The following is a 144,179-nucleotide window of genomic DNA, read 5'->3' as shown; positions in this document are numbered from 1 at the left end:
AGCTGGATACCTTGCCTGAACCTACCGGTGATCCACATGTACCTGGTGCCAATGAAAGCTCATCTTTGTTGTGCACTGACCAAGTAGAGGCTGATGAGTCAGTTTGTGAGGCTTTGAAGTCAGATTTGATTGGATGTAGCGTAAAATTGAGTCGGATACATAATTCTCCTGAAAATACACGTTAAAACATTTTCTAATGTGTTTGAAGTGCAATTTTCACCAAATATAATCCATGCTTCATTGTTCTTTTTGCCCCTCATCTGCTGCTCCAGCCCTTTGATATCTCCTTGAGGCAGCACACCATGTTCCTTTCAGTTATCAAGGCTATCGTTGTATTGACAGCTAAGATTGTTATGGATACTCATGAGCGGCTTTCAGATAATTTCTTTCCAGGAATTTGTGCGCTGATGGTGGGAAATTTGCCTTCAGGTGGCGTTATTGGTTAGTTCTTTCTACTTGTACTTGTTTTCCTTTGCTTTATATACATCTCTCTATCCAAGTTTTGGAGAATACGAGAGTCCGTACGTGTTCTCGTGTATTTTTCATTTCTTGGATCCTTGCGTCTGAGAAGATATCTGCTCCAATTTGGGTTTTGAGATGAAATGCTTGGCAGGGAAAACTGGTTTCTTTCTATCTCCGAGCTTGGGGAGTATAAGAGGTCGGACATGTTTCCTTATTTACTTTCTTTGCCTTGTTTACTTTCTGTTCCCTTGTGCTTTCGTCCAATTTTTTCTCTGCATCAATTTCGGTTTTGAGGAAATGCTTGGCCAGGAAGTCACTCTCTATTCTTAACCCAAGGAGTTGGCGAAACTCTGGAGTGTCTACAGGGCTATTAAACTGCTGGTTACGAGTTCAAAGCCTCATTGTAACGAGTGTAGTTTACTTGTCTTTGGGCAGGTTCCTAAGGCTTACAAGGTCTCGAAGTTTTATATGGGGCAGTGGGTGTATTTATCAGTCTTTTACACGGAGACTAGTTCTCCTTTGAAGAGTTTGGTGTTCTTTTTGAGTGAGCGGTTGGTTCATCCCTACTGTCCAGAAAGAAGCCTGAAGACAACCTTTCCATCCCCCTTGCTTCCGGGGGTCTTGGACTCCATCAGCGTTAGCAATGGCAATGGTGCACCTGTCCCACACCCTACCAACCTTTAAGGCATAGGAGCATAGCGCCTACGTGACTTGAGTTAGAGACCTGCTTTTAACAGGCCCATAGTTTGACCAGCTACGCTATGTCCAGACTCCGATCAGCTATACTAAGCAAGGCAAAAAACATTTGGCGTTCTTTAAGAAGGATGGTTTTGTTGACCACCTTTCTTAGTCTTTTCATCTTGCACTGACTTCTTCATTTTTCATCTTATTTGGGGAATTTTAGTAGTTTTTTATCATATTGTTATTATTATTTCACTTGGGGAGAAGCACCCCAGGCTGAGACTTCGTGGCTTGCATTAGGGCCTGAGATGGTGCATGGTGTCTTCTCACCCTTTATGACCCAGGAGCACACAGCCATGAGAATCAAAACGAAGGCCCAGGCATTCACCGTGCCAACATAGAAAACACTTGGTCTTAATTTATCAACCCATTTGTCTTGGCGTCCATGGGCTCTGTCCATTTGACTTGGTGTCTTTTTGATATCATCAACTGTAGGGAGCATCCTTTGGGACAATCGTGTAGCTTTAGTTTAGAATTTCTGGAATGGTGTTTGTTGATTTTTGGGCTTGATAAAATTTCTGTTTATTGGGTCTTCCTTTTCTTCTTCTTCCTTATGCCGATCTCCTATCCTTGAAAAAGAACATCACTCTTATCTTATATGCGTGCCCGGCACCTGGTATAGTTTAAATGTTTAATGTGTCGATCTACTGTAACTCCAGATCCCAAAGAATGTAATTATTAGAATTATTTGACCTGTCAAAACTCGCAAGTCATGTTCCGCACCACGTATTTTTACTGCATCAAGCGTTCTTTTCTTTTGAAAAATGAGATCCATACTGTCGGGTTTCGACTTCGTCAGCTTTGATTAGCGTTTTGTTAGTCACATAATTCTAGATACGTAGTTGTTTCATATATGCATATTTTCTTGCATCATCTCACAGTGTAGTAGTAGGGTCAGGTCCTCCGGTGACCTGCATCATCTTTATTATTGGTGTAGCCAGTGACCTGATGGTGCTGCCTTGGGGTTTCAACTTTCTAGGTTTAGTGATCGTCTCTGTATTTTCTCCCTTTATGTCTGTGCGCGTCTATGTGCTTGTCTGTGCGTGCACGAGTCTCTGCATGTTCACTCGTATTAGTTTCCAAAAAGGAAAAATGATGAAGAGCAGAGAGCATAGGGGTTATGGATGAGGTGAGCTTGGGACAATTTGTTCTCCTTATCAGCATCTGCTGCACTGCATTGCAAGGATCCGTTATAAGTTTCATGTCGGGCCAAATACTTTGTCGACTTGCAAAATGGGCCCAGTTTAATAGAATTTTCTGTTCTGCTATCACTCTTACAATTCGGAACGGCCATCTACACGGCTTTAGACCAGTTCTTCTTTCTCTGTGCTGCTTCTAAAGGCAGCACAGAGAACTAGAAGCACATGGGCAGGTCTAGTAGAAAACCATGTGAAAGAAATGGGGAGGATTGTATTTTGAACGAAGCAATGTCATGACTCCTGGAATCTTTTCTGGCATGTCTATTGGACATGACAACAGGTCTGAGTAACCAATAATCTACTGAGAAAAACATTAATACTTGCAGTGAGAAGCCGTCATTGTGATATTTAATATTTTTCACTTGAATGGTGTCAAGGATGTTCGGAGTCTTTTTCTCTGGCGAGATCTTTTTGAGATAGGGATATTAGTGGCTGTTATTTCCCAACAATCTCTCATTTAAGATTTGAGAGGCTGATTGTTTTGAGTGAACCACACAGCTTAGTCTTGGTTATATCAATTTAATAGCAGGTCTTTCCCTTAGCGTGTAGAACACTTGCCTGGGCTCTCTTAATTTCCTATCTTGGATAACTACGCTTTTCCTCTGACGCAGATCTCATGTTAAATAACCATATCTTGACGAAGACTTGTGTGGACGTTCTTGAACAATGTCCAAGTTCCTTGTTGATAAAAAGCTTAGGATATGCTTGTCCTAATAAAAGAGGTTTTTCTTTTTCTTTTGCAAATTTATCTTTCATATCTTTCGAATTTTGGATCCAAGTCATTTTTTTCTCGAGACTTTTAAATTGAGCCATGCAAAAGGACATGGATCGACACTTCTCGAGAGGTCTGCGGCCCATACCAAAGCATTAAAAAGATCATGCTTTTATCTTCCTGATTCTCAGTGGAGGTAGAATTGGAAGGAAAATTTTCTTTGCAAAAAAGTCAGTTTGGGAAAATAATTTTCTCTTCCTCTTCTCCCATTTTCTTTAACAACTAAGAATTTTTTAAGGCCTTGAGTCTATGTTGATTCCTTTTTCTTTGCATTTCTATCGTTTTTTACTTATATTCTGTGAGCTGATCTTTGCCCTTGGTCTTCTGCTGGACAATACTCCTAACAGCCAGATTTTCAACCATAAGTTACCTACTCTTTTGCTTCGTCAGGAACCAAACCATGAAACCAAAGATGATCATGGAAATATCTATACTAAGCTGAGAAATTTTCTGCCCGTCGACTCCTTGATTTTACGAATCAGATAGACTAGAAGCTTCTCCACAGTGTGCCACACCACCCCTGTCCAATGGGCACTTTATAGCTGAAAAAAGCCCTCCCATGTTGACCTCACTCACTGTGATCGGAGGACTTCTGCCACCATCTACAGCTTCCAACCTCTTCCATCTTCAACATTACAAGTCTCTAAGTGGATAGAAACCTTGCAACTTTTCCAAAGGCTCCAAGGGGTGTTGCCTAGCTAGTTGAATTGACGAGCTAGTTGAATTGATGAGCTGATAAATGTCTAGTTATCAGTTCAATTTTTATAAATGCTACTCATTTATATTATAAATAGTGGATGCATGACATTTTAGTTTAGGGTCCGAGCTGAAAAAATAGGAGGTATCTTCCTTTTGGGTTTCTCACTGAAATATCCTTTGAGTCTTGCTGTGCTAATTAAATTCGAATCCATGGACACGTTTCCTTGGCAAGTGGGTAGACTGGATGAGGAAGCTCTCAGAAAGTAATAAAATCCCCAAGCTAAAGTTATGAAGCTTCTCGCGCGCAGTTCCAAGTTTCTCAAGAATTTTCGTCGTAATTCGTCCCACGAACCTTCTCACTTTTCTGTCTCTTTCATTGATTCCGTCAATATACGACCCATCGGAGGGACATTTGAAACGTCGAAGCCATCAACATGCTCCAAGAGTCTTTCCTACTTTTCAATATAATACCCGGATATGATGCATGCACTACTGGGCACGCGTTATGACCTTGACTGGTCTCTCTCTCTCTCTCTCTCTCTCTCTCTCTCTCTCTCTCTCTCTCTCTATATATATATATATATATATATATATATATATATATATATATATATATATATATATATATATATATATATATATATAAATTAAATATGATACGATAGACGATTAAGAGAAATAAAGAATAAAAAGATGACAAACATTTTTGTTATATAATATGTTTTCACATTTTTTTTATATTTTTTTCTCAACCATCCATCATGCATCAAATGGATAAGTAGTCAAACAGGCAAAAAGGGATAGAGAGGCACAACCCAAACCTTGTATTTAATCCACACGACATTACCTCCAGTTGCAGTCTCTTTACTTCAGCGCCAAGCAACATATGACTCCATAGTAATCAAACCTGAGACACGTTGTGTATGCGCCATAGCTCCGATCAGCTACCTTACCTTCTGCCTTTGAAAGAAAAAGAAAGAAGAAAGGTGTCGATAAAAAATATGCCCACCCAAATGCATCACTCGTCACTTAAATTGAGTTGTTTTATTGAATCAAATATTCCTAAAGCTAAAAAGAATTCCATCTGATCATACCTTATGAGGACGTCAAACTTAAAGATTGTTGAATAAGCTCATTAACAATTTGATCTAAGCATTAGACTTTAACAGTTTTCGGCTTTAGAAAGTCTAACTAGAATATTTTGAGCACATTAATGGTTCGACATGTACGTATGAAACCCGTGGAGTTACCTTGCGTTTTGATAGGTTGGTTTCAGAATTACGGAAGATGCGTATACTTGAACACAGTTCGGGGCGGACGATTGAGAGCTTCATGCGGTTGTATTTTACATAATATTTGGGTGGTACGCTTCCTTTGATGATGTAAAACTAATTCTTTAATTGCTTAACTCGCACAAATTAGGCTGATTATTGATGAAGATAATCTGGCTATTCTTATCTGCCAAGTGAATTAAAAGCAATCATCTAGCTAACACAGGTGTACAAGTGCATTGAGATTGAGATCTACATGGATTTTATATGTATATATATAACACTCTAACCTCATATCTAAAATTATAAAAAAAAATTGGGAGCTTAGATTCGTCACAATCATTAATATGTTGAAAGTGAGACGTTTCAATTCACCCCTTTCATAAGACACACGTTTAGGTGTATGGGATCCTAAGTCCAAATGTTGAACCAATTTTGATACCACTGAAACAATTAAGCCAGCGAAACCCAGCCCATCTCCAAATGTTGCCTATGACAAAGCATGTATTAATGTAAAAGGATATACGATCGGACGGGAAGGATACGTTTGTATAGAATGAAGTCTTCACTGTTGAGAACTTCGGAGTGTAGTTCCCTGCAAGTAGTCATTGGACGTACCTCCTAGCAGGTGTGAAAGAAATCAAAATCTTTGACTTCGTTTTTCCTTTTCAATTTTGAACGCTTTCCTAATATTTGACCATATACCAAAGAATGCGACACACATGCGCCTAACTTTTGTACTAACTAATAATATTAATATGTTCCTGAGCAGACAAAATCTATGATCTATGGCTTTTTGCTGAATCCATATATATATATATATACACACACTGTAGGATCCATGCCTGGACAAAATTAAGAAGAATATAACATTTTCCGCGCCCTATGAATACGGCAGGAAGGACCATGCCTGTTTCTCTATTGGCTGCTTCCAGTGGATACGGCAAGCGAAAGAGAGAGAGAGAGAGAGATGGATTTTCCATGCCAAGGACAAGATGACGTTTGTCCTTTATAATGAGTTGGTTGCTCTTCTTCTGCGCACAAGAATTCTTTTCTGAATAAGAGAACAACCTGCTTTGTCTCTACTGTCAAATGGGTAGCTGATTGATGGCTCACACCGACTGTTTTTCCACGACTCCTTTTCAGGTAAGCTAAGTTTCCAAGAGCTGCCATTGCCGTCTACTACACAGACGAATATGGCACCTCTCACCAGACTCAGACACCAAGACCTGCCGATGCAAACACGAAATCAACGTAGCCTGGTCCATTCACTTGATTGAGACACGCTAGCTAGTGTCAAAGTTCAACAAGGAACCATAGTTTTTTTTTACTATGTATAGATGAAATGAGATTTTGTTTCGATAATGCGGTGCAAATTTAGTTTGATGGGAACGTAAAGGAGATTGATCTTGATTTGGATCTCAGTTATTGCAGTTGCGGACTTGTTCCCGGAGGTCTTCCCTTTCTGCCTGCATGTTGAAAGCTACTGATTCCATTTGCTTTGAGGATCAGCTTGAACGGCGTCTGGGAGGGCCTTTTAATGGCTACTGTTGAAAATTCTGATGGAAGAAAAAGCAACTGTTGAAAACCATTAATGTTCCAAAACAGAGGTCTTTGAATGGTCCTACCGTTGCATGGCAAAGTAAAGGTTTTTCTACATGCTACTGCTCTCCGAAGACATGCACGTGGAGAGAGAGAGAGAGAGAGCTGTTAACATCAGCACATCATATTTTTAATCTTTTGTTTGAAACATTTTAAATAAAAAGCAAGGACCAGTATGGTCCAGAATAGTACCAGCAAGTGTCTGATACGATTTATACCTACCGATATTGACTGATAATCCCTGATTTGAGTTATATAAGTATATATAGGGAGAGAGAGAAAGTCCATATCTTTTTTCATCTCTCATTTACTTGTAACTTTTCTCATCAATTTTTATTTCTTTTTTTCTTTTTCTGTAACTGCATATTATTTCCAACTTAAGTTAGTGAATATTAAGAAAAAATTGTCAAGGTGTTTGGGTGACACTTTAAAACCAAGTTTTGGAGGTAAAACTTGGTGCTGCCTTCACAACCAGATTTTTGGTGCGTTTGGATGCCATTAAAACTGGGTTTGAGGAAAACCTAGCTATACAAAAGGGAGTGAAAAACTTTTGTTTCCCTTAAGTTATTCATAGAAAACCAGGTTTTGAGTTTGTTGCCCAAGCAAACAAACCAAATTTTTATAACATTAAGAAACTTGGTTTTCCTATCACAAAACCAACGGTAAGATGAGTGAGACTTGGATACCAACATGTACACAGTCACACACACACACACACACACATACACACACACACACACACACATATATATATATATATATATATATATATATATATATATATATATATATATATATATATATATATATATATGTTAAACTGGCGTATTCTAGCCCACTTGGGTCATAAACCAAAACAGAACAGTCCTTAAAATTGAGGGTTAAAGTATTAATTTTTTTCACAACATAATCTTATAAATGTGATCTGTAGGAGTGATACGACATAAGTTAATCATTTTTTAGTCTAAATATATTCTTTTTAGCTCTAAAAAATTACTTGCTCTTATTAATTTTGATAAGAAATCAACATTTTCACAAAAACAACTTGATTTAGAACATGCTTTATATTAAATTAACGTTGCTTGTATTTTCTTTTAACATATTTTCAACAACAATCTAAGAAGTCTAAAAAACTGGCGTACGTGGTCTGGGATACAGGAGCTCTCTCTCTCTCTCTCTCTCTCTCTCATGGAGAGTTGAATAAAATGGATGGTTAATACGTCAGCGCATGGACTGTGTGGAAGGGAAGCTTGAGACTCGCACTCCACCTTGGAAAGTCTCTCTCTCAGCCTCCCTCTTTGGAAGCTTAATTTGTCTTCTTCCGGCGTACGCCAAAATTTATTTCTTCCACGCCCCCACAATTTCTTGTAATTACTAAAATTAACATATAACATGCAGACATGGATTAACCGACTTATATGATCTTCAAGTATTATTCTTGCCGCCTTTCTTTTAACTCAGAGTCTTATTTAAACATGATTAAATACTTGATGCCAGTATCAGCCTCTTATTTCCGGTTGATTGGGTGGCTAACACAGGAACCTGTATAATACTCGCGGAGCCATAAAACTTAGCTGGAGGGGCACCTATTTAGAAACATTTATATTTAGAGAGGCAATTATGTATGTATAAAAGTAAATATTAAATTTGCCAACATAAAAATAAAATAAAAGAATTTTAAAGAGCAGTCTGCATGAAGCTACAGTTACACCACTGCTGCCTAAGGAGAGAGATATTTTTCCTGGAAAAAAAAACATTTTTTTTTTCAGTTGTCAGTGATTTATGTCCCTGTGGAGGGAAGTCCTCCTTTTACCATTAAAGGTAATATGCCATTTCTATTCACTAACACATACTTTCATGTAGATATACTAATAGGCATGTTTAGCAAATAGAACGTTTTTCTATGAATATGATGCAAAGATTAAAATAGATGAATGGAATATCTTAAAAATTGTTTCATGAATCTTACTCAAATTTTAGGACAGATTCATGGGACAATTATGAATTGTTTTATTTGCCAGATGGGTCTAATTAATACATAACATGTTCTAGTTGTTGAATCGAAAAATTCTGCTTCTTAATTAACTTTACTGACTCTTATTCAAATTTGCTTTCTGATACATTTTATAGATCCAAGTTCTCTCCATTTGCCACCCGAATTGGTTTGGGGTGGATATGTCTCTTCCCCCCATTTTCTATCTCCCCATTGATTCTTGAAACTCTCCACAAACATATTAGTTGATTTAGTCTTAGAAATGCATTTACCCGAAATCTAATAATGTTAAAGAAAGATTTCAAAGGAGTTGTTTGCCAACAATAACAATTTGTTAGTCTCCCAAAATCCTGGAGTTGGTGAAACATGGTAACAAAATATATTTTCATGAACATATACCCCGATCCTTAAAGGAGATTTATGTAACAGTAACAAGTTGTTTCGATCACCAAAAGGCCCCAAAAGGTAGGCAGGCCGCCCATTTGCAACTGTGCTGTATGGGGATGCTCTTAGTTACCTTCTTATCTCCTCGAGGCTTGATCAGAGCTATTTATTGCGCTTCAATAAAAGACTTTGATTCTGCAACTAAAATCACAGATGCCTCTTTATGAATGTAACAAAACCTTAACATGTTGCTTCAGAATTTCCAAAGATCAAATTGCTCAGATCATACGTGAAGGGGGCCCCAGAGTCCATTCAACGGTCAATGCTTTGACTGACATTCCACGGCGACAAAACTCCGATCTTCCTCTCCATCTTTGCTTCCTGCACCTTCTCGTCTCTCCGCCCGCCATATAAAATTACCATTATAATTTTTTTTTTCTCTTAAACAATCACTCACCAACCTCTCTAACACAATGTAACCTAGCTTCTCATATAAATATATACATATCTCCTTCTCCATTAGCGCCCGCTCAAGCTCCTCTCCCTCTCCCTCTCTCTCTCTCTCTCTCTCTCCAGCCATGGGCAATTGCATGGCATCCACCAATCTTGGTGGTATCGTGGAGGAAGCCGTGGTTGATGTCCTAAGAGAGGAGGACTATGAGTTCTTGGAATACAAGCCCCCAGTCAGGGTGCATGATGTCTTGATCGACAACCCCGGCTGTTACGTAGCCATAGAATCAGAAGGGCGAGAGCCCCTGCCTGCAGATCGTGAGATGAGGCCCGGCGTCCCTTACATTTTGATCAAGAAGAAGAGAGGAGAAGGGAATCTTGCCAAGAAGGATGTGTTGGGTGGGCTGGAACCGGCAGGGGAGAAGGGAGGCCTGAGAGTGAGGGTGACGTTGACGAAGGAGGAGCTCGCCCTCCTGCTGTCCAAGTGTGGTGGGGATTTGGGTTCCCTGCAGCTGATCAAGGGTTCATCGGCTATCCTCTTAGAAGAGGAGAGCTCCTGTTTGTCCAGTGACAGATGGAAACCCATGTTGGACACCATTCACGAGGACCTGTAAGAATTAATCTTGCATATTCTTGCTGTACATCAGCGCCTGTCAAGATGCCGAATGATGATTTCGGCCGCCATGCATGCGAGATATTGTAATTGGAAGCAATCTTTCACTCCATAGCCCTCCATCTTTGTCTCTCTATCTGTAATTTGGTTCCAAGAAGCTAATACTAGACCAAAATGACACAGATATGACTACATCTCCTAGACTGACATGAAAAGCTGCTCGGCTCTTGTGGGGGTATGAAGTGGCTGTAGTACTCTTGTGATTTAGGGATTGTCATCCCTGGATTGGTTTTCTATGTGGAATATTCTTATTCTGTACAAGCCTTTTAACTCTTTACTGTATAGGAAAGCCAGAAGGGATCTGTAGAACTTTGTAACGAGTGAAATCATGAAAATAACTGGTTTTCCTGGGCTCCTCCTCTTTTCTGAGGATTTTGAAATGGATTTTTCGACCCAAGAATACATGGGTCCTTGCAGATGAATAAGTTGCTTCAGTTAGTAGAGGACTCGCCCGGATCTGGGCAGAGGCTTATGCATGAGTTGTGTAGCTTTTCCATGTTCAGATCTTACTAAGTCAACAGACAGTATGTATGTTGCCCTTTGTGGCTACAAACACCCTGGATGAGTCATGCTTGGTTGTGTTGTAAAGGATAAAACAAGAACTTGAAAATTTTTGGTTTTCCAACTTGGTGTATGTCTGATTCAACTGAATTCAATTTCTATTATATTTAATAAGCCATTTGAATTCAAACCACCTGAACATGGAGGTACTTGCAGAATAAGCTTGATTTGTTGATCTGTGGGGTGGGATAAAATAACTTGTGGAATTCTAGCATTGCTCTTTGCCTTTGGGTTAGGCATCTTGTTCCACCCACTATTGGAACCCCGATAACACGATGATCAAACACACATAGGGTTCTATGTTGATGAACAACTCGAAGAAAACAGGCGAAGTCTGCACCTCCGAGGTTTAAGCAATTTTCCTCATCATCCAAAGAATGTGTTCCTGAAAGGAGAATAAAAGAAAATTCAATAGTTAAGCAGTAGAATGTTCGATGTTCTTATCCAATATGTCTAGATAGAATTCTCTGTTAACTAGATTGGTTATGCTTTTTCCCTTTTGCTATTTTAATTTCAAAGTCAGGTAAATTATTTAGATCCCAATGTTTCGGTTGAATTTTATTTGAGTTGAATTAAAACCCATGGGATTACAGAGCCCAATGAGCAAGAGGATTACAACTCATCTCCCAAAAAAAGCTCAAAGGCTACTTCATTTCCCGTACCTCCAGTGATAACTTGATGTTTGGTGTGAACCCAATGTATATCAACTATACATAAGGTTTCTATCTCATTTAGCATAAAAAATACGTCATAATGCACATGAAAATCTAACTGGGGACATGTCACTTAAGGCCCTCCAAACCTGACCAGCATGCGTATCAGTTTAATCTTCTTCTCCATTGAACGAGTTGCACCACATATTTGGGCTATATATGAAATAGTTTCTTCAATGATAAACCAGTCGCATGTAATGGTTTTTCCCATCAAACATGACATGATCCATGTGCGAAAAAATATGCACAATACGTCAGAAAAAGGATTTACAGGATGCACAGCATCAACACGTTAGAAAAAGAAAAACCGGAGAAGATTTTGATCATAAAGCCCATTACAGAAGAGAGTTCAAAAGAAAGAAAACTACAGAAACCGCAGTTCTCAAAAACCTGAACATCTACTTCACTTGTAAGATTATGTTATTATGTTCTTGATGCATTCAAACGACTGATAACAAAGAGAGATAGAGAGAGGATAGAAAATTGTGGTTAGGTTGTTTCTGGATGACATCTAAAGGGAAAACCAAAGTATTCGATGCAAAACCCAATTTTGATACCAATACTGGTGGCGTATTTGTTTTTGTCACAAAGTCCAACTTTAAGTTGTTTCGAGAACTTTTTTTTTTTTTTTGTGTGTGAAAAATTTACAAAGAGACGTCCAACCTTTGGCCCAATTATAAATGTGGGCTATCAATATCATCCTTTCAATAACAATGAAGGCACAATAGAGAAGCCCTCAAGTTTTCCACCAAACTCTCAAACAGCCCCTCTATTAAGAAGTATATTAAAATATATTATCAATTGACGTTTTAATATTTTTTAAAATTAAAATTAATTTTTTACAAAATAAAAAGAAAAACCACCATCACCCCATGTCCATTGGCGAGGGGAGACAGTGCCGGCACAGATGCGGAGTTACAATTGCTCATGCCAGCACCACAAAATTTATTTTAATTTTATGTTAATATTTTAAATTATTAGATTATATATATATATATATATATATATATATATATATATATATATATATATATATATGCCCCTAAAAGCATTGAAAAATTTGAATTAATGCAACCCTTCAACCAAACTTTTTAACTCTGCTAGTGCCTGCAACCTAAGGGAAAATGGGTCCCTCTCTTCAAAATTTTCAGGTGAAGGTTGATCGGTTGCTACGGTGAGCGCTGCCGTTGCAGGCAATAAGAGGAGACAATGTTTTTCTTTTAAAAAAATAATTTTAATTAGACAGGTTAAAAATGTCAATTGTAAATATATATATATATATATATATATATATATATATATATTTATTTATTTATTTATTTATAAAGGGACCAGTTTTAGAGTTTGGTGCAAAAGTTGACTGCTTTTCAGTACCAGTTGAGTTGAGAGCTTGTTTTGTTTCTGTAATTTTTTTTTCTTATTTTTCTGCCGATCTCGTGAATATTGTTATGAGTGGAGAACTTTCTGTTTTGTCCGGCCATTTCCATTAGAACGGTGGGCGAAAAATATAATCGGAAAAGTTTTTGGTTGAAACGTCTTTTCTCGTTTTGTCATTTTCTCAGCCATATATCGGTGACCAATTTGGTTGCCAGACTTGTTTTGTTTATCTTCCTTTAGAACAAAAGGGTGAGGCGGAGACGGAGACCGATCGCGCACCATATTTGTATCGGAATTAGGCTGCCGGACACCGGCGACTTCTGCATCGGCGGCTAAGAATTTTAATGGTTGCTACTTTTTCCAATTTTCTTATTTTTCAAAAAATTGTATGCAGAATAATGTTCCCATCAGAACAAAAGCCAGAACGCTGTCTGCAAAATATTTGTCTCGTACTTTACCTTGGTAGCAATTAGTTTATTGATTAAATGGTCCATTCATTCCTTGAGAATTACCTTTCATTGAAAAACAAAACAAACTTACCGTAATTAGCGTGAATTGGTTAGGTGACTACCAGAGTTCTTATATGCAGCACTTTGATCATTAGAACCTGTCTCTTCACACGCAATTGAAGAAAGTATTTTGTGGTTAACAAGAAAATTGTACATTCAAGAACATTGGAATATGATTCCATTATTGTGCATGCATGACACGCTACAAGCCAAAATTATTGGTTGGATGTGCTAATTAATGGCTTTATAAGCCTTTATATATATATATATATATTAAGCGTTATCTGTCAAAATCTAATGAGCGGAAATTAAATTGGTGAAAAACATGGGGAGCATTATTGCCCATAGAGTAGGGAACAGCCGCAAGAAAACGCGGAATGAAGGTGAAAAACTACTCCATCTCCTGTAATTATGTGACAAAGGCAGTGCTGCCGATCAACTTAACTAGAAGAAAAATATTAAAACAGATCTTTTGTTCAGGGGTCCAGCTTTTTCCCCTTTTGAGACAACATTTTCCCGTGTTTTCCTCTTTCCAAATGTTTTGATCAATTGCTTTCTGTCTTTTCATAGATGGACTACATATATGGACCTATTGATGGTACCTTCCACCCATTAATGTTTTCATTTCAAATTAAATTAATCGTCATATATGATATATAATCTACGTGGTAAATTGAAGGATGATTCTGCTGCTTATCTAGAGTCATCCAAACAAAAAAGAAAAAAGTGTGACCTAATACTAGCTGATGAAAATACATCACATCAAGAAGAAAAATGTGTAACATAATACTAGATAACAAAAATACCCATCATTTTTTTTTCCTTGTTTTTCTCTTATCTATTTATTATGTTGAATCAGGTTGTCATGGCTGGGTGACTCTTCAAAAATTAGAGTCACCATTCAACTTTCTTCTATATCTATATATATATATAAAAGAAAACTGGTAACTACTAAGAGATGGGATGGTAGATATTAAATTAAGGAAAAAAGAAACTAAGTTAAATTTCTAAGAGATAAAAATAACCCTCATAAAAGGAAACAAATCATTTTCCTTAATCCAGATTTCTTGCCTTTTTAAACATATTTTACAAATTTAGCAAGTTTCATTGACAGTTTAGAGGATACATGGCACAGTCAGCATCTATTTCATCTCTCTCTCTCTCTCTCTCTCTCTCTATATATATATATATATATATATATATATATATATATATATATATATATATGTATGTATGTATGTATGTATGTATGCATGTATATTGTGCGTTAATTTTGAAGTTTCACTTTAAAATGATGCATGGTGTTACATATTTTTATTAGGTCAAGTAAAAAATTAACCCTTACCTGAGTCAGAAGTCTCTGGATTGGCTCATCTCAGTCGGTGGAGTAGACTGTTGGGATGCATGCCGACGATAGTAGGTTTCCTCAATAATTAAAGCCCCTAGATGAGGGATCTTGGTGTGTTCACACCTGCTCTGCGTGTGTGTGTGTGTGTGTGTGTGTGGGAGAGGGAGAGAGAGAGAGAGTGTGTGTGTGTATGTGTCTTCTTGCACATATATAATGCACCACAATGGAGGAATCTGTGGCGCGTTCACACCTGCTTTCTTCTTTCTTTCTTCTTTCTTGCTTAAGCAGTCATTGAATATTAGCGTAAAATTCTTTGGGGAAAATGTCACCAATCATACAATATTGTCCGGCAAAACTTGGCTTTTTTATTTAAAATTCATTCTCCCCACATGTTGGTCTGTTAAAGTTAGGCACAGAAGCGTCTCATCAGTTCTACTAGATCCTACCTTCTCATGCAACTTATCTAATCTGGATCTGAATCCATTTGCATCCGGAGTTCAAATAGCCCGGGATTCGGATCCGAGATCTATTAAAACCCCAATTATTTCCCCACTCAGATCACAAAAGCTACTTACTTTTCCCACTACAATCACACAAATGTGGACAATTTTTCAGCCCCCATGTTCACATAGCTCTAGGTACCATGTTGGCCACTCACGAAAGGTTCAAATTACGCCATCATGCATCACATATCGACCTATTAACCGACTTTAACTAAGCTTGAAATTCGTTTTGAACTTCAATAAATGGCCATGGGAGGGTAGAATTCCTACCAATTTATGTTTGCATGTTCTAAGAGAGACAATTCTCGGCTGTACCAACTATAAATCTTTATATGATAATGTCGATTTAATTAGCCATATTGCCCAGTGATCATGATCGAATGAAAAGTCCCATATATCGGTATCTGAAAATTTAATTTCTTATAATAGAGACAGTGAGCCATCCTCCTGACTATATATACATTGTCTACACTTGGTAGGCTGTCACACCATTGCATGGATGGACACACACAAAGACACACCTCTGCCCAATCTCAATGCTACAAAGAAGAGTAGCACCTACCAAATAGAATAGCAGACAGCCTCATCAAATGGGAGGGCCTACATCAGTTTCTTAAAAAAAAATTATTTTTAAACGAAAATCTTTAAATATTTACCATTATATATATATATATATATATATATATGAGTATTTTTAGACGAGTGCCCCTCCAAGCAATTTTTTGACTCCGCCACTCGCCTCATCTTGTACCTCCGGTCAGATCAATTATATTAGTCTTTATGGTTTTTATAAGGCCTAATGTTTTGGAAATAGTTATGTAATGGATTTATGGTTTTTATAAGGCCTAATGTTTTGGAAATAGTTATGTAATGGAAGAATACAGGAATGCAGCCAACCGCACTGAAAGGATTAACTTTCCAAAGAGGAGAGGCCAAAATGTGTATTTTTTCTTTTTTTCCCTTGCAGCCGGCCATCGCTTGGACCCAGCTGCCCTTTATATTAATGCATTTCTGATCACTTCTCAGTCTTCCCACTGACCAACATGGCAGCAGCCACGCTTTTCACCGTTCATTGCGTCTCTGTGCTTGTCAAAAAGGCAGCTTACTGTAAGGTTTTCCGGCTGCTGTTAGTGGTTCTCCAACCATCATCATATGGAAAAAAAGAGAAAAAGTAGTTTCTTTTTCCTTCTTTCTTTTGAAGCTTTCCCGTAGGTCGTTGCTTTGAGAGGCCTTCTTTGTCGTCTTTGTGTTTGTCTTGACGACAAGAATTGCTTTAAAAGCGTCCTAAAACTCACCCGTCTCGCTTTTGGAACTCTTTTCGACGGGTTCCGGCTTTTCAAATAAGCAGTTTGAATTTTAAAGAACTTTTTGATTTTTACAAAAGCAGAACCATACACAAAGGTCTGGTTGGCTCAATGCCATTTTGTGGGGGCTGGTAGGTGCCGGATTTCGAGTGTTAGGAGTGCCAACTTCCTGTGCTTCAAATGAGAAAGTCACCGACAGGCAAACTTGAACTTGAATCGTAGTGGGTGACCTTGAGACACCGAAAGCAGACTTTGTACTCTGCAGATGACACGAAGAGTTTTGTTTGGCAATGGGACCATAACTAAGTGTTGTTTAGTGTATCTGTTTCAATTTTACAGTAGATACATGGAATCATGTATTACGGCCGTTTATGAATCTACCTCAAGCTTTGGAGCAGTTTGTTATTGTTCATTTGTTCTCATTGCCAAACAGCGCTTAATTGACGTGTCAAGGGAAAACGAAAATATTCTACATAATGGTCATAGATGATTTAACTAAAAACTTCTACATCTTAATTTTCATTTATATCATGTGTTTCGATTAATTTCAACATCAGGTAGGTTGATAATGTATAATTGCAAGATTGCAGATCAATGAGTGGATCTGATTAAGTAGTTTCAAGCGTGTTCTTGCTTGGAGAGCTTAATCCCATGCTTCATGAAATGCTAATGCATGGTCTTCCTAAATATCATTGTGGATATAAATTGGCATGATCATCGGTATGGATTCAAAAACCAAGTTTTGATTCATTTTGCTGACAGATGTGAAAACACATGGGAACTGTGTGACAAACAAAGATATATATTTAGTGCTACCAAAATGTTCATTATAATCTAATTAAGCTTTCATTTAATTTATACCTGTCATGATATTCAAAACGTATATAATATTTTTTTTGTTATTTTTTAAAAGTTAAACATGCATGTTTTTGTGAATATTCTGACGCAATTTCAAAAAATGTAGTAATAGTTTATTAAACCAAACCATAATAACCCAAACGTTAAAAAAAAAAAGTTTTCACTAATTACTAGAGTTCTAAAAAAAATTCCCTTTCTTGCAAAAATTTGCAAGGTGCTTCCACGCGCTTCCTCAACTAAAATTTTACACATATGTGCTTTTCCTTACCTAATTATTGGTTCCACTAAGTTTAAGGGCCATTGCACCATAATTAATTCTTCCATAACTTCATATGGTCCCTCCACGTGCTCATCATGTACTAGAAAACGTTTCTTTAATTTTCTTCACTTTTTCATTTTTAAGGATGTCAATGGATAGATTCAAATCAGATGTACTTTAATTGTATCGATTTTTTTTATATTTACATATCCAGACTAGAATTTGGATTCAAATTTGAACCAAAAAAAGTCAAATCTAAATCTGAATCTAAAATCCGATCTCACAATCTGAATTTGATTTTACCTCATATGTGAATTCGAATTTTGAACATAATCTGGCAGTTTCCAAAGTACAAGAGCATTGGATATAGGATATTTATCTACAACTAAATCTAAAATGATTCTGAATCTGATCAGATATTTGTGCGTATCCGAATTTGAATATGAATGTGATGGGATGTCATTGATTTTTTAATTGGATATTTTTTGCCATATCGGATTTTTTTAGGATGGTTTAGTCAGATATCTAATCCAAATCTGATATATTGACATCTCTACTTGCTCAATGCAATATCACCAAAATCTAACATTAGAAGTTGTAAACACATCGCAATTTGTAGTTAAGAAAGCAGTGGAAATGCCATTCATCAGAATTGAAGTATCATGAGTTTTCTTTGCAAACATAAACTAACATATTTGTAATTCTAGTGAAGTAATACAAATCAGAAGTTTCAGAGGATTTCTTTTTCTCGAGATCCATGTTTCCTTTTATCCTACCCTTACTAATGAGCAATCATATCAGGATTGGACCCTTGAATAACAAACAAAGCAAAATAAAAGGTCAAGGTTGTGACCTTTTTCCATTGAAGAAATCCAAAACAGCCCCCCCATGTTACATATCAAATGTTCCAACCTAACTAAGATATAGAAATAAATAGACATGAAGCACCTGTATAACTTCTGAGAATCATATTATTAATATGAATGCTTGTTAGATCAAATATTGCAAATTTATGTGCTTTATATTTACCAGAATTATGCAAACTTGGGTCATGGTTTCATCTTTTCGTTCTCTTCGAGAAAAGGAACCCAAAAGTCCACCCTCACTTCCATTTGATGCCACAATATGTGGTGAAGCATTGTTGACTAGAAAGCATTGGAGGTCAAAGATGATCTTGAAAGCAGTAGCGTACCACTTCAGAATTCTACGATTTTCAAACTATAGCACATGCTCTCCAGCTTTTTTTTCCCTGTACAAGCAGGCAGGATTAGGCAGATCTCTACCAGATTATGCCATTGCCAGGGAGATATAAATGAGGACATTCATATACATATATATATAATGTTAAATACCATCCTGTTCAACATTTTGGCTGTAAATAATAGGGTTCAATGAGGCATTAAGTGAATAGTTCGAACAGGTACATGTCAAAATCAAGTCCGTGGTACATGAGAGATGGTAGTAGTATATATAATATAATTTGCGCAGTTTTTATGCAATTAAATTCTACAAAATAATCTAATTTTTTTCCAAATTGTAACTGTATGAATGTGATCTTTGCCTTATGCAAGATCCATACATTCACATTTCACATCTTATTTATGTATAGATATAGAGTTAGTAATTTTATATATATAAAAAAACCAAAAACTTATTTTAAACCTAAACGAATGCTATTTACGCATAAAATATTGTAGTTCAATACCTATCAACCTAAAATTGAACACGAAAGGAACAAGAAGCTTCAAAAGGTTAACATCACAGAGTTAATTGTAGTAAATATACGTCTCTCTTACAAAACCATGTCAAGATGTCCACTCGAAAAATTAGAGAAGGTGGGGGCGGCGCCGTTTCTTAAGATCCAGCAGTAATGGCTGTCACCTCCAACACAGTGATGGTAAATTTGTACATTCATCCGCCAAAGCAGCAAAATTCTAAGAGCTCCCATGGTTACAGTAGATGTCGCACCTGCGACACCAAAACCAGAGGGAGAAGGAGAAGGAGAAGGGAAACAGAGATCAGATGGAGGAGTTAAATAAGAGGTAACTCCATGTCATGATTCCACAGTCTGTAGCTCAGGGATCTCCATGATACTGGCCAGTGCCGGTTTCCATCCCCGGTCATGGTGATTCTGGTATTGGTCATGCCCTTTCCTCGAATTGTGGATTCCCATGAGCAGCTCCTCCAGGGCCTTCCCCCCATCCTCTCTGCAATGCATCAGCAGCCACTCCAGCTCCTGCTTCCTCAGCACCACCTTCACCCTAACTCTGCCTTCCTTCTTATCACTACATGATCCTCCGCCCACGTCTCCTTCGTCTGCTTCTTCACATCCACCAACAAAATCCAGCCCTTGTTTTGGCTCTGCTTTTTCTGGCTTTCCTGCTGCCTCTGCTTTTGCTTCTTCTTTTCTCTGAATGCATGCCTCCATTATGTTGCCCATGATTGGAAGATCACCGCTCTTGTATTTCTGGCTCTGCACAGAGGGAGAGGGAGAGAGACAGAGAGGCTGGGTGGGAATTGAGGGAAGGTGGATGAGGAAGATGAACTGGTATTTGAAGATCTCCGGATTCCCAACTTTTCTTGTGTTCTCTAAAGATGATAATTTACATATATATGCTCTGTATGGCTCCCATTTTACAAGTGTACCCATTGCCTATAACACTGTATTATGCAAATTAATCGGATTTGGATTGGTTAATCAAATAGAAGAGTAGAGTCGGATCATTTAAATATACAAAAAGTTGGATGCAGGTGGGATTTGGATTGGCTATATATATATATATATATATATATATATATGAAAAACAAAACTCAGATCCACTAAATATGCATAAAGATAGCTTCAAAGGGTGTATCATAGTTGATCCGATTGGCAGGTTGCTAACAACCCAGTCATCAATTCAATTCTCGTGAGCACCACTTTTTTGGACCGTAAATGGTGGATGTGCTACACTTCAGTTTATAGGTCTTGAAACAGCCCTGAACCTGAAGTCAAGAAAAAAGGGAACTGTTTCGATCTCTCATCAAATCACATGCATAAAGATGGGATTCATTTCTTGTGAAACTCATAAGGCAAAAAAAAAATTTGCAAACACCAACTTAGAGTTGGATCCAATCCATTTGCACTCATATAGTGCACATTGTTTTCACTAGCCAGATGAATCTAGCCAAGGCCACACAAAGTGGCCCAATGACTTAAAAAAGAGGATAACATATATATTCCATTTTGATCCCCATGCAAATGGCCACAATGATACTTTCTAAAGCTTATATCTGTATTTATATTACTATAACATGACAAATCAAGAATAAGATGTAAATAACAAAAAATGTTTCAAAAATTCAAGAAATTGCAAAAAAAATGAGATGTCTCAACTTGGGATTGCAATTGTGATGGGGTTGTTTAAATGTTTAGCCTGCTGGGGGCTGAACTTACAGATCAGTAACATTTAGACCTCAACTAGTTTGCCTTCCAATGCCATTAATTAAACTGCCATGTTGCTAGAATGTTAACATCATGTAAAGTTCACGCTATGTCTGCACATTTTTCTATCCATAATTAATAACAATGTTATGTGTCGAAGGAAGCGAGCATAGTAGTTAATAGACTTGAAGGAAGATGCCAAGAGAAAAACCAAACAAAAATAAAGAAAGAAAGCAATTTTTTCGATGAAAATGGATGCGCCTACCATATTCATCTTTCCCAACTCAGCCTAAGTTTAAAACTGGAAAAAAAAAAAAAAAAAAAGATCAATAGCAGAGAGAGACCAGAGAGGTGTTGATTAAGATATAAATGATTGTATGGATTAAAAAATTGGCGTATACGTCACCTGTGAATGTGGAGCCTACCATATTGTTCTATGTTTTCTTCTGTGACAGCACTTAATATAAAGCAACTAGCTCCCCCCTTATTAACTATTATGTTGCATGCCTATAGGGTGTCTCTGCTTGGATGATATGCCATGAAAAATCCCTGGTCAAGACAATGAGCTTGGTTTGGACTCAGCCGGGACCGACTAGGGCTCATACCCAAGTTGTACTTTGCCTTGAATTGATCCACCTGGCTCGCACCCAACCAGACCAAGGCTCGGTTCATGCGGTCAGTCGACAAGCTGCGCCCAGCACCCCGGCACACCTATCCATTAGTAAGTCCGCTTAGGGCCGGTCACTAGACTCACTACTAGCATGCGAACAGACCAACAATATGATCTTCATGCACCAAGTTAAATTTTCAATTTAAAAGGAGGTCAAAGGTTCGATACCCATGATGAAGTGCTCGGAATTGATTTTCACAGTTAGTCATGAAAATTTTGAAATCCTCAAAGGGTTAGCTTAAGTAGGTGGATAAGATGTCCCAAAACGTTTCCAGCCTCCGGAAAGGATGTCTCAAGTATATTTTCGAGCATTGCAGCTCAAAAGCAGTACTCCCATACCAAGCACGAGACCGACTGTCCTGAGACACACAGTCTCTTTTGTCCTAGAATTACAAAAAAAAAAAAAAAAAGTCGCACCCGTGGGGTATTTGAGTGGAGAGGGAATGTCTAGGACAGCTCCTTCCGTGACCGCATGTCTGGGATGGACTGTTTCATGACATGTTATAGTAGACACAAACACGCCCCAAATAGACGTGTATGTAAATGCATTGCTTGAGAAAGATCCGGGTTCAGACCCGAGATTCAGAAGTTCGTCTTAGGACATGAAACCATGAGGACGAGCCCAGGCATTTGATTGAATGGTTCACTTCCGAGTCATCCAAACCCAATCAACCGGATCGGGACATTAGTTGAACGGGCCTGGATCAAACACCTAGGCCAAATCGGATGCCAAACCGGTTCTGATACCGAAACCCGATCCGATTGGACTACCAGGTGACGGTTGCTGATGCAATATTGGAAAATAAAATCTTGAAAAAATAAATTTACAGCACAGAATACAAGCAGCAGTGGGGCCAAAAATGATTCTATTCTCCTTTATTTCTGGTCCATATTTTTTTTTTCTAATATTTTTCCCATCAACTTGACAACTGGTGGATATTATTCTTCTTTTAAAATCTTGTGATTGTTTACAACAGACAAGAATCTCTCTCACGTTTCTCCCCATTCCACGGGTAACTCAATCCCAAGCCCCAGGCAAATTTCCAAGGGTTTAAAAAAAAAACTGAAAGAAAAAGAAATGAAATGCAAAAGCCCAGGGTTCATGTTCTTGCTTCTATGATCTCAACATTCTTTTGCTTGTCTTTTCATTATTATTAGAAAACAAGAACATATATATATATATAAAAAGTTTGATTCTCAGTCACATCATTTAGCTGGCAAATGACAAACTTTTTTCTGCATCACATGGTTCATGGAGATATAAACAGGATCTTTCCTACCTGCCACAACAATATAATAAAATAAGATTGATAAAGAATAATAATAACAACAAATATTCGGCAACCATATGCCCCACTAGTTGAGGAAAAGGTGAAATATAGATCCAATAATGGGCAGACGGGTGGTTAGGCTCTCTCTCTCTCTCTCTCTCTAGCCTCGGCGTCATACTTACGTAGAGATGAGCTAACAAAGAAGTTGGGGTTCTAGTGAAACTGAGACTGGGTCCTGAAAGGTGAGTGGAAGTCCTTCTTTCCACTGAGTTCTAACCAGAGACTGGGTCAGAGAAGTCTCTCTTAAAGCTCTTCAGCAAACGTCTAATCACGAGTCCGGGTTTTCTTCTCACAACTTTTCGCCTTACTAGACTTTTTCTTGCTGAGCTTCGTTTGAGTGTGATTTTACATTGTATACAGTGCTTTGAGGAATCTTTTCAGCAGTTTAGGGTTCAGATTTCAGAAGCTTCATCCATAATTATTAGATGGGTATCTTATTTCTTCCCTTCGTGTTTGAAAAGCTGTGAAGTGAAGTCGCCTAATGAACCACTACCAATTAACACTTTGTCCACTTAAGATTGGCCCAAGAAAACAAAGCTGAGTTCCAACTTCTCAGGTCCCTGCAAAATATTTAGCTGCTCTCTAGCTTAGGAAAATCGACCTAAATAGTCGGCAGATTCGATTTTGAAGCGGTGGCAAGTCGTTTTGGTTTTAGAGTCTTCGGTCGATAGTAGGGTCTCAGGTGTCATACATCAGGGGGCGGAGCCAGAAATTTTTCATGAGGGAGATCAAATTAAAGTTCTTAAATTTTGACATGGGTCGAAATATCATTTTTTTCCAAAATTTTTTATGTAGGACACCTAAATTTTACATATTAATTTAAAAGAAAATTCTGACGTGGGGCCAATGCCCATGCGGGGCCCCCCTTGCCTCTGCCCCCAACATACACCATTCATGCTTACATTATATTTTATTTTTAGGTTGCTTAAAACAAGCAATTATGTTTCTTTGTAAGGGGGCATTTGATAGTCTCGGATCTCTCAAGGTGATTTGAGGTCGTTGGGCATCACAAAAGCTTAGGTTTTCCTTCCATCCGACTTCAAATATGAGATTTTGATCATAAACCAAGGGTTTAAAATAATCTTTTTCACATAATGGTAAATTCTGATGTTTGTTTGCACATAAAAGAGATCTTAAATCTTCGAATCTGAGATGTGAAGCTATCAAATACTCCTTTGAATTAGTCTCAAAGAAATTGGTTTGGTAGGACAATGACTAAGTTGTGAACATCATCCGTTTCTCTCTCTCTCTCTCTCTTTTGTACTCTTTCATCTTTGTATATTATATTTTGTTTTTGAATAAAAGGTAGGGACCCAACTCTCCCAGCAGTTTGCAGCGAAGAACCAAAAAAGACATTTGACAATGAGAACGTTGTGTTCTTGGAACAGATGTTGCTAGAATGCAAGTTCCAAGAATACCTTGTTATTTGTGATTATGTGTAGCTCTTAACTGTTAATATTAAAAACTAACATCCATGATCACTTCGTGTTTTGAAATAAGAACATCATGATCGTAGAAAATTTCTTTTAGAAAATTGTGTTCCAGGAACACAATGTTCTTATTGTCAAAGATCTTAATAGGGTTAGCGACTGCTAGATAGGCAGTCGGCATTTCGAGTCCCATAGGATCACTTGTGCAAACCAATCGGGCCAGGAAATTACATCTTGAGAGTTCTACTGCTACTCCTGGAAAGATTGGGGACAGTTTTCCTGAATTCTGTCTAAGAAAATGAGAGATTCGGATAATTTGTCCTTTGCCTAAGTTGGATTAAAAATTTGTTAACTATATATTTAGTTTTTTTATACAAAAATAATTTCCGACTTGGGTCCTGCTCAGGGGTAGAGGGAGGGGGGGCCGCATAGGCCATGGCCCCACCCCGACCAATGAAAAAAAAAAATACATTGAAGAAAATAAATTTTTTTAATTACTCAATATATTTTTTGGATTTGAATTCAGTTAGTTCTATCCGGATTCAAAAGTTGGACTGTTGGCCCACCCCTAAAGAAAATCCTGACAGATTTTGGAAATAAGTGGATGAAGTTTAGACTAGACGTTTTTGTTCAACATCCTACCTGATCACGTAGCTCATCCCAAGTACTTTCTTCATCCGTTCCCAACTGCCCTTTAGATTAAGTATGTCGAATCCTGACTGTACTTTTTCCATCATAATTGCTTACACAAGCACCGAAAGCCCTTGACTTCAGCCTTTTTAGTCTCTCTTGTCTTCTTGATAGAGAGTCAGCTTGAACTCGACTTGGTTCAAAAAAAAATTGAGCTCAATCTCGAGTCGAGCTCCCTATGGTAAGCTTGAGCTCTATTCTACTATGCAAAATTGAGCTCAAACTCGACTCGTTTAATCCATTTAACTCATTTAGGCAGTAACTCATCTAGCGTTAATTCGTGTAAGCATTAATTTGTTTAACTCGTATAAACGTTAACTCTTGTAACTCATGTAACTTATGAAAAATTGTTTTTACACTAAAAATTAAACCGGTGATTTGGTGAACCGGTTTTGACAATATTATATATAGTATCAGTTTGCGAGTCGAGTCAAGTGTAAACAAATCGAGTTCTTGACGAGCTGATTTTTTCAAGCGAGTTCGAGTCGAGTCTGAATTGGCTCGACTCGTTGTGCAGCCCTACATGTGGTCGTCAGTATTAATTGTATATGGGAAAATTGAAACCAACCTACCAATGTCCATGATTAGATGGACTTTTTTTACATTTTGACACAAAAAATCATCGCAAATGATGTAATATGTGGCTAAAACTGTAACCAATCGACTGTGGAATGCACCACTTGAGACCATTTTTAACATTGCCAAATGTAAAAAAACTCACTCGATAATGAACATTAGCCGGCTGATTTCAATTCCTCCTTCCTTATGAAGATTATTTTAGTTCAAGAGCCCCTAAACTAAAACTCTAACTGCAAGTGCGGACTGAAACTCCCATTCCGGAAAATATAGACTGAACATCTGTATCTTTCTGCAAAAATGATTCACATCCAATGCAGATAGTAACAAAATAAGCCTAATCAACAGGTGCCAAGGCTTTCAGGCCAGAGATTAAGCAAATGATTTAAAGATGGTCATGAAGATGGTGTCGGTGGTGGGCGGCAAGATGCTGAGACAGAAAGACTATTCGAAGTGCCAAGGGCGTCAGTTACAGGTCGTCAGCATGCGGTGATGGCTCACGGTTGATGGTGGTTTCACCGTTCCCACCAGTCAGCAATTCTCCGCACATATATATATATATAAGTACGAATGGTGATTCAACCAAGGGAGAAAACTCCACGTCACGTATCTTGTTGATGCCAGTTTTATATATATATATATATATATAAATGGTGATTCAGCCAAGGGAGAGAAAACTCTACGTCACGTATCTTGTTCATGCCAGTCTTCGTCTTTTGATTGTTTGCAGATAGGTCTCTCTCCCTCTCTCCCCTTGACTGAGAGAGCGCAAACCTGCTGAGAGAAAACTCCCCCTAAAAAGATTCATGAACACCGGAGAAGACAGAAGCAGCTTTGTAGAGAAGGACAGATGAAGTCCTTTCAGGCACAAGGACGTCAGAATCATCCCTGGACCTCATAATTCAGTTGTATCAACCCAAAAACTTCGATCATTCTCCAGGAAGGACGTCTGCAAGCAAATTTCATATAACAGATCGTTGTCTTTAGCAGTTTATTCCTTTCATTCTAGTCGCTCTCTCTCCCTCCCTCTATCGTTTTTACCTTTCTTCTTCCTTGGCAGTTTTTTATTGATCCAATTCTACAAATAATACATACAGGTTTGGTCCAATGGAGATTACCTTTTTAAAATGCTGCATTTTAACCTGTGATGAGTTTCATTGAATGATCTAAAGATTTAATTGCTGAAAGTCAATCAAAATTGTTAGGTTGAAAGTTTACCAAACTTGCATCTTAGGTTAAAAAACACAAAGAAAGAATGGACTTGTAGAGTTTTCCTATCAAGCTGAATGTACATGCCTGCGTCTTCAAGTCAAGTTCAAGAAGTCACCGTTGTACAACTAGACAGTAATATACAAATGGTTTGTAGGCGCGTGTATCAATGCTCATAGCCATTTCATCGATATACGCAAAAACACCTAGACAACAAAACCTGTTAAACAAAACCTGTTATCTCATATGACTAACAGAACATATCATTAAATAGTATGTGTGTCTGTGCGTAAGAGAAAGAGCCGATAAAATAAGAATATATAACAAAATTTGGGGACAAGAGGTCTCCTAGGTACAAAAAAAAACAATTCGCAAAAAACAAACCACAAAAACAGAAACAGGAAGAAGAAATATACAATACAATGCACAGAAAAATAAAAGAGTCAGGGTGAGAGAGGAAAAACGGAGCAGCACAATCACCCAACCACAGACGGGCAGCGGTGCTTCAACCGAATAGCAAACTGGACATCCCCTTGACGAGCCACAAAATCTGGCGAAGACAAGGTGCCCCTAAAAACCCTGTTGTTACGCTCCTCCCAAATGCACCACCAAACTGAAATGAACCACAACCTCCAAACATGACCCCAAGAAGCAAAAAAAGCGAGAGAGAAGATTGATCAATTAACCTCATACGACTTCCTAAAACTTTTCAATAGTTGGAGATTTTCTGCAGTTAAACCCAGAGAAACTAAAGTTGTGAGGCACCATCTTGGTTTTATTTATAATTTTTGTTGTCCAACTCTTACTGCTCTGGGTTGATTATTGGAACGTGCGATGTTTCTGTTGTTGCAGTACTCGGAAGGATTCTTATTTGTCACCGAAAAAATTCTAATGCTTTTAGGCTTTATAAGAAGCCTTTTCCAGATCTATCTAAGAAATTATCTAGATTCATCTAAACAAAAGAAAAACAAAAATCGAACTTTGTTTTCCAGAGTTTCAAATATCTGATCTGGAAAATGAGAGACGCCAAGGACAGCCATTATTTCGAATATCCTGGAAAGCGGGCTTCCCTTTATGCCCTTCATTGATGAAAAGCTACATGTGTTGAACTAATTATTCAACTCTCACACATCAGATAAAACAGAACCCGTCAACTGTCGTCTGAAAAGAATTACAAAATCTTAGAAGGAAAATTTCGTTCAAGTTGTGACAATGCCCTAAAATAATGCAAAATCCCATCCGTCCAAATAACTAAACCACTTTGCTTATATCCAGCTAAAGGTATCACCCTGCAAAATGAGATCATAATCATTTCTGTGAGAACTTCAACACTGCACATATTCACAGTTGTCTTATACAAGCAGGTTTCTCCCTCCTGGCAAAATAATGATGCCGCACGGTTCTTTTGGCAGAGCAACCCCTTCAGATCAGTGGGAACTTGACAAGCTGAGTTTTGGGGATCGGGGATCAACCAACGGGTCCAAGGTACCTAGAGAACCATTGCAGATAGAAAAAATGTTCAAGGAATAAAAATGTGAACACAGAGATTTCATGTGACACCAAAGGCACAAATAAAGAGAAAAGGAAGCTTACAGTTTACGAGGCCTTTCCCTTTTGGAGGAGAAGCTTCCCAGTACCCATCTGAATTACCTAAAAGAAAATATATAGTAAGAAGTCCATGCAGAACCCCTAGGAGAGAGGCGGTGGGGGCATCTAAGGAAGAGAGATCTTACACAGTTGGAGTGTGGTAATAAGCAGATCAAGAGAACATTCTGAGGAAATTATTCGCATAGGCCATTGGCTTGACATCAGGGTGAGGCTATTCCACAGTTCAACCAAATAGCAAAGTCAATTCAGAAAATTGAAAAGTGATTAGGCTACCACAGAATGAAGTACAGCTAGCAGAAGGCTTCATCAAAATGAATATGACTTAAACTAGACTTGGAACGGATTTCGAGCAACTACTTTAGATGCCATCAGAAGACAAAAAAAAAAGGACCTTGATCGCCATAAACAAGATGTTTTTAGAGAAGAGTGTATTATTGTATTATAACCCCTGCAATTTTGTCAGATAATCCCAAAATGAAGCTACCAATTGCTGTAAAAAGGCTAAAAGAAAGTACAACATAGCCCCCAGAAGAAATTCACTGGAACATACTCATCAGAAATCAAAAAGTGATTGCTGAAGGAAATGCAGACTCATGAAGATTGCAATGATAAGTAGGAGAGACGGTGATATTTCTCCTTCAGCCAACAAATGATGATTTTCCTTGCCTTCTTACATTCAAGATGTCCCACACAAAGTCAGAAACAAAAAAAATCCAAGTTCCAAACAGAAATGTTCTCTAAAACTAATAAAGGACAGGATTCTAACAGGCTTTAGGTAGTGTTTTGTTTCCTATTCAGCTATACTAGTAAACAAGAGATCCAGAAGATGCAGGTCCTTGCAACTATAAACACTCCCTGATGTTCATTGTTCTTAAACTGAAGAAGTCAAAGGGTCGCTCATTTGCAGAGGACAAGAGCTAGCACATCTTGTAGCAAAACTCAGGTAAACCTTTTCAGCCACATAACGTTATGCATGCATAGAATATTTATGCACTTAAAAAGTGATTTACAACTAAACAATCAGGTTCTAGTTGCCATTCAAGAATCTTAAAGATAAGTAGTTAATTTCTGTTAAACCTAGGCAGAGCAGTCAACACATAAACTTCAGGATGTAAAAAATAAGGGGCAAAAAGAAAGATCAATTAGCAATCCTCACCACTGCTGAGAATGAAATGGCCTCAGGCTTCATTTCTGGAGCTTTGAACTTTAAGAACGCTCCCTTGTTACCCATCTGACTCAAATGTATAGCAATGCAACATAATAAGTACATCTGACAATCAAGGACAACAAAATGCCTAGAAACAACATCTAGATGCAGAGCAGTCAATCAAGTGTTACAAGTAAATAAATAAGAAAAAATAAAATTTGTCATAATATTGCATGATGTCCGGTTCTTTTCATGATTGTTTTGTGCCCACTTATTTTGATAGTTTGGCGCTTCGCCAGAACTTTATGATCATTTGGAACAGTCACCAGTCTCCATTTTACTATTCTAGAAAATGTCTCATATGGGCCAGAACAAGATCCATACATCAGGTTACCTGGTTCACTTAGGACAAAGTTCGATAGGGATGCATCTCCTAATCATCCAGTAGCTGCCTAACTTGAAGCTTGCCATTCAAAACAGGGAAAAGAAAGAAAAGGACAAGCGGACAGAAGTACTCTGTAGGATTATTGCAAACCGTGAATGGGACTGATGTCACCTTAATTGAGTGAGCACCAGTTATTACCGTTTAACCATAATGTCACCATATTCTCTTTCATATCACTTGCAATTTTTTTCACTAAACAAGCTTTTATTTCCTTGGTTCCCCTCTTCAGATTTGTCTGAAAAAAAATTACCAGAATCCACTTTTTGTTTGGCATTACTTCTCTTTAATTGCCAAAGTTCTTAGCGCCATGATGTTTTCTGATTATGGTAAAACATCCTAATAGAAAATTTCAAGAAGTCGAAATGTCCATGACATTAAATTGTAAATGAAATAAGCTACCTGGTCACAATAATTTGGAGCAGAAAATACAGTAATAAGCTTGCTATCATGTTCTATTTCATAACCCTCATCCTTTACTTCATGTGATCGAACAACTAGCTCTGCAAAAAGAAAATCCATCTAAAGGAGACAGACAGAACCATGAGATAAAGAAAGACCAAATTCTATGACCACATACCTAGTCCATTTTCTTGCAAAAATCTCTTTGTTACATCAGCCCCAAAAGAAAGACCTACACCACGCTTACTAGGCCCACGCCCCAGATTAGGTTGTGGATCACTCCAGAGCAATTCACACATCAAGCCTAAACAAAGTTATTTCATCAATCTTGTGTATAAAATAAAGAGCATGAAAAAAAACAACCAGCAACTTTGTTTTACCTTCTTCAGGAGGCTCACAAAACCTGTCAATTGCTCTAATATCTGAGAGCTTTACTCCATCAACACTAAAAAGTCCTCCATGGACAACAAAGATCTTTTCATTTATTACATGTGCCAGAGGCAAGCAACAAAATGCTTCTGCAAACAACTCCACAAACGTGTCACTTAATTTTGACTTTACTTCACCCTCAAATCCATAGATCTTGTTCATGCTCTTGCTCTCATGGTTCCCTCTGGCAAGATGAATAGCTGGATAACAAAATCAATCAGCAATTTAGAAAAAGAAAAAAAAACTATAATGCGGCCGATGAATAGTACCAGACATCATCTTCCTTTTATATTTTTTTCCAATTGACGCAAACCAACACAGCCCCAAAAAAGAAACAGCAGAGAAACAGACGAGAGAAAGTGGCATGAATGACACTTGACAGCCAGCAATAGAGTAGCATATTGCCATATTGGTTTATGATAGAGGTCAAAAAAGTTTGCCGACTTAGAGGAAAGGGTATGCACACTTTTTTAAAAAAAAAAACCTAAAGTAAATATAATTGAAATACTTCAGAAATTCATGTTTCAATTAGCAATTAATTCACCAACAGCACCCAGCAAGCAATCCTTAATGTGCCGTTTAATCTTGCCAGGTGATTGTGGTGCATAGCCTCATTGAATATCTGGTACCAACCAAAAAATAAATAGTAATTATTTCTCAATTATATGCTAACTTGTATCAAACTATGTTTCCCAACCTAGAGGAAAGGCCAAAAAAATATATACCATCTTCTTAACCAACAGTGTTGGAAACACTAGAAAACCCATGTTTGCATTAGAAACAAATCCATCAGCAGCAAGCAATTGTTAATATGTGCTTTATCTTCGCAGGCGTGTGTGTGTGTGAGTGGGGGTGGGGTGGGGGGTGTTGTACTGTCAAATTTATAACTCATCCAACATTCAAAGATTGTTTAGTTTTCAACATTATGTTAACTTTCTATGGTGATAAGCACAAGATATTCAACAGACATGCTTTAAGCACTCATATTTCATTGTAAGCAAGCTTATTGACTTAAGAATTTAATTCTCGAAAGGAAGGTTGCTAATTAGAAGTTGAACGCAAGAAGTTGGCCCTGGAGTCATGGCTGCACTACTTCATACCTATCTAGTCTCAGATGAATGCAGATGCAGAGTGCAGGGGCAGCATTTGAAAAAGATTAAAATGAAGAAAGAAAACTTAGGAGGAGGGGCATGGAGGGGTAGAAAGAGAGAGAGAGCGAGAGCGAGAGAGAGAGAGAGAGAGAGAGAGGTAGCCACCACTACCCTGCCTTCACCTGCAAGGATCTACTAAACAATGTTCCCCAACCTAGAGGAAAAGGCATGTGCTATCGTCATGTCATCTTCATGTCCCACAGTGGAAACGCTAGAAAATCCATGTTTGCATTAGAAACAAATCCATCAACAGCAAGCAATTCTTCATGCATGCGTGTGTAAATAAGCTTAGTAGAGGAAAGAGAATGGAGCGATCAATTTGATATATGTTTACTCAGCCAACTAAAAGAGATAGAATGGAGTGATATATGTTTAAGTCTTAAACTCTTTCCTTTTTTACTCAGTTTTAGAATAACAAGGTGAAGGTTGACTAGGTCTTCCTTATTGTTGGGGCAAAAAGAGGGAAAAAAAAATAGTCAGGTGCAGTTCACTGCACCCAATTCTGCTGACCTCCAATGAATGTACCCTCATGACTTAGTCCAGAAACTCTAACGACTTCGTGTCACAACCAATAAGACTCAACTACAAAGCCAAGTTACAGAAATAAAATCATTCCATCATTACCAAGAAAGACCAGAAGATCAAGTAATTAGGCAAGTACAAAAAGAGAACGATCCCTCAGAACTCTTTGGTAATGTTTAGAAGGTCAGTTTTTTACATGCTAAAGGAACAAAATGAAATTGTGACATAACAAATTTCTGCCATAAAAATAAGGAACAAGTGTACCTGATGGAGACATGCATTTGAATGCAAATAATGTTAGAATGATTTCCACAGAGAAAGATCCACGATCCACAAAATCACCATTAAAGAGGTATGGGTTCTCATCTGAGGGAAGGCCATTCAGCTCAAATATATTCAATAGATCGTAAAACTGCAAATTTCAGAAATGAACAGCGTCAAATCATAGGCAGTTAAAAGGGTATAAAAGATTGCACAAGGATGTTACTACTGATATTCATGCTTGCATCAACAGGCATAGTTAGAGATCAACTTCTCCTCCCACTGCTTGGGAAAATTATTATTTTGAATCATCACAAGGATATCAGGGTACCAATGAGGAACTCTTGTCATCCCAGAAGAAAAGTCACTTGACGGAATAACAAAATGCAATACGAAAACATATTACCTATAAGGTTTATAAGAAGGGACTTGAAGTTAAACATAAAAAAGTTAAAGATTTAAAGACATTGATTTTTTATTTTCTATTTCTCTTATTTAACCAATCCTTAGATACAAACTCACAATGAAAACCACCCAAGACAAGACCTATCCAAGCTCAGTTCTCCAGAGATCTAGGTGGAGTCTAAACACAAGAAGTGTTGTTTCAAAATAGTGACTTTACCTACATCAAGTACCAATCGCTAAAAAAGCATGATACTAAAGGTAACTAAAAAAATGGATTGCTCCTATAAAATTTAGTTTTATATTAGACATCTCCAGCACTCACTCTGGACCAAATTACTAAAGAACAGATGAAACAGATACAAAAACATTAAGGAAAAAAAGTGTCCAAAAAATGCATCCACACTACATTATTGTGAATCTGTGATCCTGGCTCTGCACATCATGATATCAACACCAACAAACAAATATATATATATATATATATATATATATATATGTTGTATTTGGGTTTCCTTTGGGTCTGGATCTGGACCCGATCCAGTGTGTTACTGTTGTGGCCCTTCTTAATCTGTGTAAACCCTAATTTTCAGTGTGTGAATGAAAATCTAAGAGAGAGAGTGTCTGGTTGCTAGTGGACACCAGTCCTCCTCACCCGTTTTTCCCCTCTTGTTGAGGGGTTTTCCATGCTATATTCGTGGTTCTTCTTTGTTTTCTTGTTTTTACCGTTTCTACAATATATATATGTGTGTGTGTGTGTGTGTGTGTCTATATATATATAACATGTGTGCAGATGAATAGATGTGATGCATGTGCATATATACTTGTTTCTCTGAACACCCTCATATGGAAGGCATAGTTCAGCTTTTTACAGTAAACATACTTCGTTCTTAATAAAAGGGGTCATGATCCAACAGTTGCCGCCTCAAAAAATGTAAACTTGAGTTTAAACAAAAGTTCACAAAACACTTCTGCAAAAGAAGCAGAAGCAAAATTATAAGGTGAAATAAACAGTAAACAGACATAAAAGCTTCATTATGAAGCATAACATCAAGAATATTTTCTATTTTTACAAAGACTATAGTTTGAAAAGAAAAGGTAAAAATGGTGAGCCTATGATGTCAATTGTCAAACCAGTGACTAGTCATCCCATTAGCGGGATTGGCAACCAGTCGTTGGCATTCAAGTCACCAAGGACCAAGTTTCACTTACTACTCCCACAACTACGCAACTAATCAATGGCTAGGACATTGATCAGATAGGGTTTTTGGTACGTAGTATAGAAAATAGTTCTCGTCAAACATTTTTGTCTTTTCTTCAACTGTGTACTTTGTGCTTTTTTCTTTTTAACAAGTCACTTGAACTGCAATGCATGTTCTATATGTTTTATACATGAACCTATACAGAATATAGGGAACCATTCAACGTATACTTCGTTCAGATGTGTATGTGTGTGTCCGTGCACACATGTAAGGGGTATATCCAGACCACTTAGGTTCGAAACAAAAACCCTTTAAGAAAGAACACTAAAGTATTTTTTATGAATCTAACCTTAAAGGTATGATCTTAAGAGTGATTTGACTGGCAACAGATATGAAGCAAATCATTTCTCAAGTTTAAGTGTGGCTTTACTGCTTTTAATATTCATAAAAATGAAAGGCTCTTGTGAGCACCAAAATATTGATAGTAAAAAATACAAATTTTTCATGAGACAAATATTGAATTCAAGCATGTTTTAGGGTAAATTAGTATTCACAAAAGAGAGAGAGAGAGAGAGAGAGAGAGAGAGAGTGTGTATATATATATATATACGCGCACACACATATCTAAAGAAAGGGGAGGGGGGAGAGAGAGAGAGTCTGCCTACAATACATCTGTGCGCTTATATCTCCCTATTGATTTTATTTTTATTATCCAACTTGACTGACTAATGTTTTTTTTAGGGCCTTGATCAAATTGTTCTAACTTGCAATTTCGACAACTAAAATTTTGAGCATCATATATGGTGTATAACTAGTTAAACATTGAGCAGGAAAATGTATTCTGAAATAATATGAACTACCCACATATAGTCAAACAGATAAGGAGGACTGAATTGCAACCAAATGCAAACAGAAATACATCTGAGAAATTGTACAGGATACCTGGCCATGAACGTCACCACAAACGGTAAAATGATGACCATCAGGAACAGTGATATCAACCAAAGTAGGCAAAGCTCTTAGCATTTCCCTTGCTTGTAAGACAATTTGAAAGGCATACCTGAGAGAATAATTTATATGCTTCAGGCCATGTCAATAAAAAGAAGGAAAAAAACCAACAACAAAACAATTAACATTTCAAAGGCTGTACAACCAAAGGTGGTGAGCAGATGGAAAGAATGGAATGTGCAGGGTGACATTTGTCATGTCGAACACCCTAAATCAAATCCTAACCTTTCCATTATGTTCCCTGGGCCATCCCTTGGCGTTGTGCTCATAGGGTTTGATGGTTGCTACTTGTTACTCATCGTCAACTCATTTTAAAAAAATAAAAATAAAAATAAAGGCTGCAGAATGTAACAACCGAAACAGTATACCTTTTGTGTAAGGACTTCTGGTTCTTAAAGTCATCCATCATTTTCTTTATGAAGTCTAAGGTTACAACATCTCCTTCAATCCTAGCACCTGTGTATTCAGATCCCACAACTGCAATGGAACCAAAAGAAATATTCTAATACCGAAAGTTGGTGTTGGTATTAACAAGAAAATTATCTTTACTGATAGAAATAGAATCAAAGGGAAGATTGACCTTATATCATAGAAACTATATGAGAAGAATGAATAACATTGCATTTCAAATTTTACTTTAGGAACTTGCACAAGAAGAAATAGGATGCTGCCATTCATCTAAGAGCACAGTGACAGCAAATTTCACTTTATGCTTACTCTCTTTGCCCATTTTCATAAAACAAAACAAATTAAGATTTTGGAAAGAAAAATCAACAGTCAACAACAAGTTTTTTCCAAGGAAAAACTTGACTCGGGACAATACAAAAGAAAAAGTAAATGAATAAGAGCTGATCAAAAAAATTGACACAAAGTAACATGCTGGTTGTATGGGTAAGAACAGCTAATACCAATGGAATGATAATCAATTGATTCAGCTACAGAACGCCTTTCATGATCCTGCACAGCAATTGCTTCTTCAAATTTAAGCTTCATCACAGCTTTTTCACATTCTTTCAACTTCTTTGTAGCATCAGGATCATTTGGACGAATCCTTTTAACCTGGACAACATAAGAGGCACAAATGGTTCCGCATCAAATAAATAACAAAAACTACCAAAAGATAAATATGAAACTAAGAAAAAACAATATCAATTGTTCATAATTAGAAAAGCAAGCAACTCAGATTTCTACATTATGTAAATTTCACATCTACATCTGTAGATTGTTCGGGCACTATTCATCATTGTGATACAGCAATTAACAGACCCAGAACCATAGCATAGATTATCATATAACTGCATAATAATATGTGATAGATATACAGAGATACATTAGTAAGATCAATATAAGAATCATAGATGAGGATATCAGCAAGATGATCAAAGCAAAATTTTCTACGAAAATAGTTCTACATAATTTTTCCTTCCAGACATTTTAAAAAGAGAAACTCAGGCATGGTCTGTATTGCATGACCTTCCATCCAAATGTTGTCCTAAACAATTAATTACACCCAGTTCCAATTTTATGGCAGTAAAAGTATCCAACTTCTGGACAGCATTGATCTAGCTGACATTTTCCTTTGTTGCATGTTTAACTTTAGACCTATGGATTCATCGACAAGTGCCCTTCCCTCTCCATCATTTCTCCACTGCCAAAGTTACGAGAACCAAAAATAATACCATTTTCTTCATCATTTTGAAATGGGATTGAATGGAAGACAATATTTTACATATGCAGGCTTCAATCTGTCTTCAAAGTTCAATTGAGGTGCATATATTACCCATGAAGTACACATAAGTGTCTACTTTGTGCAGAAGAACTACCGCCTCTAGCCCCATTTCAATTTGCACATACATTTGCTTGGAGTTAGAACACATGGTTTGCTAGAAGAAACACCACCCATTACTAACATCCAATATGTTTAAGACTATTTTCAATGTCAACAAAACACAAAACAGGAAAACTGTACATTCTTACAGAGGTTTACAAGCTTCACCATCAAAATTTTGGTAATGGGTGGTCAATATTGTAGGCGTTCAATGGTTGGAGACGATGCCTGATCTATTTGCAAACATGAGTGGCAGGTGAGCAGATATGCACTCATAACACAAGCCGATAAAAGTGTAGAAAGGTGTTGTTGCTTCCTTTATTATTAAAACTGAATTGAAGCAAGGTACTCGAAAGGAAAAAATTTGTTACAAGACATTAAATGTCTCAAGTACAACAACAGCGGCAAGGATATCTAAATGCATGGTTTGAGCCTAAGGTACACAAGATTTCCCTGACAGCAAAAGCTGGAAAAGATAGAAATTTTGAAACAGACCAAATTAACAATGACCACATAAGAAATATTTAGCATGTTACTTTCCTCCTAGAGAATATTTACAAATACCAAGCACCACACCTCCACATGATCCTCTGTTGGTATAAGTAGCCCTAATGTCAATTTCAAAAATCAGGGGCAATTGTATAAAAATGTCCTCTTTCTTCTTAATTTCCTACATTTAATAGTTATGCCGTTCAAAGACAGATGTTATTGGTGCACTATCAAAGTTAAGCAACACAAAATTAGGAAGCAACAATGACAGTCAAAGAGCCTTAACATATATAGAAATCGTCACATACTATAAACCCCAGTCACAAACATAGTTTTCAGATTTTTACCAGTGAGGTTTCCTTGGGTATTAAAGAGGAAATTTGGTTTTCTCAAGGATATCTTGGGAATTCAGAAAAGTTAAAAATACTAAAAAAACATCAAAATTTGAGTTTTCTACTAAGTTTCTCATGAAAACATTAATAAAAAAAAGGAAAGAGTTAAACGATTTTAAATGTCATTAAAACACTTTTATGAAAAAAAAAAAGACATGATAAAAATGTGACATTTTTGTTTTCGCAATTTTTCCCTGTTTTCTTTAGTCCCTTTTTTTTGCTTCAAAAAAATGGACGATATTTGTGACTACGCTATAAGCAAGTACGAATCATTTTCCAAAATCTATAAGCAAAAATTAAAGCAGGCACAAACAATTTCTGGCTGTCATTTACCTGCCTTATTTCACATTTGTAGATATGCTGAAATGAATTATTAGTTCAATAAAGAAATTTTCATCATAAAAAGAAATCGGTCTACGATGGATGTTAATAATTCTTAACTTGTCATTTCACTAGTATGTGCTACATTTAGAAAGAATAAACTGCAGCTCGACTTTAATTGGAAAAGATTCTCTTCGTAGTTTCCAATTTCTGATGTCTCTCTGCAGATGTCTTTTAAAGCCAACCCAACTAATATTCTCTATAAATGTCTGAACATGAGAACTTCAGTTGTAAGAGTGCACCTTTACTGCAGATCAGCTGTCTAACAGAACGACCGTATCAATGTAAATTCTCAAGAACTAGAACCCCGTCATATGCTTTCACTATCCCTTTATTCCACAGTACAACAAGATGTAGCACGTCAAACTAAATTTCCTGTTAATTAATTTTAACTGACATCCAAAGAAGAGCAAGGTATAAGTTTTTTTTAACCATTTAATCTTGATTGGTAGACATAATTTGTCTAGTATCAATACAGGGTCTTATCTCTCTTTTCACATTCCCCAGCTCTTCATGCTACCATTTCAAGAAGGAATAAACCAGAAGTATCAAGCCGTCACCCCTCATACACCAAGGTGAAAGATAAGTTTTTGGCAAAGGCCTATGTATTAAACAAGCAACTAGCTGGTTAGACTAATCAATTAGTTAACCTAGTCGTCTTTTAGCCAGCTACTCTCTGACCAGGGGCGGAGGGAGGGGGGCCCGCCTGGGCCATGGCCCAGGTGAGCGCAGGAATTTTTTTTTATATTGAAAAAATCAAATTTTTTTAGTTTGGCCCGACCCGCGGACCGTTTGGCCCGCCCCTGAAAAAAATCCTAGCTCTGTCCATGTCTCTGACGTATAATCAATTTATATGTGCATAGTTTGGATATGTACATATATTTCTTTGTTTATTTACATAAAAAAATGTTTATTTATTGATAGCCAATCAACTTGGACCAAGTAGGGCCCGACTAGTCCTGGTAGTCTCAGTTAGTCTTTTTAAGGAACGACCTTTGCCTGACTTCCAATTTTCACAGCTTAGATTTATATGTAGATACATTCCCCACATTGTAATGAAAAGGATGCTGTTTGTGGCTATAGTTCATACTCACAATATCATGGGGTTCAAAAATGTTGCACATCATGATATCCATGTACATGGTGACACTGGTGGACATCATACATTCCTAGTAAAAGTGAATTATTACAATTAGATCCCATGGGCAAGGACAATCTTATCACAGCAACCAGATGGTCTGTTTCTTCATAGACATATCAAGATGGGCTTGCGGCATACTGGTATGTTCCTTTTAAATTGAGGGAATGGCTTGAGTTGGTTGTCAACCAACCTGTGGTTCAAAGTTTCAAACCAACAACCTATTGGTCAGACTGGTCAATTAGTGCGACTAGTCATCAAACAATTGACTAATGCCCGACATATAAAAATGGATATGTGCATTTCTTTATATAGATACGTGTGCGCGTATATGTGTTTGTTCATTTTTTTATTTAGAGCCAATCATCTTGAACCACTCAGACTTGATATCCCAAATTAGTCATTTTAGCATTCTGAATGGCCTGCAATTGACTTCCGATGAAAACATAGAAAGTAATGCAATAAGATGGGAGAATTTATTATTCTTTCCACTAAAAATTAGAACAAGATACAATGTAGCAGAAATTCTCTCTTTTCTACAAATGCAAGCATGATGATAACATATTAAGAACCTCTTTCCCATATTCTGGGTCATAGTAAATTATATCTCTTAGTGGACCCAATCCCCAGGAGAGTGGATACAACAGAAATCTTGATTAACAGACATGAGTTTCTTTCTTATAAAATCCCAATTCCCATGTCATATTATTTCAACTGGCCTTTGATATAACTGTATTCTTTGACTTTAAATGGTTTTACATATTTATACTACTACATTAGAATTTGTATAGTCACATAACTTCCTAAACAATTCTTCATCTTGTTTCCCACTAGCTTCCCGATTCCCAAATCATCCAAAACTCCAAAATGGCTGCTCCTTGATTCTAATTTCCACTTTGGCAATTTCAATCTGATCACTCTCAAAGCCTCTACCAGTCAAGTATAGTTAATGTGAACGTCAGCAGTTAAGAGACATCACAAACTTCAAACATACGAAGAATACACATTATAGCAGCCAGCGAGGTTCAAGATCAGTTTATTTTCCAGCAAGCAGGAGGATCTCAATGTGCTCCAGTAACAAAGAGTCTTCCATTTCCTAGTCCTTAGAAAGGAAAACGAAATCAAGGACCGATAAAGAAAAGAGAAAGGAGTAACAGATTGTCATTCACAAGAGCAGAAGAAAAACAAGAGAAAATGAGGCTGAATCAAACTGATTGCAGGACATGCCAATTTATTAATATAGCTATCCAAGTAAACTTTTCCATGTATCTCTGGCATCAGCAGATCATGAGCAAAGCATTCTTTATCTTTTCAATAAAAATGATACATCACTCAGAGATTAACCATCTCTCTGTAACAGAAATTATTTCCTTACAAGTCTCCCATTGTGCAGTGCCCGAATGTCAAGCCCAACCTTCATTTTGGAGTCAAGTAAATCAGCATAAGCTAACAAAAAGGTATTGAACAATTTTCTTGGTTAATTGTCTAATCCACTTTTGCTGATCCACATGCTTCAAATGGAAAAGGGGACCAAATCTATCAATTATTAACTATATAAATCGATTCCATCAATTTGTAACCACATATAGCAATCATTGCCTTGGGAATTCTTCCATTTGAGTTACATGTTGCACCTGATATTAGCACCAGAAAGCACAAAATAATGTATTCTTCATACAACTAAACAGACACCCACAAATTGTCACAGTACCCATATATTTCAAAATTAAAATTTGAGGAAGCATCTATACATTTAAAAAGTCTTTAAATTGAAGCAATAAAGTAGTAGTACTGTTACAGAAGGCATAAACTGTGTTAAATATAAGACAAAAGATCAGCAGTATAAAATTCAAATAAAATGTTTCAGTTACTGGTTCAAAAGTTCAGACAAAGAGCTTGAAGAACATGACCAATAACTTCCCAACCCAACAGTGCAATTGACAAACTAAGACATGAGAGATAGAGCTGAAACATGCAACCATTCTAAGGATTCTGCAGGCACTGGGTCGACCTTTTCTGTTAATTCCAAAAAGTATCCCTCATATTTGTATAATCAGCAGTACGAAATTACAGAAACTTCACATCTGATTTCTGTCTTGGTCAGCATATCATACTCAAACCAGCTAGATGACCAATGCTCAGCATTCTTCAAAAACAGAAATAATTGGAAGCTTTCAAATTTGGAATCTGTCGCCAAAATCCACCATAAAGAAATATAAGCCATGCTTGTCATAAACAGGTGCTCTCAAGCTCAAAAGGACTCAAGCCATGGGCTCACAGGAGAGTTTGTGGACATGGTGAAAAGCTAAAATTCATTACATTAAAAACAATAAAGCTAAAAAACTAGGGGTCATTACAGCTTCGTCTCATGGTGTCATTCAATAGTATAAAGAAACAACATGTGTCAAGCACGATACAGACAACCTGTGATCAACTATTGAATGCAGTGAAGTGTATGCACAACCAATAACTACAGAAACTACCTGTTGAAAATCCTTTAATGCTTCCTTAAATTTCCCCATTGAAAGATATGCTGCCCCCCTTCTGTAGTAGCCCTGTTGATTTACTTCTCAGAAAAATATGCAATTCAAGCATGTAAAGGAAGTGAAAAGAAAAAATATGTATGTATGAGACTTTAGCATCATGCCTTGGAATATCCAGGATCAATTTCAATAGCCTTAGTTGCATCCTGTATTGCACTTCCATATTCCTCCAGCTTAGAATGTGCAAATGCACGATTTGCCCAATAAACCGCATTGTCGGGATTCAGCTCAATAGCTTGAGTGTACAACTCCACAGCATGGGAGAACTTGTGGGCTGACAAAAAGGAAACCAATGAATCAGCTATACATGAGAATATTAATAAAACCTCTCTATAAAACGAGCTCAGGTGAATTTCCCCTTCAGGATAATCAGTGATAAGCTCATGTGAAGTGAATGGACTAGCAAAAATTTTGATTCCAAAAAAAAAAAAAATCTTAGTTCAACCGAATTTTAGAATGCAGTTCAATGTAGTGTAATACGTCCAGCCCATGTTCCACTAAACTAGTAAATTAACTAAATTACAAAAGCACAGATAAAAGCATCAATTAATTAAAACATCACATATAAGTACTAAAGGAAATAATGCTCGATACCTTTAAATGCCTCATTGGCAAGAAGTTTAATTTCTTCAGCACGGTCCGTATTTGAATTCTCAGAATTATCCATGCTAAAACTGTTTGTGAACTTCAGTAGTGAAATAAATAAGCTAAGCAATCAGAGTGCATGTTCCCTGACAATCAACAATAGAACAGCCTCAGTTTCAGTGCACTATTAGCTTTCAAAGTATGTACAGTAGCACCAGGCACCAGCACATCTAAGCCACCAGTAACTATGGATGCAATATTGCAAAAGGAAAAATTAAAGGAAAGAATGGAAAGTGCCAACGTCAAAAAGAATTCTAAACTCCAATAAGCATGTTCACTAATTCAAAGGGTAGTTGTTGACCTCTGAATGCACGATTAGGTTTTAATAAAATCAAAAGGGTAGTTGTTGACCTCTGAACACATGATTGTTCAGACAATATCAATTTTATAGCAGGATTTCAGCATTTGAAACTTTACAGTGGGACAATCCAACTTCAGATAACCAGCCAAAGATAGCTATCGAGTATTTGATTCTAAGACCACATGAACAAGTTTCCTATCCAGCAGATCAAAAGAAGCTGGAAATATATTCTATTATTTTCCAATTCCTCAAGACAAAAGTCAATGTCAAAGGCAATGTCTAATGCTATGAAGCAATGTTATCCGTATCGTACGATAGTAACGATACGCATGTGTATCGTATGACACAGGCGATACGCTTACGATACACGAGCGTATCGTGTACCGTAAGCATACCGTATAGGTTTTCTAAACCTATACGATCCGTATCGTACGATATGCAAGTGTATCGTACGATACGGATCGTATAGGTTTAGAAAACCTATACGGTATGCTTACGATACACAATACGCTCGTGTATCGTAAGCGTATCGCCCGTATCGTATGATATGGGTTGAAACACAAAATTCTTTATTTTTTAAAGTTTAAACACTACTCCCTCTCTCTCTTCTTGTATTTAAAGACTCCAATAGACCTAGGTGGGAGAGATTTTACCCATTTTCATCAAAAATACCCGAGGATTCATCAATCTGGGAGATATTATCGTTGAATCATGAAAGATGATAACTATATGTTTTGAACTTATAAAATTGTGATGTAATCTAAGTCCTAAAACTCCAAGTCCTAAGACTCTAAGTCCTAAGGTTCTATAAAATTTTCAAGTTTAAAATTGTGATGGATGCTTATTATGTTATTTTGAACATTTGATTTCTTATTTTTGAATGTGTTGTTGATAGTTGATACACATGACTGTTCCTTATGTATGATGATCTTTTTTATATTTGAATACATTTTTCTTGATATCTGATTTTTTGTTCATTTTTTCAGATTTTTAATGATTTTTTCTTTTTTTTCTGATTTTCAAATATTTTTTAAAATTAAAAAATTAATTTTACGATACGTTACGCTACGTTTGCGATACGTTACGATACGGCGTATAGGTCGGCCCGACCAATACGCGATATGCTACGCCTTTATAACGTTGCTATGAAGTATGATCAATACCTCCAATCTATGAGATGTTCATAAAGTTAAATTTGGTGATGTTCTTTATATTTTCTACATGTGCCATGCTGTCTAACAATTAAGGCTGGTGCACCAGCCAAGGATCCATAAAGCTGGAGCAAGGGGGGCTCATCATGCTTAGCTCATCCAAAATCATGTAAACTAAGCAAAGGCAAGTACAAGATCATATTGGCAAATCAGGCAAAAGATGAGAGAGAGAGACAGATGAACAGACAGACACACAGAGTGGTACAAAATCACAAGCATATGAATTGAACTTGTTCAGCTACCATATTTGTTTGGATTACCATATAATGTAACTTTGATTGGTGCATAGGTTATATAAAGGAGCCTATACAAGAAAAACAAGCAAAATGGTGAACCCATTGGTTTATGTCATACATCTGAATTCTCCCTGAAACTAATACAACAAAATAGTACTAAAAAAAAAAGTTTGCTCAGACCAGATGAGAAGTTAATGATACTAGCAGAGGACAATCGCTTTTGACTAGAATCTAATACGATGTTCCAACAAGTACATTCCCGCATTGGTAAGAAAGTCGAAATACGTACAGCATGAACGAGTATTGCCTAGAACAATAAACTCAATAAAATATTCAATGGGACCAAATCCCTTTGTTCAGATGTCGATGGAAGAACCTACCCTTTAATCCACAATTCAGCAATAACTAATCTCTGCCAATGACCGACCTCCAAATTCATCCTGAACACTCGATTCAAATTTTCGACTTCGCCTGCTACAGCAGCTAATCGTTCGCTTTTGACAGTCACCCCGATACCTACCTCTAACATCACTCCAAAAATAGGTCCACTCGTACGATTTTCCTTTTTTTCTTGCTATAACTCTTTGCTTTCAAATCTCTTATTGCTAGCGCGCACACAGGTAAACAGAGAGAGAGAGAGAGAACAGGAACAAACAACAACAATAACAGCAAAGACTAATTGCGAGACAAAACCGTATTATCTTCGATTTGGAGCAAAAGAACACCAGAACGGAGAAAGTTCACTAGTTTACATAGAAATACATAGTTCCAACCTTTTCCCACCTTCTGCCAATTCACTTGTTGCCACAGACACCTTTTTTTTTTTTTCTTCTCCTCCTTCCTCTTAGCTTTGTCCTTCGTCTGGCTGGAGAAGCTTTTTCGTTATTTTCGGACGTGTTGGCGGATTTTTCCCCCTTTGCCTTACAGGGTTTTGTTCAGCACGGAAAACCCTAACCAAAAGTATCGAGTCTCGACTGCTGCTTCTCCTCGGACTTCGGGGAAACCCAATGACTAAAATGCCCCCATTAACGTTTGTCATTGGGTCCAGAATGTGTGTTCCTCCTTTGTCATTATCTACGGCAGAACCGGTTCGCAAAACCGGTCCGAGCTATGATTACGGTTTAGGTGATTGAACGATACTTTAATTAACAGGTATATTATTTCACATATGTTTAGTTGAACAAGCTCTGACTCGATTGAGTTAAGCAGTAAACGAGTCGAGCTCGAGTTAAGCGAGCTCGGCTTAGTTAAACTTCATAAAATTATAAAAAAATAAATAAATTGCTCAAATAGGTATACATGTGACTGATACGCATGAGGTTTCACGTCTATATGTTGTTTCTTTCTTTAAAAAATATTTTTATATTTTTTTAATGAAATGTTCGGCTCGGCTCAAGCTTAATCGAGCCGAGTTCAAGTGTTAAGAACTCACACCAAGTCGAGCTCGAGCTAATGAAATATAACTTGAGCCGGATTAAAGCTGGCTCAATTCGAGTCGAACTCGCTCATGAACAGCCCTAGTAGCACAGGAGCTTAAAAAATAAAGAGGGCCTTCATGTCATTTTCAAACATTGAGTTGCTACTCACCTAAATAAAAAGTATTTAATTAAAGTGAGGTTTGAAATCAATGAATTGATTGGGTCTGACATGATATATTTTTACTGAAGTAGTAAAAAACTAGTGTTAAAACACATGGTTTATCAAATTAATGATCAGAGCTAAAATATACACTTGAAATGTTTATTTTATATTCTACATTGAGAATATGTCTAATTTAAGATCATAAAAGTGAAAATGTTATCTTAACTCCATGATTCTCAAATTCTTAGGATCTTATATTAGGAGCAATCAAACGCTCCCTAATCCAATATAGGAACTTAGATTAGAGGTATGAGCTTGAATTGGAAGTGAATTTCAAGTAAATTGATTCCACTTATATGTAGATGTTGTATTTTAGGTTGGTTGGACTCTCTAAGTTAAATTCGAAATAATCAAATATTCCCCAAGCTATCAGTTAATAATCACTAACCCTTTTGATCGTATGAGCCAGACTTTGGGCTTAAATCTCGATCAGGTTAAGAGTTAGTGATCTTCAGCATTATGATGTATAATTCAAAAGTAAATTGGCTTAGTTCTCACAGCTGGGCCCGCTCGTCCTACTTAGAGACGGAAGGGATCGCAGCTTCAAATACGGAGGCCTATAAATAACGACGGCGTCTCCATTTTCCCGCTCTCTGCAGGGCTTCGGGTTCCGTGCGACGTTAGTTTCTCGCTGTCCGTGGCTCGGTGAGTGAAGCGAAGGGGAAGAAGGACCGCCGGTTTGGGGCCGCGTGGAGAGAAAGAGGAACGGGTTAGGTTCCTCCTGATTTCCTCCTTGTTTCTCTGCAACGAGGTTGAACAAGATATTGACAGTTTTGCTTGATTGCTTGTTGATAAGCTTTAAAGGCGAGGTGAATGGATCAGAGCTGGCATGGATTGGAAAACTGAATCACCGAGGGCGGAAGTATGTAGTTTATGTAACTATTTCTGTTGCCTGCGTTCCTTCGTTGCTGATTTGAGATGCTTACCTCTCCTTCTAGAAATTGTTGGATTCGTCATGTTTCTTCAGTCGATAAAGTTAGTCGCAGATTGAAAAGCTAGGTATGTTCCCTGTTTTAGATTGAGAACTTGGGATGTTCAGTGAAAATCTGGTATCTTGTTGACCTTTGTCGTCATATCTCAACGCGGAGCCAATAATTTCACAGAACTTTCCATGTTCACGTTTTTACTGAAATCTTGATATTTGATTTACCGGCAATCGTGAATTTTCCTTTCTTTTGGCGATCTTATCGTTTTCTCCACTGCTTCGTTTGGATATTTTCTACTTTACTGTACATGTTTGGTAAGTTTAGTGGAAAATTGACCTTCACTACGAAGGCTTGGCACTCACGGTTCTCTCCGGTTTGACAAATAATATTCGTGCATCGCATTTAGGGACTTTTTGCTCTCCGCGGAAGTGCATCATTTGCTTGCAAATTCGCTGGGCTTTTCGGATTCCGTTAAGCTATTCAGGTCTCGAGTTTCGGCAGTTTTGCTCTCCGTCAGAAGAGCATCTTGTAAGTTGGTTTTTTGCGATCTTTCACTGGACATGTTAGATGAGATAGAGGTTTCAATTCAAACCATCATCTTCTTGTTCTTTGAAGGCAACAAATCTATTATCGTCATTTTTTGCCTTTTTAAGGCTCTCCATTTAGACATTATGTTCGGCCTTTTGTGTTTTTCCCCGTAGACGGTTGCCGCTTAACCGTGACCCTGTAATTTGAGTCGAATTTAATAGTTATCCAGTTGAATCGTTTTTGCTAAAAAAAAAAAAAATATTCTAGCTGCGTTTCTTCGCGATGATGTATTATCGATTTGCGATTTGCGTACTTAATTATTATTATTGTTTTTTGGCAAAATTGCCTTTCTTTTTAGCAAAATTTCCTCTCTCCTTGTTCTTTGAAGGCAACAGATCTGTCATCGCCACTTTTTGCCTTTTTAAAGCTCTGTCTAATGTTCGACTTTTGTGATTTTCCTTGTAGACGGTTGCCACTTAAACGTAACTCAGTAAACATTTTATTTGAGTCAAATTTAATAGTTATCCAGTTGAATCGTTTTTGCTAAAACAAGAAATTTCTAGCTGCGTTCCTTCGCGATGATGGTATTATCGATTTGCGTACTAATTATTACTATATTTTTTTTTTGCAAAATTGCTTTCTTTTTAGCAAAATTTCCTCTGGTTTCTTTAGGTTTGGATATTAAAGGTCTTCATTCGGCTGACGTGCGGGGCGATGCTTTTGATGAGGACGTGGCTTACGATGTGAGAGGTCGGCGGGTCAAGTTGAAGAACAATTTTTCTGACATCGCAAGTCTTCGTGTAAAAACAATGGCTCTGTTACTCATTTATCTCGGAAAAGATAGGGATATCCCTCTCTTTCCCTTGTCATGTCTTAATTAAGAAGTTTAAATTGTTTCAGACTTTCAGTGGGTTCGTGAGAGTTGGTATCTGGTGAAGCAACCAGTGACATCTTAAACTGAAATGAGGTGCAACGCTTGCTGGCGGGAATTGGAAGGGCGAGCCATATCAACTACATGCGGTCATCTTCTGTGTATCCACATTCCATATATAGCTCCCTCTTTTGTTTCGGCATTCCACATCTCTTGTGGCAAACTTTTAGCGGCTTGTTCTTCGGAGACATCCGATAAAATTGGCGACTCGTTGGAAATACTCGTGTGTGATCAGACCTTGAGAAAGTTTCTTTGACAAGCAGTAATAGGCACGGAGGACGCCAGCAGAATTCTTAGCGCTGATGGTGCATGTCCCATTTGTGACCAAGTGTTGTCCAAGAGGTTCTCTTCTCCCTTAAACTGACTCATTTTCGTGTGGCTTTCCTACTTCATCATCATCAACATCTCATCCCATTACCACTCTTCTAATTCTTATAGTAGCCAGTTTATTTAGTTCTTTTACAGAGATGCTAAAAGACTTGCTAAAAGACTCACGGCATTTCTCATACTGCAACGCAATTTACGTTATGATTGCTTAAGAAAAGAAAAAGACATATTTTCTGAATTTCCCCTTAACACATTTTTCCTTGCGCAACATGAACCATTGGAATTTCCAGCCTTATGAAGCCCGTGGATCTCAATCCAAATGACGAATGGACAAACGTAAGCACCGTTCCTTCTCCCCCTACGTCATATACACTCACCGTTGGTTTCTTTTGTCTTACATGCATAAAACTTCTGATGCAGATGGTAATGGCTGGAATATCGCCCCAAACATGTATCCTTTTACACTTTGCCTATAATAAATATCCTTAGCCGCTAGCGTATGGTGAATGATTTAGGAGACACTACAGAGAGGTGCAGGTAAAACCGAGGCCTCTTAATTAGGCGCACACGGGAACTCCTGGATATCTATTGGACCGGTCGCTCATTACGTCCTCATTTTGCTTTTCGTACCCGTCCCATTCGATTCAATGTTTGCTGGATCCTTACAGTAATGTAGTGATGAAGAGCGCTTACAGGAGTGTCATGTTTTTCATCGGACAAAGAGAGCTCGAGATGCAGTATAAGATGCAGAAAATATTTGCACAATGCCGTCAGAAATGTGAGGTCATGCAAGAGAAGTTCACAGAGAAAATGGAACAGATTCATGCGGCCTATCAGAAGATGTCTAAGAGATGCCAAATAATGGAGCAAGAGATTGAAAGTCTAACGAAGGACAAGCAAGAACTTCAAGAGAAGTTCGCCGAGAAGTCAAGGTTACTCTTCCATCCCCATGCTTTTCCTTGGTAGTTTTTTTTGGTGACCCACCTGAAAGAAAAGAAATTTGCTTAAATTAGAGACTAGTTTGAAATGCATCTAAAGTAGTCGCAATATATGATCTTAATTTGCCAAATAATTTACACTGGATAGAACACCCTGCTGGTTGTTGAATGCTGACGCGACCTAATTGTTTCTGGAAAGCAGGCAAAAGAGAAAACTGGATGAGATGTATGATCATCTCAGGAACGAGTACGAAACTATGAAAAGATCAGCAATTCAACCGTCTGGTTTCTTTAGAAGACCTGAACCTGACTTCTTCTCCAGTCCTGCCGGGCCACCTCCCATGGTGGAGAACAGAGATCCCCTTAGGCAAGGTAAATGGAATTGTTAACTCATCCATATCTGTGCATGTAACCACAATTTCTAACATGGTTTTTCCTTTAACACAAATCAAATTCAATTGTTCGGCCTCCTTGAATGGATAGACGGCCAGAGGGGTGAACTTCGGTCGAGGAACCTCCACCAAACCACCCCGCAGCAGACTAGTAGATCAGGTCTTAGTTTATGTCTCCATTTCCACATCCCTTACGACTTTCCTTTACTACCTGCGATGGTGCTTCGGATTGAAAGTGAAAGCCTATCTAACATGCATAAGAAAGATGATTTCTCCTGTAAAAGGAAAACCAAGAAGCCGAAATATGGACGAAGATACAATATAAAACACGCATTCAAAGTTGCAAATATTTTTTTGATGTGCTTTTGAATCTTCCAAAAAAGTCAGATGATTTATTTATTGCAGATGGCTCGCTTGTGACTCCTAAAACTCCAGGGGAAAGAGAAGACGTGTGGCCGTTGTCGAAGCAGAAGAGGTCGAGTCCAAGCCCTTTCGACGTTTCTGGAGGATCCCCAGCAAAGCCACCAACAGCCCGTGACGACGACTCGCATAGAAGACCTTCCCGCCCTCTGTTCCCGTCGGCTGCTCCCAATCCTTCCGCAACCCTGCGCAACCTGATCTTCTCTCCCATGAAGCGGCCTCAGCTCTCTCGCAGCAATCGGCCTCCCATCTTCACGTAATTCCTCTTTCTTTGCTTCCTTCCTACTAGTTGATTACATACCCTTCGAGCCAACGACACCATGAACTGCCTTTGGTGGCCAAAGGACATTCCCGAAACAGGATCCACCAACCATCCATCATGTCGTATCAAGCGACAGAAACCGTATGTCCTATGCAAAAGAAATTGGAAACTTTTAATTAGTCTTTCCAGCCAAAGATTCGTCAGACCGGTAAGACGCAGGCGCAAGATAGATAAAAGGTTGCTGGTTTTCTATGATTTTGCCCAAAACCATTTTTCACATATTAGTTTGACCGACGAAGGGTTTGTCGATTCACTCCCACACAGGCAATCTGTGATCGAAGTGGCCTTAGTGTGAGGTCACACGAGTCACGAGGGGAAGTCAGTTCGTGCCAACAAGGGCTTGCCCTTCGTGAGGGCAAAACGAAAAAATGACTTCATATTTCTATGTCGTTGACAATGACATGTCATTTTTTATTTCAAGCACCTTCAGGCTGAACATATGACCAGCTTGGCCGCTCGAGGGGTTCAAAAGAGCAGTATTTCAGTAGTGCCTGCCTAATAAGCTGGTTTTTCGTCCATTGTTAGTCATAGGAACTGAATAAAAGCTCGCCGCTTCGAGAATTATACCACTATCTCTTCTTCTCAGGTTGTAAGAAATGCAAGATGAAGACACTTCTCTTCCGAATTGTGCAATATTTGCTCATTATAATGGTGTTTAGCCTGGCTATTCTTTCCGCGGCACTGTACAATTACTGATGTCGGCACTACATCGAATTCAGTTGACCGCGCCACACACATAAGATAGGCAGTAGGATGAATACTGAATAGCACATGCTCATCCAACCTCGATCAACAGCAGCTGAATGTGAAGATCAGTGGCGACCAAGGCTTGCAGTTCATCTACCGTCCAGAGAGTTGGTCATTTCTAACAATTGATATTGCTGAGAACCAGAAAAGAAAAATTTATCCCTGAAAGCTGTTTTTTCTTTAGATGTTTTCAGTCGAATTATTTTAGTATTCATTCACCAAGTATCCACCTTGATTCTGGTTGCCAAAGGCTTGTGCTAGTCCAACCAACCAAAAGCTTCAGCTCTTTGTTTATGGCTGCTTAAGCAATCTATTTTCAGGGCGCTGAAGGAGGGTTGTGGCCTTGAAAATTGGAAGAGCCTTTGAGTGATTAAGGTAAAATCAATGATCCATTCAGGCTTACCATTCACACCACGTTAAACTTCAGGTTTTCAGTCCAGAAACAATTGTGCTTTCTCGGATAAAGTTTAAACATCGAAAACCATCCCTTGCCTTTTCTTTTCTTTTCTTTTTTCTTTTTTCCCAAACTCTGAAACCAAACTGACGCTGATTTTCTGCACCAGGTTTCTCTCAGTGCCTTTTCTGTAAAACAACCATATCTATATTTCGGTGTAGTGACACTTCCACTTGATAGTGTAGAGCACACAATATCTCTCTGTCATATGCTTGAACCATCTAATAAGCGTAATCGCACACCAAATAAGAGTTTCCGTAACATTTATTTTTATTAACGGTGACATGCCCCAAACATGATATAAATTGCAAGGATACATGTTATCATGATTCTTATTTTTCATGTACCTGCTTTTTGCATTGAACCAGGCAACATCCTAGTTAAAGGCAAAGAAAAAAGAAGTCATTTTAGGTCACAACCTACTCAGACTCACAACCTACTCAGAGTTCCAATACTCTGTTTACAAAGATGGCATCAAAAGTATGTCTCACGAACAGTATGTGCAACCTCCTATCGTAAGAGCATCTATTGATGTACACGTATCATTGCATCAGCAGACTAGGGATGTCAGTATATCCGATTATAATCAAATATCCAGAGAAAAAATTGAATATGAGAAAAAAAAAATATCCAATTAAAAAATCAGATCAGATTCAGATTTAATAAATGCCATCAGATCATTTTTGGATTTAGATATACATACATATCCGATCAGATTCAGATACGGATATAGATTTGAATAAATTCATTTTCAAACAAATATTATGTATCTAATGCTATTATATTTTGAAAATTAATAAAATCCATTTTAAAAATTCAAATTTGAATATAAATATAAAAATCAGATTTGGATTGTAAAATTGAACTTCGGACTTAGATTCGGATATAACTTTCTTTTATTCATATTCAAAACCAAATATATGAATATTCGAAAAAGCGGATATGATTAAGAGTATTTTTTATCTGAATCCAATCCTGAGACGTGCATTAGTGTCTTTCTCGTGCAAATCTAACGAATAAAATAAAACTAGCAAAACTGCACTTATAATTTAAAATAAACAAAAAGGATTCACAGATTTATGTACACAATAGATGTGAAGGCAAAAACACTTTCAAAATTGGGGCCTTGGCAGATACTTCAATGGCATCCCCCTGTACAACTGGGTGAAACGCATGACAACCATCAATATAGATGTAACCTTTGCAGCTCCAGAAGATATGCATGGAATTACTGGATTTGACCGATCCATGCATCAGATGAGCTGATGCACCAGGTAATATGGGCTCCCTTACCATATACTGGAGGTCTTTACTTGAAATTGGCATCGGGAAACCCCCTGCTGATAGCATGGCAGCTGTTGAACCAGCAGCAGTGCAGACTCGAAGCCCACTCGACCGGCTGTTTACGGGGGTGGAGTATGTTTCAGAATCTCTTATTCTGCATCGACAAATTGAGAAAAAAAAAAAAAAATCAGAGCCAAAGACCAAAGCCCAACACCGAGGAAATTAACGAAAACTTACCTGAATGAGAACCTAGACACTGCTGCTGGACAAGGATGTGCTATAAGTATATCATTCAGTGCATGTGTTGGCAGCGGCCGGTTGTTGACAGTGACTGCGATTCGTGATAACTCGGATGGTTTCCGTGTATTATCAAGAATATCTGTTAAAACCTGACGGAAATTCAAGTGGTCTCATTAGTGAAATTTTCAAGAAGCCAGGAGTAGAACCAAACGATAGTACAAAATGTGTGTGTGTGTGTGTGAGAGAGAGAGAAAGAGAGCACCGTCCATAAAAGGATAGGATATGATCTTATGATTTAGTAAAAGTTCATAAGGAGAAGGGTGACTGGAAAAGCAACATCTTATGGCGAACAAATGAGTTGGTGCTTCAATGCAAAACAAACATTTGAAAATATATATATATATATATATATATATATACAAGTATGGGAAAATGATTGTGGCAGGCAGTCCAAAGAAAACTGATTCAAGGTCAAGCAAACCATGAACAAAGCTATTCTCGTTTCCCACAAACATCCCATACACAGCATAAGAAAACTAAATGAGGTGCCAGTTAAATTATGAGTTATCAAATCATGAAACCCACGCACAAAAATCATTCTTGCTTTCCAGAAACAAATATCAAATAGAAACTCTAGACAAGTAACTCTTCGAATGCCAGTCTTGCCAGATTGCCAGCTCACAGTAGCAGGACTAGGCTGAAACTTGTGCAGGGAAGACAGATATAACTATTGCTTACAAAGATTCATTTCTTTTCCATTTCTGATTCATGAACATACAACTGACACCAAACATCTGCCTTTTTATACTTAACCAGCCAAATGCATCCTCTGAAATGGATTTGCTTATAAAAAATTTCATCTAAAAACCTTCTGTGTTCTAGAGTCTCAAGAGCTGAAATGCCTTTTTCCACACCCCAAGGAAAACAAGAAAAGTTGTGCATCCAGTAGTAATAAAGATTCTTGTTTCCAGAATGCGATGCTATAAACTCCAAGAATTAAAAGTGAGGCTCTTTCTGTTTGCCATCTGTGTTCTTATGGCATAATGTTAGGACTAGTTATAACAGCAAGTTACAAATATGGCACCTGCATTATTTTCAGAATTTGAAGTTCTTGCCCCTACTTTATTCAGCAGCTTAATAGATTTTTTATTTTTGAACATAAAACAAGTAGGAGCTGAAGAAACCCAGTGGCATAATTCATGTATAGTTTGAAAAGGAAGAAAAAGAACTTCCATAATCAGAAGCTTGAGCATCAAACATGCATAAGTACAAAATTACACTGCATAAGAGGAATTTTGACTAGCTCATAACAGCAATACCTGTTCAAAGCTCTCAGCTGTTGCTGCACACAAATAGCCAGTGCTTCTCGTAGCATCAAACTCATCATTCTTCTCCTCAACCTGCAAGACAGGATAACTTCTCAGCAATTTTGACTTTCTGTCCTCTTCATAAGAGCCAGTATGAAAATCAAATTCTTTAGGTATTCCTCTGCTTCTTAAGAATCACTTACGAAGCCAATCATATACCTCCTCAGGTTGTGTAGGGTCTGAATTAACGCCTAAAACAGGTATTGAGTCATCCATATAATGACTAGCCCGCAAAAGCGTGCCATCCCCACCAACTGTCACAACAAGATCAAAATGATGAATGGGTCCAGATAGTTCATTACGCATGATAGTCTCCCACTCAAGTGATTTATGTTTCAAGACGCCCTCACATAGTTTTATCGTCTTATTGTGAACTTGCTTCCTATTCTCTAGGTTGCTTAAAACCTGCAAGCCAACATGACAATCTGAGACAAGTACGGATGTACAAAAGAATTTGCATACAATGCAAGCCAAGCTTGAAAATAAAAAAGGTGGATTAGCACCCGCACAACCAAAGAAAGAATGAGCACAGAAAATTCCAAACAATTGCTTTTCATCTCAGGAAAATGATCAGTTTCATCACCTCTGATAAAAAAAAGTTGCAGAATAAAAAGAGAATCCAAGGGAAGCCAAAGTATGAGTGCATTAGAAAAGAGACAAGCAATTTGTCAAATGATAAGCATGGCAGTGACGATGAATAATTTCCACCATTTCACTTGGTTGTGCCCGTATATAAGTTGTCTTCTGTCTTCCCTTTGATGATGCAATATATCATTCAAAACATGTGACACATTTGGTAAGGGGTTTATAAAAACTGAATCAACTAAGTCATGAATTAAGTGATAGACAATATCATGCTCCCTCACCAACCAAGTTGTCAGATGAAAGATCTACACCCAGTCACCATAAATGATGCGGCCAAATTTTTGTATCTTATGCATTGAAATCTTTGAATGCCACAAGCAGGTTCCTGACCAAAAGCATACTATGGCGTGTCTCAAAGTCTTAAACTGCTTCAAGATATGCTCTGAACAGCAAGTTCCTGGCGAGATTGTCGATCCACTTCTCGTATCGGTGGTGGTAGCAAAGGGCTTCGGCCAACAAATGATTGCCACCAGCTAGTAGGCCTTCTGATGTCAAAGGTTCACATTAAATGCTTTTGTGTCCAATTACTGATGTCATGTGAAGGCGTGGAATGAAGACCTTGGTCACAAACCTGTCCGCAACATCAGATTCTCATATTTTTCTCAAGAATGTTCATGGGGCCTTTGAAGCTATAAGCATGTTTTTCAGATGTATTAGGGATTATGCACCCATTGAAAACTTTCTTTTGGTAGTTGTATTACTCTGCTTATGATGCTGGAGTTTTTTGCTTCCATAGGTGGATCTAGGCCACAGACAAGTCATGTACCCTATTAAGTCAGGTGTTCCTCCCCACCAATGCACAGCTTCAAGCATTGGTTGGTCCCTCGCAATAATGCTAAACTGCAGAAAACAGATTTATCTACAAAAAAATCATACCAGGACATGGATGAGACCTGTTTTTAGCATGAATTAGTAACGCAATAGTCATCCTCGGCATTCGCCATATAAGTTATTGATACTATGGACACGTAAAATCTGAATTCATTCACTTCGTAGATTGTTAAGCTACCGATTATATTTGCTGATTTCTTAATAAGCACCATCTGAATTTATGCACTCTGCAGATTGTTAAGCTACGGTTAATATTTGTTGATTTCTTAATAATTCTTCATCCATACACTTAGCCCTCCTCAATGCCCATAAACGGTTATAAACTGAATGGAAACAACCGACAATTCAATGCCTGCCACCAACCATTCCTAGCAACCAATCACAGCCTACAAAGATGTTGGTTCACAATCTAAGAGGCAGAAGAAACTGCAAGTACCACTTAGATATGCTAAAAAACCCAACTTCTGGAGAAAACAGCAAAAAAATCTACACAGCAATGGCATACATGCACAGGGGCCAATTCAGTGGTTCTACAATTTTTCCCATGTGGGTAGCTACGGAACGCGCATATTGTCTTGAGAAAAAGAAGATGAGCATAGAAATATGAAGAACAGAGAGAAGGAACCAAGAGGGGCACTAGCTTTTGTGCAGGTTTTCTCATGTGGGTACTTGGGAAACAGAGAACAAGCAACACGTCCTTGAACCTGATTACCTGATGAACAGGGGAAGGCGAAATGGAGGGGAGAGAGTTCGCCTGTAGCCTGGAGCGGTAGACATCAAAGGGCTTGGTGAGCAAGAGCACCTTCGAGCGCGACATGCGAGCACAAACTCAACCGTGTATTCGCGAACTTTGAATGCTACAGAACGGAGGGCATAGGGCTTCCCGAAACAGCAAACCGCAGGATGTGCAAGAAACGACTCGACCCCCACGAGGCTTCTGACTTTCCCCTTCCTTTGGTCAATAAGAAAGAAAATGCTCATGATTTTTCTTTTGCTCATGGGAGAGATCACGCTTACGGTGAGAAACCTGGCCTTAATCTCTGGTGTGCTCGTTAAAATGAGTTGAGGACTTCGCTCAACGAAATGAGTTAAGGACAATGAATGTTTTAATCATTTAATGCTGGCTCGCGCACACTGACGCACAGACCACTAATTTCTGTTAAAAAAACATTTTGAACAAAACGAGAATGTATTGACATGTTTATGAATATTGATTTACTATAAAGTCTGCTTTAATTCAAGTTATTTTGTCTTTTTTTATTATGAAAAATAATAAGAACAATTGAATTTTTAATAATTAAAAAGGCATGTAATACTCATAAAATGATTAATTCAATATATTTTTTGCTTTCAATCACTCTTAAAATCATATTAAAATTAAAATACAAGAAAAGTACTTCGATAATTTTGTGCCTGTCTGAAATATGCTAAGTGGCCCTGACATTAAAAATGTACATGGGTCGGGTATATCCCAAGAGATGCACTTGAAGTTCATAAGCCTTTCCAATTTCCAATCTATAGGTCTGAGTCCAACCCTCTAGGCTCTAGCCAATTGAACAGAGCACTTGTACTTGGTGATATACTTGGTCACATAAAGATTTGTGTAAGGTAGTCTGGTAGGCAAATAATTGTTCTATATAAAGCGTCCCTATCAAACACAAAAATTTTGATGCATTTAAACTTACTATTTTGCATTAGGTCAATAGCTCATGACATGCATGGCAGCGCTGACTGAGCCTGAGAGGATGCAACTCCCTTTAGTCATATGTATGAAAAGAGAGATGCTTTGTGCTTGTCTCATATGTTTGATTACCCTTTACCTAGCATGAATTAAGCACTCATCAAGGAGCCAACATGTATGTTTTGTGCCAAGAATGTGAAGGACCTAGGTGTAGCATAAACGAGCCTCTTTGGGTCATGCAATGAGCTTGGGCTCCATTCAACAAGTTTGCCTTTCTGGCTCGAGCTCGGCTCGTCTATTTGGAATGAGCTTGAGCAAGTCGAACTCGAGTAACTTAACCGAATGTGCAGCTCTAGTGGCACTATGTCTAAAGCTTCTTATCCTCACCTCCAATCATATTTCAAGGGTAATCAAACACCTCCCCAATAAATTTACCTTAAGTGCAAAGAGAAAACATTAAAAAATCTAATTAATTGCATATATAATAGAACCATTGTTATCGTATGCCATCGATGATCAGCATCATAATGACATATAATAATTTAATCTAGAGGTCACACCTTTCCATGGATCCATATTGAAACCTGAGTTCGTCAAATGACCATCTTGGAATAAACAAAACAGCCTCAAGTCAGACTCAATCTTTTCTATGATCTCCCTACTTTTATGGAGATCAGGATTCATTAATATATAACATGAACTACGATAAACATCCGTTGGTGAAATTTCATCATCGTCACTCAATATTTGTTGCTCATTTACTTGGGCAGATCTTGCTTCCCTATTTAATTTATTCTATGTTGCTTCTTTCTCTCTCTCTCTCTCTAACAGCCTTTATGTAATGTTTAAGATTTCAGGGTTTGGTGCTTGCTAGCTCATCCCACCATCGAATCTCGTAGCTGCATTGCAGTGGTGGAGCCTGGTATTTTTCATGAGGAGGCTAAACTATAGTTTCAAAGTTAACAAGAGCTGAAATATAATTGTTCAAAATTTTTACATAGGATAAATGAATTTTTTAATTTACATGTAAATTTTTTTTAAAAATGGAAGGGGGTGGTGGTGGAGCACCGCCAGGACCCCTGCCGCCCCCTTAGCTCCGCCCTTGATCATCTGTTATTAGAAAAGACTGATACTGGGAAAAGGAAAAGAGGAATAGTTTGATAAAACACAATCTAACCAATCAGTCTCTCCAATAATTTGATCATCAATAACAAATTTGCATTTACTTACTTACATATGATGTCTCTCAATCATTTGATCATCAATAACAAATTTGCATTTACTTACTTATATATGATGTCTCTCAATCATTTTACTATATAAGGGTCTAAAATTTTTAAAGTTGGTGTCTCTCGCCCAAAAATGTCTTGCTCCCCCATCTATGTCACCAAGATGCGGGGTGGATGCTGGTGCCGGCACGGTACATCTCAAAAAATTTAGGTGCAGCGGTCTGGCGAGAGTATTTATTATTCTTATTAATTTATTATTATAATATATTAATAATATCAAATTTGTTAAAAAACCCAAAAAATAAACTGAAATAAACATGGTGTGGTTTGGGTGCGAATCTGGGTCACACCTGCACCCGCGTCGCGTCAATGTGGGTGTGTTTTCTTTTTCGACATTAAAAATTAGTGACTACCCTTTTATAGTTGTTTTGTAGCTTCTAAATTTTCCAAAAAAAGAAAGACCTTAGGGATACAACGAAGGGTGAAATAAATTCTTCACGTACGCTAAAACTAAAACCCTTCAATAAAAACTTTTGCACCATTTTCATAGAATTTCTTGTCTTTTCTGAAAGCTATTTTGGACTATTAAAAATATTTTGCCTCGTATATTTATAACTTAATTTCCATCATCCGGATTCGATGGCCTAAATGATTTCTATCAAAGCTTAGCATAAAGGTCTGGTAGCTACACGTTTTCTCTCTCTCTCTCTCTCTCTCTCTCTCTATATATATATATATATATATATATATAAGAGAGAGAAAGAGCTGTTCAATTGGACAGCATGTTTTAAGTGGATGTAGGCAGGTTAGATTAATTTGTAATGTCAAAAAAAGCCCTGTCCATGGTTTTGGCCTTTCAAGATATAAGACTAAAGTTCTTTAGTGTAACTAATGGTACAATGCTATGTAAGTGTGTGTATTCTGTATTGAGGGGTAAAACCAGAAATTTTTTATAAAAAGGTTTGAATTAAAATTTCTAAATTTTGACAGCGGTCAAAATATCATTTTTCAAAATTTTTATATAGGAAGTAAAATTTTCTAACATTTACATGTAAATTAAAAAAAAAAACTGGGGAGCCAGGCCCCTACTCTCCTGGCTCTGCCCCTACCTATATCACTTTTTATGAATTCAAAAAAATAACTTGAAACATTTAAAATTGATTTTGGAAAAATGAATTGTTTCGGCCTTATATCTATCAACAATGTGCTAATACAACACATATGGGCCAATATACTCTTATCTCCAACAATTTTGACAATAGAGGTGGAGTCAGAAATTTTTGATTTGAAGAATCAAACTATAGTTTCAAAATGTTAGCACAATCAAAATATAATGTTTCAAATTTTTTATACAAGCTGAATGAGAAATTTAAAAATTACTTGTGCATATACAAAAACAACAAATGGTTGCAGAAATGAATAATTAAGTAAAATTAAGAATGAAATTTTATAGACACCAACCTACATGTAGCTCCGCCACTGATTGAGCGCACCTCACCCAGGGCTAGGGATGTCAACGGACCGGATTCAGATCAGATACATCTTTAATCATATCCGCTTTTTTGGATATTCATATATTCGGATTCGGATTTGAATTCGAATAAAGCAAAGTCATATCCGAATCCGAGTCCAAAATCCGATTTTACAATCTGAATCTGATCTGAATCCGATTTTTATATTTATATCCGAATCCGAATCCAAATTTTGAACCGGATTTTGGCAATTTTCAAGTATTAGATAGAGGATATTAATGTATATCCGTATCCGAGATGTCATTTATTAAATCTCAATCCGATCCGATTTCTTAATCGGATATTAAATTTTTATTCATATTCGATTTTTTTAGATCGAATCGGTCAGATATCCGGATATATTAACATCCCTACCCAGGCCAGCCTTATTGAAAATGCGGGCGCAAAATGGGTCACATACATTAAATACCATAATTAAGTAGTAATCAAAATTAATCATCATTAAAAACAGGAAGGACGGGACGTTGCTTTCGAGGACGCTGCCTTGAAGAAAGGTAGCAGCTTATGCATGCACCAATTCAATGATCAACCACCAGCGTCCACACTCGATAAAAGAAGAAGAGATTCCTTTCGGGCTTTCGCTTTCGACAGCCTTGCACAAGTTGGATGTGTGCGGCTGAACTTCCAACACGTTCCAATCACCTAACTCAATTCCTTTCCATTGAAATCGAACCAAACCAAATCAAGTGTTGTTTTTGTTTGATTTTTAAAAGATTAAGAGTTTTTATTACTTTTATTTATGAGTTTCTCAATACGTGAAAATTTAATGTCTTACAAAAATGAGAAAGAATTGAAAATTTTCACCCTAAATTTAAAAAATTAAATAAACAGATCGAATCCAGTTTCGACAAGACTCACCAATGGTAGGAACGAGTGGCTGGGAAGTGTTTGTTTGGTTCAAAGGCTTTTTTGGACGCCCCCGGTTTGAATCTTGTCTCTTGTGTTTGTTTCTAATGTGCTGTTAACCGACCTCATTTGTATGTCATCAGTACTCACCATACCAAACATGTCAGGACTCATTATAATTTTAGAAAGGTCAGGAAGGACTTATTGCAATTCAATGTCATTAGTACTCACTTGACAAACAAATGTCATTAATACTCATTCGACACACGAAAAATAATCTGAACCGACTTTATTCAGTATCTCACAGGAACACGACGGTTGCATGTTTTAATAACAAGAATACACTATTAATTTTTAGTGTCAATTCAAAAAATGTTTGAAAATTGAGCATATAAAAGCTATGTGGAATAGAGGTTAAAGCGGCCGAAGCCCTTCCCTTCTGAGGCTTAAGGCTACTTCAAAACTTGGGTAGAGAGCAAAAAACTCGTGAACTGAAGTGTTGTGCATCTACCGAATCAACCCGTCTAAAACATAATATAACATGAAATATTTAAGTAATTTACATACCTATAACGAGCTACATCTCTACTGACTCGGCCCCTTGTTAATTTTGCTTGCGTGGCAAATTCAATTAACTGCTAACGTTTCAAATCTTTATGTTGTGTTTTTTTTTTTTTTCTAAACAATAATAAAGTTGTGGATGTGTTTGATCTATGACCCGACTCCAACATCGAGTTCTTTGAGCGTTGAATTCGCTTTATGAAGCTCAAGCTCAACACATCCAACTTCCAAGTCAGACGATCTTATCTGCAATTTAAAATTAATATAGTCTTTATATAGGTGTTGTTAGTATTGGTACGCACATCGTATCGAACTGCTGACGAATACCACCTTTCATGGTTATTTATCGCCTCATATCGAGTAATTTTTTATTGTTAATAAATGTTTTTAAATGTTTAATAAAACAAAAAAAAAGGAAAAACTGAAATCTTCAAGTCCCGTGTTTGGGCAGCGTCTATTTTCAAACCAAGTGGTTCAGTTTCACACAAGAATCTCCAACCGGATGCTTATCTGATAAGAGCGACCCAGCTGGCTTCTTGACTTCTTGTCCCATGGCTTATCTGTTTATCACGGAAGGCTGCGGCCACAGGGTCCAAAATAAGTGAACGGATCGGATTTACAATCTCGAATCCAGCATATTCTGAGTATCTCGACCAACCTATGGATAGGTTCTCACTTGCTTATTCTGGGCGAGCATTTATATGAGATCTGGACCCGGAAGCTCATATGGGCTCTATTTGTCAAACCACGAAACTTAGCGCAATTAGACAGCAAGGCGATCCATACTTAATGGGTTTGAGGTTCGAATCCCGTGGTCACTGTCATGTTACTTTTCGATGCTGTAAATAGTGGCAAACACGAAACTCGAGTTAAAAGATATATGGCAAGTCCACCTAAACCCCAAAACAAGGATAACCTTGACCTTAAGAGGGTTTAAACCAATTCAGTTTTCTCTAAGTAAACATTAGTTTTTCAGGAGGCGTTGACCATGTAACTGAAAGGAGATTATTTCTCGGTGTGGAAACTTCAAAATCATAAATGGGATTGTAAGTATTGGGAAATTTCCACCTGGGGCGATTTTTTCAAGGAGAAAGAATCCTTTGATGAGCAAATACGTTTTGCACGGGAAACCAAATCCCTTCAAACACGGTCTCTCTTTTCCGTTTCCGTGTGGGCCTTTTAACTGTCTTTGTTTTGGCACTGAATCAGCCGTCATTAAATATCCATTGCCGCGAATTGACCGTCGTTGATTTCAGCGTAGGTAAAGCCGTCACCGAACACAGACCGCTCCTATTTAGGGTCTTCGAAAATTAGTTTATAAGAGCCCTAAAAAGGGTCTTGTTCATTTGAGAAATCACGAAATTGTCACTGCCCTAAGTCGCTGCTCCAATAGTTGACCTACCTCGCTCTCGACTCGTGTGAACTCGACTCGATTTCAACCCTAGTTAAGCTCATTCGTGAAGCGAATCTAGTTAAAAAGTAAACTCGTCAAAAAAGTAAACTTGTGTTTCTTTATGAATCCAGTTTGAAGATACTTTTTTTCTAAAAAAGTTGAATGTTAAAGAACATTTTCATGAACAAAAAATATTATAATATTGCACAGTTTGCTCATTAATTAACACTCAAGGCCTAAGAGTTTTAAGTTTTCAATATGAACTGTTAAGTGTGTCTCTCTTCTTCCCTACCAATGAATCAGAAGTCTTTCCTAGACAATTTTCTTGAGTTCTGATACTTTTTGTACCTCAAACAGCAAACAATCATCTGAATCCTTCATGTAGTCATAGCTAGGGCTGTACAGCGTGACTCAGGATTGACTCAAACTCACTAAAAAAAAAAACTTGATCGAGTTTAACTCATTATACATGAGTCGAATTCGAGTTTAAATTTATACTCGAAATGTTAAATGAGTCGAGTTTGACTTGTAAGAACTCGACTCGACTTGGCTCGACTATGTAAAATCGAAATGAGTTAAAAGAAACGAGACCTGTTTACATAAGCGAGTCAAGCTGTTCGAGCTCAACATTGTATAATTGAGTCGAGCTCGAGCTTATTTTGTAGAGCCCAAGCTTTTTGAGTCGAGTTCGAGTTGGTCCAACTCAAGCTCGACTCACCTTGTGCAGCTCACCTGGGGTTCAAACCTTCTATAAGTCACCCAGTAATCGCAGTTCTTGTTTTCTCCAAGTTTTCCTGTCTGAATGGAAAGAACATGGTGGTGCCCACACCAAACCAACCTTTAATCATTTAATGTTTGGAGCTTTTCTTGCTCTTGGGAAATTTATTTTAGATATCACATCAACAAGCTTGGTTGTTGATTATTTATATTTCTTTAACTTCATATGTGGACAATCCCCTAGAACAAAGACATGATTGACTTTTGGCATATTGCTTGTTTTCAAACGCAGATGGATCCCATCATTTCCCTTGTAAATGTCAATTATGAATTCAGTAAGTTACATATTTGCATATAAATAAAGTTAGGTATTAAGAATATGCTTGGAATGTGAACAGTAGATTTAATTTCCATTTCAAAATTGGAATAGTTTTGAAGTGAAAAAAAAAAACCATGTGGATCTTATTTCTGCCCATATGATGATTTAAAAGCATATATAATATCCAAGATTAATAAAGTAGAGGCATATATAATATCCATTTTGTTCCTTATCTGGCTTTTTGTAGACCATGCATCAATTAAATTTCTTGTGTCCTAAAAATGTGTCTCGGTGAATTAAAAAAATAAGAAGAATGACAATTTTGGAGAACAGCGCATAGAGGGAAGAGAAAAAGAGAGAAGTAAGATGGGTGCATGTGGGATCGCAGTATAAATATTTATGATCATCGTCAGCTGCCACACGTAAAGAAGAGATTTTTTTCAAAGGGATATCATTGCAATGTCCCATGGTATTATAAATATATATAAAGAGGAAGCTGTTTGACCTTTATATAATAACAAACTTTTTGATGGAATTCATATGGACGATTGATTACAAAGAGATTAAATGGTGAAGATTAAGTTGTAAACATAAAAGCAATTTTTTTTTTTTAAATGATAAAGTTTATAAATATAAAAGTCAAGTTACACTTTTCCAGAGTTTGAAGTGCCCCCAAAGAAACTCATTTTTCCCTCTCTCTTTCTCTCTCTTCTTTTAAATCCTTGAAAAAACAATTTGGTTTTTATTTGTAACTTAATATATACCATTGTTATATATATGCATGTGTGTTTGTGTGTGTGTGGAAATTGGCAGATCGCAGACTCCTATGTCGGATACAATTCAAACCCTTTAAAGTTTGTAAAAAGGTATTTTCAAACAAAATGAAAACATCCTAATATGTTTATAAAAAGTAATTTAATATAAAACATGTTTACGTTTATGTTGTTTCCATGAAAATGGGGATTTCTTCATGATCGAAAATTTTGATGTTGCGTGAGCCATTCAATTTTACTTATTATCGAAGTATGATTGACTTCAAAAAAATAATTAACTTAATATATATTTTTTAACAACTTATTCTTGATATCACTCCTGTACGGTTAGATTAAAAAACCACCTTAATGCTTGCATTTAAGCAGTTTGGTTTGTATCCTTGACCTAGTAGTTTGGAACGTACCAATATTATATATATATATGGAAAGGAAAGGAGATTGAACTTTTCAAGTGAAGGTATCATGTTCAAGCTTCTGTTTCTAGAACAGGTCTTGTGTTTACTCATTCTTCTAATTGTGGTAAGTAAGGCAAAGAAGAGGAAGGCATATATATATATATATATATATATATATATATATATATATATATATATATATATATATGTATATGTATATATATATATATATATATATATATATATATATATAAAATTCGTCAGCAGGTACAATTGAATTGGACGGTGCTTTATTTACTTGTTTCGTCGTGGGTCTCTTAAATGTCAAATTAATAAAAATATTTACCTTCAGACTCGAAAAATCAACTAATCCGATATTGAATATGGTAGGTGCTCTTACCCCTTGTTGCGGTTGTCCCTGCCTAATTGATCTTTTATATATATATATATATATTTAAATTATTTCGAATTAATATACTAATTTGTTTCTTAAATTAAAAAAAAGGGACATTTATGACTCACCTATCTATGTGGCCGGGTTGGCATGGTTTTTATATGATTAGATGTCGACGCCATTACTAGCAACATTTTAGTATTAGGTCGGTATCAGGGTGGGTACCCACGCTATGCTTCAACTCGTATACAAGAAATGAGGAGCAAGAGACACAAGAGGTGAAGGCAGATTGCTCTTCGAACCAAGGACTAGCCGCTTATTAACCGTTGAACCAAGCCAATTCCGCTATGCCCCTGGGGCCTTCACTCATGGATTTGTTTTCTTATTTTGTATTTTTTTTTTACGTAAATGTTTTACTGTTGCAAACGTTGCACTTCCTTCCTTCCTTGAAGGCCAGTTTCATAGGCCGGATAATTTCTCTTTGAACTAGAGATTACGTGTCGCGCATGTGGTGGTAAGTTCACCTTACCAAACACGGTTAATTTTTATCTGCATGCTTTTTACTTCAAACACTGTCAGTTCTCTTCTCTGTTCACTTGCTTATTGAATTTTTCTACTTCCTACTTGATGCAGTACGTTTTAAGCCCCACCCACTTGTCTACTTGTACAATTCTACTTACTTTCTTTGGTGCTTATTTGATAGCCTTTTAGCTATCAAAAAGGTGGATATTCTTTTTGTAAAGGTGATATATTCTTTGCTTTTATAATGCTGGTAATGATACCAGGACATCACTGACATGGGATCAAAGGCTCAAAAATAGTTTTGTTTATGATTTGGTTAAAACGTGATTCACTGCCTGGGATCGTTTTCTTTACTTTTAGATTAAGAGAATAATGTTTAATTGTATACATATGATATTAATATATGTACATAGTCTCTGAAATATGTTAATTCATGAGTAATATAATTAAGATTATTTGTAGTGATTGTAAGCTGTTCAATTAACTTAGTTAATGGTTTTTAGCATTCTTGCAAAGTACCTTTTGCAAGACAAAACACTCAATGTTAATGATCATGCTAAAGAAAATTACAATATTTATATACATGGCACTTTGTAAACTATCAAATCAGGTTAATTAGACAACACACACACACACACATATATATATATAATGCACACATTGGAAATTCATGTTGTCCTTGATTACAAAATTGACATATATACATTGTCAATAACATGTTTCCAAATGAATTGACAATGGAACCTTATCATGCATGAAAAATGCATGTGATAAATATGTTGAGCAACTAGCACTTATGAAGATGGATCGTTCTTTTCCCTTAGAAAAAATGGCTTGTAGCGTTTACATGCTGACAAAACTAAAACAATGACCACTATAGGAAAAGCCAAAAGTAAAAAATGGCACTTTGTTTGTCACATAATTCTCAAGGGAATTGCCGACACAAGAGCAAATTGTCACAGTTAATGCAAGAACCGAGTGGAAGCTTGCCCGTCAATCTTCTATAAACTCTTTAGTTTATATATGTATATATATCGGTTCATTGAAAGGACCTTGACCCATGTTGGAATCTGGTGATTCAGAAGTTAATATGTACTAATTAGACCAACATTATAGAATATATATGGAGAGTTGAATTTATAACATAAAACTTGATTGTAGTCTCTCTCTCTCTCTCTCTCTATATATATATATATATATATATATATATATATATATATATATATATATATATTGCCACCTGTTTTAAAAATGATATCTGAACATTTTTATTTTTTTTTCAAAAAAAGGTACTCGAGAGGAAGACGATATTGAGCGGCTTGGCAGAAACAAAAAAGGAAAAGATGAGCTATGGTTCATATACAATTTGAATTCACCTTGGTAATTAAGCTTGGCAAATACGGATGGGCAATGTTGTTTATTTCTTGTCAAATTGTGGGTAATATGGTAATAAGTAAAGGCATTTTAAACTCCAGGAAATTTTTTCCAAAGCGCGGGTCCCACATCAACCCCTCTTTCTCTTTTTCACTCTTCCGTTCTTTCTCCTCCTCCCACTTTTTTCTCCTCCGGGAAATCTAATCCCTATATTTTTTATTTTGTATTTTATTTAAATTCCCAACTTCTCTCGCTCTCTCTCTCTCTCCCTCTCTCCGAGTCCTCACCATTGATTCCCCAGAGAAGCTTCTTTGCCGACTTCTTTCATTTTCCACTATGTCATCTTTGTGAGAAGATTCCGTCCCCCTCTAAACGCGGTAATCCTATCCTTTGTTCCTTCTGTCCAGTAAGGTGTCCAGTAAGGTAACAGCTGATTGGTCTCCTCAAAAATCCGAACCCACACGTTTCTTGGCATAAAACCCACTTTCTCTGTTCAAGGGGCAGAAATCCTCTGCAGAGTTGTATATTCTCTTGTGGAGTCTGTTGTTCTCATTGTCTTTGGTGAATCTGCCTCCAAACTGTTTGACGATTTGGAATTCCTGCTTCGCTGATTTGGTGGGTCTTTTTTTATGGCTTTGAATCGTGGTGTTGAATGTGGAATTTAATGGAATTCACTGGTTTTCTTGAAGTGGGTTTAGGGTTTTTGGTGGCGCTGTTTGCTTTTTAACGTGTTAAGGAGATTTTGGGAATTTTTAGTTGACTTCTTTGCTTTGTGTTAGATGTTCTTTTTGACATATTCTCTTGTGCAATGGCAGTTGAATTAGCTGTTCGTCGTTTGTTTGTGTTTCTTGAGTTACGATTACGTTCTTGGCTGATTCCCTTTGTTCGTTGATTTTGGCGACTCTCATTGAATTCCTTCACATCTAGTCGTCAGGCCCGGAATAGTTCAATTTCGTTGAAACCATCTTGCTGAAGTTCGTGGACTGAACTGTTATTCTGTTTTTTTGTTGGAATCAGGGGTTAAAACTTACCCTTGCCATCGTTGATCACAAGGTTTTGTGAAGTCAGTCTCTCGTTTGGCGTACCAAAACAAGTGGGGTTTTTCCATTTCCTTTTTGGTGCTGCTTGTTTTATTGGGTGGTGCTGGATTTTGCGTAATGGAGGATGGGACTCCCGGAAGGTTTGTTCTTGGAAAGCAATCATCTCTTTCTCCGGAATCTAAGAACAACGAAGTATCAACAGAGGCTGAAATGCCTGACGAGATTGATCCTCAATTTAAGCTGATGTATTTGACAAGCGAGGGAAATCTGGAGGGAATTCGGGAGCTTCTTGATGCTGGTGTAGATGTGAACTATAGAGACATCGATGAGAGAACGCCTCTTCATGTTGCTGCATGCCAAGGTAGAGTGGATGTCGTGGAGTTGCTGCTTAAGCGAGGCGCCAAAGTTAATCTCAAGGATCGCTTTGGTAGCACGGTAAGAAACATGAATAAATAGCTAACAAACTAACAAGTTGATGCACTCTGTCTGTAGCTCTTCACATCGGTAATTGTTTTATCATTTCATGTGTGGTCTTACTGTTCTTTCTGCATTCTGTACAGTTGCTTATCTTGATAATGTTACTTGTGCATTTAGTTCTGAAAAATATGAAACTATAGAGTGTCCTTCTAGTATATCTATATGTGTTCATAAAGTTTAGCGTAGCCATGTATTATGTTTTATGAGCTGCGAATGCATAAAACTGCAAATTGTATCGGTCCTATAATTCAAGACTTTCTGACTGTAGCTGAGGATAGAGTTTTCCAACCATCGTCACAAGTACTGGTCTAAGCTATACCATGTGAGGTAACATTTTGTGATAACATACTTTTCTTGGAAACTCTTGAGAATTAATTTTCTTAAGCACCTAGTGGGTTGCAAATCCAGATTTTATTTTACTGGTTTTCACTTTTTGATTTTTCAAATGCCTTTTCTCTTTGATTTCCTGGAAAAGTACATTGTTTAAAAAACTAAAAAATCTAGAAAAGCAAAATCAAGTTTATTTCCCCTGTTTACATAGATTGCTGGAATTTGGTTCTCTCTCTCACACACACACACACACACTCACTCACTCACTCACTCACTCATGCAGGCTCATCAAGCTTTGAGTATCACTTCACATGATTTACCAATGGATATTAAGAAAAAGGAAAATCAGAGTCTGAATGATCAAGTGATCAAGAATTTCCTCAATAAATGAAAGGTGAAAAGCAATAGAAAGTTGATACTTGTATGAGATATCCTTCAAAATTTAATTGAATAAAACAAGTTTGATAGACTAGATTTGGGGAATTGATTCATACATTCTTCAAAAGTTTCTACTTGATGAGTCTGTTTACTTTAGTACATTGATACTGGTCTCACCGAACGAGGAAAACAAACAAGGTAATACTTTAACTGTGCATGACCTATCTTCACAAATACAGATTCGATGATGAAAAACCAGGGTTATTTTATCACATCCCTGCAAGGGTGCTAACATGGACACTTGTATGCTGAACTCAAGTAGAGGTGCAGGAACGATCTGGCCCAAGTAGTATTTGAAACAAAAGTCTATAATGGATCAAGAAGAAAGCTTGAATTTCAGTCATTAACACAACCAGACATACCTATAGTGTAGCCCGTAGACTTCCAGAGTCACAAGCAGAAAATATAAACAAGAACCGGAAAAAGTCTCATTTGATTATACTTCATTTCATGTGTGAATCAATCACTATTTCGTCTTTGATTTTTGAATTAGTCTAAGCCAGTAGTCACTATTTAATGCTCTCCAGTATCTTGTTTCTGCTTCCTCTGAAACCAAGAAAATCTGTCACTTTTGACACCAAAAAGTCAAAATTGTGAGAGAGGGGGAACAAGGACAAGGAGAAGAGAGAGAGAGAGAGAGAGAGAGGGAGAGAGAGAGATCCAATTAACACAAAGAGACGGTCACCTAATGACTCAGGCAAAGCACAAGTGAAGGGCTTAATTGACACCTATACAGGCAGACAAAATCGAAGAGAAACCAAAATAACCACTCAGTAGTCTAGCTTCGGTAAAGAAGAATTCAGGAGAGGAATAATAGGGTTGGAAAAGAAAACACTCTTACCTGATGCAGGAAAAGAAAATGAAGCTTGCATTTTTAGTTTTCAACAATTGAAGGTTCCTAGTCTTTAAGAATAAAACATACCTCTACTTTTTATTTTTTTTTCCTTCTGGTTTTTAAGGAAAATCTAGCTTCCTTTTGCTGGTTTTTTATCCAAACACTAAAAAGCTAGAAAGCCATATTTTCTTAAATCTGACACCCAGTTTTGCAGGAAGTATTGACAAATCAAATGGGCCCTAAGAGTATGTAAATACTTGATAAATTTTAAAAAGATAAACTGAAGGGGAAAAAAACTGTATGAGGTGTATATGAAGAATTACGAAACTAAAAGTAACACAAGGAATCATGATAATGTGACATAACATGAAAAAAGATGTTGTGTAAATTCTTTTTTGCCTCCCATAGTATTTATCTCAAATACCATTTATCAAAAGTATGTTATGTAAATCTTTTTTTTTTTACAAATACATGTGATGTCTACAAATGATCAGTGAAAGCATTGTCACCGTGGACGTTAAATAAGGTGTCCCTTTAGTAAGTTCTCTTCCCAACTGTGAGATTCTTGAATGGCACAGTGAAGCAATATAGGAATTGAGAGCATCATCATGAGATTCTTGAATAACACTGAAGCAATATAAAAGTTGGGAGCATGAAACAGAAAGAAACATTTCTAATTACTGGCTTTCTGTGCATGCTGACCATGACATTCCAGTAGATTGAACTGTTGATGGACTGAGATGAAGAAGAACAAGTAAATGCTGCATTGGAATTAACCATTTTTTCTTTAAACAGCCCATTGCAGATGCACTTTTTTACAAACACCAGGATGTTTGCAAACTTATGGAGCAGTATGGTGCAAAACCTGTGGTATGCTTTTCCATGTCATAATTTTATTTTTTTTCCTGCTAGATTATAACTGTAGTGTTTGAAGTAATATTCAATCTGTGCCTGGTTTGCTATTTGAAGATGGCTCCCATGCATGTACAAAATGTCCGCGAAGTTCCAGAGTATGAAATTGATCCAAAAGAGATAGACCTCACTAACAGTATTCCACTCACAAAGGTACTTTCGCTTTTCAGTTTTTGATGCATACCTTCTACTTGGTCTCTTTTTGTACCATAGTCACATTTATTGATCCTGGGAGTTTCTCGAGAATGATTTTCGTGGAAATTTTTTTGCTTAAATCTTGTTTTTCCCAGGAAAGTCTTTGGAAAATTTCACGAGTTAAAAATATACAATATTTGTAGTTTAAAACTATGCTGTTAAGGATTTTCTATTATTTTTTTCCTGCAATAACGTAGGCAACTGTTCGTCAAAGTTTTTTAAATGATAAGGAAACAAAAAATAAAAAATATAAAAGTTTAAAATATGGACTTGTTTTGGAAAGGGAAATATTATTATTCTTGCAAAGTTAGTTTCTGAGGATATTTTTGCCATTAATTTGAGGTAGCCTCAGAATGCTGAAAATGTTGACATTATTTGTTAAAACATTTGTACTTGTAAGTTCACTTTTTGGTAGTTGATGCATATTACTTTAGTTTTGTCCACATTGTGCAAGACTTCAAGTTAATCACTTTCATTTCTTGAAGTACTGGATCCATCTAAAGGATAGAAATGTGAGTGGATATGCATTAGTTCTAAATGAGCATGGAATATGGTGATTGGCAGCTTGGAAACACGGAGGAGATAAAAGTCTCCATACTTTATTCAGAATGGTAAAACAAAAAACTATAGTTAGGATGCCTGTGTTCATCAAGTAACTTGTGATTCACCCGCCTTTCTAGGGAACCTTCAGTATTGCAACGTGGAGAGGAACAAAAGTTGCTGTAAAGAAGCTTGATGAAGATTTTATTATGGATGAGGAAAAAGTGTATGTAGCTCAGTAACTCTGGTATTTGTTCTCTTAATACATGTAGAATCTTTACAATGAGAGATCTTTGTGGGTTGTTCCTTTCATGAGTGAAGTGGCTACCGTTCTTGCCAATTCTGATCCCAGGTTAATTCTACAGGAAGTCATTCCGAGATGAGCTGGCATTGTTGCAGAAATTACGGCATCCAAATATTGTTCAGTTTTTAGGAGCTGTCACTCAAAGCAGCCCTATGATGATTGTCACTGAATATCTGCCAAAGGTTCTTTCTGCTTCTTGACAAGGATAATGAGATCACACCGAATGAGATGTTAGCATAGTATATCAATGAATAGTTACATTTGGATTAGTTCATTTTATGATCCATCTCAATAGCATCTTGATCTAAGTCACATGGGTACTTCAATAAGCCCCACATACCCGTACCCAAAGTGGATACTTGGACATACTTGGGTACTTTTTAAATTGAAACCGCTCCAAACTATTTAATTTTGCTTGTTTTAATTTTTTCCACATTCCAACTCAGTTTTCATAATGTTTTTAGAGTTATTGTTCATTAACATGTAATATTTTTATTTATATCACTTGCTTATCTAAATGTTGCTTTCATTTTGATTTTTTTGTATTATTTTGCATATATACATATATATTATATATATCTTGCTGTACCCCCATACCCACATTTTATAAAGTTGCCGTGTCCGTACCTGTATCTCTGTACCCGTACCTGTACCCATGTGACTTAGATCTTGATATTTCCAACCCATGTGACTTAGATCTTGATATTTCCAAAATTCCACGATTGAGTATATTAAATTATAATTCCAGTTCTCTAACTCTTAATTGATCACATTTAACAGGGAGACCTTTGTGCCTACTTGAAGAAAAAAGGAGCATTACGGCCATTGGTGGCAATAAAGTTTGCTCTGGATATTGCTAGGTTTTTCTCTCTCTCTCTCTCTCTTTCTCTCTTTTGTATGTGTGTGTTGGGTTGGGAGTTTTTGTTAGAAATCTTATATGATTCTGTATTCTCAGGGGTTTGAATTACTTGCATGAGAATAAGCCAGACCCCGTTATTCATCGTGATCTTGAACCTTCGTAAGTGATAACATTTGAAATATAAGGTACATATTTAATGAGTATATCTGATGTTGCTCTCTTGCACTGGCGACTGCGAGTAAGACAACAGAAATATTCTGCGGGATGATTCTGGACATCTCAAAGTTGCCGACTTTGGAATAAGCAAGATGCTGAAAATGAGAAAGACTGTCAAGGAATACAGACCTCTAATGTGCCAAGATGACTCCTGTGAGTAGTATTGAGATTTTCTTCTGAAAATTTTATACACCTACATTTGCTGCAGTTATTTGTACATATAATATACTGTGGATTTATGTTTCTGAAATGATGTGGTGGCATGGATGTGTTCAGCATGAAAACACAGTTATGTCCTTGCCCACCCCCTCTCCCCTAAAAGAGAAAAAGTGGATTTATGTTTCTGAAATGATGTGGTGGCATGGATGTGTTCAGCATGACAAAACACTTATGTCCTCGCCCATCCCCTCTCCCCTAAAAGAGAAAAAGAGAGTGAGCCTGCAGCAAAGTTTATGCATTTTCAGCCATTATTTTTGAAAACCATGAATTGCCAAAAAAAGAAAAGAAAACAATGAAAGAAATTGAAAATTTCAATGTATTATATGTGTGCGCATGAGTGGACAATTGTCTCTTGGGTTGATTTATTTTATTGGTTTGCATATTCCATGGTCATTTGTCCCAAAGATCTGCAAATGGTAACTGCTTGCCTTTTGGGTTCTACGTCTCCTCTATTTTTCTTAAAAGTGGTATTCCTGTGAAATTTCAGTCTTCTCATCTTTTATGAACAGTGGATGTATCATGTATGGTTTATTACAGACCTCTTACTTCAACCAGGAATAGGATACTGAGTTAGTAATCTATATGGTTGGGCTAAATGAAAGGTTTTTGAATCGTCTGTACTCTATATGAAGTTATTGACCTAGATGTGGCATAATGTATGTAAAACCCCAAATATGTTGTAGTATTTATTTTATTTATTTGTGCAACATTTACATGGGTTAATAACTGTATGAGCCTTATTTTGAGATTTGAATTAGAGCTATTTAGTCGACCATTTACTGAGAATTTGTGGGACCAGGCCTTGGTTTGGCTTGAATTTTGTGAAGCATTGGATGACTAGTGTAACGAAGAGAGTTGTGGATACTAGATACCAGTCATACCACTATAGCATCTTGGATGCATAGGTGAAGTTGTAGTTGTGACTTTTAGTATGAGGTCTCATATACAGGTGGACTCATTTTCATATCAGACTCGATTTTGTTTGCCAGTTGTAGAATTTCTTCTATTGTAAATCTGATCCTGTTTTGGTTGCTGAGAAACTATTTTATTGGCTTTAGTGGGGCACTGTTAGGATGTTCGCGTCCTTTTGGTTTTTCTCTATTGGTGGTATGGGGCCCTCACATACTCTAAAGATACTGTATCATAATCGGCCATATTCCTGAGTAAATTAGGTGACTTAACTATTTTTATTTTGATGTCCGTGAATGATCATTCGCCCTGCACTTTATGCCTTTTGTAGATGACAACCTGTAAAGTGTAAAATTTGAGCGATATTTCTTTCTAAGTCCTTTGTTTGTTTTTTATTCTGTTTGTTTAAAGTTGGACAAAATTCTGAACTTTCGAGAAGTATGGTGTGCTTTATTTATTTATTTATTAAGTGATAAACCTTGTAAATTTTTGCCAGGTTTTGATGTTTGCCTGTGAACCTAGTTTCTTTTTTATACTTGCCTATACCTGTCCTCCAGATCTTTGTGCTAACGGATAAATTGTTTTAGAAGCCTGTCTATGCCATAGAATTTTACGACCGTGTTAGCCACTCTTCATCCATTGTGTTTTAAAAGAAGAAGAAGAAAAATAAGAAAAAAAAGAAGAAGAAGAAAGGAAAGTGTTTTCGAGACACTTTTTGAAATTGGGATTCTAGGTACTACAGCCTAGTCCAAAAGGTGGCCTCCACCTCCACCTAGGTGCAGTTATGAGGACATAGAATGCAGTTAAATGATTTTTGACTTGAAAGTTTTTAAGGTATAAGTTATCACCGTGTGCTACAACTGGAGATGCAAAAATTTTGGAAGGAAGAGAAGAATTTCCCTGACATTTTTTTCATAATTGGGATTCTATGTACTACAGCCTAGTCGAAAAGGTGGCCACTGCCTAAATGCGCTTATAATGATGTGGTATGCAGTTAAATGATATTTGACTTGAAAGTTTCTTTTTAGGTATCAGCATGCAACATAGTTGGAGATGCAAAAAGTTTGTCGTGTTAATCTACCCCATGGAGATGCTCCACTTCCATAGACCTGTGAAAGTTTCTATAGCGATACTAATCAAGATTAAGAATATGTGTGCATAAAAGGAGGACCATGTTTTTGGAAACAAATTACAGTAAAGTAAATTAAATTTACAAATCGAAAGTGCTTTAGCTTATTTAATTCATGTGTGCATTTATTATTGGCCTGAACTTGGTCTCTTAGTTGCATATAATGTGGCACTCTTACAGTAATAAATTGAGAGTTCCTTATTATTCTTCTTTGTGCAAGTTTGCATGTACAGAGTTTTTGTTTAAATACTTATTATTAAACACACGTATCATTAGCCATGAATTTCACTTGTTAGTCTTATGTGCATGGTGTGCGTATGTACACACACCTGCACATGCGGAAGCATCTGGCCACTGTTTTCTTATGGTTTGTTTATGAGTCCAATTGTATGGACAAATTTGTATGTCTAAAATTATAAATCTGAAAAAAATCTGATGTGTGGATTAGATTTTACTAGGACTAAATAATAACAGTTTGAAGTTTCAGGCCATAAAATCCAATGTGGAAATCCAAACACTCTATGTTCTTGTTCTTGCATTTTAAATTATTACGAGCACCTGGAGGACTGGATGTGAGGTTGTTGTGTTGTCATATTGTCTTTTTATCTGATTGCAGTGTTTACATACTGATTTGAACGTAAAACAATGTTATAATTCCACAGGTAGATATATAGCTCCAGAGGTTTACCTAAATGAAGAATATGACACGAAGGTGGATGTTTTCTCTTTTGCCTTGATTCTACAGGAGGTAGTGCACGCTCTTTTTCCTTTTTTTTCCCCTTTAGTTTCCTCAAGATCATCTGTTTCTATGACTGAACATTTATGCTCAGCAGTCATTTAGAACTTCAGAGTTCCTTCTATCTGCTTGTTCACGCTCTTCCTGTTTGTTAGGTACTTGTTAAGGCATTAGCAGGTAGAGATAATAAGCGATAATAGTTTGGACACACAATTTGTAATTAAATTATATGGCCATTTAAATTTTACTAATATTTTATCCTTTAGATCTTTCAATGTGCTGGCCCGTACATGTGTCCATCAAGTGATCATTTAGATATGCAGGAGGCCCCTGTTTTCTTTGGTTTACTAGATGTCATCTCTCTCTGGCCTTGCAATGGGATCCATTTTTAATAATGGATAGTTCAAGGCCTTTCTGCTTCAAACTTCACGTCATGTGGATTATTGAGTGTTGTGACAGGCTGACAGCTATAATGAAAATGATGCAGTTCATACGTTTTAAAAAAATCAACCTTGTTTGTTGTGATATGAAAGGATATTTTCTTGAAGCTTTTACATGCAAATGAAGAGGTGCTGCCTTTTGAAATGTTCTAGTAAAGCACTTTGTCCGGCTTCCTTTTGTAAGTTTGCTTAAGATGAACGCAAGTCGTTGCTTCCTTAATGGTGGACAACGAGTTTTTTCTGGTGCAGATGATAAGGGGTCCTCATTTTTCTGTCCTATGTTGAATATTTGGTTATAGAGAAATCTCTAATTAGTATGTAGTATTGTTAATGGAGGTGCGAATAGAAATTTGCTCTTCAATATTTTGTGGATGAATTTCATCTTCATTTGGGAATTATCAGATGGTCGAAGGATGCCCACCATTTTCCTTGAAAGGGGATGATGACGTTGCAAAAGCTTATGCTCGGAAAGAAAGGCCTCCTTTCAAGCCTTCATCAAAGCTTTATCCTCCCGGTCTTAAAGAGTATGTTTACATCTATTGAAGCTTTTCATGATTGAAGATAGGAGTCCCCATCTAATGTTGCTGGTATATCATATATGTTGTTTTTTCCTTTTAGTTGATTTGGTTATTGATAAATCTGCTTGGACGAACGTTCTTGTATGACATTGTTGGCAGATTAATAGTGCGATGCTGGGATGAGAAGCCTTCCGAGAGGCCAACATTTCGAGAAATCATAGCCTGCTTGGATGACATCCAGCAGCAATTGCTCTCAAAGAAGAAATGGCAGGAGTTTTATCACAGCAAATTCGTGAGCGTGCATAGCTTTTCTATTGCACGTCTCTTTGAAATTGTGTAGTTTACCTAATTAATGTATTGTGTCTTGTGCAGGCAAAGCCCCTGAAGTGCTTCCACAATATTGAAGCTATTTGGACATCTCGACACAAGAAAGATCAAATTGAACCCAGCAGTCGTTCCTCTTTCTTCGATCGTTCGAGAACGTGATTGATGCAGCACGCAGCAAATCGGCCGCTCCAAAACATGACTGTTGCAGGTGTACTGCAATTTTTAAGATTGAAGTAATTACTGGTGCTTGTCTCTTGCCTGATCCATGAGGAAGTTTTGCATTTGGGAGTAGCAAAATGAAAGGTGTGCGTGTCATGTAGATTTGGTGTTCTCATTCATTGCCCCACATGCAGCAAAGATAACTCGATGGGTCACTTGTGTCTGAATCTTCTTTGAAGAGCTTGCAGATGTTTCTGTTTGAAAGCAACAAACTTACCAATTGTATTCGTTAGTGTTCCCATTGAATCATGCATTCTTGTTTTCCAAGATATATATATATAAGTAAATTGTATGTATTACTTTTTGTGCCTATCGTATATATAAGAGGCATAACGAGGGCCTTACAAGAAGTTTATAAAAATTACAGGGTGTCGGAGGAGATGATGCTCCGAAAAAGCCCTTCTCACAAATGGGTGAACAACAAATTACTGCTCATCTTTTGAAGGACAATAAATGGGGTTATTCCTTTTGTCCTAGAACATATGTACCTCATGTAATTACTCTTCAAAAGAAATTAGATCTAAAAGGATTAAAATGAAAAAACAAAAAACAGCCTATCGGCAGGAGATGGCTCACTGGTCGCCATCCGCCTATAGCGTTGCCGCTTGTTGGCAAAGGTTTGATCATCGCTGTCCAGCGAGGGTTGACGGGGCGTCGCTCGAGAGCGAGGGCCGAGAAGGCGATTGCCGCCTCTTGTTGGATAGCGAGGGGCGAGAGAGCAGGGGCCTCATATTGCCGTCGGCCCACGCCAGAGGCAAGGGCAGAGTTAAGCTGTCGATTCTCCTGCACAACATGGATCAGCAAGACAACCGTCTTCCCTTGTTGGACAGTGAGCAGCGACAGTTGTCGTCGACCTGCACTAATGCTGAGGGCGAAATCAAGCCGGCGAGCTTTGCTGGGACCAAAGCCCTTGCCATTGCCCTTTACAGTAATTTTAATTTATTGGAGTTATTATTAATGTATATATTTATTTTCACGTTTTTCATAGGAAAGCTGATAGGCAATTAGAAAGAAAAGTAGAGAACCTGTTTGTTTGATGAAGATAGAGCCATAAACATTGCTACTTCTGTAACTAAATTTGATGCTTTTTAATATTTAACCATTCGACAACAACTTACTATTTATTAATTAAATTTGATGCTTGTTAATATTTAACTATTCAGCAACATCATACTACTTGATTTTAATATATATATATATATATATATATATATATATATATATATATATATATATATATATATATATATATATATATATGTGTGTGTTTTTAAAATCCTTTTGCTCGATGTATAAAACTATATGTGTGAGACATCCATATATATATATATATATATATATATATATATATATATATATATATATATGTGTGTGTGTGTGTGTGTTTTTAAAATCCTTTTGCTCGATGTATAAAACTATATGTGTGAGACATCCAGATGGATGATTAGCCGAAGAATCAGGGCCATTTATCATTAGATAAGTAGTTGAAAGAAAAACATGAATAAAGTAAGAACTAATACTAAATGATAAAAATATTTATTAACGTTTTGCCTATTGTTTTTCTTTTAATCATCTTAGATGATTTTGGTTAGATGATCTAGTAATTTTATAATATATATATATATATATATATATATATATATATATATATAAAAGTTTTGGACGGCTCTTCTCACAGCACATAGTCCAATGCATTACATCGAGCAGTGCGTTTAATCATGTCCATCCAATCAATGGATCATACAGCCACGATTTGATGAAGGATTCCACATCTAGCACACACTTTGTCTTTCTCTTCCTCTCTCTCTCTCTTTCTCTCTCTCTCTACTGATTTCTTTGAACAATGATGAATAAGGGATTGGAAAAATGTATCTACAAAAACAAGAATGTCATGGTAACACGAGCTAATAGATTATCTTTCAATTGGTAAGTTTGTTGTTTTCAAAGAAAAGCATATGCAAGCTCTTCAAAGAAGATTCAGACACAAGTGACCCATCGAGTTACTTTTGCTGCATGTGGGGCAATGAATGAGAACACCAAATCTACATGCCACGCACACCTTTCATTTTGCTACTCCCAAATGCAAAACTTTCTCATGGATCAGGCAAGAGACAAGCACCAGTAATTACTTCAATCTTAAAAATTGCAGTACACCTGCAACAGTCATGTTTTGGAGCGACCGATTTGCAGTGTCCTGCATCAAACACGTTCTCGAACGGTCGAAGAAAGAGGAACGACTGCTGGGTTCAATTTGATCTTTCTTGTGTCGAGATGTCCAAATAGCTTCAATATTGTGGAAGCACTTCAATGGCTTTGCCTGCACAAGACACAATACATTAATTAGGTAAACTACACAATTTCAAAGAGACGTGCAACAGAAAAGCTATGCACGCTCGCGAATTTGCTGTGATAAAACTCCTGCCATTTCTTCTTTGAGAGCAATTGCTGCTGGATGTCATCCAAGCAGGCTACGATTTCTCGGAATGTTGGCCTCTCAGAAGGCTTCTCATCCCAGCATCGCACTATTAATCTGCCAACAATGTCATACAAGAACGTTCGTCCAAACAAATTTATCAATAACCAAATCAGTGAAAACGAAAAATCGACAAATATGATATACCAGCAACATGGTATGGAGACTCCAATCTTCAATCATGAAAAGCTTCAATAGATGTAAACATAATCTTTAAGACCGGGATGATAAAGTTTTGATGAAGCCTTGAAAGGAGGCCTTTCTTTCCAAGCGTAAGCTTTTGCACCCTCAACGTCCCCTTTGGATGAAGATGGTGGGCATCCTTCGACCATCTGATAATTCCCAAATGAAGATGATGAAATTTCTATTTGCACCTCCATTACTAATTAACAACACTATATATTATCTAGAAATTTCTCCATAATAAAATATTCAACATGAAAGACCGAAAAAGTTAGGACCCTTTATCACCTGCACCAGGAAAAACTCATTATTCGGATGACATTACTTGATGATTAAAAATAAAAAACGTGTCACTGAAAGGGGTATTTGATTTCCCTTAGTATAAAGATTCTCAAGATTTGAGAACCGTGAATTTAAGATCAGATTCTCCTCCCTCTGATTTTAAATCTGCTAAATTTTTTAATGTAAAAGTTAAAATAAACATTTCAATTGTGGATCTTAGCCCAGACCTTAGGTCCTTAGTCTGCTGAACAATGGATTCTATCGTAAATCATTTCTGACATCATCAAAAGTATGTTACATCAAATTTATATCAGATCCATATATTTTAAATATGAAATAATTAAGTCTCCAGACAATTGCTGCAAAACTCTGAGTGATGGGTTATATACAATTGGTACGTGATACATTTAGTTAATAGTGATTTCAACAACAGATTTCTAACTTTTAATCATTGGACAATATTCAGCATCATATATATGAAAACATGCCAGACCCTTATACATCAAAGTTGATGAAAATAATTTAGGCAGTTGATTTCAATGATATCAAACGATAAATATTGAGTTTCAAATATGGTGGCCAAGTTGTTTTTTCAAGTGTTCGAAATACCCAAAAATGACAAGGTTTTCATTTAAAGAAACTTGTAATTTCCTTCTTTTAAAAGGTACTTCGAACTTGAAAAAACAATTTACCTTTTTCATTTGCAATTCAATATCGACTGTCTGATCTCCTTATGGTTCCATCATAATTTGGTATATAAAGATATAGAGATCGTGTGTGTGTGTGTGTATATCTATATAGATATGTATATATTGAAATAAGCTTGTTATCTTTGGCGGATGTCTTTTTTTTTTTTAAAAAAAAAATTTATGCTTGGAGCCGAGAAAGAGAAAGAAAAAGAAGGGTTTAATATCACAGAGCCATCTGATTATACAAATTCAGATGGCACGATCTTATCTTCCCCCATCTATCTCTCTTTGTTGTTCCGTCTCCCTTGACATCCCAAAATCTATCAAAACAGTTTGACGGATGTGATCTACAAGGTTGCTTAACATAAGAAAATAAGTTCCAAATTACCCAATTTGAAGGGGTGAAAAGACAAATCTAGAGCATAAAATAATCAACAGCTTATAGTACATCAAGAGTCGAAACTTTAACAATCTTGATTTTATTTCATAACATATAAAATAAAGCCCCGATTCATAAAGTCAGATGTTAGCCGAAGAAGCACGCAAATTCCTTATTACAGAAATAAACTTTTGTTTAACAGGCCGAGACGAAGAACAGCTTGCCAACTGAGCGCGATGAGCAAGACAAGCCGAAGTCGAGGTTTACAAATGACCGGGGCTTGAACACAGTTGCACACTTTATTCAGAACCCCATTTTGCAGCCCCACGTACAATCCCCTCCAAAACCGTAAGAAGGGCAAGTGGAGATCGAAATCCTGATTGGTCTCATTGGATCGAGAGAGAGAGAGGGCACAAAAAAATGAAATTCAATAGATAATGTCGAACCGTCTGATGAAGAGAATATAACAAATATTGACTGATATTGAAACAAAAACAGGGAACATACTTTTAACAATTCAACGTATCCTAGACTGCAAGCAATCTCACCAATATAACCAGACACCAAACAGACCGAAAAATAGATGACCCACTTCTCAGGTGCAACAGGACTTGGAAGCAGGAGCTGGTTGATCGACCAGAATAGTCGTCCCTTCTTTGATGCCATTTCCTGCTGATTGCCCAGAACCAAGCGATTTCCTGCTCACTATCCGGTGAATCTCAGAGAGGATTGTTTGGAATGCCTTATCTACATTTGTTGAATCAAGCGCAGAGGTCTCAAGGAAGGACAAGACTTCTTTCTGAGCGTAGTTCTGCCCATCGTCCATTGATACAGCTCTCAAATGGTGGAGGTCAGACTTGTTTCCAATTAGCATGATCACTATATTTGCATCTGCATGCTCACGGAGCTCCTTCAGCCACCTACCAACATTCTCGAAAGTTGATGGCTTTGTTATGTCATAAACCAGAAGTGCACCTACTGCTCCACGGTAGTATGCACTTGTTATAGCCCTGTATCTCTCTTGCCCAGCTGTGTCCCAGATTTGTGCTTTTATGACCTTTCCATCAACCTAAATACACGGTACCAAACATCAAAATGATGATGAAGAAACAAAACACAAGACAGTCTTCCGTAAGAAGGAAGAACAAGTGAAAGAACATGAAAATGCAGACTAGTCGCCATGACAAAAACATTGCCGAGAAACACAAACATAGATCGGCATAAATAGAAACTCCACGGTTATATAGAGTTCAAAGAGAGATCTTGTGACACCTAGGTGATGGCTACTGTAAGGCAAGAATCACCTTGCAGATGAGAAGCCACTGTTAACACAACAAACCTGATGGCTTCGCTTCCACTGCAAGCTCTGTAACTAAAGATATTAATGAATTCAACCAAAGATTGAATCTCACATCTAGCCATTATCCAACAAAGTATTGGTGAAATTGCACCCAGTATCTACAAATAGAGAGGTAAAGCAAATATATAGCATAGAGAGATCCTTTCAATCACGTGAAATTTGAGCAATCACATAACTGCCACAAAATCATGTTCCCTGAAGAAATTCAGTGAAAGTGACTGCCAACTTCCAGTGTCCGATAAGATGGTCACTGTGTAAAAGCATTAGGCACAATTACAAGGGGATGCTTTCAGGAGCAGGGAAAACAAGACGGAACGCTGAAATTCAGATAAGGTTACAGGCGATCTCAAGAAGACCATGAAATGGAGAACAGTCTACAAGCCAGCTGTTAAACCTTGCATATGCTGCATTTTGCAAATGGTTGCTGAGAAACAAAGAAAGAGTACAAAAGCTTGAGTGCAAAGAAGTGTAAGTTCTAATTTAGTTTCACGGAAACAAGTAAGGCTGACAATGTCAGGACAAACATTGCAAATATTACTTTCCAGAGTTATATTCAAAGCTCCAAATATTTGCCTCAAATACATAACTGAAGCTGGTGCCAAACATATATCAGAAACGCCATAATTCAAATGAGAAATATGAATAGTTGCTATAGAAAACTGCATTTTAGAAATTTTAAATTTAAGTTACTGGTGAAGATGGTCACAGCAACAGCTGCAACACATATCTTTAGGACACATGAAACTCGAGAGCAGAAAGAGAATAGTACTGTTATCTATAAAGAAAAAAACTTTAGTTGAAATAGACAAAATTTATACATGCTGTTTCATTGCAAGACCTTAAAATCTCTGCAGTGGTGAGTTTCACACCGGCTTCCAAAATTTGCAATACTCATGATAAATGGTGGACTATTGACACTTCCTAATGTCACACTCAAGTTACATAAATGTCACACTTAAGTTTAAGCATACATGAACAAAGTGGACACAATTTGGCCAGAAAATTTGATTTTGTGATCTACATAAACTTTTAAATTAAAGATAAAAGAGTTTGACAATGGATCTGAACGTTTGGGATATGCAGCCTGTTTCAAGTACTGATGCATCATCTGTAGCACAAAATTCAAGTTGCAAACGATCAACACTTTATACAGTTTAGCACCTGGTTCCATGCATAATTTTTCCTTATACCAACGTTTTGATAAAAGTTCAGCAGCTGCAAACAATTACGAAATATTGGGTAGCAGCCAAACTATATTGTAGTGGTCATGGATCTAGAGTTACTACTTCATGAACACAGGCATAGAGTTCAAATCTCATGACCCAAGGGGGGAACTGGCAGTCAAGTTTACTCTAAACAGATATCCAGTCGTAACAGATCAAGAAAACAAATAGATCGAGAATGCCAACACCACAAGACAAGGATTTCTACAATAACTGAAAATTTCACAAAAAAGATGCAACAGAGATCTAACGAATCTCAGAGAGTTTTCACGGCCGAAATTAACACTAACAGAAGTTCACCAAATACAAACAGAAGTCAACTGTCAAAAAAAGGAGAAGAATTTAACAAGAATCCACAAAAATAAGAACACATGTACAGTGCGGAAACATGAGAATGTGCATAATCTTAGTTCTAAAGTGCATCTCCAATTCCAACTTCAAAAAAAAACTCATATTTAACCAAGTCACCAACAAGCAGATCAGATTCAACAGAAGCCTACACACCGAAAAAAGCACAATTTGGACTCTCAACTGTGCACAGCGTACATCAGATCATTGAAACCCAAGCAAGTATACCAAAAACAGAGTTGAAAAACAAGTAACCATTCACCAGTTACAGCAGATCTCAAAACAGCAGTAGATCTCGAAGGAGTAACCTCAAAACAAAAGCAAAGCGGGTACCCACCAATTTCTAGGACCAAATTACTTAGCAAGCAGGTTAATCATCAAAGCCCTCTGGAAAAATAACCAAATCTAACTGCAGTAGTCTACAGTCTCAATATTAACTAAAACAAAATAGAGAAAAGGCGCAACCTGAATGGTCCTGGTTGCAAACTCAACGCCTATCGTGGATTTTGAATCCAAAGAAAACTCATTCCTGGTGAACCTGGAAAGGATGTTCGATTTTCCAACTCCAGAGTCGCCAACCAACACCAACTTGAACAAGTAATCGTACTCATCTTCTGGCCTTCTAGCCATGGGGATTGGACCACAGATACTCCAAAAAGAGATGGGTTTCTGGCAAATCAAGATCTGCAGTTAGAAAACCAGCTTTCTTGAGAAGGGAACAGGAAAGCCAATGGCGGTGGGTCACCACCACTCTTTAGTTCTCCTTATTTTGCCTTGTTGGTTTTGTTTGGATGGTTGCAAAAATGGAAGACCATGGAGATTTGTGAGATTTATGATTGAGAGATCCTTTGACAGCACAGAGTTGGCGTTTCCCCTACACCTTTCTTCTTTACCTTTTTGCATTTTTCCTGAAATGATCTACGTAAAAAAAAACCACTGTAAAATCTGTCTCCCTCCCTCTCTCTCTCTGGAGACAGGAAGGAAAGTGCAGAAAATGATTCACCCCTCGACAGCCGACATCTCCCACCGAGGCCGTAAATAACGGCGATAATTTAGAAAATTTCAAGAACAGACGAAACTTTTCACGACAATTAGATACACACGTCTGAATTTGCTGAAATATCCACGGGCTTAAAAATGACCATCACGCTTCGTTTCTCTCTCTCTTTTTTTTTTTTAATTTTTAAGGTTATGAAGCTCGGAACCTGCCAATTAACCTGCATTTACCATTCTTTTTTAAGGCAGCGTTTTATTTTGAAATAAAATCACATTAATGCATTAAACAAATATATTAATGCTGTTTCTGGACATGGCAATATTTTAATTTGATATATTTTTTTCCCTAATGTCATGGAGGCTGATACACAATAAATAAAAAGCATGAAAGCTATATTCAAAAGTTTTCTTAAAATATAGGTCTTTAAATGAAAACCTTCTCCCTTATTTAGCATCGACCACCGCAGTCCACCATAAATATAGGAGATGCTGGTGTAAATAGGGTGAACATGACTTGTTAAAGTTTAGTTTGTGAACGAGTTCGAGCCTCATTATTTGGTTAATGAGTAAAGCTCAACACATAACTTTTGGTTTGTCTAGTTTTAACCAAGTTGATATATTCAAACAAGTTTACAAATTTGTCGAGCTTTAATAAGTTGAGGTAGAACTCAACACATAACGTAACGATGAATATCAATTCTATTCAAACGAGTTTGTCGAGCTTTAATCGAATCGAACTCGAACTCATCAGGTAACTGTCGAGTGAGCTCGAGCTCGAGGTTTCATTCCCGAACCAAAGTTGAGCTTATTAATCTTGGGTGTCCTTTGAATTTTTTGTTCGGTTTGTTGAATTTTTTGTTGGGTTTGTTGAATTTTTTGTAGGGTTTAAAAAATGTCACCGACAAAAAGGGGGCGTGACGCATGCAGAAGGAAGGCTACCAAAGCCGAAAGTCACGTCCCGTTATTCCCATGCACTGTCTTATAGGTATGCTCGTTGTGCCGTCTTCTTGGACGGACTCACTCTCTCTCTAGCACGCGTTTTGCATGATTCTTGGACGGATTATGCCTAATTCGATAAATAAGAATCAGCTCCTCACACTCTCACCCTTCCCATTTATTTTGATGCTTCCTTCTAATAAACATTGGTTTTAATGTGTCTCATAACATAGCTGATTGGGTTGACAGGTTAATAAAAGTCGGATATCAATTCAATTTCGATAAGTGGTACAGGGCTTGCACACGAGCCGAGTCAAGCCCAAACTTGGTCACCTTGAGCTCAACTCAGCTCAAAAAACTCGAGTCAAGCTCTTTATAGCAAGCTCGAGTTCGACTCAACTACACAAAATCGAGCTTGAACTTATCTCACTTAATTCATTTGGCGTTAACTCGTGTAAGCGTTATCTCACGTAGCTCGTGTAACTTGTAAAAATTTGTTTTTTTTACCCTAAAAGTTAAAACCACTGAACTGACATTAACAATATTATATAGACAAGTCCAATGTAAACGAAACTCGAACTGAACTGGTTGATCATTTGGAATATTTTTGTTAGCTCGAAATTGGCTGGTTTATAAATGAATCGAGAGGTGAAGTACATAACAATGCAGTTGACAAGTGTACCAGTCTAAAAGCAGCCCTAACCCAAAAAAACACCAGAGAACCTTCTTCTAAGTGCGACTTTTGGCTGAAGAATGACGTTATCTTCAAAGTTAGAAGTTCCGGACCATAACCCAATTGGGTGACAACGAAACCTATGTTCCACCTTTTCACAAAGAGGCTGACATTTCTATCTTTTACAACGGGTTATTTTATAGACTTTATTTTTTATAAAGATCATAAATCGTGGGTAAAGGTAAGGTACTATAAACCATTATTGCATCATATTATTTAATAATTGTATTTCGCTGCCAATTTTTCAAATTTTTATCCATTTGACAATTTCTGACATTGAACCCTTATATATATATATATATATATATATATATATATATATATATATATATATATAGAGAGAGAGAGAGAGAGAGAGAGAATGTCACAATTTTGCAAATTGAAAATCTAGGGACTTCTTAGTTTATCTCTTGATTTGCGTTTCTCCTACTGCATCTTTTAGTTCCATTTATGTGAGTGGTGGAGTCAAAAAAATTTTCTGCATGACACACACACTATATATATATATATATATATATATATATATATATATATATATATATATATATATATATATATATATATATATATATATATATATATATATATATATATATATATAGAGAGAGAGAGAGAGAGAGAGAGAGAGAGAGAGAGAGAGAGAGAGAGAGAGAAAATGTCACAATTTTGCAAATTGAAAATCTAGGGACTTCTTAGTTTATCTCTTGATTTGCGTTTCTCCTACTCCATTTTTAGTTCCATTTATGTGAGTGGTGGGTCAAAAAAATTTTCTGCACATAATGGGACACTCATAACATAACAGGTCAAATGTTTTAAAATATTAATTAAAAATAAAAAAATCTTGAGGGGCTGCCCACACCAGCCAATATGTGGCTATGATTCATGCAGATTATGAAAATGTCAAACTCATACATGCAAATTTTTAAAAATCATATTTCGGTCAGTGTCAAAAATTTTACATTCAAATTTTGGCCAATCAGGGGCGGATCCAAGGTAGGGCCTGCAGGGGCCCTGGCCGCACCTAAAAAAAAAGAAAGTTAGATATAAATTTTAAAAAATTTCACTTGTTTTATATAAAATTTTTTAAAAATCATATTTCGATCCACGTCAAAATTTAGTGATTAGGATCCCGGCAATTGGTTTGTGGTTGGGTTCATAGAGTTGCAAGGTTGGATATAGAGGTGGATCGGCAACTTGATCCGATCCGCTCGACTGGGAGTAATCTTGGTGATGAACTGGATTGATCCCGAGCTTCAGGATGCTTTTCAATTGGCTTGTGAGTTGAATTTGTAGGTGGGTGATCTTAATATAAATTTCTTCAGTTCCATTCCTTCAAAATGAAATCTTATATGCATCATGCCACAAGTAAAATTTTTTCCCTAAAATTTTGAACCGAGAAAGAATAATAATTTTAAGAATAGACTGGAACCAATCAGCTGTACTTTTGATTTTGCTATTGTAAAAATGCTGCATGATCTTAGTGAATTACTTCTAAACAAATCAACAAGTCATTGGTAAAAATCATAGCATTTCTTGACTCGTTAATAAATTTGTTTCTTTATTAACTGATAATGTAGGACCATTTAGTTAACTTGGTTAAAGAATAAATGCTTTCATTTTTAATTAATTACAGGCAAAGGGGAGGTCCGAAAATAAAAATAAAAAAAAATCTCTATACAAACATGTATTTTTTTCAAATAAAAAAATGTGCATATATACCCATATATCTTTAACCAATCAAGCTCAGAAGTGCATGCGGAAATCATAAGTTCATTTCGACATTTTAAAATAAATCTTTAACTAAACCATTCTAAGTGCACATATTGTTAAATTAATAGCCAAAATGATCTTGATTGAGCAGGCCTAGCACATACAAAACACGAGAAATTTTCAAAAGTGGCACCTAAATAATTGGTGATAAGGAACACACCAAACCCATGCATGTTTAAAAGACACTTGCCATCTGCACCAGTAATAATATTATTTCATGTAAATTATTTCCAAATAACATAGCTTCTCTCTTATTACTCAACACAAATATTTTTTAAAATCTTATTAACGTCCTAAAGTTCTTCAAAGTAAAACAAATTAAATTGGACACGTTTAAGTTTTTTCTTTTAGTAGGTAAACTTATATGTCATTAACAATAATCGAAGATGTATTTGAAAAAGAATCTCTAAGCCTAGATCCAGATACACTTGCTTTGGGTGTTATGCTCTTGCATCGTGAAATGAATGACCTTCCATGCGTCATGCATGCACCCTCTATTGTGTGTCAAATCAAAAGGGAGCACTCCTTGAGTTGGGCTTGAAGTTGAACTTGAGTCGAGCTCTATAAAACAAGCTCAAGCTCGACTTGCCAATACAATTGTGGAGCTCCAAGTCTATTCGCTTTCCAACTCCAGCATTAGAAAATACTTCTGACGAGCAAAGGACGAAACACAAGAAGAGCCAGATTTGGTCAGGACTATCATCACTAGAAAGCATGAATGAGATCCAAAAACCAAATCCAAAATATGCCCTCTTGACCACTAATGATCCTGCCGTTCCAAAGCAAACAAAAATCTATCACAGAAGCTTTTGCTTGCCCATCCCAGTTGAAAATAAAACTTGGTCGATCGCCCAAAAGGAGTCAACATAGTTACTTGTCGCCACGTTTCACTCAAATGGAAGGACTTGACTTCCATGAAACCTTTGCCCTGGTAATTCGTCTATCAACCATGCGTGCGTTTGGTTCTGAGTATTGCTCTCACATTACCTTGGAAAATCGGACAAGTTGGAAAATCGGACAAGTTTGACGTTAAAAATGCATTCATTCATGGTGGTTTGGGAATGGTGAAGTTTTTTTCAGGTATAATACGAATACGATGAGCTTGAAAAAACAAGAAAAATATAGTAAATTTTGTAAAATAAAAAAAAGAAGAAAAATAAAATAAGTGAGAAAATAATAACACAAACATTAAAAAATAAGTAGATTTTCAACAAATAAAAAATAAAAAATGAAAAGAAAAACTGTTTGACATTTAAAAAATGAAAAAACACACATTAAAAACATGTTTTTTTTTTCGTTTTAACGTTTTTTTTTAAACATGTTTTTAAAAGTTTTAAATGACATTTAATTTTCTCAAGTTTTTTTCAAAAATAATAGGTTTTTCTCCCAACCACAAGGGTGTGAAGATTCCAAAAATCTTCATAAAGTTTGTCATCTAAAAAAGGTCCTCTATGGCTTGCGGCAAGCATGAGGGCTTGGTTGAACGCTTAAGTTCATTCTTATTCTCGTACGGTTCTTTTTTGTTTTTTTTCAGCACGACGGATCCATTCATGTTTGTTTGGCATCATCATGAAAAAAAATATGATTTTACTCATATATGTCGATGATCTGATCCTAACAGGTAGTGATTCGACCATACTCACTTCGTTTGTGAGAACTCTAGGGACATCTTTAGATATCAACGATATGGGGCATCTCCATTATTTCCTTGGCATTCTAAGTCGTTCGAGATGATGTTGGGATGTTCCTTGAGTCAGTATGCATATGATTTACTTGCACGGTTCAAGATGCTTGATTCAAAGCCGGTAAATACTCCGATGCCACATAAGTTATCTCTTGCATAATCTAACACAACCCCTTTTTCAGAGCATGGTTGGAGGATTGCAATACTTAACAATCACACCACCTGAAATTTCTTATAGCATCAACGTTATAAGCCAATTCATGCAAGCTCCTACTATTGGTCATTTTCAACTTGACAAGCGCTTGATCACGGGTTGCAACTAATGGTCATCTTCAATTATATGTCTTCTTAGATGTAATTGGGCAGGTTGCGCTACCACCCGATGCTCCACAATAGGGTTCTGTACATTCCTTGGTAGCAATTGCATTTGATGGAGTGCAAAGAAACAACTGAATGTAGGACGTTCATGTTCAAGCACTCTTCAAGCACTAAAGCTCAATACAGAACCATGACTTCTACGGTACGACTACATAACTCACTTGGCTAAGCTTTATTCTTCAATTTCGTAAAGGCAACCACCAATTTTATATTGTGAAATGACGGATTTATTTGCAAAGCCAGTCACTGAAGATCGATTGATGGCTCTACGGAACAAACTTGGCCTTCTTCATTGGCCTCGTTTGCGGGATGATGTTGATTCAACTCAATCATGATGGCACTGGACAGAAAAAAGGCACTGCCCATCTTGACGATTTTATGAATAAGTTGATCGGTCATAATCAGCAGTCAAAGGAAGTCAAAGAAAGAAATCATCTCTCTCAGCAGCCACCGTATGAGTATTGTTAGGTAACAACCACCTCTTGGGAAATGTACACCATGCGAGGCTTTATGAAGACTGCACAATTTTCTGAGCTGCAAAACCATCTGTAGATGCATGTAACAGTGCCATTCCAGGTGTCCAACGAGTTGACACCTTGCCAGCTTAACGAGAGAGTAAATCCTTCCCGTGGATTGAAATCGAACCACGTAAGTTCCTGTGTTCCATTTTCTCTCACACTTTAAAATTCATTAGAGGGAAGGACGATTACCGTAGCGTTGAGCTCGAATCTTGGCCCTACGGGCGGTGGTTGAGCCTCCTGGCGATGCTTCGGATGCTCTTGGCCTGGCCATGAGAGCGCGTTCCCACCGAGATGGCCTGGGTGTTCTCTTACATATGATTTCTTCTTGCTATCAGGTCTTTGATCAGTTACAAGGTCGTTTTTCTTAAAGACTATCTTTTCCCCAGACATGTGAGAGTTCCATAAAGGCAGCTTATGATCCTTGTATCTCTGGCATTTTTCTTCAAATTGAGCCCCTTTAAAGTGGATGGGGCAAGACTGAGGAAATAAGAAGGCACATACAATAGTTTGGGGAATCAGGTAAATGATTTCGATTCTTCAGTCTTCTTTGACATGAAGCATCCAATGACGTTTTAACTTTCTCGCTCTTTACTATTTTGAACTATAATATCAAGTAATGCTACGAATATTGTATCTGTATAGTTTTTGACTGCTTGATGATATGGAAGGAATTTTGTCTCTATAATCTGCTTTAATTGCAGTTTAAGAAGAGAAAACCTAGCAGTACTACTGTTTTATTTAGTAAGATTTGGTTTAACAAAAGAACTGAATAATATATCTAGCTGAATTTACTGTATGTGTGTCCATACTCCATACACACACACACACACACACACACACACACACACACACATATATATATATATATATAATGCTTTTTTTTAAAGCATCTAATTAGCTAAAAGATATATTTTAGTTTGAATCGATTACAGCATGACATAGAATTCGACTAACCCCTAGATGGGTTGAATCTTGAAAGTTGAAGAATGTAACGGTGGGCCTACTGCAGATTTCCAGTGTATAATGATATTAATCTGTTGGCTTGGGCTCTTCTGAGAATCAGCATGCATCTCCGGAATTAACCGTCACATAGCAGTTGTTTGCAGCAGCATGCTGCTCTCATCTATATCAATGTTCATAAATCACATTAAAAGTATGCAACGTTGTTATGTCATACTGCAGTTGTTTTCTCTGTAACTGTAAGATATGTTAACAAAAACATCAACATCAGGGAAAAGGAAAACTCAATGGAATAGAGAAAAACATACATATGAACATTATATTTATGAAGCAAAATCTAGATGTAGAACATGGACTACTATGAATTTTGCAAGCAGCAAAGGGAAACTAAAGTTCTTGGTATTAACAGCAAAGGGAGTCACAGTTTTGAAATCAACATGTTAGCGTATTAAATAACATTATGGAAATTTAATCTGAATCTTCCTATGTGTGACTAAGGGTAAGTTCATTGCAAGTTATGTTCTTGAATCATGAAAGGAATACCACTTTGCCTATGTATGTGGAGATTTGTATGTGCCTCCTAATGCGCATATCAGTTTAAACGGTTTGAAGGCTGAGGCGTCGTTTCTGGAGGTAAGCTGTATCAAAATTGTAAAACCTGTTTCACTACAGTTAACCACTGAAATGTATTTTGGCACTAAGTAAAATTTAATTGAAAAAGATTCTTCAGGAAATTTGCCTGACACTGAAAAAAATCTTTTATGGTAATACCTTAAAAGAAAATGAAAGATCCATAAATGAATGGAAAAGGAAAGCAATTAACAATATTCTGTATGACATGAGTGATATTAGCAAGAACGAGATCTTTTCATACTTATAACTTGTTGAGAAATTCAAGCATCTTCACGGAGAATTCAATTTCACCGGGTCCATGTCAGAGACAGTGGGGCGTTCATCATATTCATCTGAAGTCTCAAGCTGTTGAGAGCGTGGGCTGCACCTCTAGATAAATGAGATTGTCTAACAATCATGAAGTAATGAATATTATTTGGACTGAACAACTACGACCTCTGTTCATTGAGGTGTATATATTGAAACTGAGCAATACTTGATATCTCATAAATTCATAATTTACTGTGGCACCAAACTCCAAAAGAAGCAAGGTTGATGCCTAGGCAGTCCTATCTGACAGGAGAGGAAAGGAGTTAAAGGAAAAAGAATAAATAGGATGAAGGGGCAAGATGGTTCTTTTGAAATGCTTTGGCCTGTGCTAATTCATAAGAAGATAGAACAAGCCAAAAAAGAAAAAGAAAACCTTCACATTTGAGAAATAATCAGTTCTTGTTTGGGCCACCTTAGGTGCCTAGTCTGCTGTTTGCTTGTGGTGAATGGACCATAATTGCAAACCGCTTCTCTCGCTGTCTCTATGTGTGTGTGTGTGTGTACATACACATGCATATCTTGTCGAAGCAAGCTCGGCCATTTTGCTGTTTTGTGCAGGTTGATATTGATAATCTGTAAATAATATGAGGGAAGGAAGGACGTAAGGTTGTGTGCTTCAAGAAAGTATTCTGATATTAGTTTTTTTGGTGAAGAAAGTTTATTTCTCATCTTTTTCCTATAATTTCTGAAAACAGCGTATGTTCTTGAATGTTCCTGCTACAGCCCAAACTTTGGAAAAATGATAAATTTAGTCCCTTCCTTTACAGTTGCAACCCAAACCAAAGTTTATATCAGAAAATTCAGAATCGTGAAACCTAAAATTTGAATATTTCAGCTCTGCCTCTGCATATTGCTGCTAGAGATTCTACCACGCAACTCACTCCGACTCGAGTTTCTTTATGAATTGCTTTGGTCCCTATTCATTATTCCTTGTTTAATCACCTGGACATGTTAGGCCTACCAATGGTTGACATTATGCAACTTCTTGGTGCAACACAAGCTAACTTCTGATCAGCCATGCCAATGCCTATGTATTTGAGTTGTCCTATGCCGGTGGAGTTTGTTCAGTATTAATATTTTCTCTTCTTTCATTACATCTTTTCATGATTTTGCGTCTTTTAGTGATTATCATGCATATTTATCTTTGGAGCCACTCAAGGCCCTTGAGCTGAAGCTCTGGCCCTAACGAACTAGGGAAAGTGGAGCATCACCATGTAGTGAATCTTCATGGACTCTTCATTTTTGGAAGCCCTTTTTTGTTGTAGTCTCTTCCATTTTCTCTCATCTTGTCTCGTAGTTATACTCATTATGTCATATTTAGATAACTCACTGTGGAACCATAAATATAAACTAAGACGAACGTGTACTCGGCCACATGCATTAGGATTTACTATTTAGGAATATTGGGAGATAAACTGAACGTGAGGAAGTTAAGGATGAATAAAGAAATTCAAAAAGCAGCTGATTGTAGCTGAGTTCAAGTGAGAAAACAGCCGACTGACTTGGACGGTTTGCTACAATTATTTGGTTTTCTCTTGAGGCAAACCCCTTGGTGCACTGATGAACTCCCCTGTTGTTTGGACCTTGAGGCAAAGGACGGCCAACCGTGTAACTGATCAACTCTGATTAAAATTACAGGAACCACATCTTGCCCATCAATTCATCTTGATCAGATTCACATCATATTTTAATCTATATATGAATCGGTCCAACTTTCAAGAATGAACCAGACGCAAGTGGCAGAGCATCTTTTCATAAGATTTTTATCTCTTTATGTACATTTTTCATCTGCAACTCTTTCAACTTATCTTCTTCAATTAATAGCGAAGCTGAGTTGCAATGAAGAGGTTCCACTCCTTTAGATGGGAAGCCCAAGCAGCCATGAATCAGACTGAGAATTACCACAGATCAGCCTGAAGGTTCTACATATGCAATCGCCAACTTGAGCGATGTGAATAAGCTGGGTGAAGGTGGATATGGCCGTGTCTACAAGGTATTCTACGGATAGCCTCCTTTCCCTTTGCTAGTGAATCTGGGTATTAGTTAAACTGATATTGCGTCATAGGAAAACATCTCTAATGAAGATAAGGAGAACGATCAGACTGAGCCTTTGCTTATGAAGAGCTACGTGCAACTCTCTTCTACCTGTTCCAGGTGTGGTTGCATATGAATTAGCTTTCTTTGCTTGTTCATGCAGCATTATGCTATTTAGACCTGTTCTTTCTTGAACATTTAGAATTTTTGGATAAAATTAAACTAGTTTAGCTAAGATTGTACGCAAAATTAGTCATATAACATGGCTGCTGTTTTTTTTTGATGTGGCAATTTATAAATCAAAATCAAAATCATGATTGAATGTCTTACAGAGGCGCTGAGGATAGACCCTGATCTGTTTTGTGTTTATTTCCTTACCATGTGGTTCAGAAATTTCCACCGGCAGTGGATGAACATATCAGGTACCAAGAAGAATCAGAACACAGACAATGCGTTAGTGAGTCACTTTGGCTAGTTAATGATGCACATTTTGTGTCAATGATAATAATCAGTAACATAATTGTTGCGTCTAATTATAGATTATCAGAAACGTAGCAATACAATTTGCCACTAAATGAGTCGGTGGCAAGACAAGTTTTGGTGGCTTTGCACCGGCGACTTTTGTTGACGTGAAGTCTGCACAAACTAAAAGCGTCGTTTATTGTAGTTTGTAATTTGAGGAAATCATAATACAGTGTCATTTTTGTTGTGTTAAATGTAGGTTCTTTCTAGTCTCTCTCCCTTATATCATTGTCACAAATTTCTAGTCTCTCTCCCTTATAGGCTTATCTTTTCATTTATATGCAAATTTTCTGTCTTTTTTTATTTACCATTTTCCCAGTTCTGAAAAAATGATGAAGTTGCTTCATCCTTTCGGTCTCAGACTCTCAATTGGATCATTTTGGCAGTATCATTTGAAAGTGGACAACTGAGAGTTGTAGAACCAGATTGGAAAAGCTCATTTATAATTAGCAGGAATAGGTGATTTTTCATGTAATTAATGAGAGGTTGATATTTCTCAATCGTACCTAATGCAAGTCTTGCCAATCACAATTTGCATTACTATCCTCTGTTCTTCTTCCATACTTTATTTTAATATTTAATATGTTCTGCTATATTAAATGCAATTTTTACCATCTTATTTCACTTTCTCTAGATGATTTTGATGCCGGCCAATACTTCTCTCTCTCATGCATAATAACAATAACAATAATGATGATAAAAATAATATATAATCATAATAATAGCAATAACAGTCCTTGGACTTGGCTCTTTTTAGTAATATGGACAACCACCCATATGGCTGCAAGCGCAGTTTTACAAATAATCTGACCTCATGGATGAGGTTAGAATGTCTAAGTCTCTTTGTTTGAGAAAATATTGGCAAAATCCGATGAACGGTTGTTATTTTTATAGTCTTTATAAAATTGAATTAAACATCTTCTTTCTCTTCTTCCATTTTTTTTTTCAAAGCAGACAAGTCTTGGACATTTTTACATACATTTATATCATTGGATTTCAAGACACCAGCAAAAAATTACACACACACACATTATATATATATAAATCTAATACCCGATTAAGAAATCAGACAGATTCAGATTTAAGAAATGACATTCAATTGGAATAAAATTTGGATTGGATTTAGTTTTAAATAAATGTCCTATATCCAATGCTCTTAGAGTTTAAAAGTTTGTGTTTTGGTTTACAATTTAGATTCAGATTGTAGAATCGGATTCTGGTTCCAGTCTTATTTCATTCATATCTAAACCAAATTTGAATCAGAATGTCTGAACATAGATATGGTTAGAATGTGTGAACATAGATATGGTTAAGAACACATCTGATCCAAATCTGATATTTTGTAGCGATAATTGCTTAGAGTTCTCCTCCTCTATGACTTATCATATGCATTTCATATATTAGTAATATTTAACTTTAGCGTCTGTAACATTACAGCAGACATCTCTTCAGAAAAAGAGACTTATCAGTCAATCATGAAACTTTGTTCGTTTTCTAAGTTTGCAAGTATCTGGAAATTATGTTCCATACGTGCAGTTTCTTCACCAAGGCTTGGCAAATATGTCATTCAGCGAATAAGTGCAATGAAATTTTATTGTTATTTTGGTTCGACCTTGCCAAAGAGAAATAAGAAGCAAATATTCCCATCAATCTAATCTTGAAGTGCATATGATTTGTAACAAACTGACACTTGAATGAAAAAATTAAATTTGTGACATGGGTAATGCATTCTGAATTATCTTTCTTGGTCTCTTATACAATTAAAAGTCATATTAAAAACTTTACTGATATTGTTTTGATGTGTCTTCAACCATCTATCCACGTCCGTAGCCTAAAGTTTTCTGATGGCTTGAAAAAAGAAAAAAGAAAAGAAACTAGCACCTGTTCATTTTCGTCTGCAGTTACATGGCAGAACATATTTATTTTCCATTATGTATCTACCATTTGCAGAAATATAAACATGAAAATTTAGAGATGAGATCCTGTGGATCACCCTCTGTGAGGGGAATTGATGAAACTGAGAGCGCTTGAGGAGTTTATAAATGTCGATCTCAAGCTCCAAACTGTCCCGGTTTCTAGCTTTTCTAGACATGAACAGAAGCTGGTTGTATGGATTGATGGAATTCGAGACAAGACATTTAGATGACTTTTGGGTTGATTTGCAAGATCTAAATCCAATGCTTGGGTGTACCTGTGGGTTGTTTGACAGCAAGGACACTCAGGCAGTATTGTCCAAAGAATCTATCGAGGCAAGTTAGTAAAACAATGGTTCTAGAGTTTTAAGTTTTATGAACCTGTCCCAATATTTGGGGCTGATTTATTGGACACTCTTTAGTGTTCTTCCTACTAAGTGACCTCTTAAAGAGGTAAATGCAACGCATTTATAGTTGCATTCAGTGATCGAAGATCACCCTAGATATCAGATGCACGGTTTCAAGTCCGACCGACCCAAATCCGATTTTAAATCCACACTTTTTACATTAAAGTGTGGATCTGAACTCGGCGTTGGGGGTAAAAGCTGAAATCTGGAGTTTGATACAACTGTGGATTCCAGCTATCATAGATTTGAGGTTTCCTTGGATCTGAGAGCTATGGGGAATCAAACACAACTTATGTGAGGTAACTAAACATTTTCCTATTTTATGGCATTGAGAAATCTTTAGGGGTTGACAAGTGCTGGTCTCATACTATTTGTTCTCCTATCTAGTTTCTAGTATTTTTATGACACCATCTAAACCGGGTAAAAGTTGAGTTGGAAAGTCTGCTAGGCTAGATATTTAAGTCGTTTCTGATATTTATTACTTCTAAAAATGAGTCAATTAGTTCGGTAATCTTTGGCTACATTGTTTTTCCATTGTAGCTGGCCATTAATTTAACCGGTCTAGTGCTAGAGGCCCATCTCTGAACCATGAGTACTTCCGTGGGCCAAGGCCCAGACCAAGTACTTAGATATTTGATTTGAGAACTAGTTCCACCTCCCAGTTAGACAAACATTAAGTGAACCAGACTAGGCCAACTAATATATACAGCCAATAAATGATTCCTGTTTGACCTCTGCCGAAACTTGACCTTGACCCATCAGAACCGGACCATGGCCACCACAAATTGAGCTCAAAGCATCTATCATAACTTACTTGGTTGGATACAAGAGGTCGATGTCTGATCAAACAGGCTCACTAGCATATAGAAAAAGAGAATTTATAACTGGCAAAGGCCAGGCTGTGAGACGCAGAGTGAAACATATATGGCATGGGCCCAAATCCAACTATACAAAAAAGACGAGCCTCGACCAAGAAGTAGCTCTTACTCATCTCTCCCACCAAGTAAGATCTAAGCTGGATCACAGCCATGTTCATTAAAATTTTTCTACTTTTATTTCCATAGAATAGCAAGTGGGAATTTCTATTGCTTGATCCACTGCACTAAGTATTAAATTGACCAATCTCCCAACTTCATAATGAGAGTTATTTCATCACCTTTTCTCCACTTAATTGGTAGGTGTCAAACCACTTTTTCGGTGCCATGTGAAGATATAAACGTTTATGAGTCATGAGCAGGACATGCAGTTCTGGAAATGTTATTTATTGGATTATTCAACATTTTCAACAATACCCATGAAAACATAAAAAGCCCGTCACTTTCGAGAAAAAAATGCCACATCTGACGCTTATTACTATTGATGAAAGACAAATATACAAGTAAATTTTTACTATTGATGAAAGACAAATTTACAAGTAAAGTAATTAGGAGGTTAACAATCCACCACTCGAAGGCACCTCCATGCCCTCTCCCCCCTTAGGATCCTGAACTGCGTCAGGATGTGAGTGAAGTACAATACATCATTCAACTTGAACGTATGATTTAGGAGTAAACAATCACGAAAATCAAACAAAAAAACAATTAGCTTTTTAAAAAGAAAATAGCGGTAAGCGAAAATGAATGAGAATTAATGAGGACTAAAATAACCATCTTTACCAAGCCCTTCTTCTTCCTCTCATGTTCTTCATTGCCTTGATCCTGTAAATGATCTCCAAACCAGACGGCGTCATCATGGGGGATGGTGAGGCTTCATATAGTTTGTATCTTTTTGGGTATTCGAGATAGAGTTCGATAATAATGCATCTAATTTCACTATCACGAAAACAACCTAAATTTTGGATCCGACTATACACTGGAGTTTGGAAAATGAGTAGCAAATTGAATGCCAACTTCACTGCAATTAAGAAAGAGAAATTAATTAAGTCGCTTTCTTTCTTCGCTTTTAGGAAGTGGGACTCCGAACGTTTTCTGCGGCTTTTCGGAAAGAAAGCAGCGTTTTCTGTGGTCTTATGGAGCTTATCTGTGGTTATTTGCAGTCTTTGTGCTCAATGCGAGCTTCCATTGACGGGACCAATTAATGAAAAGCTAGGTTTGCCCAGCCCAAGGCAACTTATGCGTCGCCTTTAGGGGGAAATGGCCATAAGTCATGGCTCCTACCACCATGACACACTCACATCCATCTCTTATTTTTAGCGATGTTGCATTAAATGTACACATGGGGAGCCGCATATGGAATAAATTCCACCACCCAGTGGAAAGGTTCGCTAGGACTCAACGGATTTAATTGGCAGCAGAAAAAGCAGTTGGCCATTAGAAGCTAAGGGTAGATGGCCCTTACGACGCATATATTAAAGAATACCTACCCTAAGCTCTCTCACACACATACATACACACACACACACACAGCTGGGCTGGTGGTGGTGTGTGGAGGGGAACCCTACCACATTAACCGGAGTCAACAGCCTTCAATACCATCGGGATAGTACCCTCCAAAAGGGAACATTCAGACATTTGGAGCTTGGGTTCATAAGCTTCGTGTTATGCATTTAGATCTATGCAACCCAATTGCCATGAACTCATGAATAAGTAATCTCCAGTAGTTCAAACTGGATTTTGGCAGAATCAATAGTGATTACAAACAGAAACTATTCGATTCGGATCAGCCAAGCAACATGAGATATATCGTATTCTAGCTAATTGCAATTGCGACAACCAAAAAGACCAACACCCAAAAACCATATATATGTCCGAATTGTTTGTCTTTAACCTAATTAAGTAGAAGCCTTTGATATATGCTGTCATCAGAGGATGAATCCTGAGAGTCTGGAATTTAAATTGGCCGGACTTAGGTAGGATGCAGACACATGCAGAATTTCCGCTGCCAAATCCAATTAAATACTTTATAGTCCAAATTTGACTAGTGCCAAAACTTAAAACTCAAATTTATTGTTTTCTTTATGAAGAAGCTGGAGTTAGGCAAACCTGCACCAGTTTATGTTAATGGGTAGTTGATAAACTCTTGGGCTTATTGAATGTGAAAAGCTCTACTCTGACCCTCGAAAATAGGTGCAATGACCGCTTATGAAGAAAATATAAAAACGATTCTTACTAAGCTGATTCAATTTCTATGTAATCAAAGTAACTGGATCCACATTCAAACAGATGGTTCTGTTCATTTAACTTACAAGGATACACTTCAATTTCTTGCTTCGTTCTTACCCCTTTATATACTACTTTCAAATAAACGGGTTACAAGGAAGAGGGTGTATCTCATGTTCTTTTGAGGTCGTTTGCTTCGGGTAAGGGGGACACCCGGGACAGGAACGGCTATTGCACCACTCCATGTGTTCCATGTGTGGAATTTGGTGGAAGAACCAAGAAAGAACACACGTTCTGCTCATGGTGTTTATGGAGAACGACAGGAAGGTCTAAAGTTTCACTCGTGGGAAGAAACAAAGGCGTTCCGCACGTCTTTTGTTTGCATTAAAGTGGGAGCTTGCCATTTACTTAAGAGATGCATGGCAATATGGCATTATACTAGTTTGATTTGAAGACACTGTATTACTCGTTCCAGGTGCCATGTACATCTAAAGCTTTAATCAATATTGTATTCTCATAAACATAAATTAATATCATATGCATTAAAATCGTTGAAGAATATTATTCGCTTATAGTGAATATGAAATGGAGTACGTTTCTTCTTGAGTAATTATCGGGGTATAAATCTTGAACAACGTGTCGAAGAATGAGGTAGCTGAGCAATATATGAGCTTGTACATTTCTTCTTGAGCAATTATCGGGTATAAATCTTGAACTACGTGTCGAAGAATGAAGTAGCGCCTGAGCAATAATATATTGGCATGTAATGCAGCACCAACTGTAACTGCAATCAATGGGAGCAGTGAAGGAGGAGGAAGGAAGTTCTCCATGTTGTAGACGCCTCCTCTGCAACAGTAGTCACCGCAGTACTTTCTTAATGAAGATACAAGCAACTCAGTTGACTCAGCTAGTAGGCCATTTAATTTGTGTCCCGCCCCATGTGATCTGCATTTGGAGCTCTCTCTCTCTCTTTTTCTCTGAAAAGTGTGTAACGTAGCTGGTTCTGCCTGTGGCACATTGACAAACACGTCTAGGGTTCGATTCCTATGGGCGCTATGGCCGCTATACTCTGAACAATGACGTGGCTTATGGTCGTCCGTCCTCCTCCTTCTTCTCTCTCTCTCTCACTAAACATATCCACCAAAGCTACAAGTTTGGCCAATGTCCCACTATGCAGGATACTGTAGTCTTTGACATTTAAATCTGGGGAATGCTAGGATAGGGACTCTAAATTCAACAAACCTGACAACTTTCATTAACGTGTCAATCTCTTTCTTCAATAACTATTCACCATTTTACATTAGTAAAGGGACAAATGAGGCCACATGGTTGGATGACACATGACTTCATTGATGGTCCAAGAGGTTCGTGTCATGCAGCGTGAGGGTCGAACTCGATGCACCCTTGAGCATTCACTAATTCACCAACCAGAGAGATAGGAACAATGAACATGATTAATATCATCTTTTTATCCATTAAAATTCAAGATGTAAGATAAATTGAGTTGTGCCTAATGCGCCAACATATGTATATAAGTGTCTTAGAAAATAATTAAACCATATGGATGTCACATTTGCAAAAGAATAAAATCTTAATGCAACGTTCTTTGTTTTTACAAGCATGAACAGGAATCAAACTAATTACAAGCAATTATAATGTCAAATAATTAGTTTTCTTACTGAGAAAAACTTGAAAAGCACAACTAGAGAATAGGGGACACATATAATGGAAAATACATCTAAGCTTGTTGGATTAATGTTAGAAGGCTCCAAAGTTTCTCTTGGCTACTTGAAAACCATTTTCTCTAAGTTCACTGTCAAGTTAGTGAATACTGAATAATTAGGTACACCAAATCTTTTTTATTTGATAATTTTCTAACGTTAGTATGTAAATTAACTTTTGCCTAACTAGCTTTGATACTAATAACAGTACTAATTTGGATACAAATAAGATGGATAAATTATATTATTTGAAATAGTAGACAGGCTAGCTCATTACCAACTAAGAAACGTGAAAATTTGTTTAACGTAAGTATTTTAGACATTTTATTTCATAAACCTAACTTAAACTCGTAAGCAAGGCAGAGAAGGTTTCTGCCAATTCAGTCTTTCTAAATATTAAACAACAGTGCTCTTACTATGGCCAAACTCTTCTGTGCATTGTTGAAAAGTTCCTTCAAGTGAATTGACTGATGGTCTGCCTGTTCACTATACAATTACCATCGTTCGACAGTTGATTAATAGGCTCTTTGTCATGGAGAGAAAAATGCATAGAAGTGAAGTCTGTGAAAGCCATTCTCAAGCGCTGAAAAAACTAAACAAGTTCCTGTCTTTCGACCTATAAATGCGGCAACTTTATGATAGATAATTAAGTGATCGAAGTCTTGAAAGGGCTGGACATATTCTCCGCGTGGCAACACACTGTTTCTATACATGTTATGAAGATCCAATGATAAGGGCAGAAATGCAGTTCCCTTGCCATGAAGTATGGACACATCATGAGTCAGATTCATTGTAAGGGTTTTGTTACTTTTGGTTGCTCCAGCTCTGACATAGAGTGCATAGGAAACAAATTATTGAACTTTATTGGATTGTCTTGAACTCAAATGTTCTTCCTGTTAGGAACTCTCTCTCTCTCTCTCTCTCTGGCTTACGACACCAAAAAAAAAAAAAAACACAGAAGAAGATAAAGAAGGCACAATGATTTTATGTATAGTTGGCAAGCTTGTTGGGCTAATTCAAGAATCGCCCGAGTCGGCTCGAATTGCCAATAAATTAGGCCATGAGTCAAGGTTGGCCCAGCTCGCCCTTGACTTGGCTTGACTTACCCATGACTCGGCCCCACTCAGCCTAACTCACCCCTGATTCTCCTGACCGCCCAATTCAGCTGTAGTGTGGCTTACAATATGGTTATTTGAATACTCCATTGAGTCGACAAATCAACTCATGAAGTCAATGAGTCAACTCATTGCCTAGTGACCCAATCATCAACACTTTCGAGTCCGAGTCATGGGTTTGCCAACTATGATTTTATGTGGTTATCTCAAAGGTCAAAGAACACAAGAAAGAGTCATCTCCCTTAATTATGGGGATTAAGTCAAACCTATAAAATATAAAATTATATAAGTGTCCTTGCAAAATATAAGGGAAGCCTATTAAGCGTATATCAGGCTCCATAGTCCAACTCTTCTTTTGTATCCATATAGTTTGGAAGTTTCATTGTGTTTGAAAACTTTACTAGTTACTTAATCGGATTAGATAATTGTCCCTTTTAGGAGTTCATACCATTGTCCTTATATCTTTTCATTGTTTTTACTGTTTTACTTTCCAATGTTCTTGCATCTTTTGGATATGGGTAGTGATAATTGATAGTACAAACAGGTAGTTCAGTAGTTTTAGTTTCTTCTGCAGATTAATCATTCGATGGATCTGTGTCAAGACTCTATCCGAACTCAGAAGCTCCCCTCATCATTGATAATCCAACAAGAATCCGACTGCCCATGGCCCCGAGATCAGACCTGTTTGTTTGTCTACCAAGGACAGCAGAGCTCACAAAAGTGGAAAGCCCTTCAACCTTACAATGCGCGAGAAGACAGCATCAGCTTTAGCTGTTCGTCTGCAGAAGACGTAGACATTCTAAAAGACCGTAAACATTATTTTATTTATTCACTTTTTCATTACTTTAGACTGTTCTTCGTCAATGTTATAATGCACATAACCGCTCTCTACCACAAGTTGGCTAATTTATTGGTTCTTGTTTGGCAATGGCGGTCGCATTGATGGGTTGCAGAAGGTTCTGACATATATATTTATGATGCCATCTCTTCTCCGTCACCTGTTTCTCTTCCGGCCCTCTACGGAACCGGTGAAGAAGTAAGAAGTCGGCAGCCGTTTCACTTTATTATTGTGGCCCATCTGCGACGATCCGTCTTCTGTAATTGTCTTCTGTCCCAACTTGCTGAGCGACATGTACTGCAGTGGTGACTTGAGGAACCCTAAAAGCAGATCTATTGAGACCTCTTGGCATTACGTGTCCCTCGGCAAGTTGGGACAGAAGACAATAGCAGAAGATAAGTCCCTTAAAAGGAGAAAGTAGCAATGCAAAAAATATTTTCTTAAATAATAGAATTATCCTTGACAAAAAAGAGAATCCAAAAAAGTTAAGTGGGCATTTGATTAATTCCGATTTGAAATATATGGATGTTGTATGGATCTGACGTGACATGTTTTTATTGATGTGGCAAAAGATTTATGATAAAGTTCATGGTTCATTAAACTAAAGATCTTAGATCAGATCTAGAATCCACATTTAAAATTCTTATTTTACTTATTTGCATTGAGAAATAGTTGGATTTAAGAACAAAAATGAAAGGATATGATTTTAAATTCATGATACTCAAACCTTTAAAATCTTAAATTCGAGACTATCAAATGGCCCCTAAAGGTATCCGACCCACTTCGATTAAAAGGATGATAGATCGACTTCGCACTCTATTGGCATAGGGTAACTCATCTCGATATAACCCTTCACTTCATTGTTTCCCACACAAAGAGAGAGAGAGAGAGAGCATATTCATGAATTTGTCAATATATATATATATATATATATATATATCCTTAAATTTCTCGATCTAGGTTTGGACAAAGAAATCCTTATCCCATGCAATGCATCATACAGTGGTTTAATCACAACTGCTTGATGCATGAAATCAAACAGCTGTGATTTGACTCTGAATGGTTGGTTAAGGGATAAAGATCAAACCTATTAAATTCATATGATTAAAAAGTGCTTTTTAAACAAAATGTGAACCTTTTAATGTGTTTATAAACACTAAGCTAATATATATCATGCTTTACTTCAAGTCATTTTTGTAAATAATTGATTTTTATACTATCAAAATTTTTCATGTTATAAGAGCCGTTCAATTGTTTATTAGTAAAAAAAAAACATTATTTAGGTAAAAAAACAACTAACTTAGTATATATTTCTCATCAAATCAGTCATAAGATTATATCTATAACGTTAGATTGTAAAGGAAAAAATTAATAATTAACTTTAATAGGTCTGATGTTTGTCTCTACCCTAATGGTATGGTTTTTACCAATTTTCACACACACACACATATATATACACCACACACAACTACAAGTATGACATATATTGACTAGACTAAATCTTAGAGAAACGTCGTTTTTTTTCTTTACCTTGGTTGAGAGAGAGAGAGAGAGAGAGAGATTGTTCTGATTTAATCGTTATAATACTTAATTTTGTACTGTCACGTATATTCATATCCTTCCTACGAAAACTAAAACCTTTGTCTCGTCTTATCATTTATTTCTCAAGAGGCGTACAGTTGAAAACGTGGCTCCAACTTGTGGAAAGGGATGAAAGTGAGCCAGAAGTTTGACAAATCGAAGAAGTCTGATGGGCTTTAATGAATATTTACCAACACATACATACGTGCCCCTTCATAGTGTTCGAGTCAGAAAATTTCATTAAAGAGGGTGCTTATGGGGCATTTAGTCTGGTGTGGGCTACATCTGACTGGAACCAGTCCAGCTCCTTCTTGGTAATAAACTTTTTCAAATTGAACACTTTTTCCTGCAACTATGTACGCCAATAAAGTACAACTTATTTGTTTGTGTTTGCAAGGGTCTAGAGCTACTGTTTTATGGTGTCTCCACATGGCGCCCTCATTATGCTTCAGCATGTATATTGGTACTTCCTTTTTAAACCATAGAAAGTTGGCACTATCCCGACGTTGCACCTATTTATTCACTTTTACTGCCATGCATTATATCTGCCTTGAAATTAGATGGTCCGATCTGATGGGTTTGGTAGGAAGCTGATATTATTGCCAACGACAAGGCATATACGTCAGTCGATGCTATCGTTATTGATTTTATGAATTTAAGAAATAATGTTCAAATATTTTAAATTAGTTCTAAAATTAAAAGACCTGTATCAGCCTTGTGTGATATCGGCCTCCCATATTAAGGATATTTCTCTGGAGGTTAGTTCTGATTTAAGCTTCATTGATCTTGCTACTACTATGAGCACAAAGCCCCAGCAAGCGGACTGATCTTCTCTTGGCTGATTTGATCTAGTGATGTCTATATCAAGTCGAATTGTCTGCCATATTATTCGCCAATACGCAGCGTAAGCTGAAAAGCTTGGTGACCCATATGGGGTCGGAACGACAAGCATTTTTTGTTTTATAAAGTATGGTCAGAATCTAATATATAGAACATTGATCAGATATTTATGACATTTATAATTGACATGATCACTTATTATCAGATAATAAGGTACCATAAAATTGAATCTCTAATTTGAACTTGAAATTTCTCACTCTTTCTTGCAGACTCCTTCACTTTTGGATCTTTTAATTTGTATTCGTTTGACGTATGACATTCTTGAATTACTTCATTTGGAACCACACCCCAATCGGCACTTACCATCATGATCTTCTGGCGCTCAGTAGACACAAGTTTGGAATTTTGAGATAGTTTTACTTGATGGGTTGAGAGAAATGGAGCACACCTTTATGGGTAGAGACCTACGTACCCAATTGGGCAGGACCAAGTTTTTGGGCTTATTCTTTCAGAGACCTGCCCAATTGGGCAGGACCAAGTTCTGGGCTCATTTTTTCATAGACCTGCCCAATTGGGCAGGACCAAGTCTTTGGGCTCATTTTTTTAGAGACCTGCTCAATTGGGCAGGACCAAGTTTTGGGCTGATTTTTTCATTGTCCTGACCAATTGGGCAGGACCAAATTTTTGGGCTCATTTTATCAGAGACCTGCCCAGTTGGGCAGGACCAAGTCTTTGGGCTCATTTTCTCATAGATCTGCCCAATTGGGCAGGACCAAGTTTTCGGCTCATTTTTTCATTGTCCTGACCAATTGGGCAGGATTAAATTTTTGGGCTCATTTTATCAGAGACCTGCCCAGTTGGGCAGGACCAAATTTTGGGCTCATTTTCTCAGAGACCTGCCCAATTGGGCAGGACCAAGTTTTGGGCTCATTTTTTCACTGTCCTGACCAATTGGGCAGGACCAAATTTTTGGGCTCATTTTTTCAGAGACCTGCCCAGTTGGGCAGGACCAAATTTTGGGCTCATTTTCTCAGAGATCTGTCCAATTGGGCAGGACCATTGGGGAGAGCATGCATCTAACTTTTTAGATCTTCTTGCTGCAGTAAAATTAAATGTATCTCCATAACTATTGATTTGCTCTCTTTCTGTCTTGACAATTGGAAAAAGGCTATACTTTTTTCTAAAACTTTGCCTTTCTCCTAATATTTGTGAGGTCAAATGGCTGGCAGGTCTACGTTAGGTGCACATGGGCATTATTGTCCTTGACATAGCAGAAAAGTCTTAAGTATCAGAGGACGGTAGTTGGAGGCATTAATATTCATTGGTTCGACAGCAGCAGGCTGCAAGTTGGCCTCTGCCCAAGTTGAAAGCTTCTCACTCTAAATAATTCCTATGTCTCTCAGTTGTTTTTTTCACTGTTGGCTCAAAATATAAACCCAATAAGTAAATTCAATTATTGACCTTTTCACTTTTTATTTTCTGCATGGATAGAATCTTTATATGGTTAAATCGCCCTTCAATGAATTGTAAAATTCAAATCTCAGTGAGAAAGCAAGAGAGATTATGTTGAGAATCGTCTAATTATATATGTCAGTTGGGTACTGTCATTTTTTAACTTTTAATTTCTTTTAAATATCATGACACACATGGATGCAAAAGGCTACTTTTTAACATTTTCATAAAGATTCATTCTAAACATCAGTTTTGTATTTCTTTTTAGATATTCTGATGCAAAAAATAATCTTAAATGATAGTTTCATATACCTAATTACTTAGTCTTCTACACTACATGTCTATTGATTTATAGTTTTTTTTAGTTGTGAACTGAGACATGTTATGGAACAAGCTTTAGGGTTTAGCTGCTGAGTTGGCATTTAAAGGGATAATGAATACTTGGGCAGAAGGTCGACATGCAAACGACAGTGTCATTAAAAAAGGTGGACTATGACATTAAATTTTCTACTATGTAAGTAATTTGAGAAATGTATTTTAATTATGACATGAATAACCATGCATACTTTAAGCTCATAAAACGTCATACTCTTGTCCGAAGCTTTCTTTGGTGCAAACTGCAAATGGAAGCCCATTATAGTGGGGGTTGGGATCCACTAATTTGGACACCCAGTCCAGTCTAGAGTTGCTTTGGCTGGTATGTATTAAACTATATCTAATACTCAGACCTAGGTTCCAACATACCTGAACATTTATTCTTCAAGATTTGGATACTATAATATCGATAATGCAAGGTAGGATAGAACAAACTTTTCATATATATATATATATATATATATATATATAATTTGTCATTGAAAGCACCATAAACCTTTTCTAGAAGTGCCATGGAATTTTTATCAAAAGCTGTCATTAATATGCATCAAGATATTTTTTAATTTCCAGTCATCTGGTGGCATCTAATGTCCGGCAGATTTGAATATGCGTGTTTGAATTAAGTAAAATATCAGGATTATGATGATTGAATTGTAAGTCATTCAAACATTGACTGATGGTTCGTAGATATTATGCACAAAATTACTTACTTTAAAGTAAAACTACAGATGACCGTTTGCCTTTTTAGAAAATAATTATATGTGTAACTCTTTATAAACTATTAATTGATTAAATTGGTCGGAGGATTCAGAATCAGTTCACATATACAGTGTTCACACTTACTTAGTCCACACAGTCTGTGGATTCCAGCTTTCGAAAGTAAATAAGCCAAACTTTAACAGATTTTCACAAATCCAAGTAGGTTACAAGTTTAATAATATCAACAGTGTTCCGGACGATTGTAAATATTGATGCAAGATATACAACTACTCGTATCATTAAACTCTGTAAATGTTTCATATGATATAAAGTTCTCAAACATTTTCTTGTTAGCCAAAACATTTTTTACTGCAGGCCGAGAATTCTCCCTCCTGAGGTCTCTCCGGGACAATGAAGGAGCACTCGAGCTTGATCTTACAACAAAACATGCAGACACAGCTTCTGGCTGCAGCTCGATCAGAGCTCTCTGCTGCCGTGATGTCGCTGAAGCCTCGAGTGCCTTACCTAAATGCAGCAAACAGTATTAATGAACACTAGCATTTAGTTCGTCTCATCCAACTCTGCAAGTCATGGTTTCTTTTGTTAGGTTCGATCAGATCTTTTTTGCTTTTTGATAGTCTGAAAGGACAGGACGCCTCCTCCCCACTTCACAATTATAAACCATTTTAACATTGGTTGGCCTTCGGTTGGTAAAACCTCTCAACATCATCATCTTTACCCATCAAGATCTAGCATATATTCATTATCGATTTCCACGAAATGCTGCCTTCGGCCATGAAGCTGAAACCTTAAGAAGAAGAAGAAGAAGAAGAAGAAGAAGAAGAGATGAGGATCACAGTCATGGCCTTGTGAGTCCCAAAAACTCCTTGTTAGGAGGCGTGACACATGCACCCTCACCTCTATGAATAAATGCAAGGTTAAGTGGCTCTCTCTCTCTCTCTCTCTATATATATATATATATATATATATATATCTAGATTTTTGATCGGGTCCAATCTTTAACTTGGGTCTGCAAATAATCAGAAAATATTACATGTCCCGGTTACAAACATGTTGCTCTGGGCTTGAAATGACCAAATTGACCCTCTTTCAAGAGAGGAAAACTCCAACAAATGCCAAAAAAATTAATTTTTCAAAAGAAAGCCTGTGAATAATCATAATGCTTTTCCGCGACATTTCCACTCTATGTCAGAATTTTCAAATGTTATTGCATTGCAAGTTTGAAAAAACATCTTTTCGTTTTCAGGAAAAAGAGAAAGAAAAAGAAAAAGAAACGAAAAAGAGTTACAAGTTGAACCGGTTCACGAGCCCTCCTCCTGTCCCTGTACTATTCTGGTTCTGGTACAGATTTAAAGGATCTTTCCTCTAACCTGCGGGTCACAGATCCAACTGTATCCACAATCCGAGACCCGAAACTCGCAATCAAGCCTCACTTTTGTTCTTAAATAAGTAGCTTAATTACTTGCCTGCATCTCATTAAACTCGGATCTTGGCCTCACGAGTCCATCGGTTTTGCCATTGGCTCAGGTCCATTTAACCAGGCTTCACTGCTCCACGTCCATTGCCTGCCCAGGCTATGCTTCTGACAGGAACTGCACATCTTTTTCTTGCTTTAAGTTAACCATGGTTAATTTCCTGAACCATGTACCTCCTCCACTGAACCAGCTCCATTCTCTCTCTAGATCTCTCTCTTTCTCTCTCTAACATTGAGTACTGCGCTGGAATCCAGCACTCCATGTTGCATTGTGCGCGTGAATTGAATGTGATTACCAAACCCCTCCAACCATAAAAGCAAAGACTGAACGCCATGCCATCCTTGCCCTGCGCATATATTTATACATCTTCTTCTTCCTCCTAGAGTCCATATCCACAGCACCACTCGCCACTCACCTCTCTCTCTCTCTCTTCCTCTCCTTTCTCTCTCAAATGGGGTTGGCAGCAAGGAGAAGGTGCACCATGGAAGTGGTGGCGCTGGTGCTGCTCAGGTTGGCACTCATGGCAGCGGCGCAGCAGGTGCCGTGCTACTTCATCTTTGGAGACTCGCTTGTAGACAATGGCAACAACAACAACCTTGCTTCCCTAGCCAGGGCCGACTACCGGCCATACGGCATCGACTTCCCTCAAGGCCCCACCGGCCGCTTCTGCAACGGCCTGACCACCGTCGACGTCATCGGTAAATTCTCATCTCTTTGAACCCTGGTCTTGTGCTCGGTACGTGTTCCGCTGTAGTTGAAAACCAAGTGAGCGCCAAAGAATCATTGGTTCATGTTTTGTCATGTAAAATCAGGAACTCTTCATGATTTTGGCCGCAGATCTCTTTCACCAAGGATATCATGAAGCTAATGAAGGCCACATCACGATCGCTTATTAATGAGTTTGCTGTTTTGAGCTTCGTTTTTGGGCTCTGTCGTCGCCTGCATTAAATAAGCCAAATAGAGAAATGATAAACAAACTTAGCATAGTGCATGTTTCGCAACCTTTTCATTGCATGCTCCTTGTTTTTGGAAATAAGACCGTCTTTTAACTTAGTGCACGCATTTTTGGGGTAAGCACTTGATGTGGACCGTCGATCTTGGGAAACCAAGAGCCCAGATATGTCGCCGTCTTCGTGCATTATGTTTCTGCATTAATGGCAGGTGTCCCCATTAAACTTGGTTCCTGGATTCCAAAGATGAAATCTAAGTGGTTGGTTGGGTCATAAAATCAGTGAGCACTAGTCCCCATCTAGTGGCTTCAAGAATCATTTGACTACATGAATGTATTACTTTCTAGTGGTCCATATGTTCCAAATTAGTACTAATATTGAATCCATTCAAAGTAGCAGAACATCTTTATTTGAAACAATTTCATCCACACCAAAGTTTTTTGAGGCATTTTGTTTTCTTGGTTCAATTTGTTCAGTTGATTATGATCCCGGGAACTGAATTTGTGTTACTCATTTGATGCAGCTCAACTTCTCGGATTCAATGACCTCATCCCTCCTTATATAAGTTCAAATCCTCAGTCACTTTTGTCAGGAGCAAATTTTGCGTCTGCTGCTGCCGGAATCCGGGAAGAAACTGGAAGACAATTGGTAATTTCTTGCGCCAACATTCTCAGTAGGACTTATAAACAGGAGTACAAGTATATACACCAATAGATTGAATTACGAGATCTGGGTGGCGTTTGGAATGGTGTGAAACATGACCAAGTTCTTGAAATTCTTTGTTGGTAGGGAGGAAGAATCACCATGAGTGGTCAGATCCAGAACTATCGTAGTGCCGTCTCTGCGATCGTTAATGTTCTTGGAGATGAAGATTCAGCAGCAAATCATCTGAGCCAATGCATCTTCACAATAGGGATGGGTGGTAATGACTACCTCAACAACTACTTCATGCCTCAATTCTACTCAACTGGCAGTCAGTACACGCCGGAGGATTACGCAGACAACTTGATCGAGTCATATACACAGCACTTGACGGTCAGTAATCGAATATTAATGAGTTTAACATAAACCCTAAAGCTTAGTCAAGGATTATACAACTATATATCTCTTCAATGTTTAAGCGCTTGTCACTTTGGATAGTTTTGATAAAATATATGTTGGTAATGTACCATTATACCTTTTCATATCACATACTCTTAATTATATGGAACTAAGTTTCAAATTCACGTATCACATACTCTTGTGTCCGGCACGTTCCAAAAGCAGAAAATCAAACACGTTCTCATTTTTACTAAAATCTTTATTTCAAAAAGGGCAAGAACTAGAATTATTATTATTATTATGTTGTTTAATTAATTAATAATGCTATATATATATATATATATATTTAAATTGAATGGCTTGAATGGCAGACGCTGTACAACTACGGGGCGAGGAAGGTGGCGCTGATCGGTGTGGGTCCGGTGGGCTGCAGCCCGAGCGAGTTGTCCCGGTACAGCGCGGACGGCGTCACCTGCGTGGAGCGAATAAATAGCGCGGTGCAGCTCTTCAATAACCGCCTCATCTCCGTGGTGGACCACTTCAACACCAACTTCGCCGGCGCCCACTTCATCTACGTCAATGCCTTCGGCATCTTCGCCGACATCCTCCGCAGCGCTCCCCAACACGGTATCATCCCCCTTCTCTTTTTCTCTCTCTACTCTCTCTCTCTCTCTCTTAAAATGCTCTCAATTGAGAGATTCATGGATCTAAGATCCAGCAATCTCTATGATCTTAAAAATCAGGTTTTCTTTTTATATTTTTTGTCAAAGTAAAATCGGGTTAGATTTTGGCAATTATGGGACATTTAATTTTTTATCGCTTTGATACCATACAGACTGTGTCGATGCCTGGTTTTCAAGATTGAGTCGATACATTTATCTTGGTATCGCGCTCAACCTCATAACATCCACAAAAATCAAACAGGCGACATGTCCTTTCCGCACCATGCATTTAATCAACAAAATTAAATGCATAGCCAGTCCGATTCGAAAATAAATCAGGTCCATGTGTGCCCTTGTGACGCATGGTAATATGAAATGGGAAAAGTCATTAATTGTGATGGCATGAAATGCACCATGCTAATAATGTCACAAGGACTACGCTGCTGCAATTTAAATCCTGACGAGTGACGAGATTTGGGATCCCACGCAAACAGGGGGCTCACCAACTGGTCCCATAGGGTATGAAAACCAGCGGCCATGTCCAAATTGATTAGATTCAGCAAACTTTTACATGAAGAAAATCTTATCGGCATGTTCTTTTACAACATTTCACGAGAAAACACCGACTTTTAATGAAAAAACATGCTCGAGTTTGGTTCAGAACGGCTCACGGCTCGTTAAGAAATATTCAGATATGTTGTGGATCTTGCCAGATCTGAATCATCTGAATAAAACTCCAAGATTTAATTTGAAGTTGCTTTGGTTCTGAATAAGAGCCAATGATGCAGATTTGAGTTTGGATCCGAAACAATTTTTATAATATTGGATAAAAAAAAAAGGATTGTAGACTTCTTGTACGTGTAAAAGCTGCATTCGGATGGTCGTCATCCAGATCTGGAAATCCACCTGAAACAAAACATTGTTCCAATTTATGGTTGAATTCAGAATGAGTTCTGAATTAGATCCAAATTCTTTTTTTGGATCATAAACTATGAAGCTATTTTGTAATAGCAACAAGCTATTACTGTTTCATGAATCTTTCCCAAGCTTTGGGGCAGATTCATGGAACAGTAACAGATTGTTATTATTGCCAAATAGCTTCCATCCCATTATGGAACAATGAAAAGGAAACAATTATTTTTACTGTTATAAATACGTATTATAAGGGGGTGTTGGTAATAAGAACATTGTGTTAGTATTTCCACGAATCTGTCTAAAAAATTGAAGTAGATTTATGAAACATTGGATTGCAATGGTTTATGAATCTACCCTAATCTTTGGGATAAATTAATGAAACATTAGCACAGTGTTCCCGTTACCTAGTGACCCCATAAAGTGTATAGTTTAGTGAATGCCCTTGAGGTTATTAGCTTAGGGTTCAAATCTTGTTGCTTATAGTTTCAAAACCTTATGGTTGCTGCAGACGGGTCGACTAGACTTAGAAAAGACAATTTTGTAGTCTAAGTTTTTGCTACTCTACAACATTGAGAATTACATCCTTTTTATAAGTGATCAAGCTATAAGTTGAGATCTTGATGCATCATCATGCCTTCTATTGGACACAGATAAGTTTAGTTGATGTTATTGGAAGATGACACTTCAACCATGTTCACATGTTGTAGTTCATTTGAACTTGGAAACATAAATTAGGGCTAGTGAGAACCAATGGACCAAATATTTGGAGGGCCAACATTAAACTCTGTGATCAGTGCCAAAAACATGTATGCATTTAAGGCTCTATTTGGAACCATGTTTATGTGGTTTCCAGAGTCACATATTCCAACTCTGCTTGGAATTCATGGAACTTGCAAGCCACTGCGCACAGTGTTCTCTAGACAAACCCAAAACCATGGTTTTTTGTTGAAACCATGTGGGTCTCTACCATGAATGCTCGTAGCTCTACTTGCAAGCATTGCCTAAATGCATATATATTAGCTGATGTCCTGAAGTTTGGTAATTATAAGTAAAATTTTGGTTATTAAGCTTAATCAGCATGAGTACGTCAAGCTTAGCAAGAGACAGCTAGGGCCACAATTCCTGGGCAAAGGGCAGAGCATAAGCTGTTTCCACAGATTATGATGTAGTAACATGTGAAATTTATTAGATCATCTTCAACATGGTCTAAATTTTTCCATTAACATATCATATAGACAGTGAGAATCTGGCTTTTGCAGATCATGACAATCGAATTATTGAGTCTTATCTTTCTTGTCATTGAATGCTTATTGTTGAGTATTTAATGAGACAGAGATAGGGACAAAAGTTAAGTGTATCATGTGGCTTAAAAGCCGAAATCTAGTTTCATGTCAAATGTTAATATATCATTAATATGCTGAGGGAAATTGATCCTAACAACTCCAGTTCAAACCAAAACAGGTTTCTCTTACTCTTTTCATATTTAATGCTCCTTATTGAGCTATAAATGAAGAGAGACAAGAGTGGATTGTCAGGATCTAAACTCCCTGCTCTACAAATGCTCACTCCATAGTCACAACTGTTAGACAAAAAAGGATCTAACAGCTGTTCTATGCAGCCTTTCCATTGTTAGATGCAGAACAGCATTTCTCCTTCTTTCATGCATGAGTAGGTGGATGAATCTGCTTCAGAAACTGTTTCATGCATACTCACATGGAAAAGGCTACATCTTCACTTTCCAAACATCAGGCTTCAATCCATCTGATGTTTGTGATTGGGGGATAGGTGCAATATGAGCACAATATCAATACTGTCTCTACTTTAGATGCATTGAAAGTTGATTACAGTACTATTGAATCTGTATATCAATGCATGAAATTCTAGAGATAGAAATGCATATTGTAGTTCCATTCATCCACTCATATGTACTTAGCTTAGATAGCATAAAGTCTAACCAAGGAAGATCTCTCTTTATCTATCTCTCTTGCTCAGGATTCAGTGTATCCAATGTTGGCTGTTGTGGGGTGGGAAGGAACAATGGGCAGATCACATGCCTCCCTTTCCAACTGCCTTGTGCCAGTAGGAATGAGTATTTGTTCTGGGATGCCTTTCACCCGACTGAGGCAGCAAACCTTATCATTGGAAGGAGATCTTACAGTGCTGCATCATCTTCGGACTCGTATCCCATGGATATCCAAAGCCTGGCAGCAATTTAATGGCGGATCTAGTGACAAGATTCACGATCTTTTTAGATTAATTAGTGTGTGTGGTTGCTATCTTATGATATTGTTCAATATTTTTCAATGCTAAATTGTGTTTAAATGGAATTGGTTCGAAGCATGCTCTTTGTTGATATAGGCCAATTCCACTGTAAAAGAAGTGGGTTATTTAGTAGCTACATGTATTCTGGTGTTTCTTGAAGGAAATAATGGTAGCATTGGGTCTGGTACCTTTCAGAAAAATGAAAGGAGTAACATGTATAATGGAGAGATTTAGCAGCACTTGGGCCATTACCATCAAGAATTTTGTTAATTATATTAGATCTTTTGGATTTGGTCTTTGCAGTTTATTTGATCACAAATGTGCTGTGATTTCATTGTTTCACGTGTTTATGTATTTTTGCATTACATCAAATGATACCTTAGTCAATCTAAAATGCCACGAAGTCATCAATTGTGGATAGTTTGTTTTAGCATTTGAAGTCAGCTATTCATGAACATAAGAATTCAAGATGCGACACACACACACACACACACATACATACATACATACATACATACATACATACATACATACATATATATATATATATATGTGTGTGTGTGTGTGTGTGTTGTGTCCTAAATTTTACATTTGAAATGAAAAGGGAAACTGTGAACAGTACTTAGAGGATTCATACCATTCCCATTTGTTAAAACAAAGTTCACAGCTATTTCTGTTGAACATTTGAAGCAATAACACAGATTCATGAATTATGAGCCATTTATTTTCCATTATCTAAATTTAATCTGGTGTCACACTGGAGATAGTTAAATCTACTAAAATGTTAAATGAATCTCATTAAACATATCCACATGCACAAAAATGATTCCAATGGCTATCTATTTAGCCAAGTTAAGGTTAAATACTAGAGTTATTGACTTCTTTCAATACACATATCCTTTCTAGAATGGCAACCCTTAGCTGAAGTATCTGGACGTGTAACATAATGTGTTTTCATGGCTGACACTTAATGGGGCATAAACAAAAAAGTCCAGGGCTGCACACGAGCCAGCTTGAACTTGGCTTGAGTACCTTAATCCACAGCTCGAGCTCGGGTCAAGCTCGAGCCAAGATTTATCTTGAGCTTAGCCGACCTAACTAGCTTGAGCCAGTTAATTAAAAAAGTTTGTTTTTTAACTCATGATGACAACCAGACTTGTGTTGACCTTAAGTTTGTAAGACGAATAGAAGACTCCCTTAAACTAGCTTTCTTGTGTGAAAATATTGTGAATTGCAGCAGACATATTCTCATTACAACTCGTGAGCTTTATGAAATTCAAACGACCCAAGCTTGCCCAAGTTCTTTCTTGGCTCGAATTCAACTCGTTTATTAGACGAGTTGAGCTCAAGTTGAGAAGTTGAGTTTAACAAGCGAGTTTAATAAGGGTCTTATTGAAGACCCTTATCGAAAACATATTTGCACATTGAAAGCATGCAAACTAAAATATGTGCTAAAAGTAATTATATAATATGTAAAAACTAATTGCGAAAAAAAAAAAACTGCTGGAGAAAAAGAACTCCCTGTGGCATTGGCCATCAATGTTAGACATCATACCTATTACTTATTGCTATTTTTTTATGCAAGCATGCATGGCATCATACAGAAGCATATAAATAACTACACACACATAGGGTTACTCCTATCAATTGGAAGATAAAAATTAAAAACTTCTGATTTTGAGAATTCCTGGAAACATATCTTTTTCACATTTTCCTTTGGAACTTGACCATTGATTGGAATGGATGATTAAGACATTCATTTACAACCCATAAATTGGTATGTGAAGAATTATATTTCAAGGACCAGTACTCGCACCACACTACATCTTCAAGTTTAGGGAAGTCACTTTTTCCATTCAAGAAACATGCTCCAAGAGTTCACAGCATGGTTGGCATTGTTCCTCTCTTCTAAGAACACAAAATCTTGGAGGATTAACGGATTAATCTTCCTAATTACCGTAAGGATTGACCTATTTTGTGCGGTAAATGAAGGTATATAGAATATTTACTTTACCATCTGAACGTATAGTAAACTATTGTAATTAGGAGGCGATTATCCTTTACTTGGTAGTAAATTCAAACCTGATCAAGTTCATTTCTCCCCACTCGGCCTCTATCTCTTTGTCTTCCCCTTCCTATCCCCGCCCCCTTTCAAAAGCAACAAAAGTGCTTATATCTTTGGAAAAAAGCTTCTTACTTATGAATATGAATATGGCTTCGTTATTATTTGTTTCCAAATTATAAGCCCTCCCAATTGTGTCTTTGTATTTGTCGAGGTTATATTATTTTTTTATTCACTTAATATGCCTGATTTTCTTGTTTTTTCCTTGTATTTTAATCTGTGTTTGTGACTTCATCTGTCTCATGCAAAGAGACATTCTCCTGTGGTAGGGTTTGCTTTGTGAATATGCACATTTGGAATTCCTAAAAAAGAGAAAATATGAAGGATCTGCAATTATTTGGCTCAACTTATATTATCCGATCTCATCTTTCCTCACATACATCCTCCATGTGAATGCGTGAATTTTATTCCGTTCACGTTTTATGTGCATGAGTGCCAATAAATACATGCATGCTCACGTATGGGATAGTTTGTTTTGCGGAAATTTTGGGATGCTCAACCTGGGCACAAAGCGAGGATTTTGCACTGATTTTTTTTAAAACTTTTGAAGATTTTCTCCCCATATCTGGGGTTCATAGAATGTCTGGACTAGTTTATGAGGTGTTTGATCAACTTGATTAATAATGGAACTACATGCAAAGTTATTTTTCTGAAGCCAAAGTGCATGATGTTATTGATATTTTCAAAAACGTAACTTGACGTGAAACCCTTGTGAAGCACCAATCACAGCTTTTACAAACATAACATTACCTGCCTATGTCTGCACATGTATACGTAATTGAACAAGAACAAAATGAATTTGTGAAGTTAATAAAAGTATGCATATGACCTCCAAAAATCCGATCAAGGAATCAATTGTATGGAATTATATGAAAATGAAAAAAGCCATAAGAGGTCATTTGGTATTAGTACTGTTCTATGTATATGCCCAAAGAACTATTGTTGATTGATGCAACATTTTGAAAATTGTTTTGTGACTCAATTTTTTTGGCATTATTACTGTTCTATGTATCTACCCAAAAAACTAGTGTTGATTCATGAAACCTTTTAAAAATTGTTTCATGAATCTGACCCAATTTTTTGAGTAATGTATGGAATGAAAACAATACTATTACTGTTCCATGCATTTGCCTCAAAAAGTAGGGCAGATTTATAAAACACTTTTTAAAATGTCCAATGAATCTCACCAATTTTTGAATTATATATATGAGAGAGTGACATAATATTCCTATGCTCGAATGGCCTCTTAAGCAGAACTTCAGTATCAAATGCCATCTCTAATGTGCCTGTGTTTCTCTGTGATTCAGGGTTCACTGTCTCGAATACAGGATGCTGCGGGGTAGGAAGGAATAGAGGGCAGATCACATGCCTACCATTTCAGATGCCATGCCCTAACAGAAATGAGTTTCTCTACTGGGATGCCTTTCACCCAAGTGAGGCTGCAAATATCCTCATTGCGAGGAGGGCTTACAGTGCACAGGCACCTTCCGACTCACACCCAATGGACATTCGGCACCTCGCGGCTCTCTAATGGCCGTCTGCTGCTGCTAATTGAGAGATCAAGTACCTTCTAGATTATTGTCTTGAGTTCAATATTTTTCATTCAATGTCTATGGAGTCCAAAACTGTCTTCGGTGAAACACCAAGGAGTCCGAGTTTGTCAGTCATTCAGCTTTAGTGTTCAAACTGAATTTACCGTAGTTATATATGTAGTAAGGTGGTTCTTTTCAGGGGAAAGGCAGTCTGTCTTTCTTTCTCCCTGTCATTTTCTTGCTGCAATGCCCAAGATAGTTCTGGAACTGAACTCTTATCAAGGGTGAAAGGCAGACCAAGTCCTCCTGTCCTTGTTTTTCTTTGAAAACTATCTTGGTTAGAAGTGAATTTACTATCCCTTGATAATTGAGATTTCATGTTTAATTGGCAGATTTAGCAAATATGTGCTACTCAGATACAGCCTTTGTTCTCACACTCACACACACATGTATGTATGCATGCATCTGGATATACGTTTTTGTGTGTGTATGGGGAGAGAGTAAGCTGAAAATAATAATCAACAGTACTATTGCAAAAATGGCCACAACACCCAGTACAAAGAGATCATTGTTTCTTTCGGGGAGAGGTTTTTGTCTCAAACATTTGAATACATGATTCCACATGAGTTTTCTTAGTATAACCTTGTGGGCATGATTGTGTAATTGCTCCAATAGAGAAAAAAAAATGCGAACTGTATAAGTTTCTTGGCTAGATATCTTGGTTAATCAACTAGATAAATGATCAACTTGGACACAAAAGTTGTTGGTCCATCGTCAAATTGTTTTTTAAGCGATATTCTATTCAAATCCATGCATGGTGCACAACAGATAACAATGATGAGCACATCCGTATGCTCAAACTGAATAAGAAACATGTGATATTTTTTTTTTAGGTCTTTTAGGGGACGATTGGCAATAAAAACACTGACACACTAACACATTATTCTGTGAAAATGGGACAAATTCATGTAACACCATTTTAGTGTTCTTGTTGCTAAATGCCCTTTAATCTACTTCAGGATATAAATTGTTTGAGAGCTACGAGGTCTGTTTGATAATAGCAATAATAAGCTGTAACTATTTCATAAACCCACCCCAAGAGTTGGGTAGATTCATAAAAAATGGCATCACATTGTTCCATGAATCTGCCCCAATTAGAATAGTAACAACTTGCAACTATAGCCAAACAAGGACATAATATTTCTAATTACATTTAAATGGATGTCTAGGAGATATTAGTCTTGAGATTTTTGTTTTCTTTGTTTCTGCGAGCGAGGATGACAAGTTGGATCATCTTTGAATTATTCAGCTACAAGTCATTTACATCCCTAGAAGCATGTTCGGAAGGATCAAATCAGCTTAACTTGGTGCTCGACTCCGAGCACTTATATTAGAGGGCGTTTCACCACAGAAAAATTGTGTTCTTTGGAACATAGTGTTCCACGTAAAAGTGTCCATTTCTTAGAACACGCTCATGAAACGTTGTCTTTTAAATAATTCAGCGTTCTTATTAACTATTAATAACTTGAGAAACCCAGAAAGGTGATTTTTTGGGTTTGAAAATCACCTTTCTCACACCGTTGACTTGAATAGTTTTCGACTCTGGAGGCAAAAAATGCACTACGTGAAAGAGAATACACTATTTTTGGTTTTTAACACGGGGCCTTATATTTATTTCTTTAAAAAAAAAAGAAAATAGGGGTCTGTTAGTGTCATTGGTAGGTGTAACCTAGCCTAATCAAGTTTATGTTGAAATTAAGATGATAAAGATTTGGGTGTCTTAGCAGCATGCACATCTTTTTAAGAAGCCCGAAGCTACGAGTGGCATACTGCCACCAACCGCAGGTAACATGAAGCTTTCTAGCATTATATATTCATGACTGCAACCTTTCAGTTGGATGGCAAATCTAGCCGGGGTGAATTCTTATTAGATAGCTTTAGAAATGGGACATCTTAATTCTGAAATTCCATACAAAAATCGTCCTGCCTGCAGCACGTTCAAAATGTTTCATTTATTAGATGATATTGTTGTAAATTTATAGCGTTAAAAAGTACATTCATTTATAGCGTCTTTTTTTTTTTACTGGGAGGAAATTAATTAATTTTATCTAGTTCATGATGACCTTCCATCTTGCCTTTATTTTTGTTCCACATGTGCTAACTTCTTCTAATTAATAAGCCAAAGCAAATACACCTGAGAGTGTGCTTGGCAACAACAACGATAACATAGTGTTCCAAGAATTTATCCTAAAATTGGGCAAATTCATGGAACACTATACTACAGTGGCCCATGAATTTACATCAACATTAGAAACAAGTTCACGGAATTCCTTGTTAGTATTCATGTTGGCAAGTACCCCATGATCGACATCAAAGTGGAAAGTCCAGTCCAAATCACCTCATGAGGCCAGCAATAAACAAACGCATCTGCTTCTCAATAATAGAGGTACACCCAACTTTAGCTTCTGCAGGAAGAAGAAAAGCCCTTGAGAATCAAACTAGGGACCGTCCTTTCTGGGAGTCACATCTGACCTCACAACACCAAGTACCCAATGTATAGGGTCTACCACAAGCAAGATTTGTTGCGCACATAATAATCATAAGAAATATATGCAATATCATGCCTCTCAAATGGCTTCCATTCAGGTATTATTTGGAATTGCTTCTCTGATAAACCCACGAAAGTGGTTGGACAAGAGCAAAAGCTCTCTCTCAATGGCACAAACTATCTATCATCTTAGTAGCCAAAAGCACTAGGCAACCTTAGGCAGTGGACCTTCACAAAGACCTAGACAGCACTTAGGTGGGCATCCAAGCAAAGTTCAGGTAAGCCAAAAGCAGCAAATGAGGAAAAGAAAATACTCCAAAAGCGCTAAAAATATTGAGTGAGAAGTTATTCAAGTTTTCTTACTATTAGCACTTGTCTCAAGGCCAAACGACACAAAACTTTCAGATATTTAAAAGGTAGATTAGTGAATTCTGATGACTAGAAAAAACAACCGTCTCATTTAAGGTACACTGATGCTAATCAAAATGACAAGAAATATTGCCACTTGAGATTATTCAGCTGAAAATCATAGAGACTTACCATATCAAAATTGAGGATCTGCTTAATGACACTTTCACCAAATCTTTCTACAAAGACAAGTTCCAATCCATTACAAGCAAGTTGGGAATCGTCGACATGGAAGCACAACCAACTTGAGGGGGAGTAATGGCCAAGTCTTCAATTCCTGGTGCCCTTTTTTTTAATAATAATTGAAATGAAAAAAGAAAAATAGAAACATATTGACATATTGGAGCCAACATATTCGTGTTACCAGTTGTTGTTGCAATTGAAAGCTCAATGCTTTATGTGGGCAGATAATGCACAAAGTTACATGTTTTACAAGCTAGACATACTCCAAATTAAAACAGGCCTCCTCGTATAGCTTAGACTTTTATACCAGTTTAAGAGAATGAGACATGGCCAAGATTAATGATGTCAGACTCTGATCTGGTTCCATCTCTTGGCTTCTTCTTTCCCCCCTTGTTTTCTTGATTGGGAAGTGAAATCTGCAGATTCGGAGTGGGAAGACAATTGAAATCATGTTTTCACAAGGGGACCCCATCTTGAGACTTTGGGCTTTCAATGTCATCTGTTCAATAAATGAAAACAAGCAAAAATAAATAAATAAATTGTTCAGTTTTTCTATTCAAAAAGCGAGGCAAAGATGAAAAGTACCAGTAGCTACAACAATGTCACCCCTATCATTGAAAACTAATGCTATTATCCCGTCAATTACCAAATTTTCTAATGTGTGAAAGTAAATGTGGTTATTATAAGACCATGATCTTGAAAATGCTTTTGCCATTTGTAGGCCAGTTAGCAAAATAGTCCATTGAAAGGCTGAGGAGGTAGTGTGAACCGCCAAAATCTCGTGTTCAAAGCCATCTTCAATCTCTCTTCATTTTTCATAATAGATGGTCATCACCGCTGTGAGCATCAATGAAGTTTTACTTTGTGCAGGAACATTTGCACTGGGAATGGTTAGGACATGAGCCCAATTGAGGATGAATATGTAAGATCACTTTAAGCAGTAATTTGTCGGATGGCCAGATCTGCACCCATCAAATGCTGTAAATATTGTATCTATTCAAGGGTCTTAAGGGTTCAAAAATGATGTCATGCCTGTCCCGTGTCTGGTTATCATCTCTTAGAATTGAAAACACTTATGCTCAACACATGCCAAACTCAAACATGAACATGTTTTTCAGTAGTCTTAAATTGAGATTTTCTTATAGGCTTTCATAGAACTTAGAAATAAAGCACAAACTAGATTAGCAGCAAAGGAAAAAAACTATTTCTTGTATAAGCTAGTTGTTATATTTCAAGTAAGCATCTACCTAAAAAAGTTTGCATCGTGAAGATTCCAGAAAAGAGAAAGCCCATTTAGGACTTTGAAGGAGACTCTAGGAGAATAATAAGGTTATTAAAGCTGTGGTTGAACATAAAAATATACGTCACATGGGACTTCAAATATGGAGTCATACCCCAGTCAGGTGCGCATCGAGGGGCGAAGCCATTAATTTTTAATGGTTGCTATATTTTGCCCTCAAAATTCAAGCGAGAGAGTGAGAGAGAGTTAAACCAGTCTCATTCTGGGACAAGGTTTTCAGGTCTTCACTGTCTTCTATTATCCACCAACCTTAGCATTTGACAGAACCATAGAGTTAAAGGCAGACACCGTAAGAAAGTCGACCTTCACAAGTCTTCTACCTATCATTGCTTAGTATTTTCTTTATCAAAAAAGTTGTGGAAGAAAGAAAGAGTGAGTTGTGATGGTACAAAAACATGAAAACGTCATGATCCGCTATCTCTAGTTGTAATATGAATGCGAGGGGGGTACCCAAGTTGAGAGAGAGAGAGAGAGAGGATAAGAACTGGTTCACATGGCCTCCACAGGGATGCTACAGCAGGATAAGAGATCAACACTCCTCAATACTATCAGGATAACACCCAACTGCAGTATCCACAGAGAGAGAGAGAGAGAGAGAGAGAGAGAGAGAGAGAGAGGAGGGTACCCAAGTTGCAAGGTAGTTCTTTCTTGGTGCGAGTATTGGTGGTGGGAGGATTCCATTAGATTGAATTGCTGGAAGGATACTGCTGATGGCAACTCGTACTCCGCCGGGGCTGCAGCCATCATGTTTATGTGCAGCTGCTCCGCTCTTTCGTTCTCGCAGACCTGAGAGTTTTAATTGGAGCAAAAATTTGAATCATCCATCAAATAGTTTCCCTCATCAAATACATCCTGATATCCATTATCAAGAATGAACCACAACTCTATTCAGGCAATCAAAAGTGAGTCACCTGATTGGCAACCTTTGATAGATGAGATGAGAATAAAAATGTCTCTTTGTACCATACATATTTTTATAGCTTGTGACAAAATAATTTATAATCATGGAATTGGCATGACTCGGTTGCCTAATCTGAGTCAACAATCAAATTTGGTTGACCCAGTCGACTTTTGGTAGGCTCGAGTCAAAACATTGAACCACCCCAGTTTGGTCCTAACCCAGTGAACCTTAACTTTTCAATATTCGTGAGTTAAGGCCTTATTATGGGCCAGCTTGGAATGTTCGATCACATTTGAAGGACGAAACCATAACTAAGCCATCCCAACTTGTCACTGAATTTGACGGGATTTTATTTACCTTTGCTCTAAGAAACGCGTTCTCGTTGTGCAGATCTTCATTCTGCAAGAAATACATGCAACTATAATCTTTTTATTCGTTTAGGAGCGAATTCTGGAAGATGATCGATGAGAAAAAACCGAAAGAGGCTTACCTTTTTTTGCATGTACTGGATTTCACTGTTCAGCAAATCATTCTGTTGACAACCAGATCAAACAGCGAAATTAGGAGCCAAACTCACCCCAAAAATTGTAATCACAATGAATTTAGACATGACAAGCAAACTACTTTTTAAATCAGTATATCCATGCTCATATATCTGTATCATCCGATCATAGAGTCACTTCTATATATATATATATATATATATATATATATATATATATATAAAGAGAGAGAGATTGGTAAATACCAGAGCACCTACGTAAGAGACAAAAATTAGACCTACTAAAAATTATTATTACATCCTTTTTTTTTTTTTTTTTTTTGCAATCTAGCCTTATGGATACACACTTAATAGTGCTTGGACGAGGAACATTATTATGTTAGTCAAATTTTTATTTTAGTCATGATGATGTTTTAATAACAAAAAAGATGAATGGCACTTATAGCATCAAAATTTTTGATAGTAGAAAAATCAATTTTTTAAATAAAAATAACTTGAATTAAAACATCATTGAATTACTCTATATATAGGAACACATTAGGATGTTCACATTTTCTTTATAATATTTTTAACACAAAATTAAGATATCTGGTTTTTGTCTCTCCCCTTTGTGGTCTGGTATTTACCAATGACCTATATATATATAGGATGAGAATAGGATTCTTCCTTGACATTGAAGGGGGGGAAATATTTTGTATTTTAAGCTTCTGTATAAGACCCTCATCATTTTGAAGGATATAGTGCATTCAGCAATGAGACAACTAATACTGCATGGAAGCGGATGCAGCTGACAGTCTGAAAACTGGATATACCTTTTTGTTTCTTATTCTGCAAATGCTTTTCTCCAATTTATTCTCTAAAGATCTGAGATCTCTTATTGACATTTCACTGACACCTTCGCCCAGCATTTGCCTGCACAGAAATTTCATGTTAGTACCGTGGCACAGTAAGCAACGAACAGTAAAGAGAATCTCCGTGGTTTTCACCTGTTATCTTGTTGTATTTTGTTGATCTGTTGGCGTAGTTTATGTGCTTCATGTTGGTAATACTGTAAGCGAGAAAAATAGTAAGATTCTATATCTGAATACTGAAAAATCATATTAACAATCATGCTGATACACTTAAAATTGCACTGGCCATGAAAACACTAAAATTTCTTTCTGATTCCTACTTAAGTTTGTTTTTTTAATTCTTTAGAGGACAGCAAATGAGTTGGATTCATTAAATGAGTTTAAAACAAATGAGTTGGGACCGAGTCAAGCTCGAGCTGACTTTGTCAAGTTCAACTCAAGTCAAGCTGACATTGTCTCGAGCCGAGCTCCATATGAGTTTAGTTGAGTCCAAGCTGGCTAAGCTCAAGCTCGACTTAGCTCATGTACATCCCTGGTGATAGATATGAACTTGAGAGTGAGACTACCAAAAAAAAAATAGCGTTCTGATAAAGGCATGAAATATGTTAAAGAACATTGATGGTCCAACAAGCCACTGAAAACTAACTAGAATCGTCTGCTAGTCCAAACTGTTTGCTAGAATACAGTGCTCTTCCATAGTCCAAACCGTTTGCTAGAATCGTCAGCAGAGACTGAAATAAGCTTCCAAACTAATGTGTTCTCTCGGAAAGCAAGGACTCAACCTGAGCCCTTTCTACTTCACGTTCTAGACTACAGATTCTCTACTATAGCGGTCGTCATGCATGTAAATACTTCTTCCTTGCATTGTCAAGCGTCGAAAATAGCTTCAATTTGTATTATCATTGGAGTTCATAAGTTCTTTCTGAATCTTTAGTTGCTATAGACTTGCTTATAGACGTATCGAAAAACCTGAATACTTTAAATAGGTAAATCTAAGTACTACCAACTTTATGCAAAAGGGTGTATTCATTCCAATGTTTTCTGAGATTACCTGAACCCAATACAGTTTTCTTAATAAAAGCACAAGCTAGACTAGCAAATGAGAAATTTTCTGTAGTCATTGTTTGATTAGCAACTAAATAGGTCCATGCAACTTATTCAGTATTCGTTTGGAAATTTTCAAAATTTAAAATACGTTAACAAAGCTAGTACCAGTTTAGGTATTAGGTTGGCTACTTATTATCTTCTTTTTTTTAAAAAAAAAAAAACTAATTTAGTGTAGAAACAACTTGGAAACAGTTTGCATGTAGATATCCATAATATTAATACTAGAGACCTTTTCATAATCTTACGGCAAAGTAATTTAGACAACTAATTTATTTTGATATTTACAAAAATATGCGGTGCATACTTACACTTTTAACTTAATTCCATGAATGATTTTCAGCAGCAAAAGTTACACCTGCTGCTAGAGCAATTATTTCTGTCTAATCATATTAGCTTTTATTAGACGAGGACAGTGCGCATACGATTGCAAAATGAGAATCAAAATTAAGAAGTTATACCAGTTAGACAAATGCTTACTTCAAATGGCAGACAATCATTTTCTAGAAATCATCTTCGGTAAGAAATTCGCGATGTCAACTACATTTCATTCCATACTCATGCAGTAAAACCAAAGAGCTATGAGTCTTCAATGGAATCGATGTGACTTCCTGTTTCGCTCAAATGTTGCAGTCATTCTTGACTCGTCCCCCGTAATAAGCTTTTCCCGCGCGCTACCTGCGTGGTTCTGACTAAGCTTTTCCATTTGCGCAGCACACCAGGCTCTTCCTTCCCCATGCTCAGATGTGACCCGTGAATCAGTTCTTCAGATCTAACCTTCTGCACTTTTGGAAAAACCTTTTCCGATTCAATGGCATGGTAGTTTTCGATCTAGTTTGAGTCGGTGAGAAATCTAAGGATTTCATCCGATTTGTTGTGGATTGGATGATGTACATACAGGAAGGTCTTCCTTCGGTTGAACATGCAAGTAAAGGGCATAGCTATGGTTTTCTCCAGCCTATGAAAGGAACGATGGTCCCAGACATCATGTGTGCTTATGTGCCTTAAGCTTGTGTATACCTGAAGGAGGGGGGCAGATACCCAGAAGAAACTGAAACCCCTCCTCATTTTTCCTTGTCCATAGGGTTTAGGATTGGTTCAAAACCTAGGTGAAGAGCAGGACACTTGTCAACTAAGTTTCGTGCACTCAGTGATTGCTAGAGGCAGTACACGTAAAGGAGAAATAAATGAACTAAGTTTTTATTGTGTGTTTTGTTGTGCCTTCGTGAACCTTGTTACTTCTCATGGTATTAGAGTACTAGACTAATACTTCTCTCGATATGACTGATAGTAATTAAGATCCTTATGTCACTTAGGAAGTTTCAAATTTGTGTTGGTATCTCGGAAGCTAGACGGTGACAACATTGAAACATGAAGCAGGTCGATGTTCTTACATATGCATGTACGATAAGGAAATCTAAGAACCTAAGGGGGCATTTGATGGTTTGGAATTTTGATTAAGAATGAAATTCCAGGTTTCAGTTTCCTAATTCCAGAAACAAACTACCCCATTTGTTTAATAATTCCAACTTCTTAAAAATGAGTATTTTGATTCTAAAATTCTATTATTATAGGTATATCAAATTCCCCCATAAATTTAAAGGTAAAAGCCCATTTGAGAATTTTTTCAAAAGAGAACCGTCATATGCTTACCTAGGAATTTCTTTTGTATTTGCATTATGCTGCAAATTGCTATGCTAACAAAACCCAATTTGATTATTAAACAAAAATTATGTATTCGACGTGCTAATGGATAAAGCACATGCAAACTTTTTGATTTGGAAAAACACAGAGTTTTTAAAAATAGAGATGTGGTGTTTCATGAAAAAATATGAGCTTATCATAATGCAATGACCTCATTGCTAGCACTAGTATTATCTCTTCCAAATTTGAATGATGATATCATGTTTATCATGTTGGTCCTCTCAATTCAAATGACACTGGCTTTCTTGGAACTACTGAATTCGAATATCAAGGACCTAGCTCAAATTAAACATCATAAATGGATACAAGTCCGCATGTGATTTCTGTCATGCCCAATGAGGATCAAACAATGCTAAACAAGACCAAACTTGAAGAACTATAAGAGGTCGAAGACCTCCAGTTGTTATAAAGGGTTTCTATTGCTTGTGTGCTCAAAGTTCATCAACTTCAAAGTCAAACTCAAAACAAGGTGGTCATTTCACATTGATAAATATGTTTCTTATAGAAATTTCTCACCATGGCAGTGACTGAATTTTTCATGATGGTAACTAATAGGTCGTAAATGACTAAATGGGTTCATCATTAGAATGTTTTAGAAGTTCTAAACGACACTATCGAATTTAGATGTCATGGTAATTTCAGTAAACATGAAGAAACTAATCATGTGAACAGCCATTTACATCAACACTTTCAACTGATGTATTCCTTAGAAATTGAAGTATTCACATCCAAATCGCCTATTTACTTGTTTCAAGAGAAAAAATGGAGCAATTATTGCAACTCAGTGATCACGGTGAACTATAAAAAGATCCCTCTAGATATCATCATCTTGTTGAGAAACTTATTTACTTGCGAGTTACAAGACCACATATTATGCTCTGAGGGAATATATTAAGCATATTTATGCACTCTCCAGTCTCCACGGCAAGAACATATGGACAGTGCTCTCTGAGTTGCGTCTTATTTGAAATACAGTTTAGGATGGGGTCTATTTATGACTTCTAATATTCATTAATTGTGAAAGCATGCTCGACTCTGGTTGGTTGCATGCCGTGTACAGAAAACACGTTTTATTAAAAAAAAAAAAGGAAAAAACGTTAAAAGCAAATCAGCTGACAAAAAAAGGCGACGCCAAAACAAAAAAAAAAACGACAAAAGTGCATTTTATTCGTGTTTTATTAGTAGTTTTTCATGTTTTTTTTGTTTTTTCATTTTTAATATTTTTCTCTCTTTTTTCATGTTTTTATATTTTTTTCAGTTACCAGATTTTTATTTTCACATTTTTGTAATTTTCTTACTTTTCCTTTTAAATTTGCTGATTTTTTGGAGAAAAATAACTTTTGTATTATATCGGAAAAAAACCTTCCCATTTTATACTCAAAGACAATATTTGTGACAACTTGCATGCACCCGCAGAACTATGACTAGTTTCTATATATTTCTTGAGAAAAATCTCATATCCAGAAGATTAAGTAACAAAAATGCAGTTTCATATTCATAAGGAGAAGCAAAATATCATTCCATTGGCAGCACCATTTGTAAACTAATATGGCCATGGCCGTCATATCTACTCATGGATTGAAAAGTTGTACATAATGTTCCAACAGAAGTATTTTATGATAACCAAGATATATTGCACATTGCCACGAACATAATTTTTTTTTTAAAAGACTAAGCTTATAGAATTGAATTGTCATGTAGCTTGTGATCAAATAGCACAAGGACATATTAAAACATCATATGTTTCCACCCAATTTCAAACTACATACTTTACCACTAAAGCCTTCGGAAAAATCGCATTTAAAAAAATTAACAGGCAATGTGATCGATAAAACCACAGAATCATCACAAGAAACGAGGGGCCTTCGGCCTTCCCAAGAAACAATGAGTTTTCATCCAAATCGAGCAACCACTTATTTCTGTCAAGTTATTGGTCATTATTTCATGATCATTATTGCTTACTTTTTATCTTTGTTGAAGTCCTGTACGTACGTGTGTGTGTATATGTCTTAAGCTGAAGTATAGATATAGGAGAAAGAATAAACTAACTTCTTCTTGTGTGCCAGATTCCAGTCTTCTTTTTTTTTGGCTGCATTGGCTCTCATCATGCCTCTCTTGTCAGACATGAAAGTGACTCAGCTTTTTCATCCTTCCTTCAGAACGCCAAGATAGACAAGTGGGCACTACCCCTACGTTCTAGTTTCTATTTAGCATTTCTAATGGTTGTATGGTTGGGTTCTTCATTGACATATTTAAGGATAAGTTTTCTGTTTAGCTTCACTATCAGTTTTTGATAGTTCCGTCTTCCGACATCAGACATGAAACACAAATGAAGTTACAGATCAACTTCAAGTCACCGCAACTTTCTTCGATTACAGAACACTTTGCAGCGTAATAAGCATGTCAGTAGCACCCTACCATTGACTAGTAATTTCAATTTGATAGCTTTTAAGCCATGGAAATCTATGAGATGAGGATCTCATGAGGACATCAATAGCCTTCTATTTTCAATTATTACTATGTTCAGTACGATAAACTTTGAGTTATTTGCAGCTTCTTCTAGTAAACTGTATGCTAGTTTGTTATGCGTGTGTGTGTGTAAGAGAGAGAGAGAGAGAGAGAGAGAGAGGGCAGGTAAAATATTTCATTTGATCACTAGATCTTGCAATATTGTGAAGAAGCAGCTCACGGAAAGGGAAAAGAAGACAAAAGAACTCAAGAATTGAGCTTATGATTTGCATGAATGCCCGTGTTCGAAAGGCAAGACAAATGAAAGCAAATAAGAAATGAACGGACTGTTGATTTAAGAACTGAAGGTGGTGGTCGTAGCCTCGAACACTTGAAGCATGTGTATCACATTCTTGGAGACATGTGATGGAATGAAGTCTAGGGCTATTTAACACATGCATATCAAACTTGAATTGTAATACAAATTGAGGGAATGAAAGTCTTACGCAAGCTTGAGTTAATCTCCATCACTCCCGGATAAAACAGCGGAGTTTTTTGTCTCATGAATTTAAAGTGAAGCCTCAACTTTACTTATGCAGCAGGAATTTTTTCATAGATCTTAAAGCATAAGCTTACTCTCAAGTTTAATTTAAGCAGTAGAAACTTCTCATGGAACCATGTGCACACCAGGTGCTACAATGCTTAACTTCATAATAAATATTGTAAGTCTACCTACATATTCAGGTCTGCAAGAAATGCAATGCTCTTCTAGGTGTACTTAAAAAGATAAATTGGAAGCCAGAAGCGGATAACTGATGCCCCATTTTATGTTCATCATACACAGAAAATTGAAGTTTAACTTTATTATTCAAGTCTCGTGCAGGTTGCACTGATAGGATTCGAAACAAAGTGCCTTAAGACCCATAAGCGGCACTAGGTTAGAAGAATAATGTTGCTTTTGGAACACAAGTTCTTAGAACACATACCAAGAGTAGTATGTTCTTATTCTAACCATATTGCAATCATGGATACCGTATCTAAATCTAACAATCAAATGCTAGAATTCCTCATTCCACGTTTCCTCAAGATATAACATGGTGCTTCTTAGGAATATTTTTAAAGAACGTGTTCTAAGAATATAATGTTCTTCTGAACAGTACTTAAATAATATACATCTTCTCAGAGAACAAGTCTGACATGTACGTTCGTGCTAGATCACAGGAATTCTTCCTTTTGAGTCTACAAACCAAACCTCTTGCATAAAAGTTCACATTGTGAAAGCCATAAGAAGTTGCTGAATCTTTTAATCCAACCCACGTTCCTGTGACACGCCTTTCAAGCCAGAGTCCTAGCAAATGCCTTCTTTTCTTTTGACGAAATGACGATTATCAAAGTTAAAGAACAACGGGTTCCCAATTACAGTAGTAAAAACAAGATACCAACGATTACCATCATCCATGCATGCACTAGTTTCTAAGAGGTACTTTAGCAGATATTTTTTTATATAGTGCTTTCTGTTGCTTTATGACGCTTTTGTCTGATGAAACAAGTCATAGCCAGCCCCTAGCCAACAGTTTAATTATGTGTTATCTACAGCTTCTAACTCCATTTTCAGGCTATCATGGTCATTTAATCTTTAAGAGCACAACTCTCTCTCTCTCTCTGGCGCACTTTGGTAGATTAAACTCCAGTTCAATTGGTTCAAAGCGTTACGGATTTCAAAAGCAAATTACGTCGCAGAACTGCAGTCTGCCTCTAGGTGCTTTACCAGAACGACGATAGCTCCATGATGAAACTGCATCCTTTGAAGGTGGCAATCATGAGTTGCTGCTGGCGAACACAGGCAGGGTAACTTTTGTCATTTCCAGGTGAATTTTCTTTTCATAAAGGTTTAATGCACTGACAACACCGATGATTCGTACTAACTCTTTTATCTATCTGCTGTCTGCCGTCACTACAGACATCTTTGAATACCAATAAGTTCAGCTTTAGAACATCTACAAGTGGACAAATATCTAAGTAATTTTCACTTTTCACCAACGAAACAAATGTTGTAGTTTATTGTGATATAATCCCTGAACAGAAAAGCTATAGCTTTCTAGAGTTTCAGGAAACTTGTTCAAGCTTATCGAGAAGATAATAATCCTTCCCATATTAATCATGATTTTCACTTGTAAAAGTGGGTGATAGGTCCTCGACCTTTCAGATGTTAAATTTATTATTTTCGGTCGTTCAATCTAGAACGTGCCATAATACCATACTGTACTTCCCTTACAGTATTATTATTATGAACTACAATCATGTGATGCAACCGGTGCACCTGCAGAGGTTGTAAAGGGCTGAAGCTCACGAGGGACTGCCATTTTGCAGCACCATGTACGTATCCTTCTCACACAGTTGTGCACGCCAGTATCGTGAAAATCTAACTCATCTCATATCAGAATCACAAAACATAAATATTTCCCCGTATCAACCGATATCGATTGGCTAGTTTTGATCATAAAGAACAGAAAAAAAGGTAAAGTTCATGTTTATGTTTTTAACTTATGTTTTTTATAATATATCAGCCCATATCAGTCGAAATGGGCCGATTCGGGCTTCGTATGGCCGATTTTTTCATAACTCATCGGCCAGGTGCAATATGAAGGGAATCGGCCGTTATTTTCCTATCATATTGACACCAGTTCTAGTGTATGGAAGGCATGATAAGGAAGGCCTACAACGAGAATTTTACTTTGACATGACAGTTTGGTTCAGTGATCTCATTGTCAGAAGGATCATGTTGCAAATTGATTTTTTTTTTTTTTTGAAGTATGAAGTATTTGATGGTTTTTAGGAGGCAAAAAGTGCTATTGCCTTAACGTTTACGTCTTAAACGCATGAGCGGAAGCTATCAGAAGCTGAGTTCCAACCGCGGGGTTGGTGCATAAAGATTTTAAGTGTAGGAAAAGAAATAAAAGATTAGCAGCAATGAGTAAGAGTGATTTGCAAAAACGAGGACAAGCCAACTAGGTAGTCAATAAATATCGTCAGCTAAGAAGGCAGGTAGAAGAACTTACCTGCGCATTCGTTTCAGCTGCAGCACCCGAGTTAGAACTCTCTGCGTATGCCTTCTTGTATCTTTCAATCGTTCCCCTTACACTGCCAAGCTCGAAATCATTCATGCAAAATTTTCACGATTAGATACGATTTAAATTCATATATTTCTTCAACTATGCTTAGCCGTCATACTTAAAAAGTTACAGAAATTAATCACAGCAAAACAAAAACAAAGCAGAAAAAAGAAAGAAAAAGAAGAACAAAAACCCTTCTGCATTTTCCACCAAAAAAAAGGATGGAGAAAGGGAGGGAGGGAGGGAGGGAGCACATTCATTTAATGCAGGCCTTCGATATGATTGAAGTAAAGTACCAGTGCAATTTAAATGAGGGCCATTCAAAAACGCGGGTACTATTTTTCAGAAGGGCGGGCTCATAGTGAACTAGAAAGCACAGTTTTTAGACTTGAGTCTCCAATAAAATCAATATATGAGACCTAAGGGCCATTCATGCAGATATAGCTTCTTTTATAGATTCATGGCTCTTGTTCGGTGAAAGTACGTATGTTGCATAAACGCGATAATCATTCAGTCAGCCGTTGACTACTGCTTTTGTTTTCTTTTCACTGAACTGCAGCATGAAAAGAAAACGAACGTAGGCTGAGCCAGAGAAGAAGAAATTAACACAAGAAACTTATCAGCTCTTATGCTGTTAAAGTAAAAAAGAAATGCAAAAGACTACACTTTCTCACTACCAATCTCTTTACCTTGAGCATTTTTAACTTGTGAAATAGAATGCAGATGCTTACGTTGCCTGACTCGCTTCTTTTGGTACTCTTTCTCTCTCTCTCTCTCGCCTTGTCTCATCCACAACCACTTGACAAGGATCTTACTTGATCCACCTACTGTGTTAGTTTCCAGTTGCTTTCTAAGTAGACAATAAGCCAAGCAACGGGGCCTACCCTAGCAACAGCTGACAAAGACATCTAATCACTCTGTAAAGTGAAAAATTCACTCACGATATTAAAGAAGAGCACGTCCAATCACGTAACGCGACCCACTTGTCACTTTACGTGCAACAAAAAATTTAATTAAGAAAATCCTCTAAAACTAAAAGCACACGGATTACCAAGACTACACCTTCTCAACTATGAATTAGTCAGACCATTATTTTCGTAATCACAACAAACGGCAAAGCTAGTCCTCATATTTAAAAATACTAATCAGAACCAATTTTTAGAGAGAGAGAGAGAGAGAGTGTGTGTGGAAACAAAAAAAGGAGTCTGTGGTATGGAATTAATCGACTGGAACATTATAATTTGAGACATAGTGTTTTTGGTATAAACAAATCTTTTAGTATATCAAAGATCAATATCTCGCACTATATTTAAATATTAAAAGATGAAGCACTGTAAGCAACTGACCTTTAATGTTAAGTAAAACATGCGCAGCACAATCTTGTGTTCTATGTGTTTAATTTCTTCTGGTCAATGATTAGAGTTCGATAAGTATAATAACTTCACTCATGAAACACCCTACTGAATGGAAACCATCAATCTTTGGTTTGATTTAGATGTACTTCCCGTTTCTTTTGTACAAAAGGCCAAGATCTTAGGGATATGGTGGAAGTTATATAATATATATATATATATAATATAGTATATAATATATATTTCAAAAGCCAAGAAAAAGTAATAATTATATCTACATCCGAAAATCTCACACAGAGTACCCAAAAGCGCCTATACCAAAGCGAGCAATAAAAATATGCGTGTTTCCTTAACATCCTCGACTTATTATTGGCTGGGAGTTGGGACGGTGGTACGTGATCCAAAGACATTATTGGCTTGGCTGCTGCAATCTCTGACTGACACGCGGTTGGCCGGCCGGTCACTGGCCGGAGAAAGAGAGAGACAGACTGAGGGAGGGGATGGGCTCGACGCAAACTCTTTAGACCACAGGGAAAGATGGCTTGTCACAAGCCATTAAGAAACCGTCAACTTCGATGTGACCCAAAACCAGGAGAAAGAGAATGCGCAACCCTATTTACAGAGAAAAAATTACTGTAAAACCGTCCTTCTAAAAGAGGGTATATTTGTCAGCACAGGCTACTTGGTTCCCTAACTTCAATGGCGCATGGATAAATAGACAGAGAAAGTGCCTGTTTTCCAGGCAGCAAATGACCAAAATGACCGACGCGGTCGACTGCTTGAATAAGGGTGTTCTTGTCAATGGCTGCTGGGATTTTTCCACCCTGCAAATCTGCACCAGACGCACACATATCCATATGTATATGCAGAGGGAGAGAGAGAGAGAGAAGTAAAATAAAGTTTGCCCATATTCCAGCGCTAAAGCTGAAGCTCTCCATGCAAGAACCAACCGTACTTCCATCCCATTGGCTCTCCAATGCTTTTCCTATGACCTACGCGTCCCTCTCTCTGCCATCGTTGATGGGAAAAGCTCGAAAGGTCGGGTTTGAAAATTGGTGCTTTCTGAAGATGATGAAGAACTGGAGGTCATTTGCATTACAGAACAGCTAAAAGTAGTTGGTCTTAATCTTCTCTTTCTTTTTTTAGTTTGTTATCAAAGATGGGAGCCGAAAGGATGTAGCAGTAATGCAAATACTGCTACCCCATGGAGAACAGAAAAGAGACCGAAGAAGGATTTCATTCTGAAAGTAAATGGTCGAGGAAAAAGAGAAATTCAAGCACAAGTGTAGATTTATGCAATTGGAGAAAATGTTATGATTGCAAGAGCTTTTATTCAGGTCTTGCTATGTGTGGAAACATGGCTATATTTGCCTGAGGTTTCATAAAAGAGAGAAAGAAAGGAAAAACTTCCCATCCTTACTAGGTTTGATGTTTTTTTGACATGTTGGTTTTCCAGTACTTAATGTGGGAGAAGGAATATACTTAGAGAAAACGCAAAGGTCCAAAACAAGAGTTAGCGTGTTAAATGCTCTTGTTACACGTTATCATATTATGTGACAGCGAGAACATAGCAAGTCATCAGATCGAAGAGAGAATTAATACGCTGAACCGCTCAGAATGTAACAATGGACTTGGCAAGAACTTTTCCGATTATGATATGAATTACATCTATATAGGAAAAAGGGAGGTACCCATCTATAGGAAGCTAGATCTTTTTGACATTTAAGTATGAAAAAGACCTAGCAGAAACTAGAAGCCCCACCTCAGAAAGAAATGGCTGAATATATGTTTAAAAAAACTTTGACATTCCAAAAACTGTTTTGACTAAAATACCAGTTTCGAGTTTAAGTTGTTCAATGCAAGCAGATGCTTGCCCCACTTTTGGTATCAAGTCAAGGGAAGCTACTGAAATAACAGAAAAGTGATTCCTTTTCCAGGAGAACGATGGCGTTAGCTGCGGTAAAATTGGTTGCAGTAATACTCCGCATAAAATGATGGAAAAGTTGGAAGTCATACTAGATGAAAAGAAAGATAGATGAAGACCAAGCATATGAGAGATGAAATTGATGTTGGTGATGCGACCATAGTTCCTGAATCAGAGTAGCAAGAAAAGGGTAAAGTATTGACTGATAGAGAAAGACACCATAGTTTCAGACAAAGCGAATCTGTTTTTAACTTTTTAATTCACTCAAATTGAAAGTGAGAACAGAACCAAAATTCTCCATTTTGCAATCCTCCTGCTGTGAACGAAAAACAAATCCTTCTGAGATGTCTCAAATTGTAAGGATGACTTATCTTGTGAGCCTATCAAGGTTAACCTCTCCTCTTAAGAACATGTCTGATCCACAAATTAAGCGTGTCCCAGCTTTTTGAGGGGACAACTTATTCGGATAAGCCATCCAATGAAACTTGTCTGAAAGAAATTTCACCATCATGGAAGCACGCCTGAAAAGTCGCCCTCCACTACTTCGAGTTGTCTTTCCTTTTTTTTTTGGATGGAGATAATTAACGAATAATAACAAATTGAGAATGATGAGAGCAAACTACGAATTATGTCTTACTAATTGTACATATGATTCAATAGATGAAAACGGAAGAGGGCAAAGAAGAGAAAGAGTGACTCAAGAAGGATTGGAAGGAGACGGAGTGCGTGGGAGACTAAGAATGAGAGGATGGCACCATGAATATTGCTTTCCATTTTTCTTTCGTAAGATGCCTAACGTGATGAACTACTGTGAGAAATGGATTTCTCTGCGCCTACCTGATTAATCATGCCATCTTATTGAGAGGTAAAGTCTTCAAGGTAGAAAAAAAAATGATGGAAAAGAAATAGGAGAAACAGATATCTTCATATCGCTGCTAGCCAGCTATGTGTTCTGAAAGAGAGATCAAGAAGAGATTTCCCACTGAAACATCGAGAGATGACCGAGAATGAGAGCGAGAGAGAAAGAGAGATGTCGAAGCATCCTTTTAGGTGGGTTAAAACTAATAAAGTGTGAAAGTTTTGACGAAGAAGCAAGGATCTAATGGAACCAAGAAACAGATTTAGTTTGACAAATAAGTCGGGAAGTGATAGATCATCAACGAAGACCAAGCTTGAATTGACTTCTCATCTAGCTAGATCAAGTTCAAAATCTAGCTAGGTCTTAACTTTCGATTAAACACATCGAAAGAGAGAAGAGAAAGCCAACTTTAATTCTGATTTGAGCATGATCTGCTTCCCCATCTGGTGTCTAAATAGATCCGCCATTGACAATTCAAACTAAAAGAAGAAGATGCAGAAAAGTAAAAATTATAAGCAATAGAAATTGAAAAGAGAGCCTCCTAATTAAAGGTGCGCACAAGTATTCATCATTTGAGGGTTGGAAAAAAAAACAGCTTCAGAAGTAAACTCATTTTGCACTTCATCATATTCAGAAAATTAAGATGCCAAAGTAGAAATATATCAGTTGAAGGATTAGAAAGACATGAAAGAAGAAGCACAATGCAAATCTCAATTTTTGGTCCTTTTAGCGGAAAAGAAAACTGGTTTCTTCAGTTATATCTATAAGAAAAAGGCCGTTTGTACTGTAGACACGATAAGAATAAAATAGACTGTGAAAGAAGTTGAGGCCCCTTTTTTATATATGAAACAGAGAAGAAGAACCTTGATTTGCTCCATTCAGCGGATGCAAAACAAATTTATTGAAATAGAAAGAAAATATGCCTAAAAACTATAAAGCAGAAATGGTTGGTCCTCAGAAAGTGCGGCCGAAAAGTGAAAGGAATGAAGAAAATAAATGGAATTTCCTTTGGAAGCAAGAAAAAGAGAGAAGAAATTTATATTTCTAGTTTCTTCCAGAACAATTAAAAGAAAAAAAAAGTATAAATTTGGCTGGAAAGTTAAACGCAGTAAAGAAAGTGTCGTCGGAGTTCTTGAACTGAAATATGAGAGAAAGAGAGAGAGAGAGAGAGAGAGAGAGAGAGAGAGAGAGATCTACCTGTTGTTTGCATACTCATAGAGACGGCCGCGGCTGGAGAAGACGATAAGGGCGACCTCCGCGTCACACAGCACAGACAACTCGTAGGCCTTCTTCAGAAGACCGCTCCGGCGCTTGCAGAAGGTGACCTGCCTATTAGTCGTGTTCTCAATGCGCTTGATCTCGATCTTTCCCCTCCCCATCTTCCTCAGTTTGCTTTATTTCTCCTCCTTCCTTCTCCGGGTCGGAAAAAATGGCCAAATAAGGAGTGGTTAGATTTTGGTAAAGGAAACAGGCAGAAAAGCAACTGAAAAAGGAGATGCAAATGGATGGCAGTGTTTTCTTTCCTCTTCCTACTTACAGAAATAGAGAGGATTGGAAGAGAATATAAGAAAGCTATATGGGAGAGAGAAAGAGAGAGAGAGAGATGGAACTCTTCCCTACAAATCTTTCTTCTTATTGATGTTGCTGGCTCCACTGTTGCTGCCATTTTCTGTACTGTTTTTTTTTTTATTTTTTGCATTGGAGTTGGGCTTATTTCCAATTTTTTTGTAGGATGTCATGGAGGAGAAGAAAAGGACGTGTTGTAATGCAGCGTAATAAATGATTTGAATGGGACATTGAGTGATCTGGATGCCTTAAATATATCACAATCTAAACGAGCTTTTTTTTTTTTTTGTAAAAGTTAAAAAGGAAAATCATTTTTTCCTTGTTGGAAAAATATTCGTGTCGTATGTTATCAAATCGTAAAATAAAAGTTTTAGTGAAGATTTGCTTTGGACATTTTCAGCTTGCATCTCTACAATGTTGTGGCACTTTTATATGAAAACAGGTCTCCGGCTTAGGTAAAAGGAATGCTCTCAGACTATCAGATTCTCATAAATTTGTGTATGAGATAATTAAGATCCGGCCACCAGCGTTTGAGTGGAGTAGAAATCTCAGTCACTGAAGGCTGATCAAATGGTGGGCGCAAGGTTCCAGATGGGCGGGGTTTCCTACTACCTGTTATAAGGCCAAAGTCCCCACTTAACTCCTTATCATTTTAGGGTACCCGCTACGCTTTCAATGTCTCCAAGTACCATCCATGCCACGCTTTAACTTGTGTGTCAGTGACCTCGCACTTTTATAGAAGAGAGAGTTGACGCTTTGGGGAATCGAAACGGAAACTAGTCGCATACCCACTTGCACCAACTCTCCTTGGGATAAATAGTGGGTGCATGATAACAGTGAAATTTCACCAGCAACCAAGTGAGCAT

The 144,179-nt window shown here is 37.1% G+C and overlaps 8 protein-coding genes and 1 long non-coding RNA gene across 29 annotated transcripts in view; 5 read left to right on the top strand and 4 right to left on the bottom strand.

The window, feature by feature from the left end:
• The window catches only part of LOC116260532 (uncharacterized), a 10,680-nt gene extending 10,421 nt beyond the window's left edge, over positions 1-259 (top strand). Inside the window, exon 6 of the mRNA XM_031638958.2 lies at positions 1-259. This exon is cut by the window's left edge and continues 286 nt beyond it. Coding sequence (XP_031494818.1) covers positions 1-185 — 185 coding nt within the window. The 3' untranslated portion in view covers positions 186-259.
• A 27,800-nt stretch (positions 260-28,059) lies between these two features.
• LOC116260369 (serine/threonine-protein phosphatase 5) lies at positions 28,060-45,761 on the bottom strand. 3 transcript variants are annotated; one of them, XM_031638669.2, is made up of 15 exons: positions 45,520-45,761; positions 42,948-43,084; positions 42,458-42,627; positions 42,294-42,365; positions 36,491-36,641; positions 35,951-36,059; positions 35,517-35,634; positions 32,974-33,121; positions 30,988-31,236; positions 30,786-30,911; positions 30,608-30,708; positions 29,773-29,847; positions 28,742-28,827; positions 28,602-28,658; positions 28,060-28,497 (listed from the first exon to the last, which is right to left on the bottom strand). In XM_031638669.2, exons 2-13 carry the CDS (start codon positions 43,018-43,020, stop codon positions 28,768-28,770), a joined length of 1,452 nt encoding a protein of 483 aa, XP_031494529.1. In that variant the 5' UTR covers positions 43,021-43,084; positions 45,520-45,761; the 3' UTR covers positions 28,060-28,497; positions 28,602-28,658; positions 28,742-28,767. The 3 variants fall into 3 exon arrangements, with proteins under 3 accessions (XP_031494529.1, XP_031494526.1, XP_031494527.1); XM_031638666.2 differs by having other exon boundaries at positions 28,602-28,649; XM_031638667.2 differs by having other exon boundaries at positions 28,602-28,649; positions 45,530-45,761.
• A 1,227-nt stretch (positions 45,762-46,988) lies between these two features.
• Positions 46,989-52,310, top strand: LOC116259941 (E3 ubiquitin-protein ligase CCNB1IP1 homolog). Of its 14 annotated transcripts, none has more exons than XM_031637965.2 (12): positions 46,995-47,096; positions 47,192-47,249; positions 47,326-47,386; positions 48,514-48,641; positions 48,742-48,873; positions 49,042-49,114; positions 49,390-49,435; positions 49,520-49,550; positions 49,776-50,031; positions 50,240-50,409; positions 50,835-51,105; positions 51,758-52,309. In XM_031637965.2, exons 5-12 carry the CDS (start codon positions 48,804-48,806, stop codon positions 51,762-51,764), a joined length of 924 nt encoding a protein of 307 aa, XP_031493825.1. In that variant the 5' UTR covers positions 46,995-47,096; positions 47,192-47,249; positions 47,326-47,386; positions 48,514-48,641; positions 48,742-48,803; the 3' UTR covers positions 51,765-52,309. The 14 variants fall into 14 exon arrangements, with proteins under 14 accessions (XP_031493819.1, XP_031493825.1, XP_031493821.1 ...); XM_031637961.2 differs by having other exon boundaries at positions 47,184-47,249; XM_031637959.2 differs by lacking the exon at positions 47,326-47,386 and having other exon boundaries at positions 46,989-47,096; positions 47,184-47,249.
• A 1,092-nt stretch (positions 52,311-53,402) lies between these two features.
• Positions 53,403-57,743, bottom strand: LOC116260146 (probable NADH kinase). 2 transcript variants are annotated; one of them, XM_031638253.2, is made up of 6 exons: positions 57,452-57,743; positions 55,614-55,668; positions 55,423-55,517; positions 55,216-55,296; positions 53,894-54,045; positions 53,403-53,810 (listed from the first exon to the last, which is right to left on the bottom strand). In XM_031638253.2, exons 1-6 carry the CDS (start codon positions 57,554-57,556, stop codon positions 53,450-53,452), a joined length of 849 nt encoding a protein of 282 aa, XP_031494113.1. In that variant the 5' UTR covers positions 57,557-57,743; the 3' UTR covers positions 53,403-53,449. The 2 variants fall into 2 exon arrangements, with proteins under 2 accessions (XP_031494113.1, XP_031494111.1); XM_031638251.2 differs by having other exon boundaries at positions 55,423-55,668; positions 57,452-57,734.
• Positions 57,744-68,673: 10,930 nt separating this feature from the next.
• On the top strand, positions 68,674-79,417 carry LOC116260551 (integrin-linked protein kinase 1-like). 2 transcript variants are annotated; one of them, XM_050079657.1, is made up of 13 exons: positions 68,674-68,852; positions 69,493-69,950; positions 72,391-72,465; positions 72,565-72,660; positions 73,383-73,468; positions 73,608-73,728; positions 74,327-74,406; positions 74,502-74,564; positions 74,656-74,774; positions 77,541-77,626; positions 78,457-78,578; positions 78,732-78,864; positions 78,945-79,417. In XM_050079657.1, exons 2-13 carry the CDS (start codon positions 69,633-69,635, stop codon positions 79,056-79,058), a joined length of 1,413 nt encoding a protein of 470 aa, XP_049935614.1. In that variant the 5' UTR covers positions 68,674-68,852; positions 69,493-69,632; the 3' UTR covers positions 79,059-79,417. The 2 variants fall into 2 exon arrangements, with proteins under 2 accessions (XP_049935614.1, XP_031494855.1); XM_031638995.2 differs by having other exon boundaries at positions 68,674-69,090.
• Positions 79,418-83,526: 4,109 nt separating this feature from the next.
• LOC116260552 (ras-related protein RABA2a-like) lies at positions 83,527-86,984 on the bottom strand. The gene is made up of 2 exons (XM_031638996.2): positions 86,521-86,984; positions 83,527-84,193 (listed from the first exon to the last, which is right to left on the bottom strand). Exons 1-2 carry the CDS (start codon positions 86,683-86,685, stop codon positions 83,720-83,722), a joined length of 639 nt encoding a protein of 212 aa, XP_031494856.1. The 5' UTR covers positions 86,686-86,984; the 3' UTR covers positions 83,527-83,719.
• A 6,092-nt stretch (positions 86,985-93,076) lies between these two features.
• Positions 93,077-97,039, top strand: LOC116261319 (uncharacterized). The gene is made up of 3 exons (XR_004174266.2): positions 93,077-93,200; positions 93,409-93,592; positions 96,800-97,039. It is a non-coding gene; the product is annotated as an uncharacterized LOC116261319 (long non-coding RNA).
• A 16,369-nt stretch (positions 97,040-113,408) lies between these two features.
• Positions 113,409-122,952, top strand: LOC116260766 (GDSL esterase/lipase At5g45670-like). 2 transcript variants are annotated; one of them, XM_031639239.2, is made up of 5 exons: positions 113,409-113,764; positions 114,540-114,664; positions 114,806-115,051; positions 115,429-115,684; positions 122,326-122,952. In XM_031639239.2, the coding sequence occupies exons 1-5, from the start codon at positions 113,518-113,520 to the stop codon at positions 122,547-122,549; spliced, it is 1,098 nt and encodes a 365-aa protein (XP_031495099.1). In that variant the 5' UTR covers positions 113,409-113,517; the 3' UTR covers positions 122,550-122,952. The 2 variants fall into 2 exon arrangements, with proteins under 2 accessions (XP_031495099.1, XP_031495098.1); XM_031639238.2 differs by lacking the exon at positions 122,326-122,952 and adding an exon at positions 118,627-119,198 and having other exon boundaries at positions 113,412-113,764.
• Positions 122,953-125,640: 2,688 nt separating this feature from the next.
• LOC116260187 (floral homeotic protein AGAMOUS-like) lies at positions 125,641-143,411 on the bottom strand. Of its 3 annotated transcripts, none has more exons than XM_031638332.2 (9): positions 143,285-143,411; positions 142,945-143,157; positions 137,559-137,640; positions 129,379-129,440; positions 129,205-129,304; positions 128,381-128,422; positions 128,248-128,289; positions 127,615-127,775; positions 125,641-126,188 (listed from the first exon to the last, which is right to left on the bottom strand). In XM_031638332.2, exons 2-9 carry the CDS (start codon positions 143,124-143,126, stop codon positions 126,185-126,187), a joined length of 675 nt encoding a protein of 224 aa, XP_031494192.1. In that variant the 5' UTR covers positions 143,127-143,157; positions 143,285-143,411; the 3' UTR covers positions 125,641-126,184. The 3 variants fall into 3 exon arrangements, with proteins under 3 accessions (XP_031494192.1, XP_031494191.1, XP_031494190.1); XM_031638331.2 differs by having other exon boundaries at positions 142,945-143,160; positions 143,285-143,407; XM_031638330.2 differs by lacking the exon at positions 143,285-143,411 and having other exon boundaries at positions 142,945-143,278.
• Between the last annotated feature and the right edge of the window lie 768 nt (positions 143,412-144,179).

The sequence above is a fragment of the Nymphaea colorata genome, chromosome 9, assembly GCF_008831285.2.
Source record: "Nymphaea colorata isolate Beijing-Zhang1983 chromosome 9, ASM883128v2, whole genome shotgun sequence".
NCBI classification, from domain to species: Eukaryota; Viridiplantae; Streptophyta; class Magnoliopsida; order Nymphaeales; family Nymphaeaceae; genus Nymphaea; species Nymphaea colorata.
Note: the sequence above shows the minus strand (reverse complement) of the source record. Positions and strands in the feature narration are given on the sequence as shown.

Excerpts from the sequence above, each read along its gene's own strand:
- LOC116259941 (XM_031637959.2), top strand. The coding sequence starts at position 48,804 with ATGAGGTGCAACGCTTGCTGGCGGGAATTGGAAGGGCGAGCCATATCA. Across the intron at positions 48,874-49,041 it reads TACATGCGGTCATCTTCTGT|GCACGGAGGACGCCAGCAGA; the intron begins GTATCCACATTC and ends AAGCAGTAATAG. Across the intron at positions 49,551-49,775 it reads TGGAATATCGCCCCAAACAT|TGATGAAGAGCGCTTACAGG; the intron begins GTATCCTTTTAC and ends ACAGTAATGTAG.
- LOC116260187 (XM_031638332.2), bottom strand. The coding sequence starts at position 143,126 with ATGGGGAGGGGAAAGATCGAGATCAAGCGCATTGAGAACACGACTAAT. Across the intron at positions 129,441-137,558 it reads CAGCTGAAACGAATGCGCAG|TATTACCAACATGAAGCACA; the intron begins GTAAGTTCTTCT and ends TCTCGCTTACAG. Across the intron at positions 129,305-129,378 it reads AAAATACAACAAGATAACAG|GCAAATGCTGGGCGAAGGTG; the intron begins GTGAAAACCACG and ends ATTTCTGTGCAG.
- LOC116260146 (XM_031638251.2), bottom strand. The coding sequence starts at position 57,556 with ATGTCGCGCTCGAAGGTGCTCTTGCTCACCAAGCCCTTTGATGTCTAC. Across the intron at positions 55,297-55,422 it reads ACCCTACACAACCTGAGGAG|GTTGAGGAGAAGAATGATGA; the intron begins GTATATGATTGG and ends CCTGTCTTGCAG. Across the intron at positions 54,046-55,215 it reads CAGCTGAGAGCTTTGAACAG|GTTTTAACAGATATTCTTGA; the intron begins GTATTGCTGTTA and ends AATTTCCGTCAG.
- LOC116260552 (XM_031638996.2), bottom strand. The coding sequence starts at position 86,685 with ATGGCTAGAAGGCCAGAAGATGAGTACGATTACTTGTTCAAGTTGGTG. Across the intron at positions 84,194-86,520 it reads TTGCAACCAGGACCATTCAG|GTTGATGGAAAGGTCATAAA; the intron begins GTTGCGCCTTTT and ends CCGTGTATTTAG.
- LOC116260766 (XM_031639239.2), top strand. The coding sequence starts at position 113,518 with ATGGGGTTGGCAGCAAGGAGAAGGTGCACCATGGAAGTGGTGGCGCTG. Across the intron at positions 114,665-114,805 it reads AAGAAACTGGAAGACAATTG|GGAGGAAGAATCACCATGAG; the intron begins GTAATTTCTTGC and ends CTTTGTTGGTAG. Across the intron at positions 115,685-122,325 it reads CCGCAGCGCTCCCCAACACG|GGTTCACTGTCTCGAATACA; the intron begins GTATCATCCCCC and ends TCTGTGATTCAG.
- LOC116260551 (XM_050079657.1), top strand. The coding sequence starts at position 69,633 with ATGGAGGATGGGACTCCCGGAAGGTTTGTTCTTGGAAAGCAATCATCT. Across the intron at positions 74,407-74,501 it reads TTTGCTCTGGATATTGCTAG|GGGTTTGAATTACTTGCATG; the intron begins GTTTTTCTCTCT and ends CTGTATTCTCAG. Across the intron at positions 77,627-78,456 it reads TTGCCTTGATTCTACAGGAG|ATGGTCGAAGGATGCCCACC; the intron begins GTAGTGCACGCT and ends GGGAATTATCAG.
- LOC116260369 (XM_031638669.2), bottom strand. The coding sequence starts at position 43,020 with ATGGATAATTCTGAGAATTCAAATACGGACCGTGCTGAAGAAATTAAA. Across the intron at positions 36,642-42,293 it reads CATTAAAGGATTTTCAACAG|GTTAAAAGGATTCGTCCAAA; the intron begins GTAGTTTCTGTA and ends TATGTTGTCCAG. Across the intron at positions 33,122-35,516 it reads GTGGTGACGTTCATGGCCAG|TTTTACGATCTATTGAATAT; the intron begins GTATCCTGTACA and ends TGAAATTTGCAG.